Source organism: Nelusetta ayraudi, unplaced genomic scaffold (genome assembly GCF_046127955.1).
Source record: "Nelusetta ayraudi isolate G7.1 ecotype Tasmania unplaced genomic scaffold, CSIRO-AGI_Nayr_v1 ptg000059l, whole genome shotgun sequence".
NCBI classification, from domain to species: domain Eukaryota; kingdom Metazoa; phylum Chordata; class Actinopteri; order Tetraodontiformes; family Monacanthidae; genus Nelusetta; species Nelusetta ayraudi.
Window position 1 is genome coordinate 2,210,366 of NW_027466109.1, and position 142,071 is coordinate 2,352,436.

General features: G+C 45.9%; 6 protein-coding genes across 10 annotated transcripts; 4 read left to right on the plus strand and 2 right to left on the minus strand.

Moving 5' to 3' along the window:
- Positions 1-13,872: 13,872 nt before the first annotated feature.
- On the minus strand, positions 13,873-19,547 carry LOC142897227 (mitochondrial coenzyme A transporter SLC25A42-like). 2 transcript variants are annotated; one of them, XM_076039380.1, is made up of 8 exons: positions 19,225-19,547; positions 18,697-18,866; positions 17,395-17,506; positions 17,074-17,099; positions 16,708-16,874; positions 15,471-15,587; positions 15,232-15,383; positions 13,873-15,138 (listed from the first exon to the last, which is right to left on the minus strand). In XM_076039380.1, exons 2-8 carry the CDS (start codon positions 18,781-18,783, stop codon positions 14,813-14,815), a joined length of 987 nt encoding a protein of 328 aa, XP_075895495.1. In that variant the 5' UTR covers positions 18,784-18,866; positions 19,225-19,547; the 3' UTR covers positions 13,873-14,812. The 2 variants fall into 2 exon arrangements, with proteins under 2 accessions (XP_075895495.1, XP_075895494.1); XM_076039379.1 differs by having other exon boundaries at positions 18,697-18,847; positions 19,225-19,545.
- Positions 19,548-20,524: 977 nt separating this feature from the next.
- Positions 20,525-27,484, plus strand: mau2 (MAU2 sister chromatid cohesion factor). The gene is made up of 18 exons (XM_076039237.1): positions 20,525-20,823; positions 21,140-21,223; positions 21,422-21,517; positions 21,731-21,825; positions 22,310-22,337; positions 22,516-22,671; positions 22,803-22,949; positions 23,333-23,423; positions 23,540-23,643; positions 23,771-23,848; positions 23,980-24,045; positions 24,158-24,241; positions 24,639-24,688; positions 24,799-24,876; positions 24,966-25,077; positions 25,515-25,605; positions 25,916-26,043; positions 26,156-27,484. The coding sequence occupies exons 1-18, from the start codon at positions 20,590-20,592 to the stop codon at positions 26,228-26,230; spliced, it is 1,797 nt and encodes a 598-aa protein (XP_075895352.1). The 5' UTR covers positions 20,525-20,589; the 3' UTR covers positions 26,231-27,484.
- Positions 27,485-28,868: 1,384 nt separating this feature from the next.
- gatad2ab (GATA zinc finger domain containing 2Ab) lies at positions 28,869-49,282 on the plus strand. Of its 3 annotated transcripts, none has more exons than XM_076039607.1 (11): positions 28,869-29,026; positions 40,730-41,059; positions 45,166-45,292; positions 45,398-45,529; positions 45,629-45,700; positions 45,853-45,969; positions 46,337-46,534; positions 47,349-47,598; positions 48,000-48,415; positions 48,527-48,767; positions 49,026-49,282. In XM_076039607.1, the coding sequence occupies exons 2-11, from the start codon at positions 40,743-40,745 to the stop codon at positions 49,157-49,159; spliced, it is 2,004 nt and encodes a 667-aa protein (XP_075895722.1). In that variant the 5' UTR covers positions 28,869-29,026; positions 40,730-40,742; the 3' UTR covers positions 49,160-49,282. The 3 variants fall into 3 exon arrangements, with proteins under 3 accessions (XP_075895722.1, XP_075895720.1, XP_075895719.1); XM_076039605.1 differs by lacking the exon at positions 28,869-29,026 and adding an exon at positions 31,203-31,573 and having other exon boundaries at positions 45,169-45,292; XM_076039604.1 differs by lacking the exon at positions 28,869-29,026 and adding an exon at positions 31,204-31,573.
- Positions 49,283-53,454: 4,172 nt separating this feature from the next.
- On the plus strand, positions 53,455-88,995 carry yjefn3 (YjeF N-terminal domain containing 3). Its single transcript, XM_076039608.1, has 6 exons — positions 53,455-53,967; positions 79,479-79,587; positions 83,294-83,404; positions 86,541-86,654; positions 87,264-87,414; positions 87,712-88,995. Exons 1-6 carry the CDS (start codon positions 53,900-53,902, stop codon positions 87,906-87,908), a joined length of 750 nt encoding a protein of 249 aa, XP_075895723.1. The 5' UTR covers positions 53,455-53,899; the 3' UTR covers positions 87,909-88,995.
- Positions 88,996-92,372: 3,377 nt separating this feature from the next.
- cilp2 (cartilage intermediate layer protein 2) lies at positions 92,373-109,055 on the plus strand. Its single transcript, XM_076039381.1, has 11 exons — positions 92,373-92,511; positions 98,620-98,697; positions 98,938-99,207; positions 99,372-99,554; positions 100,174-100,329; positions 100,493-100,810; positions 101,279-101,387; positions 101,549-101,706; positions 102,917-105,345; positions 105,436-106,949; positions 106,982-109,055. The coding sequence occupies exons 1-9, from the start codon at positions 92,454-92,456 to the stop codon at positions 105,331-105,333; spliced, it is 3,747 nt and encodes a 1,248-aa protein (XP_075895496.1). The 5' UTR covers positions 92,373-92,453; the 3' UTR covers positions 105,334-105,345; positions 105,436-106,949; positions 106,982-109,055.
- Positions 109,056-109,992: 937 nt separating this feature from the next.
- LOC142897229 (Rieske domain-containing protein) lies at positions 109,993-112,455 on the minus strand. 2 transcript variants are annotated; one of them, XM_076039383.1, is made up of 4 exons: positions 111,904-112,455; positions 111,436-111,551; positions 110,433-110,566; positions 109,993-110,350 (listed from the first exon to the last, which is right to left on the minus strand). In XM_076039383.1, the coding sequence occupies exons 1-3, from the start codon at positions 112,094-112,096 to the stop codon at positions 110,468-110,470; spliced, it is 408 nt and encodes a 135-aa protein (XP_075895498.1). In that variant the 5' UTR covers positions 112,097-112,455; the 3' UTR covers positions 109,993-110,350; positions 110,433-110,467. The 2 variants fall into 2 exon arrangements, with proteins under 2 accessions (XP_075895498.1, XP_075895497.1); XM_076039382.1 differs by having other exon boundaries at positions 109,996-110,566.
- Positions 112,456-142,071: the final 29,616 nt, after the last annotated feature.

Genomic DNA, 142,071 nt, shown 5'->3' on the forward strand with positions numbered 1-142,071 from the left:
TGTTTTCATCCTAGCGGCTGCTCCTCTCGGCTCATATTGAGATATTTCCTCAGTGCGTTGACAAAATTATTGCAGGCGCACGCACACACACACACACACACACACACACACACACACACACACACACACACACACAGTCCCATGGTGCAGCTCCGCCACATCCTTAATGTTCTGGATTGGAGACTCAGCAGCTTCATTGTTATTCATTTCACTGTCATCCCCAACACCTTGAGAGACTGACTAATTTCTCCGGCCAGCTTTTTTCGCAGGCGAGGCTGAATTTGTGACACACACACACACACACACACACACACACACACACACACAAAACACAAAGAGAAACACACCCACGCACACCTACACCTATTGTTTCAGCCAGCGGGTCGCGTGCGGGTCCCTGTGGGTGAAGCGTGCGCGGCTACCAGAGGACGAGGTGAGGCGGTGCACTTTGTCAATGACTGAGTTTCTGCGTTTCGGCATCCAGCTGCTGCAGGAAGTTTGGGTCGCCAGGCGAGAGTGCGCAGCGTCCTGTATGGCGAGAGAAAAAAGGTTAAATCAGATCAAAGGAAAATATAAAGTGAATTTGCTAAAAAAAACAAAAAAAAAAAGAAAAAAAAATCCAAATTAATATCCTGTACAACCTGTTTAGCTTTTAATTTGGCTTCCCCCTCCCTTTCTTTCGGGGGAAGAAGCGCAGCCTGAGGTTTGCTTTGCTGAGTCCATAAAGAGTTTTTTTTTTTTTTTTTTTTTTTTTTTTTAAGGAAAAAAAAGAAGCTGTGTTAACAGAGCAACAAAGCTCTAAATGTGCCTCCCCCTGTGAGGGGGGTGGTTCCCACAGGGACGTGGCTCGGTGCTCCGCTGCTCGGGCCTCTATCTGGCCTCTCATTCAGCCCGCCGCTCAGTCACGGCCACTTATGGTAGGAGGGGAAAATCACACAATTCAGCCGGGGCCTGATCCAATGACATGTTTTTTTAATGAGTCGGGCTCTATGTCTTTGTTTGGGCACCAAATTCAAGTCCGGGGGACCCGGCGCTGGTTGCACCCTGAATAAGATGCAACGCGGCGGCCGGCCAGCGGCTCGGCGGAGAGGCAACAAAGAGCGCTGGGCTTCAGCCCGGCTGCTGAATGAATGAATCCTCCTCCCTCTCCTCCTCCTCCTCCTCCTCCTCCTCCACCTCCCTCTCCTCCTCCACCTCATCGCTGCGGCTGTTTCTCCTGCAAGAACGTCACCATTAGCAACTTGCAGCGCCTGTGAATGCTTTCTCCTCCTTTCCTTTTCTTTCTTTCTTTCTTTCTTTAATTAATCTTCGCCAATGGCTACAAATGTGATTCTAAGCAGAGAACTCAAGAACACCTCTGCGGGTTTTTTTTTTTTTTTGTTCTTTATTTCACCCCAAAATGAAGCGACGGCCAAAGGAGCAGCTTTTTCATCCAGTTATTAGTTCCAGGGTCGTTCACGGAGAGATTCTTTTTCTCTGCCTTCCATTTTCGCCGCCGTCTTTTTCCAGGAAGCACCGGGCCATATATCACACGTATACGCGCGAGTGTCATATGGGTGGGTTTGTGTGTACGTGCGTGTGTGTGTGTGTGTGTACATCTGCGGGCGTGCCAGGGGCCTCGCCGGCTTGTATGTTCAGGGGTGAGGAGTGTCATTAAACTGTCTACCTGCATCACCACACTCAACCATCACCCGGCCCCGCCTGTTTACTCTGCCTCTCGCTGGGCCCTGGAACAGTGCGCACGCACACACACACACACACACACAAAGTGGATTGACTTGGCCATCAGACAGGATTCCCGTACGTATGGCAGTGTATCTTGTCACAAATGAACGGGGAGTGAAAAGCGGGAATTAAGACTTTTTAGAGATGAAGGCATCAGACTTGCTGTCTTCCATCTTGTGATTCCTTTCTTTTTATTATTTATGCCAAAGAAATAATACGTAATGCATCAGTTATGTTGCTTTTAAAAGGGACTCCTCGACCTCAGTAGATTGATAACGTTCATTATGTCTTTGTTTTTTTTTATAGGGAGTTAGATACGGCGAAACTCCTTGGTGCAATAATCTCTGTAACTTTTCTTACAACGGAATCTATTTCCTAGACCTGCTACCACCTGGAGTAGTTGGCTAAAGTTTCTTTTCTTGTTAATCAGACCTAAAAGATAGAAGACTCACTAGACTCACTTAGAAAACACTTATAAACGCACATGTAAAGTGTAATCTTGCAATAGTAAATCTAAAATTCTCCTCCTGGAGCTCTCCATCCCTCTAAAGATTCTTGCTAAAGTGTTTACATCTGGCCTGTAGAGCTCCACCAAAGTGACCATTACAATTTTAAAATGAAGAATAGCAAAAAAAAGATTTAAAAAAAAAACACTCAGTTGGACAGAACAAGGAGAACCAGGACCATCGGGAACAAGGTGCTGAAACAGCCTCCTGGCCTTGGCCGGTGGCGGCCTGATGGCGGCGGCGCTCTCTGTTCTTAGCTCACGTTCAAGGTTGTCCTAATGGGGAATTAGTATGCAGAGAGGCAGACGACGTGGATCTAATAAATAGCCAGACTGGGAGAAGGAGGGGCCAAGTGGGTGGGTGGGTGGGGGTCTCTAGCAGGGAGTTAAGCATGGTCTCTCTCTCTCTCTCTCTCTCTCTCTCTCTCTCTCTCTCTCTCCTCCCCCTCTCCCCTGTTTTATCACCTCGCTCCCTCTGCCCTGTCCCGATCCCTAATGGGATGTCAGACGGACAGCCTCGCTTGAATTGAGGAAGGGGAGGGCGACCCCCCCGACTCCCCCACCCCTCCAAAAAATACCCTCCCGTCCCCCTACAAACCCCCTCTTGCTGTGACTCTCTGCCAGCACCCCTCGCTCTGGGGAGGAGGAGGGGGCGTGGGGGGGTTGGGGGGGGTCCCAGACACTCTCCAGCTCTCCGTCCAACTCTGCATAAATTAGGCCGTTCGTCGCCGTGTCTCGTCAGCCGGTCGTGGAGGAAACTGGCCCCCCTGGCCGGGGGTGGGGGGCTACGTCGTCTCCCAATCTGCTGCTCATGCTGTCACCCCCTGACCAAACCCCCCACCCCCACCCCCACCCACACTCCCCCAAGCCACCACCTCCACCAGTCCGCCGTATCCCCTTAATCCTCCGCAGCTAATGGAGCTTCTTCACCTCAAATCTCATCGTCTTCCTTTTGTTTGCCGCTAAAAAAACAAAACAAAACCTCCCTCAAACTGGCCGTTAGCGCCTCCTGCCCTCACTGATCCCCCACTTCCTCTCCCTAACCCCCCCCATCACCTGCTTTACATCCCCAGCGCCGCCACCTCCTATGCTATCCTCTCCTCGCTGATCCCTCGCTAGCGCCGCCGTTACGCAGATCAGCCTCACCCTCCTCTTCCTCCTCCTCCTCCTCCTCTTCCTACTCCTCGCCGCTCTCGCCTTTTTAGCCAGGATATTGTTTACATCTGTCCCGCTAATCACTGGCAGAGCCTCTCTAGACCTCACAGATGTTGCCATAATACTGGGGGATTAGCTGGCTTAACACTCTGGCTTATTTGGAGGGGAGGGTGAGTTGGCCTGGCAGCGAAGCTCCGTCAGCTCCTTCTGATTTTGACCCCCCATCCCCATCACCACCCACCCCTGTAACACTCTGCGCTAAGATCTGGTGCTCCTGCTCCACTTTGATTTGTGTTTTTTTTTTCTCTTTCCTCCCAAGCAGTCTGGCATGCTGATGTTGTTTTATCCAGCGTGTTGCTCTCAGCTCCCTGCTCTCTTATTGAGCTACGGAGCTCAACCGTATCAGGCTAGTTGAGCAACGTCTATCAGCTTTACCTTAAAATCTTAAATGATTCTACATGCTGCTCCTTGTTCTTTGCTTCTGTAACAGTCTTGACGCTACGGGCTATCTGGTTAACCAGCTAGCAATGAAGCTAGCTAGCTAGCTCACCGTTTTCCCTCTTTAAGCCGCCAGCGCAGCATAATTACGTGACCGTCAGACTCAGCATCTCCGCCGCCTCCCTGCGTCATTCGCCGCATCCCCAGTCTGGTTTTATGACCAAGCAGATCCACTGCACACATGTGTGTGTGTGTGTGTTTGTATTTGGGGGTCAATGTATTTCTGTCTGGATCGTAATCCCCAAAGGTGATATTAGTCTGGTGGGGTTGGGGGTGGGAGGGTCTGTTTGTGTGCGTGTGCGCACGCACACACTGCAGGCGTCGCACCCGCCAGGAAGCCCAGACAGGCTCTGCGTTGACCTCTGACCCATGACTGTCTGCTTGCTCAGGGGTCATGCGCGCCACTGATGCAGACAGCTGATAGACGCTCCAACGAACGCACATGCACACACACACACACACACATGCAGCCAGTACAGACCCCTCCTCTCCCCTCCCCTCAGTAAACATTAACAGTTCTCTGTGTCTGGAGGGAAGACGACACAAGCGGCGTCACCCTCTGCTAGCTTGCGGCGCAGCAGCGTGTACAACTTTAGCATGTGCTTTAGCATTTGCTCTGAGCATGTGGTCAAACGTATGTAGATTCATTGCGCTCTTAATGATCTTCATTCTTATTTGTTTGTGTCTTTACAGATGCAGCAGGCTTTCTGAAGGTGAAGCAGCAGCAGCAGCAGCAGCAGCAGCAGCAGCAGCAGCAGCCGCTGTGTCGCTGGACTCCTTGACGTTAAAATCTGCAGCGGCCGCTCGCGCTTTTCGCTCCGGCTGCGAGTGTGAAAGCGCGCATTAATCAGTCGGTTAGTCACACGTCATCAGAGTGTGATCGTCCGTTGTCCGGGCGCCGCTTTCCTTTGTGTCGCGGGACAGGTGAGTGGGAGCCGTTGCTAAAAGGTAAGTTTAGAGGTTCAATCAATTTCAGAGCCGTCTGAAGTGTAAAATAGAGCCGCCGAGCAATACACCCAGCCGCCCCCCTCCAAAAATTAGTTTCATTAGATATGAATTACTATATTTGAGAACAATTTTAGGCTGCAGATTGGATTGGACCCCAAGGGGGCCTTCTTTTCATTCGCTGATTTATATTGGAGTGTTTGAGTGGAAAATTGCTCGACGAGAGTTTGCGGCTCTCAAATTACTTTCTTCCTCCCCTTTCTTCTCTGTACACACGCATATTTAAACAATCTTTTTTTCTTAATGCAATGATGTCATTTATCGCAAATTGTTGGATGAGATTGGAAAAAGGTGTTGCCCTGATGATATATATATAAATATATACATAGTATATTGCCAATAAAGTTTGAAAATATGTGAAATGAAAATCTGTCTCATTTGTGTTTTTTCCCCTCCTGCCTCTATGTTCTTTTTTCGCTATGAACACCTTCTGCTTTGAGACTTAAGTGTCAGGCCGGGTTTGATGCAGATCTTTAAATTGCTCGTGTTGTAAACGGATCTTATCTGTTGACACGGGGCAAAAAAGTTTGTTATTTGTCATGTTTACACCTTAATCTTTCATGCTCCTTCGCTACATTTTTACTCAGCAAGCTTTGACGCTTGATGATGTAGACGCTGACACGCAAGGCAGCCATGAGGCTTCAACTCTATGGCTTTGACAGTTAGCTGCGATGCTAATCACTATCGTAAATAGCAGACGTGAGAAACTAGAAAGGGTCTGATCCAGTGAAGAATGAAGACTGCGAGACGATCGGACACGAATCTCACTGCTTCTTCTGACCTGCTCCTGGACATGGAGCGCTTCCAGCACGGGCTTGGCATCACCTCGGACACGTTTTCCTTCTTCTTCTTCTTTTTTTTTTCCAGCCATCGGAGGCCCTGCTCCCTTTTTCGATTACTCTGATTATTCCGGCAGCGGCTGAAGTCTCGGAAGGGGGAAGGTTTTAAAACCTAGTGGCCTAAATCTGTGGTGTCAATTAGGTGCCTTTGTGCTCGAGCAACAGGGGTGTTGAAGCGAGCTGCTGGAGCTGAAGGAGCCGGCAAACAATGATACACATTCATACACGCGCGCGCGCACACACACACACATAGACAGGCACGCACCGAGGCATCCTATGTTTGGTGGGAATCACACCTCCTTTTGTTTTCCTCCCAACAGCCAGTGGAGGCGATGCCCCAGTGCTCCCAGTGTGCTTCACTGGCCCGCACACACACACACACACACACACACACACACACACACAAAAAAGAAAAAAAAAAACTGTCCCCATACTTGCTCTCTCCGCTTGCTCCCTGACTGGTCCTGACCTGGAATAAGGGCCACGCAAGCATCCCGTATGAAAGGAGACCTGTGTGTGCGTGCGTGTGCACCGTGGCCCTGAAAGAAAGTAGGAGATTATCCCATTCTGTGTGTCCAGTCACCAGTGCAGTATTGACCACAGCGGGCCACCCAGGGAGCGTCCAGCCAGCCGTGAGATGGCCTGATATACATGCTTACTGGCTGTGCCAAGATTCCCCCAGTTTCCCTCGGAGCACCGAGGCCTCCAGCCTGCACACCGGACCCTGTTTAAAAAAAAAAAAAAACGTTTTTCTTCCTAGAGACAAAATATAGTTTTAACGCACACACGCACGGCGCTAAAGGCCCCCGGTTGTGTGTTGAAAGTCGTGGCCATCAGGTTGTTTTCTCGTGTGTCGTGAGGCGAGGCCGAGGTCATTGGGAAGGTGGAGAAGCTCTTTAATGGTGGGAATGATACCATAACACCTATAGATAGAGTTCCGGATCATGTCACATACAGTCTGTGTACAGCGCGCCGCTGTGACAGCCGAGGCCTGCGAGCCGCTAATGGTGAATGTGAAGACAAGCATAAAAAAAATATGCGGCCCAGGTTTTGGAGCCTCGCCCCCGTCTCCCTTTATATTTTATATTTTATTTAGGACGTCCTTTTGAACTGTTTGTCACGTCCTATACATGTGTGGTTTTTTTTTCTGAATGTTTTTTTTCCAAATTGCTCTTTTTTCAGTATTGAAAGAGCGCCGTTTTTTGTTGGGTTTTTTTTTTTCCAAAAAAAAGGACAGTAGCTCTTAATGTTTCAGTGTGTCAGAGCTTGTTAACATGCACCTGTGCCCACCATGAGGCTTTCCCAAGTTGTAAAAGGAGCGTATTGACGACCTCGACAAACACTCAGCGGGGAGGGTCAGTGGATTGTCTGCTAAACGCTCGGCCTGTTTGTTTGCGGACGGAAGGATTTTTTTTTTTTTTTTAAACTTCCTCATCCGTCGGCAGCAAGAGAAAAAGGGCTCCTAACAGCAGGACAGGGCTGCAAGAGAACAGCTGCAAAAACAGAAGTCAGAGCATCGCAGAGGCCTGTGGAACCTTTCACAACAGGTTTCCTCCTCCCCCTGGTTTTCTTTCTCTGTTGGCCTTGAGCAGATTTAAAATGAGAACACGCGTAGGTTTTACACGACAATGAATCATCATATCAGTTTCATCCCTGCGACGCAAATAAAAAACTTGAATTCAGTCCCAAACAGTTGATACAAATATAACTATCCCACCTTCCTTTAATTTGGCGTGAATTGTTCCATTCCAACACCGTTCTCTTCCGCTGCGTCCGCACACAGGGGAAATTCCCCACAAACGGTGTGGAGGAAGATGCACATTTGGAGCGAAAGAATTTGATCAATTACGGTGAAATAAGAACATTTTAATAAAACTTTAACGTTAGCGTTTCCGATGAGCAGAGCCGGTGTTGAATTGCTCTTAATAATCTGATCTAATATTCTAATAATTCTAATAATTCTAATATTTTTTTTATAGCAGCTCGCGTGAGTTTCACCCCATCTCTCTCGTCTGGATCCCATAAATTAAAGTCCAATTTTTACGCAGCTAAATATCATTGCGTCTTTTGAGACATTCACGTAAAAGGAGGGAGAGAGAGAGAGAGAGAGAGAGAGAAATGTGGCGTGGTTTAATTTCCCAGCACTCGTTGAGCAGCTTCTTAATGGACCATCAGAAGAAACAAAAGCGACGGCCGTTAAAAGTGCTGAAACGTCTCGGCGGCTCGTTTTTTTTACACCCAGAGGGTTTTTACACGCTGCGAGAGGGGGCGTCGCCACCAAGCAACTCTGATTAACACCAGTTCATTAACACAGAGCGTCCATCCATTCACAGCAAGCGCCTTGATTGTGTCCCTTCATTTTACTGCTGCTTTACAGTGACTCAACGACTTCATTAGGGCAATGAGGTCCTGACTCTGTGTGTGGTGTGCGTGTGTGACATAACAGCAACTGAGTGGAATTCAGAATCGTTTTGGACAAATGGTTGTTGTTTTCACCCGAGCATCCAACGCTAAAGCCCACTGACGTGCCATCCCACCTCGCAACGTGGATAAAATTAAGCTCTTATGTAAGAGTTCTAATTTGAGAACGATGACTCGTCTCACATCCACGTGTAATTGGTGGGAGGAGGGCGGGGGGGTGGGCGGCGTTCGGAGGCCTGTTGTCAGGGAACGAGAGAAAGATCTGACGTGGAGAGTTGCGAGCTGCTGACTTGTCGAATCAAAGTTTGATTGCAGCTTGTTTTATTCTGAGGGGAATGAAATAGGTGTGAAAGAAGTTAGCGTGTGTTTGTTCAGGGGTCGTAACCCCGGCTACCCTGAACTTGGGTGCACAGAGAAGAGAGAAGGCCGGACACAGACAGGGGAGGGGCGATGGGGGCGGAGGGAAGAGGAAGTGGGGGCAGCTTTAAAAAAAAAAGAAAAAAGAAGTCTTGGATCGGAGTTTGTCATGCTAACTGCGGCCATGCTATTGAGCGTGGACAGAGGGAGCAGAAGGTTCACAGGACCCCGAGCTTTTCTCATGCAAAGCCTGTCAGAGCCTCCGTCAGCAGCCACCCCCCACTCACCAACCCACACACACACACACACACACACACACACACACACACACACACACACACACACAACGTGACCTTGGCATTGTGCTAGGGGGGAAACAAGAAATACTCAATGCCAAAATAAAAATAAAATGTCAATCACTCACAATCACAGAGTTGAGAGGAAAACGCTGCAACAGACAGAATCATGCTGTACATCAAAGGTAATATTTCCAGTTTTGTTTGTCACCACGACCTCCACCTCCACTTTGGCACCTTTGCATGAACGATGATGCTAAATTATAATAATAATATAAAAAAAAAAAACGTACAGTAGATATCCTGGAAGCAGCATATTTATCCCTTTGTTCATGGCCTACTGCTCAGTTTTAGTTTCCTGAAAGCAACGCTTGGTTGGACCTTTGGAAGGACGCAACAATAAAATTTTGATGTCACAAACGGCTGGTTTCCAGATGTGTGTCTTAAAGGACACGTGGAAGAAAGGTGGGCATCACTCATTGTGACAGTTGAGTTTATTCACAAGCTAGAACACTCACACTACTGTCACAAGAGTGAAGGAATTCTGCACCACACGAGGCCTTCAAACTCGACAGAACGTTGTGGGTTTGAATCTTTGGTCATTTCTTCACGCTGAGACTTCAGACAGGGTGACAGTGGTTGCAGTGGTTTGCACTGTTGCCTCTCATGGGTTCAATCCTGGGCCTGGGGCCTTTCTGTGTGGAGTTTGCATGTTGTCCTTGTGTCTGCGTGGGTTCTCTCTGGCCACTCTGGCTTCCTCCCACAGTCCAAAAACCAAGTGGTAACTCTGAATTGTCCGTAGGTGTGTGTGTGTGTGTGTGTGTGTGTGTGTGTGTGTGTGTGTGTGTGTGTATTGGCATTTGTTTGCTTTCTAAGGCCCTGTGATGAACTGGCTACTTGTCCAGGATGTCACCCTGCCTTTGGTCCATGACAGCTGGGATAGGCTCCACCAGACCACTGCAACTCAATATCTGAGAAAAAGGATGGATGGATGGATGAATTTTAGACACCATCAACAAAAAAACAACAAAAAAACATGCAAACGTGCAGCATGGAGTCGGTTTCACCATCTGGGCACGTTGCTCCAGAAAACACACAGAAACACATTAACGCTTAACTCCTCACACGACCTTGACTCCACCCTGGCAGACGTTTACCAAGGGAGGGTGAGAAAAAAAATAAATAAATAAAAAACAACCTGACCTCATTTCCAGACTGATTGCAAAACCTAATTTTATCCGTCCCCGCGCGTACAGTATATGGACACAAATTCTATTTAAATTCAATGCTTAAACATTGTGTTTTGGCATCTCTATTAAATCAGCCTCCTGCCGGGCCTCCTACCACCCCCCACCCCCCACTCCACCACCTCCACCTCGCTGATTCGTATCCGAGCCTGGCTGCACATCTCCGCTGTTCACCTCTCATCTGTTTCACCTAATCTCAGCGAATGGGAGGAAGCTACAACTCATTTAGTGTCGAATCTGCTCAAATGCCAAGTGGTGAAAATGTCAGCTGTGGCACGCGCATGCACACGCACGTCCACACACACACACACACACAGGCTTTACCTGCATTCGCCCGTCTTTACATGCAAACACTGCATGCAAATAAATGTGTTATCACCCCTGCAGGCTGCAAGCGGGGAGCATAATGCCAGGCCGTATGAAAGTGTGTGTGTGTGTGTGTGTGTGTGTGTGTGTGTGTGTGTGTGTGTGTGTGTGTGTGTGTGTGTGCATGTCTAGATTTATGTGCACGGATTAATGCACGCTACAGTTTCACGAGCAGGGTTCGAGGAGAGTCTCCGTTTGTATGTGCTTGTGTGTGCACATATGTGTGTGTGTGCGTGTGCGCGCGTGCGTATTTGCGCGCTCATCTGCACTCTGAGAAGCCGTTAGGAGCCGCTATTTGATTGAGTGAAGGCCAACGTAGCCTGAACACTCCCTCTAATGGAAGAGCGGAGCCCAGCAGCTCAGTAATGCACTGACCCCGGAGCTTTTACAACACCGCCATCCAATAAGTGGCAATATGCTGCATCTTATAAAATTAACAGGACTGAGCTATGGGGAGGGTTTTGGGGTTGGGGGGTTGGGGGGATGACGTCCCTGCAGCACTTGTAAATATCAGCATGCATGAATGCGGAGATGATAGCTGCTCTTCATCGCGTTTTACGGCCGCGGCAGTGCGATTAGGTCTTTCCCTTCTCCTCTCGCGCCACTTCCATCTCTATTTTTTATTTATTTATTACATTTTTTCCCCCTCCCAACAGCCAAGTTTACAAGGGAATATTTACGGCCCCCTGTTTATGTTCCTTAAAGTGTCTCTCGTGGCGTTTTGATGCCGCTGAAAAATTATGAAAGGAGCCGAGTGGAGCCAAGTGCTCGGGATGCTAACGCAGGGTTCACCTTCAACGTGATGGCCACTGGATGTCGGCCAGTGGTGGCGCTTCTTTTTTTGCACCGTGTGTTTGTCCGTACACTTCCTCCTGAGCCTCCTGCGGTACGAGCTCAATGTCAAACGGGAACGATGCCTGAGCACGGGCCTTGAGTGTAGCTCTGAAATATGCGCAAAAATGGTATCGAAGCTGCAGCTGCTGCGCCGCCAACATCCGAATATGATTTAGCAGCGGGGGAAAAAGGCTTTATTTCCTGTATTCCTTCCCGTGCAACCTCCTGACCCCTGCTCACACAGGATCAGCCTGGGTTCTTTTTTCTTTTTCTTTTTTTCTTCCGGGCTACATAAAAAAAGGCCATATTTATGTGTGTTTACTCGCCCTGCAAGCATTTAGGCGAGCGCGCTCAACCGCTATTGTGTGCCCATCGCTCTGGCGGGGGCTTCAAAGTGAATTATTCATGCAAGATTTGAATACATGCAAATGGTTGGCTCCACTCTCCTGGCACAGATCAGGGTTACCTATGGCAACGGCGCCTTCAAGAAGCATCTCTCCTCCACCACCTCCTCCTCCTCCTCCTGCTGCTGCCGCCGCCTCTCTTAGGCACCCACCCTACGACCATGTTATCCACCCAGCGGTATTGTTTCGATTGTTTGCCATACCAGGCTGGGTGGCTGCACACCGTGGGGTGGGCAGGATATCCCATCACTTAAAGTCAAGGTCGTTACAGGCGAAGGGAGAGACGTGCGGACGGATGGAGGGAGGACGGCGGGACCGCTCGGACGTGAACCTCAGAGGACGCCGCCGCCAAGGTGGTGGAACAGAGCACAAAGGAATATAGAAGTTCTCCAGTGTATTTCAAAAGCTTAAACACAAATTTGCACAAACAGTGAGAAAAGACAATGTTTACATTTTTCAAAGGCCTATAAAATTTGAAGCAATTATTCTTCAAAACAAGGTGTCAGTGGCTGAAAAATGGGGTATGTTTGTTTCTTCTTTTGTTTAACAAAAATACCCAAAGATGAATGTGATGCGTCAAATATAATTATTCATATGTGATTTCTGGGTGTGTTTTGTTGTTCATTACAACAATCCACCTTGTTGGTTTCTGCATACAGATAATAAATGGATTTTATCTCAAGATGGCTTGGGTTTTAATTTACACTTTGTTTGGATATAATAATCGCATATGTGATTTTAAAACTACAGCAGAAACAATTTTTGCACCCATTATTAGATGATCATCACAGCAAAAAACAACACAAAATCTATATTTTAAAAAAAATAGCTTGACATTGGCTAGATTGGTTTTGAGAAAAGATATACTTTAAATGTGTTTTTGTATGGTTCAAATGTGTTTACATTTAAGAGTGTTTGGCGGTATTTTGCAGTCAAATACGTCCCAAGAGTGAAGACTGTGATAACGGTTGTGAGCGTGAAGAAGACGCGGGTCAAGTTTAGGCCATGAGCTGATCACAGGATCATTGACCTCCGCACTGGAAGAACAAAGGCAAGAGAGACTCGATGCTACCATCTAGTGGAAAAGGAGGGAAGGTCTTTTTTTACCTCTTGTACAGCCTGACACAGAGGGAAATAAAGAGAGAGATTTTGTAATTGCTGCACAATTATATACACATACATATTGAAAATCTGCAATTCAAAGAAATCTGCATTTGGAAAATAATTGTGCGAATCATGAGAGCTATGAGAGACGTGTCATTGTCAAATCACTCCCGCTCCTGTTTATGTGTAGCGGACAAAACACCCAATCTGGCAACACACAGGCCACCACAGTCGCACCGTCACATGCGTCATCAAAGTGCGAACGACGTCATGGAGGCAAAAACAAATGATGGCAGCAGTGGCACTATTCTCAGACCCTATTGCGTCCACCGTTAATACGCCTTCGCATGGTTACTTAAAATATATATATATTTTTTAATCAAAGGGTCAGTGATGATCCAGGTGGGTAAAATCTACTACTACTTCTCTTCTATTTTTGTTTCAATAATTATAGACAATTCAAAGACCATTCAAGATTTTCCTCGAGTTTTGGAGAATAAACTAGGGGTGAAGGTGCAGCTGGTGTGGCCTGAATGGGCAGTACACAAAGTGTTGGACTAACATTGGGGGAATGCCAATATTCTGAGGGACTGTCCCCTGCATGCTAATATAAACCCTGACAGCAACGACAAATTGATAAGGAATCAAAATTGGATACGAAGATGAAATCTGACACATAGTTTCAGAGTTAAAAAACAAAAAAATAATAAGGCGGTGGCAGGAATTTTGAAAAATGATAGCTCACAACAACATATTGGAAAAAATTAGGAAAGAACTATGAATTTGCTTCAAAAATAAAAACAATTATGAACCATGAACAGAACTAGTTCATTTTAAACTTTGTAAACTGAACTTTGAACTAGTTCAGGTAGATCGTATTTTTTTTTTTTTTTTTTAACTATGTCATTCAATCAACAATGTCAATCATGATGGCCTTTCAAAACAAGATTGAATTTGTATCAATCATCGCTTTGGTGGTATTCATTTAATTTGGGCACCCACGGGCAAACATAAATCAGCGCCTATGTATCGCTGTACTCGTCTTTCAAACCATTGGCGGCACAACCAGCGCTGCCTATCCCATGGCGCCCTCGAGTGGACAAAATGAGTCCCTGCTCGGAGTTTGTAGACAGACTTTATTGTATCGTAGTATGAATTTGAAATACTGTTAGACTTACATCTTTGAATATACCGTATCTATAAAATGTACATCAGATTTAAAGTGAAGAAACAGAAAAACATTAAGTGCTTTGGCATAATTCCATTTTTCATTCATCATCTTCCGATAGAATCAAAGCAACAATACAAACCTGCTCAACAGTGCAAGTGCAGTGTGAAAATAAAGCTTAGCTGCTGTGGATTTGTTTGATCTGGACTTGATTAGCTTCCATGTCATAGACATTCATTATTATAGTATCACACCTCATCACTGACGAGTGGACAGCAGAACAGTGCAAAGCTGCCAATAGCAAATTTTAAATGATTTGTTCTCAGTTTAAATGTACACCAGCACCATCAAACACAACAATAAAAACAGGTGCGTGATAAGTCACTTTAAAACATTACACCACTCTTTTTTTAAATCAATGAAGTTAAAAACAAAAGAAAAAAACAAACAAAAACATTCTCTGTTAAAAAGGACATTGTAGGCTCCATAAAGTGCAAATCAATATTTTTTTTGTTAACACAACACACGCGCACCCACAGAAGTCCATATCCGTAGCCGTCTGATTCGCACACCTGTAATCGTACCTGATTTGTGATTGTGTGAAGGACAATTTTAAAGACACTTCTTCACCAACCTCCTCGCTCCATCTGTGACAGTGAAACCCCCGACCGTGCATGCGCTAAATGATCAGACACTGATGATGATGACGATGATGATGATGATGATGATGATGAGATGTCAGATGTCCACTCCACTCATCCGCCTCCTGTGCATGAACGCGGGCGTGAGCGGCGCGAGAGGTCAGCCCAGCGTGTCCTGACCCCGCCGCCTTCCTCTAGTCGGGCCTGAAACCGAAATTTACATTGCAATCTGGCCACACACCCCTCCTCAGTGGGTGAAGTAGTTTGTCTGTTGCAGCTTGAGCAGGAGGCTGTGGGCGATGTCGAACGTGGTGAAGCTGACGCCCACAGCGACGGGGCCCTTCAGCCAGTTCATGCTCAGGCCCTTGTACAGTCCGCGCAAGACCCCCTCCTGGGCGACAATGGCGCGCATGGTCCCGCCGATGGTGCTGTACGACGAGCCCATCACACCGGCCGTCTGCATGCGCCGCCGCACCACGTCCAGCGGATAGGAGGCCGACTGTCCGATCAGGCCGGCGCTGGCGCCGAAGGCCAGGCGCTCGTGAGGGTACGGCTGGGTCCGGTTGGTTTTTTCTATAAGGAGGCGGGGGGGAGGACGGGGCGTTTAAAGGTCTTTACAATGTTGAGGTTTTGCAAAACACACTTGTGTTGTGGTCGGATGAGTACCTGTGTGCAGCTTTTTGAGAGTCTCGTAGGTGAAAAACGTGATCCCTGCGTACGGGATGACGCCCAGGATGGTGGGAGTGAAGCCTCTGTACAGCGTCTTCACTCCTTCCTCTTGGGAGATCCGCACAAAGACGTGCATGATGTTGCTGTACCTGTTTCAGGGGGTGGAAACAAAACAGGGGTCGGTTGGTTTCAAGCGCAAACACAAAAATCCCCTCGTGCAAGTGCCGGGTGCTCACATCTCTTTGGCCGTGACTGCCATCCTGGCTCGCACCGTGTCCAGTGGGTAGGTCAGCATGGCGGCGGTGGTGCCGGCCAGAGAACCGGCCAGGAATCGTGGGAAAGGAGGAAGAGCTCTGGAGGTGGAGACAGTAATTGTAATTTTTTAAAAATGTGACAAAGTTGGTGCAGCAGCAGGAGCTTTGCAAAGACCATCATGTTTTAACTAAGGCTTCAGTCCATTAAATTTTTAATCGTGATTAATGGCGTTACCGTCCTGGGTTAACTCACGATTAATCGCAAATTAAGTGCAGATTTTTTACCCTGGTCTATATGTAACTTAACGAGGTATTTATTGTGTTTCTTATACTCTAGGAAAAATTGGAGCGGACAATAATAATTCCTTTGTGGAAATATTTATATTTTCATTGGAACATTCCAAAATTATTACTTACTTAAACTGTCCAGATAGTCTCCCAAAAAAAAAAAAAAAAAAAACGGTTTGGTATTCTCAAGCCAATGCTCCGAACCAAACAAATATAACATTTTATTTTTGAAAATTACTTTTATTTTGAAAATTTGCCAGATTCTCTCGTGTTTCTTTGCGTGACTTCCTGTCCAGCTTGACGCGGATCACTCGTGGCTCGCACACTAAATAGACCAGTCAGCGAAATGATTGCTGCACAGCGAATGTTTCGGCGTGTTAACATCGTTATTAACGCGCTAACTTCGACAGCCCTAGTTTTAACTAATTTGGAGAGACTCTGCTTATTATTATCATTTTTGTTCTATTTCTTGCCCAGCAGATGCAACTGTGTGACAGCGTCACATGCCGTCCACTGATCTGAACACTCCTGGGCCTGTTCAGGCTAGGAACTGTCCAGAATGCAGGAAAATAAACAGAGCTCTGCACCATGCATGCGCTGCGCACGCCGCCCCTGCGTGCCGGGCACGGGGCTGGACATTGGCCTCCTGGTGTACTGGTCAGTATTCTGGCATGTCCACACTGATGACCTGCTGATGGTCCGGTTTATTTATTTGTAGAATATTTGCTGTGTTCCCTCTCTGAGTTCAGTGTGCTACTGAGCTGATATTTTGGCACTGCTTATATGCACGTAATGAAAGACTGTCAGCAGCGGCTGTGGCTCAGTCGGTAGCGCTTTGCACGGCAGCAGCCGCCTTTCGTTGAATGCGTGAGTGGGTGAACGAGAGGCTTTGTCCCCCGTGCTACATCAAGTGCAGCCCATTTATACTTACTTGCCCTGGTAGCCGTAGTAGCCTCCCAGCTGCGTCTTGTACTGCTCGTGTGAGCAGAACTGGATGGCTGCGTAGGGCATGACCCTCACCATGGTGGCAGAGTTCCCCCTCCAAAGGCTCAGCACCCCGTCCTTCATGTAAGAGCAGTAGATGAGCCTGAACGCCTCCTGGCCGAGTGCATGGTGGATTGGAAAGAGAGGAGCAGAGCAGCGTTGAGGAGGTGCTGGCATTCAACGGTGTGTGTGTGTGTGTGTGTGTGTGTGTGTGTGTGTGTGTGTGTGTGTGTGTGTGTATTATATTTATTATTAGTTGTCTCTTGCTCTCTGTAGTGACCTAATAAATGATTAGACAGAGGCCAAAACTCACCTTGGCAGAGAATCTCTTGGAGGACACTGTTAGAAAACATAAAGGGGCAAAGTGTAAGCAAAGCATAAGGCCGACAACAAACACGCATGCACACACACACACACACACACACACACACACACACACACACACACACACACACACACACACACACACGCACGCACACAGCAGGCTAAACATCTACTAAGAGGATTAACGGCTAGTTAAAAACAGGTCCACCACTCATTGAAAGTCTGAACAGAGACAGGTTTAAGTCACTTGCATAATATCTAGGCTGTAGGTTTTGGACAAGGGTCTTTTTGTTTTTTTTTTAATTCTTGCCTTGGAAAATGATCTTGGTACGATCCAGTGGTGCGATGACAGTTTTGGCAATGGCCCCAGCAAAGGCCCCGCACAGCAGAGATTCCAGTGCACTCGATCTGGGCCTCAAGTCCTGTTTGGACACAAAGACACGTTTGATATCTGCACGCCTGTGGATGCTCAGTCACGTTATTGTGACCAACGGCGACCCCTGAGATAACGTGACATATCTTTACGACCTCACGCGCAATGATTGTGCGCATGTGTTTAAAATTCATTGCGCACAAAAATCCCTCCATATTTTTAGTGAAGATATGTTGTGATTTTAAGAACTAATGTGGGTGTGTGCGACCAAATGGCGAGTTTGACTCAACTCTTTTTTGAGCACAATCTCAAAAAAGATAATAATGGCTCGCTTGAGGGGATGCGGGGCCGTGTGAGTTGGTGCACGTGTGTGCAGTCGTGTAAACACACACGTTAGCATTCATTTAGCTGCAAGGAAGAGTTGGACCCAATAAACACACCCAGTTGTAGATAAGGAGGAAAAAGGAGAGCAGCTGGCATGAGTCACCACCAAAAAAAAAACACGTTTTGCAATGCGCTGAGTGAAGACCTAGTTCTGGAGGTCTCACGTGCTTTTTATCTAAGAGTGGTGAGCTACTTCCTCTCACTACTAAGTACTATTAGAAAAAATGTACTTCTTCTACAGCTATACATACTCTTACACCCCTGCCACTCAGACAAACATAATGCACTTTTTTTTCACTGTACTACTGGATCAATAATGCAGCGTGAAATCAGTACGCATGAACCTGCAGGTATTGAACGTGGATTTGATCGACCAATCTAAGTCTGAGCTGCACGAGTCAAACGATAGAAAAACAAATGCATAATTAAATTAGTTTGAAAAACTTTCCAGATGTGGAGTTCTGTGGAAAGCTGAGACCTATTACGTCCCTGTTTACGCAATGCTTCCAACTAGCAAGGAACAGTCCCTGCTTGAGATTAGCTGGCCCCTATTTAGCACGGCATACTCGCAGTGCCATGCCCTTCAGAAAAAAAGAAAAAAAAACAAAACAAACAAACATGCAAAACCTGAACACACACAATGGTTTGTTTGCTGCGCAAGGATCACAAGACAAAGCGACAAATTAATTGGCACCACACCAATGTCCTTTCACGCTATTTCAAAAATGTTTTCTTCCAAATGTTCTTATTTTTGTAATCCTCGGTCTAAAATGATCCAATGCAACACAAACCATTGTGTTTTCAGCAGATTATTTCCATTTCATCAGTACAGTCAGAGCGGCCGGGGAAACTCACCTTTGCCTGGCTGCTGGGTGGCAGGGCCAGCACGGTGGCCTGGGCCACAGGCAGGCGGCCCTTGTGCTCGTCAACACGATGGGCCATATGTGCTCCCTGTGCAGATGGTCAGCCCCACGGACCGTCACACACTCATCCAGGGAAGAGGCAACTGTATGGAAGTGTGGAAACGTGTGAATGACAAACGATAAAAAAAACAAAACAAACAACAACAACACGGAAGCCCACCTGTAATGTCGCAGTGACGTGAAAAAAAAAAAAAAACACCCACGTCCATGTAAACACGAAGCTCCGCTGTTTACACTGAGCCGTCGAGCACACAAAATCAAATACACCGTCCGTGATTGTTAATCATCAATATCTGGCCTATTTTCTGCATTTCCACACAGCAGATCAGAGTTGACATCCTAGCCGCTCCTTTTAATAACCCCACTTAAGTCGGGATTTTAGTTGACATATTGTTTATTTATTATTCCCATCACTAGCGCCAAATCTAAACCCGATCGCAATTATATGACGCGTATTTACCTTTAAATGCGTTCGGCCTCGTGTAGAAATCTTGGTGTTGATAAATCAATCCACGGAGAGCGCTGTACACATTTCTTGAACCCTCGCTGCAGGCTGCTCCTTCAATAACTTGCAACACACTGCATGTCTTCCTTATTTCCCCCTCTTCACGTCGTTGACACTGCTTAGGATAGCTGATCGTAAAAGACAGGTGTCAGGCCGCGGCTATGTGTTGTCTATATATATCTCAACGCCTAAGAGGAAACTGTGCAGCAGTGTGGCGACGTGCACAAGATTATTTGGGCTTTTCAAGGTCTTAAAAAAAAAAGAAAAGAACTGGGACAGCCTGCCTATCCCACTGTTTTGGACTACAATACCCACAAGCAAATCTCGTGTTACGGGGGAAGTATCGTGGGATTTTGTCAACACAGAGTTGCCAGATATTTTACTTCTGACGTGTGGGAAAAACTAAATTGTTCTGATTGAATATTTGTTTAGAAGGCAGATACTCTGTCGTATTCACACTAAGCATAACAGAAAACAAATATATATATATTTATTTATTTATATATATATATAAAAAAAAATGTACATATATATATATATATATATATATATATATATATATATATATATATATATATATATATATATATATATATATATATATATATATATGTATATATATATATATATATATATATATATATATGTATATATATATATATGTACATTTTTTTTTTAAACAAAACATGTTTCAGCCGTGGAAAAGAAATCTTATTTCTCGTGCAATTTGCAATTAGTAGCCATAATATATTATTGCACTAATGAGATAAGTATGTTGTATTACATTCGACTTATACATTTCTTCATTCAAGTTCTCTTCAGCTTCGGTTATGTATATTATATGTGTGTGTAATCATTTGATACAGATAAATACACAGTAATCTGGTGTTCTTTGATAAAGCCTAAAAGTTCAACACATTTTAAGCATATGCTGTTTTGGTAATTAAATTGTTTTAGGTACATAGAAATTACGACATAAACTAGAATACACAAAAGAGTGAAATTAAATACTGTTGTTGTGCTTGTTCAGCTGAAGAAACTTAAAACACAAGTAAAGTGGTTTGAATGGAGAATAAATTGTATTTCTTTTCTTCGGGTAGCCTGGATATTCTCACCAAGATGCTTAATCATGAGGCGTTATTTCAAAGATTTTACTGCAGTGTGTAAAGTTATTTTAGGTAAATATCAATCAAATGTAGAAAGTCTGACAAGGGGGGAGGATTTTGAAGTTTACGCCAGGCTGTGGGGGTCGCAGGCAGCCGGACCTGGCAACCCGGCAGTCTGGCCACAGCGCAGAAAAACTTGTTGTTGTCGGGGAAAATGGCGTCAAACGTAGAGGCCCCGGAACGCTGGTATCTCGCCCTTCTCGGCTTTGCGGAGCATTTCCGAACGTCCAGTCCACCCAAAATTCGGCTCTGTGTGCACTGTCTGCAGGCGGTGTTTCAGTTCAAACCTCCACAGAGAATCGAGGCCCGGACACACCTTCAGCTCGGCTCGGTTCTCTACCATCACACCAAGAACAGCGAGCTGGCCCGCAGCCACCTAGAGAAAGCGGTGAGGGACGCTCGGCGTAGGAAAGAGCGAGGATGAACCCGAGTGGGGACTGGGAGTAGGCCGGAAGCGGCGGCAGCAGGAAACGGCGGATATTCTTATATTTTGTTTCTTTTAGAAAAGCCAGAATTGCTACGAGGTTTTAAATGTTGTATTTTATATAGCCTTTTTTTCGTGTGAACCAGTGGTTTCCGCTTTCGTTTTTTCTCTTGCTAACCATTTGAGCCGCTGTGGGGATTAGCGGTAGAATATCTCCATATAGAGTGCTAACAGCGACAATCTGACGCCGCTAACATCCCTTCTCTTTTCCTTTTTGCAGTGGTATATATCTCAACAAGTCCCTCAGTTCGAAGATGTTAAATTTGAAGCTGCCAGTATTTTGTCGGAGCTCTTCTGCCAACAGGTAAGCCACGCTAATTTTGGGGCAACATTTACGTGGGTCTACTATGTTTATAGCTTGTTAGTAACTTTAGCATAGCCGCGCATTCACCGGCTAGTAGCACGAAGTTACAAAGTGACGCTCTTGGGTCCAATGATGCAGTATTTGTTGTGTGCCGCTGTATTTGATGCTTATTATCGATGCTGTGGCATTCATTCTCAGAATTTGGTGGATTCTGCAAAACCCCTCCTACGCAAAGCGATCCAGATCTCCCAACAAACACCGTACTGGCACTGCAGATTGCTGTTCCAGTTGGCAGTATGTATCATTTCACACACGTTTTATTTTAATTTTATTTTTTTAGTTATCTGTTTGTTTACATGCGGGTTGGACAGGGAAGACAAACACGACATTGAATGATTTCTTCTTCTTTTAATATTTGGAGTTGTTACTTTGGTATTTTATTTTCCTCAGAGACTGAAGATCAAAAGAGCCAGCGGCATTGACTTGAATGTTACTTTTCTCTCTCAGCAACTTCATACTCTGGAGAAAGACTTAGTGTCAGCTTGTGACCTACTGGGAGTTGGAGCTGAATATGCCCGAGTGGTTGGCTCAGAGTATACAAGGTAAATGTCAGCCACTCCTCATCCTGCCTGCTATGGATTCTTTCTTTTCAAATTAGACACTAGAACTTGGCCACACAAGAACAGAAGAGACCTGCCCTCATGAAAAATCATGAGTTTATCTAACTTCCCTGAACTTCACTATCAAAGAGTTATTTCAGCTTTTGTTGACTGTGATCAGATTGGGTATTCTGCTGTTCTTCGTTTTTTTTTCCCCCTGCTCTATTAACAGTCTGTTTTTTGTCTAAAGTTTTATGAAGTAAAATTGCTACCAAATACTTTTTTGGACACCCAAATTTAAAAAAAAAAAGTTCCCCCCTCATGTTATTTTCATGATGGCTCATGCAAACTAGTGGGTGACCGAAATAAGAGATTACAAAGCTTCTAAATCTCTCATCTTTGTGAAAATGATGTTTTGACAATATTATAAACACTTGCACTCTTGCCCTTGGACACTTTTTGACTTTGCTTTTTTTTTCTGTTATAGGGCGTTGTTTCTCCTCAGTAAAGGAATGGTGAGTCACCTGCTCGGCTTAATTTTTGTTGGTCTAGTGTCAAAACTTGTGTAATGCTTTGATGAACGGTGACTCATTGAAGGGCATGTCAAAAATACTTTTCTGTCTTGTACATTAAAACCCATGCGAGAGACCTCAGGAATATTTTCATATGCTGTGTAACTTTCTTTTCTTCTAGTTGTTGCTTATGGAGAGAAAGCTCGGTGAAGTGCACCCTCTTCTCACACTGTGCGGGACGATTGTGGAAAACTGGCAGGGAAATCCCATCCAGAAAGAGTCGCTGAGGGTCTTCTTCCTGGTACTTCAGGTCACACACTACCTGGACGCTGGACAGGTAGCAAAACCAATCTGAAAGACTTGATTGTTTGTAGTGCTGGAAGTATCCAGTGCTTGTCAACAAATTAGATCTGTTTTAGTCTGATAGGGTCAGCTCACAGTGTAATTGACAGTACCGTGTGTTCTCAGGTAAAAAGCGTCAAGCCGTGTCTGAAGCAGCTGCAGCAATGCATCCAGACGATTTCTACACTCCACGATGATGAAATTCTCCCCAGTAACCCGGCTGACCTCTTCCACTGGCTGCCCAAGGAGCACATGTGTGTCCTTGTTTACTTGGTAAGGTCACTGTTTGTGCAGTGAGGACATTTATGCTCTGCTCCCAAAAAAAACAAATCTAGTTCTAAATCTGGTTGGCTCGAACTTTCTTTCTCAATGGCCACTATGCTGCGCTCTGTCTCATCTTGCTACAAGTCAGTCTGTTCAGATGTGCGTACACAGGCTGTGGCTTCGCGTGGCATTTGGCCCTGGCCTAGGCTCTAACCGATATAAACTGACCTGTGTGTGTGTAAATTAGCCTGTGCCCACTCATCTGCCATACATTCCTTTGCTAAACAAGGGCCTTCATTGTGGATTGTGACATAATTTTGGATGCACTGTGTTAAATGATGTGTTCATACTGTCTGTGTTCTTTTTTTTTTTTTTTTTAATAATCTTTGTAGGTGACAGTTATGCACTCCATGCAAGCAGGCTACTTGGAGAAAGCCCAGAAATACACAGACAAGGCTCTCATGCAACTAGAGAAACTAAAAAGTGAGTGGGTGTTTTTTTTTTCCTTTCTATTTTTTAAGAAATGTACTTCTTGAAATATATTTCCATCCAAAACGTATTTGTGGTAAGTCGTCAACATTTTGATCACTGTGTTGCAGTGTTGGACTGCAGTCCCATCCTCTCTACCTTCCAAGTCATTCTACTGGAGCATATTATCATGTGCCGGCTTGTCACTGGCCACAAGGCTACCGCTTTGCAAGAGGTACAATGGAAAGCCATGCTATGGTCATTCACACATCAAGTTATTTGATAAATATATGTTAGTAGTTGATTAAACCTTCCTGCAGTGCCGTCCCCTCTCACTGTGACTCGTTGTCTTCTGCCCTCAGATCTCGCAGGTGTGCCAGCTGTGCCAGCAGTCCCCCAGGCTGTTCACTAACCATGCTGCTCAGCTCCACACCCTCCTCGTGAGTAGAAACAGCAAAGTTTCTGTAGTGGAGTCATCCGGGGGTGCCAGCGCAAGAAAGAAACCAGTGCGACTCGTCTGTGCGTTTGATGTCGAATGATTAAATGGTTTTGTCTTTACTGCCTTCCTCAGGGCCTCTACTGTATCTCAGTCAACTGCATGGATAACGCAGAGGCACAGTTCACCACAGCCTTGCGGGTGAGTCCGGAGTGATTTATGCTACTTTTTTTTTTTTTTTTTTTTTTAATTTTCACTGCTGCAACCGATGATCCCTTCTCTTGTCTCACACACGTTGCCTGTTGTTTTCCAGCTCACTACACACCAGGAGCTGTGGACATACATTGTAACCAACCTGGCCAGTGTCTACATCAGGGAAGGAAACAGACACCAAGAGGTGAGTTTGTGGGGGAGAAAAAACACCATGATACAGTAGCGCTGCTTATTTTGCTGCTGACGCTGTGATGGAGCTGTTTTTAAACAAGTCCAGACGTAGGAAGGTGGTGGAGTGGAGCTTTTTTTGGCAGCATAGAATGCTTCTATCCTCAGTGAAACATTGTGTTGTTCCTTGTGTGAGCTCAGTCTTGTCATATGCCATATTGTGTATGATCTGTATGGAGAAGTGTGATTGCACATCATAGCATCTGTGTGAACAGCTAGCTGCAATGTAGTACATAGTATTGCCATTTCCTAGTTTGACCACTAGAGAGTGATGTTGTCCTAAAAAATTGGAAATCATCTTTTTTGGAGCTGCATTGTACTGCCATGCCTCACTGTCCCAATCACTTCTGCAGCTGTACAGCCTCTTGGAGAGAATAAACCCAGACCACAACTTCCCAGTCAGGTAGGTGACGCTAGTTTGTGTTGTTATTGAAGCCTGAGTTTGCAACAAAAGGCACCCTGATGAACTCTTGACAGTGTTTTAAACTTGCCGTGTTCTTGTTGTGTATTCAGCTCTCATTGCCTCCGTGCTGCTGCCTTCTACATCAGAGGACTACTGTCCTTCTTCCAAGGACGCTACAACGAGGCCAAGTATGCTGCGTCTTAAAATACTCCCGTGACAACACGACACAAGTTACTTTGTCCAAATGTTAACACGTGTGTACTTTGTTGTGCCGCAGGCGTTTTCTGAGGGAAACCTTGAAAATGTCGAACGCAGAGGACCTGAACAGACTGACTGCGTGCTCCCTGGTTCTGCTAGGCCACATCTTCTACGTGCTGGGCAACCACAGAGTAAGACGGATCAGTATAACAGTGCTTTACATTATTCACTTCAGTGCCAGGAAAAAAAACATCTAGTTTAGTTCTCATCAAACAAATGAGGCTTTATTTTGAAAGGAAAAAAAAAGAAAGAAGAGGGCATCAAGTTCAGATTGAGAAGTGTGTTATGGCAGAGAAATAAACTGTCATAGAAATATCAATAATATAACAAAGACTTACAGAAAGTATATTTCAAACTACTCGAGTACCATCCAGTATTTATTTGATGTATTCATGTTGATTAAAGTCACGGTGTTCACTTTGTTAGTGGCTTTTTTGGATTAAACTGAACCCAGAAAAAAAATCTCTTGTAGAGTTTTATTGCATAGACTCCCTTCAGTGTCATTAAGTTTTTAATCAATGTTTTATCCCCATGAAGTTCTCTGAACAGTTGTCTGTCTGTCACTTAGGAAAGCAACAACATGGTGGTCCCTGCCATGCAGCTGGCCAGCAAGATTCCTGACATGTCCGTTCAGCTCTGGTCCTCGGCGCTGCTCAAAGGTGCGTGGTTTTCCTGACCTTGTTCAGACACGATGTCAGTTTCGTTGTCAAATAAAATTTGAAGGTGTGCCAATGACGCTTCCCAACTCATTAAGAGTTGCTAGATGGATATTTATTGCCATTTGTACAAATTAAAAACAGGTTAAAACACGTACATCGGAATTCTTTGTGCGTTTCCCCGAGTCAGTTAAAGAATGCAGTTAGTCTAATAAAAAAACATTACATACATTACTAGAATAATAAGTGAAAAAGCCATAAAAATTGTGATAAAAAGCAATAGTTGTTGACTGTTTGTGTGTTGTGTGTGTAGACTTAAACAAGGCCCTGGGAAACACAATGGATGCCCACGAAGCAGCGCAGATGCACCAGAACTTCTCCCAGCAGCTGCTGCAGGACCACATCGCCGCGTGTAGCCTCCCAGAGCACAACCTCATCAGTGTATGTTGCACAGAAAAACCTCACTGTCCACCTTCACCCGCATCGCTCGCTGTTCTTCAACCTCTCACTGTCGCCCGTCCGGCTGATTTCACCTCTTCTCCCTGTTTTCCAGTGGACCGACGGACCGCCGCCGGTCCAGATCCAAGCCCAGAACGGCCCGACCACCAGCCTCGCAAGCCTGCTATGAGGACGCGACGGCAGGCAGACACGTCATTACCAGTAGCAGATTGATGCCCAGCGACCTGCTTTGAGACCACTGTAGCTGAGATTCGAGAGGATTGTTTTTGCTTCTCCACGCTGCTCCCCCTCCACCACCCCCGGTTGTCTGCTACTGCGTTTGCATTGTCGCCGAACTGCAGCCAATAGAAGCGTACACGTGCGTCACGCCCCTCCCCGCTGGCAGGCGGGGGAGGGGCGGGCGGGCGGGCGGGCAGGCCTGAACTTTATTATTACGTGATTTAGAGTAGCAAAGGACACACGGTGACATATAAACGGCTCCTCTCTCAGTTTTCCCGCTTCCACTCCCATTTGTTGGGCAGGAGAAAGCGAGACGGCGTGTCGAGGGGCGTCCATGAAATGTAGAGGAAATTAATTTATTCATGTCAATATTTTTGTAACTGTTGGTAAATATTTTACATCCTGCCTTTTTTTTACGGACTCTGTTGTTTCTCATGCATGGAAGTTACTGATGTGGACTCCCTGTACACTAGTTTCTGACCTAACAATAATTTAATGCTAGAGGATTTTGTTTTGTTTTGTTTTTGCACACACGACTCACAGATGAAAAGAAAATAGAGAGACATCTTGTAATATATATTTTAACACGGTTATCTTTCAGCAAAAATGTTTCACAGTACAATTCGGCAATGTACTTTATATTAGGACAGTGCACAGTTCACAAGGTGCGGCTCTTTTATGGACCAGAATATGCCTTTTGTCGGGTCTGTTAATGAGCTCTGGTGAAATACGTCTATATTTTCATTTTCATTTTGTGGCTACGGGGGTAACAACACACCCTTTAAACAACTCTCATAACTAATGTATGCTTTTTAAGTATAATATATTAAGTTCCTCTCTGTATTAATTTTTTTCTTTTCTACTTTTGGAGCCGACAGTAATCTTCAGACATCCAAAAGTTGGCTTGGTTTATTTGTAATATCAGCTTCTCTTGATAGTTCGACTAAAAGGTTTCTTTACAATATGTTTATATAGACTTGCCACTCGTTGAACCTTTATTGTACAGTGACATTTTATAAAGTCAATTTAGTAAAGTGTGATATGTATTTTTAGCTATCCTATGTAGAAAATCTCAACGCTTGGTATTTAAGGTACTCTGTAAGGACACAGGTTAAGCTTGAGTACTAGCCATATTCTATCTAATGCCTATGTTTTTAACGCTTACATTGTTTTCAATTTTCCAATAAAAGTATGATTGAAATTTTGTAATTTGTTGATCCCTGTCTGTGATTGTGAAGCCCGTTGTTGAAAGAAATAATTTCAGGGTGGAACGAAGTGGCTTAGCGCGGAAGTTACCGTCTACTCCTGTTTTTTTAGTTCAACGTCCACTAGGTGGTGCTGAAGCGCAAAGATATGCCTGCAGAGTATGGTTTCATTTCAGAGGCCCTTTCTTTAAGATACAGCATGTCACAGACCTTAAACAATCTGCGATTGTCACTTGACCTCCCTTTCTTGCACAGCCTTTGTGTCAGCATGTGATCGTGAACATGTTTTCTTTCTTTTTTTTTCACGTCGAACTGAAGTGAATTGAACAGCAGAAGCTGGGTCACTTTTTAACCCTTGTCACTGCTGAGAAAGAGGTACATTTTCACAGGACTAAATGTAATGTTAAAAATATTAATGTAATCACTGGGCTTTCCTACTTCAATCAGATAGCTAGCTAGCTAGATAAAAAATAAAAGTCACCTATACACAGACACAGCCTAAATTCCACTCAGTAGAGAAACACTACCGCCCTATGTCCTATGCCCCCCCCAACCCCCCCGAGGCAGACTGCATGAAAGAATAGGTTTTCAATGATAAATTCCCTCAGTAGTTTTCCCGAAGCAACAATCTGTGCACTGAGCACAGCTGAGGTTGAGAGTGAGATGTACTGAAGTTGACCCGGCTGCATGTCGGTGACGACCTTTTCCATTGGAAGAGATTTTCAAGTCCACTTGCGCAAATGTGGATCAGCTTGTGCAACTTGATGTGTCAGTAAATTGAAATTACTACTGTAGAAGCACTCTATCGCTATGGGCTCTGCACCAGTTTAACCTGTAGCCATAACAGTTGATGTGGAAATGTTTGTGGACTCCAGCTGTATCAACTTGATGATGCTAAAACGTCCAAATTAAAGCACCACATCCAGGTTTGTGTCCAGTGTTAATCTCTTATGAACAATTAATCAATGAATGCATTGTAAATTATTCAATGTTCATAAACAATTCTTATTTTGCTCGATCAGCATATAGTTGGTTTTCGGTGGAAAGGTAATTTTGTAATAATTAAAAAGAAACATAACTTCAGTTCCACTTTTTTTTTTAAAAAAATTTAAAAATCACACATTTTCACGATTTGAGTGCACTATCGCGCTATTTTCGGGAGGTTCCAGCCACAGTGAATGTTATTGTGGCCACGCGAGCTTGTAACAAGATAACATTCTTCGGGCGTAATCTTTATTTAACATTATATTAGTGGGGGCGAGGAGTTGTTTTCTGTTTATATTTGGACTCAGATTGTGTCAAATGGTGACAAACGCACCACGTTCGCACCATCGCAGGAGTTGGGAATTTAACATTTCCGAGGTGTGTATGAACGCAGCATGACGCCGCCTGTAGTTGCTCATTACATTATCTGGCAACCGGAGTGGCAGCGGACGGAACAGAGGGGATCCCCGGGATTTTTTACACCGAAGCCAGCTCAATACTACCATCAAACATCTGAATTTCGCCGGGGGAACTCGGTCAAGCTCCTCCTAGACTCCGTAAGTTCCCGCATCTCGCTGTCCCGCCAACTCATCCGGCGTTTTTAATTTTCAATTAAATCGTGATGACGACGGGAAGTTTCTCTCGCCGATAGCTCGGCTAGCGTTAAGTTAAGCTAGCTAGCCTAGCCCGGTCTCGGCTAACGTGCAAGGTAACAGTTTGTGTGTCGCGGAGCTACACGCACACACCTACCGAGCACCAACTGCGAGGAAGAAACCGCCTCGAAAGTCGAGGCACATTTAAACAAACTCATCCGACAAAGTTGGATTTGGGATGCCGCGATAGTAAACTCTTATTCAAATTACTTTAATATACACCCAAATAAAGCCGACCATCGAAGCGTGGAAGGGAACCTGTCACTTTCTGTTTGTAATTAACGCCTGATTATTTCTGAATAAAATTATCGACGGTGTGTCTATGGTCGGCAAGTGTCCAGTGGCTTAGCATTAGCGGGCTAACTAGCTCGCTAGCTAGCCTTTTAACACTTAGCAGCTCGCCGAGAGGAGGTCGCTTTCATTGTCTGCCGTGTATCGCTATTTGAACGCGCACACACGTCCCAGCCAAACACCAGAATAAATGTCAATGTTACCCAAGACATACTCCCTGATGTTTGGCGACTTTTCTGGGGATGTTTCGAAACCACTTGATGGCCACAGTTGGCCCCTAGCTCGCGTTGTTAGCCACTGGTCGTGTAGCCGGACAGATGGACAGGTTGTTGTTGGCAAGCCAAGTTAACGTTAGCATGAGATAGCTCCTTGTTGTTGATGGGTTACATGGCAATGGGTTCGGAATTCTTTTGGCTAAAGTTTTTTCCCCCCTTCTCGACCACCAAAGTTTGGAAACATCACAAGCTGTGTTTTCACCGGCGATTGTTACTAAGCCGGCTGTTCTTAAGTGCGGATGCGTACGATTATGGGGGTTAGGAGCCATTGATCTCATAACTTTGTCAGATTAGCTCAACCGTGAAAAGCCTCTTTATGGAGGCGTAATGGTGGACGGCGGTGCCTCCGTCTGGGTGTGTTGTCTTTCCGTCCAGACCGGTTAATAGCCATCACTTTCGCCAGGCTGAGCCACGAACTAACCCATTTGGTTTGCCCCCCCCCTTTTTTGTAACATTTTCAATTAAATGATTTTTTTTTTTTTTTTAAATAAAAGATTTAGAATAAGTCTACAATGCACTCCTCCGCTTTCCTTTTGAAGTCAAACATTCAAAGGTGTTTGGACTCTCTAACATCATACATTGTTAGAGATGATTAACTAATGTAGGAAGGTTAATACGTTCATGTCCCTGTTAATTAATTCATTTATCAGTCTGGCAGTGCTTAGCATTAGATGAATATTTTAAGCAGCCTGTGGATCAGCTCAGCCAAGTCCTAAGCCTTTGGCCGGGTTGTTTATGTTGACAGTTGAGTGTTCACCTGCCCTCTGAAGGTTTTTTTTCGAGGTATATATCCCAACCTGTGTCTAAGCAAAGGGCTCTCCTTTGAGGACGTCCAGACAGTTGGCACCCTTGGCCAGTAATGGGGGACGCGCGTCACTTTGGATTTTACGATAGACCTTGGACTCGCCTCAGGAGGGGTGCCTCTTATGAAAAGCCTCCTGAGAGTGATGCAATCGGACAGGCATGGCCACGGATCCACTCTGGGACTCTGCCGCAATGGGGCGAAAACTTAAAAAATAAATAAATAAATAAATGTAAAATCCACTGTGGCCTGCTCCTCGTTTTTCTTTTCCGACGGGTTCTGCATTGCTTTGAGGGCCGCTGCCAAAGACCGGTTGTAAAGGAACCAACAGCATTTTTTTTCAATTTCAAATATAAGAACACTTGATATAAGAAATGCAGGTATGGTATTTAAAGCTACCATCTTAACTAATATGTTTGAATTGGCTGATTCACACATATTATACAATAATCAATTTTAAAACAAGTTTATTCTCTCCAGTAAGTTTTTCGTCCTTACTCTTAATAATGATGGTACAATCTCCGTTTCAGCTTACATGGCATCTTTTTGGTGGTTTCACCATACCATCAGTGTGAACATGACGCGCGCCACACAGAAAGTGGGACATGAGTGGGCTGCCTGGTGCTTTAATCTCAGGAATTAACCGCATCGTATTCTAAGATAAGTTTTGCTGAAGTCTTAGGTGCTGGGCGGTCAATCAGTGAGACGGAAGTAACAAACCGAGTGTAGTCTCCTACACTGTGAACCACTTCACTTTCCCAGCATTGTTGGAACTGACTCTGTGCTGGCTGGGGATTTAAGTATGAAGACACGGACAACCTCAGTTTGAGACCCTCAGCCTTTACATAGAAACCCTTTGGAATTATGAGTATTAAACACTCGTCCCTCTTATACGACTCCGTGAGAACGTCGAACTTCAGGTGATCACAGTCTTGAGCTCAGCAATATCGCTTTTGCCATGAACACCTGGAGGAGGGACAGGCAATGCAAGCCAAAGGAGGAAACTGGCCGAAAAACAGGCAGTCACACGTTCAAGAGGAGAAACGAGGACAGCGTGCAGTCAAGGAAGAGGCAGAGAGACAGGTGACGCCGCTGGCTCGACTTGTAGTTTATGTCCATAGATAACTTTGACTTGCCGGGGCTCGACAGTGTCGGGCTGTGTAACGATAGCGCAATGGCCATTCCTGATAAAGCGGGCATGACTGAGGCCCTGAAGTCAGCTGATTCCTCTCACTTTGGGGACAGAGCTCATCTTTTCCCAGGGCGTACAGAGCGGGGATGGAATATCAGAGATCAGAACGATACGGAGGCGCTCGCTCGCTCTCCAATCTGAGTTTTCTCGGTCGCCGCCGAACACCGTCCGACGCGGTCGCCTTTATTACCTGTTTTTAATGAGTTTGTAGATGCCAGTGTTTCCGCGTGCCGCCTAAAAGCGCCGGGACAGATAGCGGTAATCGTATTCCGCCGCGGAGTTCCGCCCAAAGGCCTTGGGCAGTGCTTGGAGAGAGGAATCCTTTAATGTTTGACTGTTTCTTGTTTACCCTGTTGGACTTCATATTGACTCAGGCACGTGTGTTAACAGTGTGACCAACTGTCTTAGGCAGTCGGCCGCAGCTTGCCTCCGCACAGACAAGGGCGTGTCGAGGGTTCGCGTCTCGGAGCGGCCGTGGCCATTTTGGACGGCGCCCGTGCGATCGGACCTGACGCGGCGCTTCGCAGGCCGCCGTCGGTGCTGCTCGGATCGGCTCGGAACGAGGCTCGACAATGAAAGCTGAGCCAGGGTTAAAGTCAGAGACAGACGTGACTGGCGGGTGACCCGGTGAAGGATCGGCACATTCCTGTATAACCTGTAGAACTGCGGCTGACCTGACCCGACTTTGAGCTGGAGTCCTTTAAAGTCTGGTACTGACTTTTACATCCTGGACTCCAATGGCACAGCCGCCCGCCTGCACGTGATAAATCATCTCAAACATCCTGCGGATCTCCACACGACAACATGTTTAGAAATGCGTTGGCTGCCTATCAGTGGAGGTCATGAAAGATTTGCAGAGCCGATTGTTGAATCCCACTTGTAATTAAAAAGTGGAGCAAGCAAAAGAAACAAAGGATGCGTTTTTTGTGAGTTGAGTGACAGGCTTGTAACAATAATGTGTCATTTGCCTGTAGTCAATTTTTGGATGTGTCACATTTATGAAATGTAGCCAGTGACACAAGAAGTAATTCTGCACTTCTTAACTACTGGAGCAGGATTCAGACTTTTAAAACCCCTGTTTCTGTAAGTCTGGGAATCTGGGAGTCGATTGTTTAGAGTCTTGGCACACCAACACAAATAAATCTATTTCATTTTTATGCACCGCAACCTCTATTACACTCCTGCTGTCTACACTGTCTGGCTGTTGCTCAGCTAAACTGATGCTCCATGGTTTCAACCTTGACTTGCATGTTTTTTTCTCTTTTTTTTTGGGGGGGGAGCATAACGCTGGTATTTCTCTGGTCGACTGGCCAGACTGGTTTTCTGCTGCACGCTGAATGCCTTTTAAATGGGAGGAAGTCGACCAGAGAAATTGGAAATTGTCCGTGGTTGCAACTGGAGAGACGCACAAAGGATTCGCCATTTTTGTGAAAACATGCCGCTTTGACCTTAAAATGCAGAAAATGTTGTCGTCAAACACGGGATTTAAACGCTGCAAGTCGAGTGTTTCCAAGTGCTCGACGGTACGGAGCGCCTCGTCTTTGTCCAATCGAAAAGAGGATTCGGAGCAGTGGTCAACCTTTGCCACTTGACGTCCCCCCGCCCCTCCACAGTGATAGCGAGCGACCGCGACGGACCCATCGAAGCAGCTCTGCCAGAATGGGCTAATTGCAGTCTGCGGAACGCACGCGTCCAAAGCAGTTCTTGTCACCCGGTGACGGAGGCAATGGTCTCTCCCATGTGTGTGGCCAGTGCTGACACGGCAGTTCTCAAACTCTTGCTTCAGCGAAACATTTAGTCTGGCAACTTGGATCCGTCCAGCATCGAGGCCGGTCCCTGCGCCTGAGAGGAGGGAAACTTCCCTGAGTCACCGAGGCTTCCAGTCCGTGCGTTTCAGCGCTGCGTGTGGTTTACGGCCGGACCAAAAAGTCCGAGCAGCGGTCCAGAGGGAAAAAAAACAACAACTGTTACAGACTTGTGCACTTTCTAGATGCCGAAGGGCATCCTACCCTGAGCATGCTGCTGCTCGCCATACATATCGCCGTACATGTCACATATATTCACATCTGTATCTGAAGAATGAGAACGGGCTAAAACGTTGCCGTCAACTATCGAAAGATTGATTGAATTTCTCATTTCTCTGATTTTCATTCATTTCCCCGAACTTCCTTCATGCTTCACCTTTCACCTGTTAAGCCCGTTTCACTCTCCAAGACTAGTTCCACTTTCTGTTCTGCGGCTACGTTCACACCAGTGTCACTCTGCGAAAACCATGTCGATTTTCATTTTGACACCCCCACCCACCCATGCAGCCGACAGTTCAGCTACAGTAGTCAACCGTGACTTTTGCCATGGCGGCGTCTGCTGGCGCAGCCTCCGCTCGGCCGGCCCGTTCCCCGCCGGCCCGGCCCCGGCGTGAGCACAGCTGCGTGACACGGTGTCACACAATGGCTCCTGTTGTGTAAATTATGCGAGACCCCCACATTCGTCCGCCCGGGTCGCAGCGGCGCCTGCCGTGAAAAGCGGCTCGGCGCGACTGGAAGAGCTCCGGTGATTCGATCTGAAAAGTTTGACTGACTCGGCTCCTCGCTGTCTCCGCTCTGCCTCCGAGTTCTCTCGAAGCCTCACGACGCTGCTTTGTCTGCGACTCCCGTCACTTCCTGCCACCGTCCACTTCTGAGAAATGTAACGTGATAGCAGTTTGCGTGTCCCCGGCCCTCCACTCTTCATGTGTGTGGGTTCCAGCTTCTGTTTTTTTTTGTTTTTGTTTTTTGTTTTTTTTTCGCAGGATCCACTCGAAAGCAGTTTGGCCCAAAGCGGGAGATTGTCCCTGCTGAGGGGGATTTTCAGCAACGTGTAGCGGCCGCCGTGGGGCGCACGCAGTAAACATTTGTGGCTTTATAAATATGTGCGGTGGCTTTGCGGAGCGAGCCGCCATGTCTTGTGATTTCACGCACTGTAAAGGTTTAACGACTCGCGCTCCTGCAATTTTTATGCGTCAGGCGTCCTGTTTGCACGCGGGTGCCCGTCGACGCCGCGCCGGTGTGCAAATTTCTCGTGCTTGTTGGCTCCCCGAGTGCGAGTACGCGTTTGGAGCCGGCCGCGCTTTAATTGATATCCTTGCGTGCATCATGATGTCATGTGTTTCTCTGGTCGGCCTCCTCAGCCCGGCTGCCGTCGTCCTCGGGAGAATTCAGGTGGGGACGTGCACAGACATATGTAACAGTGTGTGTGTGTGCTTGTGTGCGTGCGTGCGTGTGTGTTGCTCTGGCTCCCTCTTGCCCACTCGGGCACACACACACACACACACACACACACACACACACACACACACACACACACACTGGCTGAGACGGTCTGGCAGATTCAGGGTTAAAGGCTTCCATTTTGTTAGGTAACACCCTAATGGTCTGATCTGTCAGTGGCGTTAAAATGGCAGGGGCTTAACCCTTGGCGATCGGGACACGAGCGCGCTCACGCTCTGGGCTGGCCGAGCCTCCCGCAGAACCGGGAGGAGGAGGGGGAGGGGGAGGAAGAGGAGGAGGAAGAGGAGGTGTTACACGAGGCAGGGAGGGGTTGAAGGAAGGACCAACAAAAAAAAAAAAAGTGAGGGAGGGAGGGAGGAAGAAGAAGAAGACAAGGACGCATGTTTTTCACTTGGGCACAGTTTAGATCACGGCCTGGCTAAACCACACATGCCTCCCCCCTCCCCCTCCCCTTCTTCCTCCCCGCCTCCCCCGAGCATGGCACCACCTCAGCCGGAGCCCATCCCCCCACGCGCTGGCTGGTTAACAAAGATTAGGTGAGGTAGCCGATCAACAATGGAGGAGCTCAACTTTGATGAGGACACAATCAGGAAGTGGGTGGAGCCTCATCTCCCTTTTTCCCCCTTTTTTTTTACGACGACGACGACGACGAGACGCAGGGGGTGGGGCCTGGGGGTTTGGGGGTGGGGGGTCTTTAGGCGGGCACCAGCAATCTCCACTGATTCGCCTTTGATTTGATTGGAATGCGTCGTTTGCAGTCCTGTCCGACCCCCAGGACTCGGTTAGAAAGCGCTTTCTTTTTTTTTTCTTTTTTGTCTTCTTCCAACATGGCTGGTAATGTGCTTTCTGGCCGAGTCCAGTCCCAGTGGGGGAATCGTTACAGCGTTAGAGATGAGTGTCTAGGATGGGATGGCGAGGCGGCGGCGTGCGGCGCGGCGGCCATCGATCCGCTTCCTCCGAACCGGCGGACGCGCAAACAGGAGGCTGAAACCCGCGGTGTCGCCTCAGGTCACCGGACCTCTGCTCGCTTTTAATCAAGCGCGCCTTCCCCGTCCCCGCCACAATCCACTCGGGGAGATTTTATTTCCCCGCCGTGTTTATAATCGAAGATTTATCTTGTGCCTCGTTGGTGTGCTCAGATTTATTTGAAGGAGTTTCTTTAACAAAATATATACGAATATCAAATATGGTTGAGACGGATTTCAAAAGGCTTGTCCTGCCTTCCCTCGTCTGCCTTATTTTTCTGCTGGTAGAGCTCCGTCGCCCCCGGGCCTTATTATGAGGCAAAGAGGAGGGACATGCCTCTGCTCCTCCATGTTCTCCAGAGAGCAGCGGACGCAGATAACTAATCACTGGCTCTCCTCCTCCTCCGCTCATTATGTAGCAGGCAGCACTTTGCGTTTGATAAGGATATTTTGTTGACGTCTGCACATTTCGGAGCCTAAAAGCATTAGTCATCAATATCGCGCTCGTAGCAATAGGTTGTGCGAGAGTGTGAGCAAAAATGTCGCATTAACGAGGTCTGATTACGGCTGAAAAGCGCCGCCGGTTTGGAGGAATGAAAGAACTGCTGCCGGTCACACTTGTGTATGTAAACCCCCAGTACTTATTTCATATAATGATTCAAACTCCAGGGTGGGGGGAGGCGGTGGGGGGCGCTGGCATTGTGACTTCCTGGATAGAGAGCCTTCGGTTGGAATGAGATGTTCACATAAAACTCGGCAGAAGAGCAAAACCGGGCCATAAAGCGGGTTTGTTGCAGCGTTCTTCTGGCACCGGCGTGGGCGTGTGTGAAAAGATCATTTACGGAGCTTTTTGTTTTCTAAATGAGTCAGCATTTATAAATTCCTGTAACCTGAACCAGGCCTCCAGATTACATGGGCCACGTGTGCCGTAAATCATAGAGCCGTCATGTGACATGGCTCACCGGCTCCACAGATATGGACACTGGACCCGATGCTGGTCCCTGGCTGTGGGTAATAACGGGCCGCCGTGGCCCTCGAACCCCGGGGTTGCTTCGGCTTCTGGGAGGGTGATTGGTTTCTTCCAGACGTTACTGGATGGATTTTCTGATGGACTCGTTGGACTGGTTTGAGAGAGTGCTCTGGTCGGTTTCATTTGGCGTTACAGCGCCGGATTGATGGAGGAACGTGGAGGAATGTCGCTCGCACTGAGCAGCTCGGGACCTTTTCTGTGATTGAGTACTCGGCCGTGAACGCAGGTAGTCAGTGTCCACCTTCAAACCAGAGCACTCGGGGGAAGGGTGAGGCAAAGTTTACCACGTCAAAGTGCTACATGACACACTTGGATGGAATGTTCTTAAAGTGTTTAATTCACATGTCAACCCCGAGTAAGAAAGAACCTGCTGGAAACGAGTGGAAAGAGAACTTTGAATGTGATGGGAAGCAACCCAAAGTTGGCCAATCAGATTTCTTTGTTGCCTTTTTAGTGAGTTGGTAACAACGCAGCACTTCCTATTGGTTCAACACCCTCAACCATGGATGTATTATAAGAACTGGATACCGGACTGGCAATATGGCGCCATGCCGATTTGTCCCAGTGGCCACTCGAGGTACTGCAGCAAAAAAAATCCAATGGGCCCAAAAAGCATTTTTCTCATAGACCTCAATACAAAAATAAAGGCCTTTAAAACAGCTCACAGGACGACAGTGACCTGAAACGCAATTCGCAGCAGATGTTTCTATTGTAGATTTTTCAATTATTGTCTTTTAGTCGTTGATAATGATAAAGGCCAGAAAAGAGTCGTACGTGCTGCTGTGTCTCAGCTCGTTCTGATTGGCTGCTTCCTGACGTGTCTGTAAGTGACTTTTCCACAATTGTTCCGATCGGCCAAATAGATCATGTGAGGCACGATGGGAAGTGACACTACTGCGCATGCTCTATGGGCCCATGAATGCCAAAGTCAAAAACGTTTTCTGCGTATGCGCTGGATGAGCAACTTCATTGAAATGGATGGGCCACCATCTTGGGCTCTGGGGGGCCTGCCCTCAGCCCTCAGCTGGGAGTCTACATGTAGAAACCCACATCAAGGCGGCTTGAAGGTTTATGAGCAAAATAAGCCATTCGTTTGGTGTTCAGTTCATGGAGATGATTCTCAAAGCCAGCTCTTTGTACTCAAACAACACCGATTAATTGCCCTGAAAAATCAAGATTGGATGGATCCAAATGGAACTGGGTGTACGGGAACTCAGATGGTTGCGTATTAGTTGCCTCGCAAGTTCAAGTGGGTCAAATGCTTTCCCCAATAAACGAGTCACTAGTTAACTTCTGACTGGTTCGACCTGTTTGAAGAAAAGTTTTATGTGCTTGATGAAAAAGGTTTATGGGTTTGATGATAATCTCGGTTATGATATTTGTAATCTCGTCAAACAAAATTTTGTTCATAGTTTTATAGAACCTGAGCTGTGCTGGATGTGGCTTCCATTAAAGCTGTGGTTCTCTGCAAAGGGCCTGGGCAGGCACAGCGAGAGGCAGCACCATTAACCAGTGTTTATTCCCATATCTGCCCCTTTGTAGTCCAGACGACAAAAGGCACGGCGAGATCGCCTTTGTTTGTCTGCCCTCTCTCTCTCGCTCCGTTACCTGGCATCGGTGCAACCAGCAAATAAATCATCGCATTGGTGACGGCACCCGTGTCCTCCGAGGACCGTGTCCTGCAGCACGTGTCTTCGGGCCCCTGAAACTAGCAACCACCACTGTCCTAACAACGTGCAGGTCTGACACTGCGGCGTCCCTCAGGGCTCCCAGTCTGTTTGGAGCTTACATGCTTCACCGCCGCACCGTTCCAGCCGCTGCAGCTGACGTTTCTGCAATCTTGCAGCGTGAATTCCTTTTTTTTTTTTTTTTTTTTTTACCCCAGCTCCCTTCTTCCAAAGGGCTGTGTGGGTACAGGATTGTGCAGAGACACACACACACCCACACGCAGGCTGTCATCTCTGGCAGATAAATAGCCTTTGTGTCCAGGGATGGTACACCAGAGCACATCTGTCCTCGCCGTGTAGCAGAGCAGGCTGCTGCACTCCCGGATCCACACACACACACACACACACATACACACACACACACACACACACACACACACACACACACACACACACACACTGATGTGGCTGTTTGCTGTTTGGCCATTGCGTAATTCTTGGATGATCTCGCCTGGTTAGTTGCATTGAAAATTGCCTCAGTCAATCATCTTGCAAACCATTTTATGACCATTTCATTAAGAACAGTTTTTTTTCTTCTTTAACTTAGCCAAGGCCTGCAGGATTCCCTCAGGTTTTGGGCAGCCAAAAATATTTCTTAGATCACTATTTGTTTTAGTACTTAGCTTGACATACATTATCACATTATCAGCATTACAAATTTTCCATAAACTGTTCTAAAATGATTAAATTGTGTTTACTTAGACATTTTAGGTCTGTATTCCAGTAGTTTCCATGTTTTGTTCCAAAAGTCACCTGTTTTTTTTAAGCTAATCTGCATAGACTATGCAAACATAATAGGATTAATATTTTAGACATTCAAATGTTTTTTTCCCCCTGTTGATTGTTGTTTCGTTTCCTCACAATTTAATAATAAACGATTGCCAAACAACAGAACCGTTCCAGTTCAAGCATCACATACTTCCTGCACGCTCGCTCACATTCCTCTCAGACTGAAAAATGCATCGCAAAGCATCAAGTCTCAATCAAAGGCAGCATTTTGCAGCCATTTCTTGGGGTCATTGTCTGAATCTCACACTGGCCCAATTGTTTCCATAAGCAGCAGATGGTCCCTTTGACAATTGCTCGAGATTCTTGATTTGTATTTTTATTCAGATGATTCCTTTGCAGACATCTGCTCTGAAATTACGTTTTGACGTCTGATTGGTAGTTTTGGCCTTCTTACACTTGAGCCCATTTTTTTTTTTACTTTGTGTGTGTGCAGAGTGGCTCTAATACAGTGTGTCTTTGGGGCTGCTGTTGACTCTCGGCCGCCACAGTGATCTGCAGTTAGACCTCCACCCGCTGTTATCTTCTAGACGTGTTTTGGGTTGTCGGTAGACAATGTCATTTTTGACCCCCTATATTCTCCCCCAACCCCCCAACTCCCCCGCGCCCCCGGGGGTGAGTCGTCTGCGGCCTCCCCTCGTCCCTCCAGCCTTTATTTTCCTCCCCTCCCCTCTCCAGGGGTTAAACCTGTGCCTCCTCTTTGCCGCAGACCAGTTTGAACCAGTTTTCAGGGAAGCGCTGTTTGTCTCTCATGGAATGTTGAGACGGGGGTCATGTGGAATTGTGATGATGTCATGTTGGATGAGGAAGACCTTCAGTCAGCTCTCTGAATTAGAAACACTTGACCATCTACAGTGTTCGTTTTGTGCCCTTAGATTCAGTATCAGTCATCCATTTATCGGCTCGTCGTGTCTTTATAGACATCCAGGGCTTTTTTCTTTTTTTAAATAAAGAAAACACTTTTAAAACTTCCCTGGGCTGCTAATAAGTATATGCAGTAGTTGTATTGCTGAAACTCACAAATGTGCTGCATCCTTTTCTTGTGTTTGTTCTCCCGACTTCTCCATCAAAGACCCTCTTCTCCTGTCAATCAAGCGGTCCAAGCAGGCAGCGACTGTCACTTGCTAGCGCAAGCAAACATTGCGTTGTACGGCCACATCGACTATCAGAGGCGCTCTCCATGACCGTCCTTTTCATTTTTCGAAATCTCGGTCGGGTTATTGTGTTGAGGACGGAGCCTTAACTGTTGCTCCTCTCCCATGTCCCTCGCCAGGGTGAGAGCAGCCATGTCAGAGGAGGCGGTGCGTCAAACCCGCAGCCAGAAGCGGGCTCTGGAGAGAGACCACACCCCTCAGGTCGGCTCGCCGGGCGACGGCGACAGCAAACGGATGAAGCTGGAAAAGGGCGACGACGCTCCCGCCCCCGCCCCCGCCGACGGAGCCCCTCTGGCCCCGGTCGGACATGGAGCCGAGGGCGTCAAGCTAAAGAGCGAGCACGCCGCCAAGGTAGCAGCCAGCATCCTGAAGTCCGGGGAGGTGAAGGCCACCATCAAAGTGGAGCTGCAAACGGGAGACGAGCCAGTCGACATGAGCACATCCAAAAGGTCAGAGATGGATTTAAAAGAACACACAAAAAAAACTTCTGTGTGACGACATGATGCAGCTTGGGTTCTAATAAGTTGTGATTTTATCTAAAGGATTTCTCATGTGGATCAGTATCTTCTGACGAACTTGCGCACTAATGGATAACAAGCGGCCCATCACAGGCTCGTTGTTTTTGTTTGTATTTGTGCTTGGTGACAGTGTTTTGCACCACTCAGCCTCAGTCAGATCTTCACATGTATTCCAGAAACGCTCCTTAGAGCAGGCGTGGGCAAACCTTTTGACTGGTGGGGCCACAGTGAGATCTACAATTTGACAGAGGGGCCAGAGCAGCAGCAGATGGATGGAGTGGTTTGGGATATGTAGAAAACAAAAATGAACATAAGCGTTAGAAAAAAATATGTTTGAAACCCTGCAGTATTTAGCTCGTTATTGAAATGACTCTTACAACACTGAAAAATGAATGAAATACAGCCGTTTACTTTCTATTTGGATAGTTTCTCCATGTTCGGCGGGCCAGATTTAAAAAATTCAACAGGCCGCAAATGGCCCCCGGGCCGTAGTTTGCCCAAACCTGCTTTCGAGGGTGACGTAAACCTTCCCAGCTAGAAAATATTTTTCTGGAATTGTTCTTGTCGATGCAGAGGAACGTTGTGCCCTGCATTGGGTCCGGTTATTACCCGACCTCAGGCATTCAACATCATAAGCACCCAGTGTTGTATCGTTGTTGCTGCGCTACCAGTGAGGTTTCCTCCAACTCCCCCCAGCATTTGGTTGATGCTATGGGCAGCAGTTGGTGGAAAATTGTGTCAGACGCATTATCTGAATGTGTTGACTGGAGTCATCGGCTGTCTGTTCAGTTGAATGTAAAGACAGAAATTGTGGGACGATGGCCGGTTGTGTCTGCACTTCCTCCAAACGCCGCCCAACTGGTTGACGAGACGCACACAGCTGCAAGACGTGCACGCTGGTGTCACTGTGGTTAGTCTGTTAAGGCTAATTAAAGAATAAACCCCTCAGCTTAAAACCGTACCCGCTATTCCTGTACGCCGAGCTAAAAACACATCCATCCACTCCAACCCCTCGCAGAGCTCCCGCACGAACACGACGCCTGAAAGTTTGCAGAAAAGTGGGTTTTTTTTGTTGCTTTGCTTCTGTGTCTGGATGATGTGGAGCATTGGATGAAGGGGAGGCGAGCAGTCAGCAGCAGGCTTGCTCTTCACTATTTATTTTTTTGAAAATTTACTTTGGATTTTTTTTTTAAATGTATTTATTTATTTTTAAACAGGAGAGCCTGGACGACCTGCATGCACACACACACGCACGCACGCATGGTCGGAGTTTTCACTCACAAGTGGTCTGACAGCAGCCGTGCAGGAAGTCGCTGCGCGGTTTGCCGACGGCCTGCCTGCCCCCATTTTGAAAAAAAGTTTTTGAGGCTCCCGAGGCCTCGGCTCCATTTTCTCCCGCGGCTGCTGCAGCAGCGGCAGCAGCGGCACCTGAACTCTGCCTCGCACTTCTCACAAAATGAAGGCTACGTGTCACAAACTGGTTCCAACTGGCCGTTACCATGGTTTCCACATTGGAACGAGCAATTGGAGGAAGGAGGGGCTGGTGGGTGTGTCACATGACCACACAGAGAAATGCCTGATGTCATGTGACGTGTTTGGTAGAGCAATAAAAAGGAAAAAAAAGAGACTCTCGCGCACACAGCATGACGTAATGGTCGCAGAAGTGGCGCAGAGATGCTGTTAGTCCGGCTCCGGTGTCGGCGTCTCACCAGGGGTCACCCCGGGTCACCGGTTCACCCTCAGAGCCGGTTTGGACCTTTCCCTGTGTTTGGGGAAAAAAAGACATTACGATTCGTCCTTGGGATGAAAGGCGCTCCATCGTCTGCCCTCCATAATGATGCCTTCACTTGCGAAGCCAAAAAAAAAAAGAGGGACAAAACTCAAAACATGTTTTGTGTGCGGTGAGCAAAACGTCAATATTTGCGCGCATTCTTCAGACCCGTCGCCTCTGATCGCTCGTACAGCTCTGAGAGCCGGACGGTCCCGCTGCACCCGATCCCCAACCCCTCCCTCGCAGTCTCCCTACTGATTCAGCAGCCCGTCTGCCAGGTCAGTGCGAATCCACCATCAGAGACACCGAGACATGCGGTTAAAAAGTGCACATTACATAACCCAAGCCGCTGCCGCTGCTGTTGTGTTGTGATGCTTGTGTAAGCTGGTCTTAATAAAGTCGCGGCAGCAGCGGCGGCGGCAGCAGCAGCCGCCGCCATGACAAGCCCGGCCTCGTCATTTCGACCCGCCAGCTGACTCATTCAGGGAGAACCAGGTCGCAGTCGGCCGCTTGCGAAGGCAGCCGAGCCGAGTGTAATGCAACTTGTGCTGGGGCATAATAACACACACACACACACACACACACACGGAAAGGCTGTTGCCACATAACCAGGATGGGGATGTGTGTGTGTGGGGTTTTGCAGATCAGCTTGGTGTAAACGGCAGGAGGGACAGACCCGACTTGTTTTCCACGAGCCTTCAAGTCCGACGTTGTCGCAGGACTTTGCGCGACGCCTGTTCAAAACTCCTGGGCCACAACAACAACAACAACAACAACAACAACAACAACGTTGAAACGTTGAACTGGCTGAATGTCGAGTGCAACTGCGTAATCGCCAATTTCCCACACCGAGTGTTGGGATTTTAAAAAAAGGGTTTTATCTCCTTGTCTGAACGAATCGTAAACCAGGCCTCTGTCGTCGATCGTCAGGTTCGCGGCCTGGCTGAGTGCTGCGGCCTCGCCGCGCTCGGCTCTCCGAGGTGGAACTCGTCCCCTGTTGCAGGAAGTAGCAGAGCAAGAAAGACTTTGAGAAGGAAGGCGATCGGCTGGCCCGCCTCTAAACAGTCTTCCGAGTTCAGAGCGAAGTTTATGTACCGCTGACCCGCCTGAACCGAGCTCGGCAAAAAACGGTTTGCCAGACGTTTGAGGAGGTGGCAGAAGAAACAGTCGGACGTGTGACACGAGTAGGGAAACAAAAAGAAAAAAAGAAGTGTGAAGATCTGGGCCGGAGAGACAGAGAGAGACGAACAAGTGAGGAGGGTGGGGGGAAGGGCGCGCAAAGTAGTGACTGAGTGATTGACTGAATAAGAGAGCGAGCGAGCCAGGGCGAGAGAGAGAGAGAGTACACAATAGGTTGGCTCCTGGCCATGTATTCCCCTCCCCCCTCGCTGTCACCCTCTCCAGTGTGTGTCTGCGGCGGACCTCTGCGCCGCTCGGCTTTGACTCGGGTGTCGGCAGCTGGGTGGGAGGGGAGACGTGAGGCCCAGGCTGCGTCGCTGCCGCTAGGCCACAGGGCCCTGCCACGGAGGTAGAGGAGCGGAGGGGAGGGGAGGGGCGAGGCCCCGGCCGGGTGCTCGGCTGCGGCCTGAGCTCCAACGACAACAACGACGGGAAAAAAAACAAAAAAGAAGAGAAAACCCCTCAGTGGCGCTCGGCTCAGTGGCGCTTTGAGAAAAATTACATAACGGGAGAGAGAAGTGCGTGTCTGAGGCCCCCCCAAAAAAACATCAAGCTCTCACCTTGCCGCCGTGGACACTACCGCCCCCCCCCCCACCCCCCAGGTTCTGCTGCTGCCTCCCACACGCAAAACGCGTTCCTGCTCTCTCTGCGTCCTCGCCACCAGTCGCCTCCTTTTTTTCCCTTTGATCTCAAATCAAATGCATTTTCACTTTATTTTACTCCCCCCCCACCCCCTTGAAAAAGCGGAAGGCTTCGAGTTTGACCGCCGTCTCTCTGCCGTGAGGGGCGGCGGCGGCAGCGAGGAGGGAAGCGCTGGCTCGCTGGCCAGACGTTACCTCTGGTGAGATAATGTGCTGGAGCTGCCTTCCTCCTCTTCCTCCTCCTCCGCCGCCATTACTGCATTATTGATCTCTGGCTTGTTCTTGTGTGTCCCAGCGCACGCTGGCGGTGCCAAGGGGGCGCCGCTCCGTAAGACAATGGTGTCCTGCCCTCTGCTGGACGTGAAGCCGAACTGCACGGGAGGTGAAAGTCGAGCGTTGAACCCGGTTTTAAAAGAATTGTTCTCGTGTGTGTCGTCATCTCGCAGCAGTGCCGTGAAGAAAGAGAAGCAGCCGCCGTCACCGGACGACGTGATCGTGCTGTCGGACAATGAGCCCTCCAGTCCACTGATGAACGGCCACTGCTTCACCAAGACGGACACGGACAAGCTGATGGTAGGAGCGACGCGTTGAGAAAAAAAGACTGTCAGGTCTGGTGGAAAACGATCGAGGCGAGGTCGTTGACTCTGGTTGTTTTTTTGCTTCTGGTCGCGCGTGCAGAAGAGTTCCCCCGAGGAGCGGGAGCGCATCATCAAGCAGCTGAAGGAGGAGCTGCGGCTGCAGGAGGCCAAGCTGGTGCTGCTGAAGAAGCTCCGGCAGAGCCAGATTCAGAAGGAGAGCACCATGCAGAAGGTGCAGACGCTTCGCCCGCTTCTTCAAAGTCGTTGTTTGTCTTGATATGTTGCTCGTAACTTTTTTTTAATCTCACATTCCTTCGCTGCCCTCTCCCAGACCGCTGGCTCTGTAGCAACTCCCCCTCCGCTGGTGAGAGGCAGCATCACATCAAGCAAAGGAGCCCTCCAGGTAATCGCGTCTGTTTCACACAACAACAGCCTGCCTCCACTGCTACTGTGTAATTAAAGTTGATTTATGACTGGCGGGGGGGAGAAAAAAAACAACTAGCGATTGCCGCGACGCCCAGCGCTGATGGCTTTCGCTCCTTGTGATGTTCGCAGATACCAGGTCGAAGCTCAGGCACAGTGATCCCGCCCCCCCTGGTGCGAGGCGGCCAGCACATTGCGTCCAAACACAACTCTCAGATTGTCATGCCGCCGCTGGTCCGAGGAGCTCAGGTGAGAGTCAACAACCAGGAAGAACAAAAGCTTCATCAAATTATCTCATTTTAAACTTCAGGCTTTTAATTGGCATTTAAAACATTCACTTTTCAGTGCACATTAAAAATGAAATTCCAATGCAAGCGACCGCACAAACAGACATTGACAGATCTGCTGAAGAAATCAAAAGTAATTTGTAGCCTATGTACAAGAATACATGTGGGTATAAATATGCTTAAAAGAGCAGTAAAGTGCAACAGGAGCATTTAAAGTACAAATGGAATGACGGTGTACATAGCACAGGTAATATGTATGGATTAAACAGATGACATCACTTTCACCACCCTCTAAAGACCTGACGTTAACTTTACCCCCCCCCCGGCAGCCCATCACGATGACGGCCCAGCAGATCGCCAGCCTCCGCCAGCAGCAGCAGCACAGCGGCTCGGGGCCTCCCCCGCTCCTGCTGGCCCCCAGGGCGTCGGTGCCCAACGTCCAGGCCCAGGGCCAGAGGATCATCCAGCAGGGCCTCATCCGGGTGGCTAACGTGGCCAACAGCAACGTCATGGTCAACATCCCTCAGGTGAGCGCGAACTCAGCCTGGCCCGACTGCCCGCATAGAATAGAATAGAAAAAAATGCCTTCATTTATCGAACATTGGGGAAATTTGCAAGGAGGATTTGGAGCTTTAGCGTCATGTAGGGCTGTGCAATTAAATTGAAATTGGATTTATTAGTGAAGACGATGTTAAAAGCAATCTTAAAATCGATTTCCCTCTCATATGCTTCCGGGCTGTGCGCCTCAATTATATATACTACTATCTACATATATATATATATATATACTATTTTATTTGTGTATGTGAAAGTTTTGCACACATTCATCGTTGTTCAAGATGATAGAAAAACCGTTAATTTTTTAAAGAGTTTGGTGAAAGACAGTTAAGGTTGTCACTTCATCCACAGGGGGATTCATTTTTGTTTGGTTCTTAGGTTTTCAATTTATTCCCAAAAAAAGGAACTTATGAAGAACCTGTTCATTTTCAAGTGAAGTTTAATGAAAGTGAGATTTTCACTTCATTAATCCCAAGGGATCCATTTATGTATGAAGACTGTAAATGTTGTCACTTTACTGAACTCAAGGAGGATTTACAGTATCTTTCAGTTGCACTTCATCCCCAATAGGGAAATATGTTTGCTGTTTTTCTTTAAAAAAGATCAAATATTGGAAATAATTTATTCCATTGTCTTCAGACTTTAGTTTTACCAGAAAATTGAAATCGAAAATCGACTTTTCAGAGAAAAAAAAAAATCTGGATTTTATTTTTGTCCAAAATCACCATGGCTTCCAACAAACTGTTTCTGAAGTGCTCTGGTCTCTGCGGTGCCTGTGTCCAGGCTTCCCCCACCAGCCAGAAGGGCTCGTCGGTGTCGCCCAACTCCAACATCAACGACTCCCCGGCCAGCCGGCAGGCCGCCGCCAAGCTCGCCCTGCGCAAGCAGCTGGAGAAGACGCTGCTGGAGATCCCACCGCCGAAGCCCCCCGCCCCCGAGTTCAACTTCCTGCCCTCGGCTGCCAACAACGAGTTCATCTACCTGCTGGGCCTGGAGGAGGTGGTGCAGAAGCTGCTGGAGATGCATGGCAGGGGTGCGGAGACCTTAATACTCAATACTCTGACATGCTAGTGTCTTATTATTACAAATTTTTAGGGATGGGAATCGCGAGGTACCTTTCGATTCCGATTCAGAGGGCTACGATGCAATTAATCACGATTAATCGAGAATCGCGATTTATCACGGGTCATATGTCTCGTCTCATTGGTTTGGATCTGCGTGCTTGTATGTGCGTCACCTTAAACGGTCTGGTACGATGCTGCAGTGCAGTCACACGAGTCCCAGTCTCATTAAAAAAAACAAAAAAAAAAAAAACTTGTCGATTCGTAATTGGCAATGTCATAATTGCAATAAATCTGAGAATCTATTTCCCCCCCCCATCCCTACTAATTCCTACCTTTGTCGCCCCTCTCCTCTCTCCTCCCCCTCCCGCAGGTAACCTGGGCCCGGCCGCCGGCATGGCCAGCGCCATCCCCAAAGAGCCGTACACCTGCGGCCAGTGCAAGACGGACTTCACCTCCCGCTGGAGGAAGGAGAAGGCCGGCAGCGTCCTGTGCGACCAGTGCATGTCCTCCAATCAGAAGAAGGCCCTGAAGGCCGAGCACACCAACCGGCTGAAGGCGGCCTTCGTCAAGGCACTCCAACAGGAGCAGGAGATCGAGCAGCGCATCCTGCAGCAGGCAGCGGCAGCGGCGGCGGCCTCCTCCTCCTCCTCTTCCTCCTCCCCCTCCCTGTCCAAAAGCACCTCCTCGCTGTCCAAGAGCGAGATGCTGGTGTCCCAGCAGTACAAGCAGGTCAGGGCTGCAATGCAACACAAACCCGTGTCTGCCCACCACTCCACCATCAAGCAGGTGAGCGTTTCTGCAGACGACCTAAAAAAACAATAAAAATAAAAAAAGAAGCCCTGCAGGGTGATTAACGACCCGAGAGCCGCGCCTCAACTTCTGCGTCCCTGCTTTCAGAGTCAGCTGTCGCACAGCCTCCAGTCCGCCATGGGCACCCTGGACATGGCCCACTCGTTCACCTCCTCCCAGCTGCAGAACGCCGTGACGGCGGCGGCTCTGGGCAGCAGGCAAGGCAAGCACGCCGCGGCGCGTCTGCTGCAGCAGCAGGGGGCAAAGGTCGGCGGCCGAATCAGCACCGGCAGCGGCAGTAACCAGGGCAACGTGACCACCTGGAGGAAGCAGGGCGGCAGCAACGCAGGTAGGCACTGACGGTGCTTTACACTCTCTGCTCCTCTCAGGGTGGGGAGTTAAATCTTGATGGTGGTTTCTGTCTTTCTATGGCTACGTTCAGACTGCAGGCGAATCTGATTCAAATCGGATTCCTTCGTCAAATCCAAATTTTACCTTTCCATCTAATTGCATATCCACTTGTACCTTCAAGTGCCAGTCTCTCAAAGTGTCTTGGGGGCTGTCCTACAGCCAAGTCTGACCCCCCCGATGCTTTATCTCCCGGCAGGTGTGACCATGGCCTACGTCAACCCCAGCCTGACCGCCCACAAGACCTCCTCCGCCGTGGAGCGTCAGCGGGAGTACCTGCTGGACATGATTCCCTCCCGTTCCATTTCCCAAACAGCCAACACATGGAAATAATGCAACCCCCGCTGACGTCATAGCTATAATTCCCTCTAGTCCCTGTAACGACAGCCGCTCTCACAATTATGCTAATGCATCGCGAGGACTTGTCCTCCGCCAGTGCAGGTGGGGATGGGTGGGGTGAGGGGTGGGTGGGTGTTGGGTTGGGGGGGCAAGTCTTTTATTTTGTTGGACACTCTGTGAGAGCGGCGTAGGGAGGGGGTGACGGTCCTGCCTTTCCTTCTCAGATATTTCTGCTCACATCCACTTGGTCTCGATTCCTTGGCTCACACCGGAGTCGCACTGCTTTGGTTTCTGGAACAAGAGGAATATACAGAAAATTTAGTCTTTCTTCTTTTTGAGGGTTTTTTTCTTTGAGCGTGTACAATTTTTTTCCCCCCCTCCTTTTTTGCCTCCTCGCCCCCTCTGTGTACATTAGTTCGACCTCTTGGAAGGAAAAACCACAACAACATCCCCCCTCCGCCCCAGGCCTCTCTTTGCTCCCCCCCCCCCACCACGAAGAAGGCACGGGGGCAAAATCAATAATCACTATAGTACACAATAAAATACTCGCCTTACGTCCAACCCCTGTCCAGTCTGAGCCAATCGACTGTGGCCCTCGTGGCAGCGGCTGAACTGAGCAGAACTGAGAGCTGGTCGCGGGGACTCGCAGGGAGCCACCCTCCACGTAATAAGAACTGCTTCAGCTTTCCAAAAAAACAAAAAAAACAAAAAAAAAACCAAGAGAAAATGAATAAAAAGAAAAGGACTGTAAAAATATCTTTTCTATCTGCGCACGGGCCGCCTCCTCTCTCACAGCGTGTATAGCGGAGAGGTGGGCGGACGTGCGTCGGATTATTTTGTATGGCTGAATGTTAGAATTTTGTCTTCTTTCCCCCCCTGCCCCCTTTTCTTCTATAAGTCATATACTGTGTTTGGATTATTGTGCGCCCCGATGCTTTGGAAGTGGCCTCGGCCAATTGTTACTGTTGAGGTGGTTTTACATCTACTGGGTTCCATCTTGTGGCAAACTTTTAAACATACTTTCTTGTCCTTTTTTTTTTTTTTTCCAAGACGAAGAGGAAGAACAGGAGGGTTTGTTGACTCATGTAAAGAGAAGGAATGAGTGTTTGGAGGATTATTCTTATTGAATATTGTAACAAAAAAGATAAAAACAATAAAAATCAACAAAAAAAAAACTTCCAAAGAACTAGTGGAGCCCAAATGGAATCCCTTCTGCTAGAAGGTTTCTAGTTTATTCGAACCCTCTCTATAAACATGGATTCATGCGAAACTGAGGGGGTGTAAGGAATGTCGAAATGTTTTGACACAATTTTTTTTTTTTTTTTTTTTGCTTTTAGTCATAGGTTGTGGTGCATTATTTCTCTTCTCTAGACAAACTGTCTCTGGGTTTATTTATAGGGTCATGTTAGTGATGATATATGCTTAATGCCCCAGGTTTGAATGGATTGCCACTGATTTCTTTCCTCCTGTTCTGTCCAGTGACCGATCAGAAAGAAGCTGGATGGCTTTCAGAATGCAGAATGTAGTAGTTATGCAAGGAACCCCCCCCCCCCCCCCATAAAACCAGACCTTTTATCCCCAACACATGATCACATGATCCTCTTTACTCACCAACGTTGAGATGTGTGCTGTTCATGTCCGGTTCCTAAAATTGAGCAAACTATGCTTTTTCATGATTATCATTGTTATTATTATTTTTCTTTCAAATCAGGTTGCAGCAGCGCAGGATAAGCTAGCCAAGTCCATCATCTTCCACAGCCGAACGGCGGCATTGCCGTTTCTCACAGAGCTCCGTTCACTCGTGCTGTCGTGTGTTGTTTCCTGTCGCTGGGGGTGGTCCGGCCTGTTAGCCCGACCCCACACACACACACACACACACATAGGGCTTTAACAATGCCTCCTCTGTGCCCCTGTGTAAAATATGATCTGTTTGGTTGGCTTTAATAACAAAGTAACGGAAGTCATAAGGCATATTCTAAGATGTGGGAGATGCAAGTCAAATAGTCGAGGCTGGCAGCCCCGCCCCCCCTCCTCCCTCCCCCAACCTCCTTTAATATCCAGGATGTGTCCCAGTCGTAGTTCCAGCTGCAGTCCCTTTGCATTTGTCTCCTCTATCCAAAGTTCTCTCTTTCTCTGTCTGTCTGTCTGTCTGTCTCTCTCTCTCTCTCTCTCTCTCCCTCTGTCTCTCTCTCTGTCTCTGTCTCTGTCTCTGTCTCTCGCTCTCTCTGTCTCACTGATTATTGTCGGGTTGTGTGCTCGGAGGACGGCGCCCCGCGTTGGTCCACCACCCGGGCGCCAGCTGAAGTTTTTATCCCACTCTGTGGGCATTTTCATCACTGTACATTTGAGTTTTCTTTAAGGACAGTGCGACGGCACGTTTTGAAGGTAGTTCTACGAAGTACACACAAGAGTTTACTTTGAATCGCTCACCATGTTGTATTTTTCTGTTTCAGTTAGTAGCTTAAAAAATAAAGAAAAAAAAACTCTTCCAGGTTTTTTTTTTTTTTGGGATGTGTGCGTGCGTGTGCGTGTGTACATTCCTGAAAGGCAGAAGGTAGCAGAACGCGTCTCGTAGATGCAAAAAAAGTAAAAGTTAAAGTTAAAAACTAACAAAAGCGATGATGTCGGAACGAGTCCTCCACCACCACCACCACGTTGTGCCCTGCTCAGTGTTAACCCCGTGCTGTCCTGACTACTGCCTGCTGCTGTTGCTGTTTGACAACAATATCACCATTCCGTTTGTTTGGGCGGGGTTGTGTTGTACTCTGCTGAGTGCAGCGCAGCCCCAGTGGAAAAGAAAACAATGTATGAGAATTTGTTTGTTTCTATTTTTTTTTGTTTTGTTTGTTTTTGTTCTGTTTTGGATTTTTTTTCTGCTATATGAAATAATAATAAAACTAATTTTAACCCCTCATTTTGCTTGTCTTGTTTATTACAAGGTGAAGGATGTTTGCCACGGCCATTGGTATTGCGTTCTACTTTGCAATTGCCTTTGTTTGCGGTATACTTTGTCACCACAAGATGCCACTAAACCTCACATTTTGTTCCTTCTGAATATTTGCATCAATTGTGTGTGATGTACCAAAATTCAAAACATACTTGAGCTGCTGTAAATGTTTGCAAGTTCAAAATCCAAAACAAAATGAAAATCTTACTAATGCATTTTGTATTTCCCTTTAAAATACACAAATGCATGTTTTGCAAAGTACGAGTTCCAAATGCTGTTGAATATCAGCTATTTGTCATAAAGTTTTATTTTCCTGATGTGGCAATTTAGTTGTTGACATGCTTTTGATTTTAAAGGTCCCATCCTATGTAAGACCATCTTTCCTCTCAATGATGTGTCTCTAGAGTCTAGCCTGTCAGTGGAAGAATGAGGGACGTCCTCCCTTTGCTACTTCTGGCTTGCTCCACTTTCAGGAAGTGTGCGCTTAAATAAGCAGTTCTGCAAATTATCCCCTTGTGATGTCATCAATACCTCTGTGCTGAGAGCAGCAGGTGTTTAATTTGCTATATCACTTCACCTTGTGGCCTTGCGTTAAAAAAGTGAGGCTCCTCCACTGGAGTTCATTGAAAAGTTTTTTTTAAACGTAAACGAATGTGTGTGTATTTAACCTTTTTTTGTTGTTGTTTTTGTTTTTGCTCATTTCGGAGATTGAAACAGAACCCTACCATCCCATTTTCCCTTTTGTCTTTGATTTATTTCATTATTTGTTTCAACTCTCGCAAGCTGCGAGAACAGCGTCTAACCTCTAGGTGGTGGAATACGTCAAAACTCCAACACTTGCACGTGCAATCCCGCGGCGGTCCTAACAGCAATCCACTTTGCCTCGTAGTCCTTAGTAGTGCACTAGTAGTGCAACACAATGGAACAACAAAACACCCGACACACACACACACACACACACGAGTGCGAACAAAAAAATGTTCAGCGAACCCACGAGCCACTTATGCGCGGACTCATTTGGCAGTATTGCAAGTGTAGCTCCTTCGTGCGCGCGCGCGCGCGCTGTCGAATGTTTCAACACTTTTTCGACGCCTGTTCCAGATTCCACACCGAGGGATCAGCTCGCTCCCCGAGTGCGTGTGTGTGTTTGTGTGTGCGTCCGCGCGCGCGCGTATGTGTGAATTTAATTGGGGTAGGAGAGGGGGACTTTGCACCCTTGGATGTCTGAACAGCCTCGATTGCAGCACGCAGAGCCAATCAGCGAGCAAGCGCGCGCTGGCTCCTGATCTTTAATTGGCCGGGAAGCGTACACACACACACACACACACACACACACACACACACACACACACACACACTGAGATCCCGGCTGGCTGGCTGGTTGGTTGGTTGGTTCTGCTGGGAGAAGAACGAGCCGTGGAGACAGCGGGGAAAGAGAGACGGCAGAGATATAAAGAAAGATTCACAGAGCGACAGTTGTGTGTGTGTGTGTGTGTGTGTGCGAGTCTGTGTTTTGTATCCGGGTGATAATTACCTCCCACTGTCTGAGCCAATCAAGAGGTAGAGAGGGAGGAAGCCCCACTTAGAAATTCAGCGTCTCCTCCCGGGCAGGCAGGCAGGCAAGGCAGGCAGCGAGGGCGACAGTGTGTTCATTGAATCAGAGTCGGAGAGGAAGAACAGACAGAGGTGTTTCTCTGCGGAGCGGCGAGGCTCTCACACGCTCACACTCACAAACACTCTCCCCTGAATTCACCGCCGAGTGGGAAAAAGAGAAAGACAGAGGAAAGATGGACAAGATGAACCACAGCTCGGCCGAGGCGGAGCCTGAGAACATCGAGCCGCTGCGCTACCTCAGGTAGGCACCTGTCCACGTCCTCATCCTGCTGCTGCTGCTGCTGCTGCTGCTGCTGGTTTGTGCTTCTCTTTTCAGCCGCGCTTGTTTGGCACTCATCGTTGTACCGTTTGCCGTCACTGCGCAGCGCTGATGAGGGAGAACAAGAACTAGAGATGCGAGGAAAACCCCCTCCAGGTTTTCCTCCGAGAAGATCAGCAGGGGGTCTGACTTTGAAGCAGGCTTTCACACTGGAAGCAGGAGAGAAGACAGCAGTGACAACCCAATCTCCTTGCTGACACAAAACTCATGATGGTGATGAAGTCGACAGTGATCCAACCTAATGACTTACTTGATGATCCGGAGGAATCTTCAGGTCTTAGTGTGTGGTTTTGTTCGCACCATGGGGAAGCCTCACATTGAAATTCAAGTGCAAGGCGTCGTTGAATTTTTAATTTCTCAGGCTGCGTCCCGTGAACCCCTGGATTAGTAAGACTTAATGGGGGAAGCAGATCATTGATTTCTTTTTGCTGGTGTGTGTGTGTGTGTGTGTGTGTGTGTGTGTGTGTGTGTGTGTGTGTGTGTGTGTGTGTGTGTGTGTGTGTGTGTGTGTGTGTGCGTGTGTGTGTGTCCCTCGCTGCCTCCACCAGAGCGTTGCACACCATCCAGAATTTCAATTTCGGCGACAAATGCCGAGGGTCGACATGCATGCTTGCACGCGTGGAAGTAGCTGAAACAAATAAGGAGGAGAATTATTATTAGGGTTGTCATTCTTGTCGCTGTGTATAAACTCAACCGGTTTTTAATATCTGGAACCCAACATTGTGTCAGCTTTAGAACATTTATAGATACTGTATATATTTTATAGAGATATAAACATTGGCCACTTTTAGTGTTGCTACACACTTAATAACTGGTGCAGAACATCTTTAACAACTGCAACATTTTTTTTATTTAGAGATCCCTTTGAAACGTGGGGAGGGGAGGCGGGGCTGCCGCCGATGTTGGAGTGGCACTGAGGGTAAACAGGAGGATCTAAGAGCTGGAAGTAGCTCTTAGATTACGATGAAGTGCAAAATGATGCCCCACTTTGGGATCGACCAGGATGGATGGGATCAGGAATGAGGACCTCAAAAGGACGGCGCGTGTTAAGATGTTTTGGGGAATGTCTGGGTAGAAGGATGCTGAGGATACAACTGGCAGGAGATCAAGAGGAGGAGGAGCAAAGGGGAAATTAATGGATGGATGGATGGAGTGAAAGAGGACATGGCTTTAGCTGGTGTGAGAGGATATGGGTCAGGTGGAGGGAGATGATTGGCTGTGGCCACTCCAGGGGGGAAACAAAGAGATGCCGAAGCACAAGAAAAAGTCTGGACGGTTGAGAGAAACTTGAAAGAATCCTTAATCTGAAGGACAACATTGTGTCCGTCATGTTGGTTTCATTCTAAAACATAGAAGGGGCACAACTCTTAAATTTCTACCTGGCTGGGTTGAAAAGCTAATGTGGGAACTGGTGGCACTAACTGGTGGTAATCCAGCAAGGCCACAGAAAAGTGATGTCTAACTGTAACATTGATACATTTCCTAATATTGATTGCTTTAATAATTATTATTATTATTCCAATAATAATAATAATAATAATAATAATAATAATAATAATAATAATACTAATAATACGCTGGCCTTCACATGCATAGTCGACAGAGCATATTGTATCATAGACAAAAGCTGTGAGATCTGTGGGTGTGATTGCAGAATGAGAGCGTGGAAGCCTGAATGCCTGAATCTGCTTCGGAGATAAAGACTTGTTGTTTCTTCTCCGGCATTCCTCAAGCAGGATATGATATACAAAATGAAGCATGCAGCGTCGGCTGGTGGCTTGATTGTGTTGATTCAACTCTCCATTGACGACTGAGGTCAACGAAAGGGAGAAGAGGTGATGAATCCCTCCGGACAAATATCTCAGTGTGTTGGAAGATTGACTGGGAATCAAGAAGTCGTTGGTTCAACGTTTATGAGAGTCACTGTGTTTTAAAGTCCAACAGCCAAAATATCTATAAGGGTAAAAGCAGCTGGAGAAGCGGCTCAGACGTCAAGTCCTCGCTGGTGTTAGTGGGCTACCTCGACTGTCATCATCCCCAATTTAATCTGATCAGCCTGTTGATTCCCGTCTCTGCTTCCCATTCAGACTTGTTACCGCCTCCAGCGGTGCACGCGCCCACCCTGCTATTCTCATGAGCTTATTATTCCTCTCCATAATGCATGCAAATGTACTGTAGTTCCTCCGCCGGGCCCGCGTTCCGCATTCACACTCGGAGGCGTCACCCCACACACACACACACACACACACACACCTCCTCTCCCCTAAGAGACCCTCGCTCCACTTCTTCCTCCTGAGCTATGCAGCGTGACTGAGGCCGACTGGCAGCCAATTAAGATGTGGACGCAAAGCAGCTGCGGGGAGGATTAAACGGCTGCACACGTTTGAAAGTTTCTGATTAAGCCGCATTTTTTTCAGAAGTTGAGAGGCGTGTTTTTGCGTCTCCGCTGCTGATGAAACCTGCAGAGAGATTTTTTTTCTTGAAATGTATTTGAAGAACTTGGCATTTATCATTTTTGAAACATTCAATTCTCCATCATCCTTCCACACAGTCGGATGCAAGAAGGTTAATACATACAGTACCTCCTCTGTCTTCTAAAAGGCAAATGTATTTACTTTGATATAAACAAAACTGAGAGAAAATTAATGTCTGGAGCCCACGCTCCCCCTCTGACTTCATATACTGTATGTAGCAAATAATGTATCCAGGGGAGACGATGATGGTGGTGGCGCCCTGGTGATGGAGGAGTTTAACGATCGCGTGCAATTATTATTATTGAAACTGTGAGTCACGTTATTTGCCAGAGCCGGGCAGAGACCCGCTGAGTCGCCGTGTAAAACGTCATTTTTTTTGCCGCTTTAAGGCGATAATAGCTGCGACTACGGGAAGATCATCCAGAGCGCAAACAACAGATTTACCGGCCGCAGATAGAGAACACACACGCTCGTGCGAAATGACGCTTGTTGATACTGAGCGGAGAGAGTTCCCGGCTGGCGGTTATCGACTGAATCAACGTCAGTGCATGTGAGGTCCAATCATATTAGCCGGGAAGTTGCCATAATGTTCTCCTTGGTTTAATGGTTCACTTTGGGGTCCTCTTGGAGCAATCGTTCGTCTCTCCCGGTCCACCTCCGCTCCGTGTCCCGTCACAACCGTCCAGCCAGGGAGATTATGACAGAGATCGGCTCCAGATATTTTTTTCTCTCTTTGTCTTTCCATCTGCCGGCCAAAGAGATTGAGATTAGCCAAAGGAACAATCAGAAAAAGCATTCGGCTCTCCGTGCCTCCGTGACGAACCCGCTGTTGACTCGCAGGCCTCGTGAATTACAATGGTGGGGGCGGGAAGAGGAGGAGGGAAAATCTGCCAGTGAGATATTTGCCCGTAATTTTTCTTCCCCCCGCATTAATGTCAAATTAGTGGCGAGATTTATCTTCATGCGCCACAGTGTGAAGGACGTCTGCGCTGGCGGAGACGGTTTTCGCAGATGGCGAATCACAATTTAAACTGAAAGATGGCGCGGCTTTTTAGTTTTATTTATTTATTTGTTTTTCTTATTAGGTTTTCCTTTTATTCCATCCAGCTCCATGGATGGTATTTTCCCCTTATGGTTCCTCATTGCCCTGCCATGTTATTACACTAACTGGCTCTGCAGTGTGGGTGAGGGTGTGTGTGGTTTTTTTATTATCTGTTGTATTGATGTTACATATTTTTACATTTTCTCAAGCACTTTGTGTGGCATTTCTTTGTATGAAAAGTGCTATATAAATAAAGTTTGATTTGAATGTTCAAATCTGGGACCCACCACGTACCCGCCACCACGCCGTAGCTTCTCCACTTCCTGGTCCCCTTCCGTGGTCTTTCCAGTGCACTTTAAACCAGGCGCTATATCAGCTTTACGCTGAAAGCTGATTGGTTAAGGACTCCTACTGAGACGCTAAATCTGATTGGAAACAGTTTCTGCAGGAGGTCGCCAAGACGGATGGGCAAGAGTTCAGAGAGAATATCTGGGGGATGCAGCTGCTGGGCGACCGGAGCTGTGGAGCTTTTCTTTTGACTCCAGCGCTAATAAATTATGGGATGTCTTGCCGCCTGAAAAAGAAAAAGAGTTTATTTTTTCTCCTCGTCGGGGTGAGGGCTCTATTTCACCTGTGCGCTGACAGCTCGTGCTGCGCTGTTTTGCCCCCCTCCTCGCGCCCAGACGTGGAGAAGCGCTGCAGGTGGAGCTGTGCTGGGGTCTCCAGGCAGCGGCGGCCTTTGTTAGCGATGAACGCCAGGGAGCGGCGTTCTCATTATGTCGGCATTGTGGGGCGTTTGAGGGTTTTTCAGTGGCTGTTGGAGGGTGCGTAGAAGGGAGAGAAACAACAATCCTCCCCCTGATCTCTCTATCGTTTGCCCCAGTTTGTTTTCTAAGAGACTCGCTCTCGGTGATCACAGAAAAAAACAACCAAGGAGAATCTTTGTTTGTTTTTTTTCTCTCTCTTGCACGAGGCTCATTTGAGGAGGAGACAAGGGCAGAATGAAAAGGTCAAAGACTGTGTGGTGTTGATCAGGTTGCCTTCGTTCTGACAGGCTGGATAAAGGTTGTCCTTCACACTGGAGCCGTTACTCTGTGTGTGTGTGTGTGTGTGTGTGTGTGTGTGTGTGTGTGTGTGTGTGTGTGTGTGTGTGTGTGAGAAAGAGAGCGAGAGGCTGAATATGAGACAGACCTCAGAGAGGGAAATCGCAGGGTATTTTTTTCTAATATCAATTTGCTTTACATCAACCGTGACGAGGGCAAAATGTTACAACGGTGAGTTTTTTCTGCAGGGAAACCGTGAGAGGCAGCCCTGTCCCTGAGCGTTGGAACACACACACTCTCACACACACAATATAAATCCCCAAACATTTCGCAATTTGCGCCTGTCTTACCCTGGCTGCCAACTGGAGCTTCTCCTGAATCCTTTGGATTCTTCTCACGCATCTATCTTGACAAGAGCCCGTAGAAATTGTTTAGGAAGGGGTGAAGGTAAAAACCCATGAAGGTGACTGGTTGAATCATTCATCTGGGTTTTACATTTAAAGGGATTAATCAGATTGTTGCTGCACCCAGCTGCCCCATGGCCGTCGGCTGCGGGCTCTGGTGTTGAAATAAATTCTTGCCAATGTCATTTAGGCAGTCAAACAGTTTAACCTGTTGAGTGCTAATGCTAATCAAGACTTCCCGTCCTTCTTCTGTGGTTTTTTTTTAAGTTGCAACTTTGTGCCAACATCCACCTGAAGTTATACTGGTAGTGGAACTGTTTTTGGAAATTTGTTTTTTTTTTCTTCTTCTCCCCTCTACGATATAATAAACGTGAGCTAAAGTAACTTAACAAGTTTTTCATCCGACTCTGTTATGGGAGGCTATAATTAGAGACGGGCCATTAATTCATCAGTCGGGTGCAGACGGCGAGAGTTAATTAAACTGCGGCGCCGCCCTCGCGCTTCTTCTTCAGCCAGTCTCCCCGCCCACGCACACACACACACACACACACACACACACACACACACACACACACACTTTATTCTGAAGGAGGAATAACATCCTATAGTCGTATGATGGTATATATATATACATGTGTATATATATATATATATATATATATATATACGTATGTATATATATATATATGTGTGTGTATATATATATGTGTGTATATATATGTATGTATATATATATATGTATATATACATATATATATATACATACACATACACGCATATATAATGCACTTTGGTATCGCTGTGTCTGAGAATATTCACAGTCTCTGAGCTGTAAATAAATAAAAAAAAAAAAAAACATTGTGCATGTCAAGAGAAAGAAAATGCCACAGGACTGAAAAAGTAATTTGCAGCCTTGATCCTTCCTCAACATCCTATTTTACATTATTGATTTCATGTGAGGCCTGGTGGGAGGAATTGATTGGTTGAATCGTTCATCGACTTTTCTCTCTCAGAGCCTCCTGACAAAACTAAATACATGCATGATGCATTTAGTCTGGGGCACTGTTGGAGGTCGAAGGATGAGGGGGGGCCGGCAGCAGTCGTGGGGGCGCCCCCTACAGGACATCATTATTAATACAACAGGTACGGGCGGGGCCTAAACCATTTGTTATTCGTTGTGGCTGTTTCAGAGGTGAGTGATGTGACTTGCTGAGCCAGCACATGGTGCCAGTTTCATCCAGGAGTTCCTGCCAGACACTGCAGATCTCCTCTTTGAAGACTAATATCCACCTGCTTTACCAGCTTCACACCGCTGATGAAATACATGATGAAACTGATGATGCAGCTGGTGAAACCACCAATTTTTCTCTATATTGAAGTGGTCTCAGTGGTGCGAGATGCAATGCTGCGCTGATGATCCCTTCTTGTCCCGGTTTTTGATGAGGAGGCTTCTCCTGAATCTCCCAGTTTGCACCCCAGACGAGCCGTTCGGCCTCTTCAGCTCTCTCCCCGGCTCTCCTCCTACGCCTTATCTTGTTTATTTTCAACAAGGTTTGCCTCAGAGATATTTTCTAAAAGAAAATTGAAAATTTAACCTTCTAGAGTAGATGTGCAAAATTCAAGCTGCTATCAGGGCCTCACATCCACGGCCATTGATTCACTTATGATTTGGCTTCCAATGCCGGCAAATTGAAAGAGAACATTTCTGTGTAAAATTTTAAAATGTGTTATTGCTTGGGTGTCCCTGCGGCGGTGCCAAACACAGATGAGGAACGTGTGATTTTCTCAAAGAGGGATTTAAGCTGCATCTGACTGTCAAGGCTGCTTCTGCCTCTTTAAATACACTTGTTGTTCGCCGCGTCGCACCTGGCAGTCAGTTTTTTTCCCAGTCGGTCGACTCCAGCAGGCTTATTTTCACCCTTCTGGCATCTCCGGTCCTGGCTCCGCCCCCTACTCCCATCTGGCCAACTTTGTGACAGGGGTCGGGCTCCTCTGCGGGGGCAGCGATGTTGTTCTCATGGTGACAGAATTGGAGCGAAGCCCACCAGCTAGAGGCCCCTGAGGTCGCCGCCGCTGAAGTAAGATGCAGATGGTCCCCCAAAGAAATGAGTAAAGTGGAAAGTAGAGTGTGTGCGTGCACGTGTGGGTGCCCATGTTCACTTTTCTGACAGCTATTACCGCTTGTCACTCACATCAGCTTCGTGGCAGTTGCCATGAGAACCGCCCCCGGCCCGGCTGCAGCCCATGAGGAGATGATGTTCAGCTGACAGAGATGAGGGCAGGTGGTCTGTTTCTGTCTCGGCGGGATTTTGTTCATTTTCCTTTTTTTGTAATTACGAAAAGGCTTCATCTTCATCATCATTATCATCGTCATACTTTAAGATATAAATATATACATTCCTTGGATGTTCTTTTTAGATGCCTTTATGAGAGTAGTGAAGAATAGAAAGTGCCACTCTGTGCTTGTCAGGTGGTCAGTCGCTCCTGTGTAGCTGGTGTCGAGCATGTGCATCGCTTTGCAGAAACCTGAGTTTTGAGTTTTTTTTTCGTCAGCCCTGTGGAGCAATGCTTCTCAGTGTCGACTTTTTCTGCCTTTTCTCCCTGTCCGTGCCCTGCCTGTTGATGATTGAAATTAAAAGAAATGAAAAAAAACTACCCTGCGATGAACTGGCGACTTGTCCAGGGTGTCACCCTGCCTTCGCCATATGACAGCTGCGATAGGCTCCACCAGACCCCCGTGACCCTGAGGTCGTGAAGAAGCGGGTATGGAAAATGAATGAATGAATGAATGAATGAAAAAAAAAACTCATCAAAAATGACTTTCAAACATCAAGTCAGAGACAGAGTGAGAACAATAATGCTCTGATTAGATCAGCCTGTTGACTGCCTGCACTGTTTTTGGATGCAGTAATAAATCTTGAGCCGCTTTCGAAGCAAATTATCTCAAAATGCCCTTAAAACCCAGTTTAGAAAAACTTTACTTAAACTTTCCTCATTTCCGACTGCAATATTCTGCACATTTAGCTTCTCACTCACTCGCTGACATGAGGTCCGTCTTTTGGACTCGCTTTCCATCACTTGTGATGAGTTGATCAGCGGAGGTGTTGCCGACGTTCTCTCTCCCCCTGGATGCTCTGTGATGGGCAGGCACCTCGGCGGCCTGCGAGCTGGCGGGTTAATTGCCGAGCTGAGGGGGAGCGCATCAGGGAGGGAGAACGAAATCTGGATAAACTGACAGATGAAGCCCAAATCAATTTGATGTTTCTGCAGACGGAGCTGATCAAACCAGGGCCCCAGAGCCAGAATGGAGTCGTGGCACTTGTCGTGCGCGCGGGATGGTCGGAGCTCAACTGCGTTGTTTCCACAGCCCGAGACGTGGTTTTGTCTGTTGGCATAATCAGAAAATTGCTGTGATGATAAGCCGGCGAAACATGAGTTTCTGCTGTGCTTTTGAATTTGTGCTCGGCTGTAATTAGTCAAATTCAAAAGCCCCAGAGGACAGCAACGGCTGTGAGAGACAGCACTTCAACCGTCAACACTGGGGATCGTTTTGTTTTTCCCTGCAACGTCCAACAAATAATTTGTTTGTGGGGACCGTTAAAAAAACGAAGGGAAGGAAGGCTGAAGGGCAAGATTCTCATTTTCTCTTCATATTCTACTGCACATGCCTACCAAGGTTTCTAGGGGAGGCGGGGTGTGTGTCGATAAAGCAATAATAATTCCTCATCCACAGCATGAAATAGGGTCAGGTGTCATTACAGCACCCAGATGACATTATTAAAGGTGCAAGGCTCCTACGAAAGCGAAGCTGGCTGTCATGAAACGCTTCATAGCCTGCAGTGTCAGCTTTAGCCTGGAGCACCGCTGTTACATCATGCCACTTTAATTCTGTTTCACAACCTCTAACAGGCTCCGCGGAGAACAAAAAACAGAGCATAGAATGCATCATTTAGGAAAGAAAAAAACCCTACAAGTTGCTTTCAGCAGGGGCACAGTAACCTCACTCTGGTGAACCCTCCCACTGCGTGCAGCAGGACCACGGTATCGATTCCTAAAAAGCACATTTCATTCGGAGGAGAGGAACTCCAGGCGGAAGAAAAAGTGATTCAACTTTGCAATGAGTGCAGCCGAGTCAGAAATGTTTTTTTTTTTTTTTTTTTTTTTTTAATTTCTTTTCCCCCAGTTGAGCTCTGACATGTAGCAAAAAGGTGACCTGCCTGGACGGATGAATGAAACCTTAAACCAAACCAGCTCCCCTCATCAGAACCTGTCAAGCATCAAGCAAGACTCAAATCTAACATTTTGCTCTTCCGCCTTGCTGAGCTCCGGCCCAAAGTGTTTTCAGTGGTTCTTAAAAAAAACTGTGTGGCAAGGAAACCAGGAAGGGACTGCGACAGGTTGGACTTAAAAGCAAGAGAGAAACGACAAAGAGATTTAGTGACTGACGTGACGGTTAGCCTCACTAACGGGATTAGCGTGGATGCTGCAGTCGTGGCAGTTTTATCAGAACTGGACAGCGTTTTCACATTTAAAGAAGGATTCTCATGGTGAGGGACAAGGATACATGACCACTGCTGCACCCTGCACTTTCATAGGTCCATGCTAAAGCATTTCTATTGCTGCTTAACTTGATGGATGAATAGAATACAAGCAGAGACTCATTGATCTGTCGTGCCGGGTTGTACATTCTTAGCATCAGGCTTTTTGTGTTCTTATTTACAACTAAATGGATGCTATTGATTGCTGAGGCGTTAAAGCATAGTTAAACATCATTTTCTATCCCGGTCTGAAGGATCCTAATCACCGTTTGGACAATTGAATGACAATAGATCTATTTTTGAATCAATATTTGGAGCAACAGTAAGTTGGGTCTCCCTCTGCTTGTTTAATAGATGAACCTTTAACTTTAGAGCATGTTTGTTGCCATGGTAAACCAACGGCTGCCTTGCCAATCAATCAGTCAATCAATCAATCAATCAATCAATCAATCTTCAGATGTCAATAAATTGACACACAGGCTTAAATGACGAGCTCTAAGTTCAGACTGCTGTCACGTATTTGAATAATCACATAGACTTGTGTATTTTCCACCTACTCCTACACAGCTCCCCTTCCCTTCACACACACCGCTCCAAGTTGGCAGGCGTATTCATTCTCATGATAAGTGCAATCTGTGTCTGCGCCTTGAATAGAAACGGCTGATTGTACTGACAATGGGTTTTGCTCCTCTGCATCCCTCCGTGCTTTAGATTTTACAGTAGTTCAGTGCTTGTTGTGTGGCCGTCCTGGCTCCCGTTTCTGTGTATTTGCTTTGTCCTGGGATTTGGCACAAATTTGAAAGATCCTGCAGCTCCAGCTGGACTAACCAGCTCTTGCAAATACACAATGTGCTTTGTTGCACTGTTTGTTTGGTTTTTCTTTTGAAGATACACCCAAAATCCCCCAAAAAAGGAAGCACATCTGTTATCTTCTCACTTTTTATTGGCATGCAGCTGATGGATGAAGTCATTTTTTTTTCCTGTGTGTGTGTTTATGTGCTCTGATGGGCAAACTATTGCATTTTAAGCCAGGTTTTCACAGTTTGTGATGGGATACGGTAGGTTTTACATGGATCCGTCATCTGCTTTGTTGACTTTTTCAACACACGCTGAGAATAATGTGGGAAAATCAATTATAGAAGGAAGAAGAATTTTTTAATCAAGCAGTCCCGTTGTTTTTATCTGTCTAATTAATTTCTTACGCTTAAAAAGAGTTCACGCAGCTTTGGGCCAGCCACATTATTAAACTCCTATTACACAACCCTTAAAAGGAGGGTCTTAAAATAATATTGGTGAAACCTCTCTGGCTCGGGTTTGTGTTGTGCCGACATGAATAAAAGACTCTGACTCAATTTATGCACCAGATTCGGTGTCGCCGTTTCTCATTTTAAGCCAGCCTATTCTGTTTGATCTTTGTATTTTTTAAGGCACAAAAACAACGTGTGTGAGCATGTTTACATCAGTCACATCTGCTGTTGCGATCCACCTGCAGCTCCTGCTGTTTGCGGCATAAAAGATGATGTAAACGAGAAATCAAGGACGACACGTGCGGCATGTGTCAGAGCGAGATTGAATAAAGGCTTCTATCTGCTGGCAAAATACAATTGAAAATGGCCCTGGAGGCGGAAAAGGAACAAATAGAATAAAATCTGTGGGCCATCACAGAGAGGACCCTGCGACGACGAGCGCACCCGTGACATGCGAGTACACTATTTTCATCCTGTGAGGAAAAACAAGAAAATAACTCAAAGAAAAGGAGGTGCAGAAATGTTGCACAGGCGTATCTGGAGTGTAAAAAAACCCCCCAACCTTCTCCCTGCAGAGGAGACGCTTGTTTGGCGCTAATGAGCACCGAAGTTGACATACAAGTGGTTGCCCAGAGTGTCTGAGAGTGTCGTTAGGACGGAAGTAAGGATTTAGTCTTGCAGTCCACTTTATCACGTGAAATGTTTAAACGCTTCAATCGCTAATTAGCCAATCACAAGGAAACCAGGAAGTCGATGCATTGAGGCATGCAGAGGTGTTGAAGATATCCAAACAAAGCAGCATGACTGTGAACATTTCCAGATTCAGATAAACTTTATTCACCCTTGAGGGGAAAATTAACATTATGGTGCAGTGTGACAGTTGACGGTCCTGTCGCTATGGTTCTACACGTGGACCAACACGGATCCACGTGTAGCGAGAGGATCCGTGTAGGTCCTCTCGCTACACGGATCCTGCCAACAACTCTTGGGTCCATGGATTCCTCACATGTGGCACCCTGTGTGGAGCACGAGGACATGCTTGTGAAAAGAGGGGGGAAACTTGTGACAGTTGACGGTCATGTCGCTATGCCTCCAATTGATTATGCGACCTGGCTACTTGGCCAAGGGGATGTCCCTTTGGCCTAATGGTTAGCACACATGATTATTACCCGGGAGACTGGGGTTTGAAGCCCACCCGGGTCCTCTGCGCCTTGCCACAGAAGGTTTACCATCTTTTTAGCATCCCTTTAGCTGCGGTAAAAAGTGAGGTAGTGCTGCAGGTTGCTCTTTAATAACTGATGAAAAAGAAAAAGAGACGAGTGAAAGAGACCAAGTGAAAGTGACTATCAGAGAGCTTCGCCAGGATGTTGACTTTTGGTTCTGAGCTCCAGAGGAGATTGGGGGAGGTTGGACGTGCACCGTTCCCCAGCTGAAATTACCACTATTTCGTCAAATTAGTTTAATTACATCACATCCAATTAAATGACAAAAGGAGTTTGACTGGCTGCCAGGTAGCGACAGCGTGCGGCTGCATTCACACTCAAATTTGCCCATTGCCACAGGTGTAAAGAGGCAGATTATGCCCCTCACCATGCCCCTCCCCCACTGTGCAATCTGATGGTGACGGCCGGGAAAATCAGATTCAGGCTGTTTGTGAGGCGCCGCCACCGTCACCGCCTCACAAACAGCCTCAGCTGGCAGATAGGAACAAGCCGTGCGCCTCCATATGGCTCCTCTCTAACGGCCCAGCGTGAACCCCCTCCCCCCCAAACCTCTTCAAGGCTGCTCAATTCTCATTAGGCCGGGGACGGTGACGGCAACGCCTCCTCGGCCGGTAATGCCAGAGTGTGTCTGACAGACGGTGATGCGTCCGCAGCAGCATCGCTCTGTCGCATCAGACCTAATCAGTTTATCCGCCTGCTCACATAGCTCATATCCGACGTAAGGAGGCAGACGGACGTTCTTTAAATGATGCTCATCAGCCGCTCTTGCCTTTTGCAACCATAACTCATTTCACCCTCCCTCCCCACAGCCTCCGGGGGCGGGTTGGGCATTGCTGTTTTGTCCGTGCGAATATACGTATATGTGTGTTTGTGTGTGAGGACAGGACATGAATAAATCATACTTACCTGGCACCGCAGGTGAGATCTTCCGTTTTGTGATTGGTTGCCAAGCTAAAAATGGCCGTCTACAAATCCTGGCCATTGAAGCCTGACTTTTATATTTGGCGTAATCATCAAAACACACAGATGTGCGCATAGGCAAACACGGTATGATATAGGGGTGAGAATTGCTAGGTACCTGACGATTCAATCCGATTCCGAATCAGAGGGCTACGATGCAATTAATCGCGATTAATCGAGAATTGCGATTAATCGCATTTCTCGACATCCAGAGCTGTATGTATACAGTATATCCAAAGCATGCAACATACCGCAGAACAACAAAGTCCCAATAGACTTTGTGATTGGTTTCGCCCTTTATTTCATTTTAGAGGATGCATATTGCATCAGACAGCGTACCTTGCTGTCTGATGCAATATATTTCTTGTTAATGCACATTGAAAGGTTTAAGGGAGACACACTATTGAAACAGCGCCATCAGCTGGTTACATATGTATATGTAACTTTGGTCGCCTGCCCAGCACCTGTGCAGCACTGGCCACTGGTGACCACTGGTGACCACTGGTGACCACTCACTTTGAGGCAGGGCTGTTGTTTTCCCTGCTGCAAATCAACGACCTGTACAAAAATTGAAAATAATATTCTGCAGGTCCTGAAGCGGCAGTGCCCTTTGCAGCCAGTACACTGTCACATGCAATTCTGTTGGAAGCGAGTCCAGGTGCAGAGCTGCAGGTACAGGAGGGGAAGGTCATAAAGCTGCAGGCCAGAACACAAGGGACTGATTCCACTGTGTCTTTGTGATTCTCCCGCTTTAATAAAAGAGAGATGCGTGGTCCGCTGTGTTCTCAGAGGGGTGTGCGTTCACACGTAGCCAAAGATTTAGCTGCTTATAGAATACCAGGCTGTCTGCCTCCGCCAGCCCGCTGTGACACGCATAACAAAAGCTCAGCCTCGCATCCGTCTTCTTATGGTGTATAAGGGGCGAGTTCAGGCTGTGTTGTTCTTCTCAGCACACAGCTGCGCTAGCTAAAGCTTTGACAGGCTGAAGCTGCATTCTTTAGAAGCTCCAGCAATTACTTATTGACTCTTTTAATGCGAGTCGATGCAGGTTCTCTGTGTTTTTAAATGGAAAAAACTGGCGGAAGAGACTCAAGTGTGTCGTTGCGACTAATTCTTATTTCTAACACCGACATATTGTTTGTTTTATTCTCTGCATTTTCTGTCTCTGTGGGCCATTTCAGACCTCCTTGTTGTTGTCGTCCTGTTTATGCAATATGTGTTTATCTGTTGCGGTGGCTGCAGATGGAAATGAGCTGATGGCTATCCAGTACATTTCTTCCCTTTCATTAGGCATTAATGTTTAGCGCAGGGCTCCCGGCCATTAAGCAAATCAACAAATTATTCACAAAGCACCAGCGAAGGAATAGTCGCTGACATTTATTTGTATATATATTTATATATAATTTATTCCCCCTTGACAATTCATAAACAAACTTTCACAATGTGTTTTATGAGCAGATGGTTCGACTAGAAAGAGGTGACCTCATTTCCCCTCCCTCTCATGCACCTTATGGTCAGCGCTGTTGTCATGGTGACCAAGTTTCAACAGCAACGGCGACGGGGTGCCACTTCGCCGTGCTCGTACGCAAGGCCGACTCTAAACTAATTCAAAATAAGCCCCTTCGGAGTCATTTCACAGACGCAATTTCACACACGACTCCCCCTCCTAAATGCTGCCGTCCCCTCTCGGCTTGGTCCGCTCTGCCTGCCGGCCTGCACAGCCTCGACTCACCCGGCCTGCACCCCCTGGTCTGTGCGGCAGCGGCAGCACAGGCACAATTTTCAAAAAAGAAGTTGTGCGAAATGTTGCAATTTATGATACATAAATTGAACTTTGCTCCGTCGGGGTACCAAACAGATGTGAGGATGCTTACGTAGAAGCCACATAGCAAACTTATAATACAACTTCTACTGAACTGCTGAACACCTACATTTAAAACCCAAGGTCTTGATATTTGACTGGCAGACGGATTTATTCCACAGTGTGGAATAAATCCAGACATGCAACCAGGCGTTCTCTTAACAATAAAGGAGAAACCATGTGTCTCTGATGAGCAAAAACTACACAAGACAAGACAACTCAGAGCTAAACAGGCGGCGGCAGAAAATGTAATAACAGTGCTGGGAGGTGCAGTGCAGGAGCAGGCAGAGGAGACGGTGACACAACATAATTAGAGCCAGCAGCGGCACTGATGGGGCGGAACGAGTGGGACTAATAAAAGGCCGCAGTGAAAAGCTCAGTCTTTTGTTTTATTTATTTTTTATTTTATTTTATTTTGATGCCTCTGCTGTTGTGAGGCGACGTCGGTGATTTTCTCCCGGGCTGTAAACTCGGCGCCAGGCTGTGGTTCATATGAGCAAATAATCCATGTGGCTGATTGCACAGAGACCACTGAGACCAGGTGGAGCCGTTCATTTGATGGGTTGGCCATGTTGCTGCATGTAGTTGACACCCTGCAGATGGTGTAAATGTACGGTGTATAGATACGTCCATATATATATTATGCATTATATAACTGCATAGCCCTCTACAGAGCAAATGGAGGAAAACTTCTACCATTGCATCATTATTCTAAATGTAAAAATGTAAAAAAAAAAACAACAACTTTTCACCTTATCTGTGAATCCCCCCTTTTTTAATGAGCTGCACCGTTGCAGTGAGAGTTTGGGTTGAAATATTAAAAAAAAGAAGATATGGAGAGTTTTTTTTAGCCTTCGCCGAACTCCAAACACTCTGCTGGAGGTTCAGTGAGATATTCCGAGGGACGCCAGCGCTGCTGTGCAGGGTTATCACTTCTTCACCGTGCACCGTTTCCACCTCCTGCCCCTGTTCCTCTCTGTGTGCAGCAGCTTTGGGTCTTGAACCCAGGCCACCCTTAAAAAAAAACCCTGCCGCCCTCTGCTCTGCCCGCGTCTGAGAGCTACTTGGTTTCAACTTTATTTTCTTTGACATTTCATCAAAAAAAAACGGAGGGTTCAATCTTAGCGCTGCACTAGGCGCTGAGACTCTTCTGCACAAACAATTTCAAAAAGTGGCCGTTAAAGGAGAAGATCCGTTATTAAACGCTTGTTCCAGCATTTTATTCTTTTTTTTTACTCCTGCTGGAACATTTTGTGACAAGTCCCCACAGCCAGCTGTGATAAAAAAGCAGCCAGGGACTACTGCTGCCCCCCCCCCCCCCGCCCCCCCCCTATTATTCGCAGTAATAGACCACTTTCCTTTCTGTATAATCATGCTAGGCGCTGCGCAATCCGTGCATTTTTTTTTCCAACGTTTTTTCATAATGTGCGAATCCAGGCTCATCTCGTGTGAGTCACCGCCGCTCTTTCCCTTTCGGGCAAACAACAGAGAATGTTTCGAAAAGAGGAGATGAGGAGTCAACTTGAAGGCCATCCGACGCCGGCAAGAAAAAACACCCTCCTGTACAGGTTGATGGGAACGTCCCCGGAGCCTCTGCTAGTGACTCACCTTTTTCTCCCTACCTTGAAGTAGCCAGCAGCGCTCACACAAAAGGGTTGCTTACAAACTGCAACCCTGCGCGACAGCGGCGGCGCTCATCAACACACTCACACACACACAACCCGTGCATAATTGATGAACCCAGCGGCAGGGCGAACCATGAGAGGGCCGGCGACCTTTTACTAGCCCAACCGCTAGCTGACAGTGAACGAGGTATCCGTTCAAGGAGGCGAGAGATTTTTTTTTCTTACCTCTAGAGATGGATAAGAATGAATGACCCACAGTAGCAGAGACACATGGTGGCTCACACTCACAGCTGTGCTGAGGTTTAAACTCCCACTGTGTTAGAATTTGTTGGCATCTAATCCCGGGAAAGTGTTTATTGCTGTTTCCTGATCTCACGTCACTCTTTTAGCAGCTGTGATGTCGGGATACAAACACAAAACACAGAGCAGATCCATCACAAAGGTATGTGGAGGCACAATGTAGCTACTCAAACTCTTATCACCAGTGAATTAAAAAAAAGTTGTTAGTTTATTTGACGCGAGTTTATGGGACTAAAAACGCATCATCGTTGTCTTTATTCCATTTTCTACCATTGAAATATTACGCACTGGACGTTTAGAGCAACACCTTAACAGTGAACAGTGTGACAGGAACCAGGGAGCATGCAGAAACAGCTAAGCTGCTGTTGATTATTATTAAGGGTTTGATGTCTCCGTCACAAAGGGATTTAAAAAATTCATTTTAATATTCATAGTCTTGACGCAGTGCCCTCTGCTGCTCTGGCAGATGACGGTGTAACAGTGGTTGCCTGCCCAGCACTCCTTACAGAACACATCTGTGCAGACCCTCATTTGCTCTCTCTTCTTCCAGCCAGGAAGTGATGATGCTGGTGTGTGAAGTGTCACCAGAAAGTGTGGCCCACGGTCTCAGCAGTCACTGAAAGTCACATGACCCTATTCCAGACCAGCCAGGGGCGCTGTGTCAGTGTTGCAGGTCAATGAATTGCAAACACCATTTTAAGGTCTCTGTCCTCAGCTCGGACACGTTGACGCAGCTTTTTCCGGCTGAGTGGCACCACTGGTGGCGCGATGTTGTGTTGCCGACACACAATCTGCACAGCACGACCATCAAAACTCGAGTGCTTCGGCTCAGCCTTCTTGGGTCCTGCGGCATCGATCGCTGATGGTGACGGACAAGGTTTGCGATTTAAAGGATCGGCGGGTGCAGCTGTCACCTCCGGCTGGCGGCTGGTGAACTGGGGGGCCCGTGGGGCCGACAGCCTGTAATATGTGTGCATGTGACATTTTGCCATACATTAGGAACAGAATGTCACACAAGCTGTGCAGCCCGGGGAGCCTGGCAGGGCGTCGCATACCGCGTGAGAATTGTTGGGGTTGGGCTCCGCTTTATTGTGTGTATGTGTGCGTGTGCGTGTGCGTGTGTGCGTGTGTGTGTGCGTGTGCATGTGAGCACAATTTGATCCACCCTCCCCTCTCTGCAATGATTATTAGCTGAAATGGCAATAACAGCGGGAGCGGAGAGAGGTGCAGATGTGAAAGCTGCACGCCAACTGAGGTGTGACGGACGAGGAGAAGGTGAAGAGGAGGAGGAGCCGCCAAACCCTCGCCTCGCACGCCGCTGCACTCGGAACCCGCCGGAGCCTCCGGAATCCTCCGACATGAAGAGATAACACCGGCGGGAATGATCTCCTCATGTCATAGGATCGTGTTGCGCGCAAGGTAATTTCCAGGCGCAGGCCGCAAGATGATTGCAAGATACAGGGATGGCATTTTGTGGAAAGAGTAAATATCTGGCCGATGTAAATGTCAGCGGGGACGGCCGAGCAAGTCGGCGTTTTAATTTTTTTGCGACGGCGCGGCAGGTTAGTTTGTGGCAGCTGACAGTTCTGGCTCTGATCTCAGAGCAAAGGTGTTTGAAGCTGCTTGGCGGCTCTCCGTAGAGAATGATGTGGGGTCACATCACATCGTATTGCACTTTTAGTTTACTGCAGCAATACTTTGGGATCGAGCAATTGTGATCTTTTTGTGCACAAGAAATGACAGCTCATTCTTTCGGACTCGGTATGTCACTAGGAAAAGCATCTATCGCCTGCTCAATTTTCACCTCATTCAAACCTTTAATCAGCCTCCAGTGTTAAATTCAGTTTCTCTTCAAGCGACAGACACGGCAGATTGAACACACCGTGGCTTTGCCGTCCCCGCTGACCTGTGACTCTATATCTGGATGGCTCGGTCCTTCTGGACTTCCATCGCTGCGGTCCACTGATGTGTAAACAACATACATCAGAGCGGCTGTGAGAGGGGGAGACAGAACTCGAGACCGGAGCTGAAACAGGGTCAGAGGCCAAAAGGCTTTCAAGACGAAGTCGTGCGTCAGACATCAAGGTAACGTGGAGGTTAATTGGCTGGTATTGCGTGTGGACCCACAGGAGGAGACTCACTGAACTTGTGTTCAGTCTCAGAATTTCCCAGGTTATAGATGGAACTGCCGCTGCCTGTGTCTGTTATGAAAGTGTCTCGTTCTCACTGCTCAGCCAGTACGTTGGCATGCAGAGCTTAATCGGACTAAGCTCATAATTCGGTTTTCTAATCAGACTTTTCTCCTTGTCCCCATGTACATGCAGCTAAGTAAATAGAATTATTGACGGGAACGCATCCACCTCTGCCACACTAGGGGGCGATAGGAGTCTTTTCAGCGTCTTTAACTTCCAGGTTACCTCTTTTGTTGCACAACAACAAAACAACTGAGCGTGATACAACACCAGTGTAATATACTCACCAAACAGCTACAGACGCTTGGCCAGAAACTCACAAACGTACACAACATATTACTGGTGATTTTACTGTGGAAGCCCACATCTAGCACAGCCAATATAGTCCTGTGTGTGACCGCTATCTGTCAGCTGTCTACCTCTGTGAGCTACCGAGACTGAAACACGGCTTTCTTCGAGTATTAGTAAATGAAGTCAGCATCCAGGTAACACTTGGATCTGGGCTGCCGGAGACAACTGGTTTCCCTCGGCTTTCATGTTTTCTTTGCTTTCATTAAAATCGCTAGTAACATGTTGTGAAGGCGCTGAAGGTGGAAGTGTCTGAGGGCAACCTGTGAGGTGGAGTTTGCCTCATGCAAGAAGCTGGTAGGTAGTTTTTGGAGCTGTATAAATTAAAGGTCAGCCTGAAGTGAGGCTAAACGTGAGAGCGAGGTCTCATTTTCAACACAAGAGCTTTTGTTTTGTTGCCGCAGCGCATCTTTTAGCTGGAGGTTCTTCAGGTGACGGCGCCCCACACACATGGAAATGCCGTTTCCCTTTCGACGGAAAAGGGGCTCAAGTACCATCAGGGAACTCTTTTCTCCTGAGAGGTGGTCAGACAATGGAGCTGCGGGGAGGAGAGGCCGCCGGTCGGATGAGCGTCTCCAGTTTATTGGCTGTCCTTCGACAGGCGGGAATCATGGGAGGTTTCACGCAGCCGCTTTGTTCGGCGCGGCCCGAGTTCACACGACTTGAACTTTACATCCATTCGGATCTGTTTGATGTTCGGAGGGCGGCAGACCTCATGTAACACCCGAGTCTCATCCGAGATTCCAGTCGAGCTGCTCTGCACGATCATCGCCCGTGAGCAGCATGTTTAGCCCTCTGTTTACGGCCTCCTGCAACAGTGCAAAAATGTGATCAGTTGGGCCTGGTACGTGTTTGGAGGCGGAAAAAAAAAACAAGGCGTTGATGTCGTCACTAACGTGGGAGGGGTGTTAATCCCTTTGTGATGTCACAACTTGCCAAAACCTCTCACGGTCTCACACACGGTAAAGTGAGAAAAAGAGGACAGACTTTTTTCATTTCTGGGGAGTTGGGGGTCACATACAGTCAAGAGACAAATATCACCATTAGAAAAAATTGGAAACTGAATTTTGTATTTTTGAGTTTGACTTTGAGCTCCCGCTGGCCTAAATACCCCAAAACGGGAGACAGGAAAGATGCAGTGAGTTTCATTAAACACCAGAGGATGTTCCTCAGAAGCGTCGGCGTGAGTGTGTTGGTGAAATACGCGGCTAATTTGGTGTTTCTGCCTTCAAAACAAACAGAAACCTCTCTGTTGTTGCTGAATGTTCTCCTCCTCTGTAGCTCACAGCCTCAGATGATGATGATGATGATGATGATGATGATGATGATTGCCGTCCATTTCATTTCTCTCGGCTTGTTTTTTTTTTTTTTTTTTTTTATAGCTGTGGATCCAATTTTGCTTTTTCATTTTTTGTTGTTGTCGTGCTCAGCTGTTGTTGTTGTTTTCCATCTGACGCACCGCCATATTCTCCTCCGCGCAGGGATTTGCTCCATACATCACAGGCCTCTCCACTCTCCCCGCGCACTTATTTTTGTGTCAATAAATATGCCGGCGCCAAAATAATGAGGAGCGACGGGCAGAGGAGTAGCGTTTCTCATTTATATGTGCTGGAGGTTGTCAGACTTTCATCGCCTCGCTTCACCTTACAATTTACGTGCTAATGTCCACTGTCCTCTGCGAATTATCGCTTTTTTTCCCGCCGCAGCCGCGCTGCCGATTCCCCCGCAGAGGCCATTAAAGTTTCACTTTGGCTCGTCCCTCACGTGAGGTAAACAGACCTATTAAGCAGGTCGTGATCACAGCTGAGCACAGCCAAAGTGAAGGTGAGACGCCGCAGGAGTGCATCGGGCCGAGCGCTGGGAAATCAAGTCCGTCCCCCGGAGAGGCTGCAGCGCCGCTGGGGGGACACACAGGCGCAACAGAAGCTAACACTCTGTTTTTCTGTTAGGTTTTCTTTGCCCCCTTGTGTGCTCTTGCACGTTGCTTCCCACGTCTCAAGAAAAGGCTTGTCGTCGAAAGTATGGCAGTGAGATTTCGTTTGCTGCCATTAGTTTCCGACAAAACTGAAGACAAAAATCCCTCTGGTTTGACCTGCCTCAAGTTCTATTTGTGCTGCCCCCTTGTGGCCCTTAGCCAACCTTGAAGTCCAGTCTACTCTTTAATCGAACCAGGCAAACCAAAAAAAATAAAAAATAAAATCTCTTTATCAAAATCATCTTTGCTCTGCGTCACTGGAAATCAGCCCCTCGTGATGTCACAGAAGGCACTGATACACACCCAGTCAAGTGACCACACCTACAGCCAAGTGTGGATTGTTTTTTTTCGTTCCCTTCGCGATTTTTAAAAGGTCCAACAAAACATTTGACTCAGTGTTTTCGCAGGAGGCTGTAAACAGAGGGCTAAATCTGCTGCTTTGCCTTTATGAGCTGTTCTGCCGCCGGGTCGCAGCCCGGCAGCACATGGCGAACCCATGCGGGCCGAGGTGAACTTTCCAAAGTTCAGCCCGTCAAGATGACTCAGGAAACCTCCCTGAGGTGAGCCGTGGGGTGACAGCGACCGCCGCTCCACCGGAGCCACTAAATGCCATAAGCCCCCAGTCGGATACACACACCGAAACTCACAAACACACAGCGGAGGCTCGAGGGAAGGCAGCAGAGCGTCGGCCGATAACACTTGAAGCCCGGGGAGCAAAACAACGATGGTGAGAAAAACTGCATGTGGTAGTTTCAACGATAAAGACACAACAGCAAACTTTTTCAAGCGCATAAAAAAACAATTGTTTAGTTTAGGTAATAAATGAAAATATTGGATGTTGCACTTTTCATCTAAGTGCTTCTTCCTGTTTACCAGTTTGCGAATAAAAAAATTGAAGCTATAGAAGTATTGCAATGTGTGATTTGTGGTTTATTGTTGAACAAAGAACATATTATATAATTTTCAGGAATACACACACACACACACACACACACACACACACACACACACACTGACTTCCCCACCATCCAATCAGCACTCTGCAGACTGAAAGCACAGTATTGATTTGCCACATCCATCATTCTCTCGTCTGCCGCTATCGACCTGCTATCCACTGATACTCTCATGGACGATGTTTAGGAGGAAACAAACAATTCCGTTCTCATTCAAATGCAGTTTTCGCTCATCTGTCTTGTGGGTTCTTGCAGCAGGTCGGAATTGAGAGATGTATTTTTGTAAAGGGGACCCATGTACGGCTAAACTCACACTAGCGGTGTTCCCTAACAAGAATCTGTCTCTCCCACACGTCTGATCCTGCTCTCATCTGCTGCTATCGACCTGCAGCAGTCTGACAGATGATGTGTAAACAGGGAGAAAAAGGATGTTTCAGCTACGCTTCTTCTTTCCACAGGAGCTTTCACTGACCTTTCTTGAATTTTCTATTTTCCAGTAATAAAGGAGTAAAAACTTACCCTGTATCTGTTTCCCTCTGGCCTGTCTGTGAAGTTCATGGGATGAAAAAGTTATTGCTTTAGTTGCTTCAAATTACAGAAAGTGTGCACACTTACTTCTGTGCTGGACAGTGATGTTTTGTGATGTCATAAAGGGCACAGTTACATCACTGACAAAGGATCTGGAAATCTGCCCTTTGTGATGTCATAAAGACCGATGATGCCTCCAGCCAGGGGTTGGTTCAACTTTTGTTTCCACATTTGATCGAGTCCCCTTTGGAAAGTATATGGACGGCCTGACAGAGCATCAGATTAAGAAGGAAGCTAACATCAAAGTGTTTTTCAGGAGGCTGCAAACAGAGGGCTAACTGTGCTGTTTGGTCTCTGGAGATCAAGGATGAGTAATCACACAAGGCTTCTCCACTGGGGTATGTGTAAAAGACAAAGATGTGAAAACGGGCATTAACGTAGTTTTAACTGGTTCCCGCTCTTTACGGGGGTGCAGTGCTGTCCACGACCACCAGGTGTCTGTAGAGTAACAGGGGACGTGTCCATCGTAGCATCCACCATGAGGATAGACTGAGTTGGGTGGCTACACCTGCTGTGCCTGTACTGAGAAACAGGCAGTGGCATTGTTCCTTCGCTCTCTCTCTCTCTCTCCCTCTCTCTCTGTCTCCCGCTCGCCGTCACCCTCTCTCTCTCTCTGTCTCCCTCTCTCTCTGTCTCCGTCTCTCTCTCTCTCCGTCTCTCTCTCCCTCTCCATCTCTCCGTCTCTCTCCCTCTCTCTCTGTCTCCCTCTCTCTTTCTCACACGCACACACTCCTACCTACACATGAGAGCAGCAGCAGGGTCCTTGACTGCCACATTAGTCACACTATCACCCTGCAGAGAGCTGCAAGAGGACATCAACGAGTGTGAACATCAGATCACAAAATGCAGCGCGACACCCTATGAACACATCAGTCTCAGGCTTCACACCCTCACACAGACCCAGCGCCTTTCCTCAGGGCACCTTCATGTTCTTTTCTTGGATTGGCAGCGGCTGTATGTGTTAGTCAGTTGACCCCCCCCCCCCCCGACACACAGTTCCTGCACCTGGAACTCGTAACAGGACGCTTTTAGCTCAGCTGTAAGATAAAAAAAAATGAATCACTGATGCTCACACATCACAAAACGTTTCCTGTACAACGGCTGTTGTAGTGGAACACGCTGGTGGGATTTGGTGGTGACTGAGTCACGGGATGGAATCCCGGCTGTCGGGACCCCTGGGGGTACAGGTTGCATCTTCAGCCTCTCACTCATTCTCCACACGACGTTCTGCCCGTGACTCTGGGTGGTCCGCTGCTCCTCCACCGGCATGGGGCTGCCTTGCACGTGTGCACAGAAGACTTTTTGCCTGAGTGGGGTGTGGGGAGGGGCGCAAGCTGGTTACCTTGCTACATATATATATTTATATATATATATATATATATATATATATATATAAATATATATATATATATATATATATTTATATATATATATATATATATAAAGATATATATATGTATATATATATATATATATATATATATATATATATATATATATATATATATATATATATATATATATTATATATATATATATATATATAAAGATATATATATATATATATATATTTATATATATATATATATATATCTTTATATATATATATATATATATAAAGATATATATATGTATATATATATATATGTATATGTATATATATATATATATATATATATATATATATATATATATATATATATATATATATATATAAAGATATATATATGTATATATATATATGTATATGTATATGTATATATATATATATATATATATATATATATATACATATATATATATATACATACATATATGTATATATATATATGTATATATATATATATATATATATATATATATATATATATATATATACATATATGTATATATATATACATATATGTATATATATATATATACATATATGTATATATGTATATATATACATATATATATGTATATATATATATATATATGTATAAACATATATATATGTATATACACTGTATATACACAAAGAGAACTACAAATTCCAACACAATGACCAACAAGCTGAGCTTCTGACAGAACTACGCTACATTGTCGTGATAAAAAAACAAAACAAAACCACAGTCAAAGTCCACTCACATCTTCAGAAGGCCCAAGGGGATTTCACCAATCCAAATTTCTGTCTGGGGTTTTTTGTTGTTGTTTTTGTTTGTTTTTGTGTTTTTGCCACACTAGGCAATACTCCAGTGAAATACTGCCTCTCAGGTGGGAGGTTGAATTGCACCTCTACTCAACAGTTAGCCATTTACACAGGTTGCCCCCCCCCCGCTGGGGTGGCCTGCCAATCAGATTGCTGAGCTGGCACACACACACACGCACTGCTTGCTGCCAAGTGTGTTCCACTCATGGAACTGATGAACTTCATGGAATAAGTGAAGGATGTCTTGGTGCTGGCAGCTCTCACTCGCTCAAATAAAGGGACGATTTATTTGGAGGCTTTTTTGGAAAAAAAAAAACAAGCAAAAACACACAAAAAAAAAACAAGGCACAAACTATTTCCTGGAGCGACATATATTTCCTCCTGAGTGGCTCCAGCATTACTGTGTAAATAGTTCCAGTGGTTGAGTGGGCATGCCGTGACTAACGGGGTGTTGTTCTGTGTCTTGCAGTAAAGAGGAGGCGTCGGCCATCGAGACGGAGCTGCTGAGGGACTACAGGTTTGGACAGCAGCAGCTGATTGAGATCTGGGGACAGGCCTGTGCCGTGGCCATAACAAAGGTCTGCGTGTTCCACTGCTCTGTTTGTCTCTGCTCCCTCTGTCTGTTTTTATTTCTGCCTCGCCATTCCTCACCTACTTTATGAAGCAACTGTTCCCCATTCACCCAGCGGTGGAACTGCAGGGTCGGATCCGTTTGCCGTTTTAAAAGCGTGACAGATAACATCGCCCACAGTGTGCTTTTTACGGCATTTAGAAAAAATGTTTTCACTGTGAAATGGGCCTGAAATATTGCCCCGATGTGCTGTTTTGCTTTCCGAGCTCTTTTCTCGCATGATTAAAGCGATGGCTCGGCAGTCGCCATTTACTGTGATGTACTGTTTGTGTTAAGTCTGTATTTCCACCGGGTCTCTGAACACTTCCTACTGCAAAAACCAGAACCGGCTGCGGCCTGTTTTCCAAGCAACCGGTCACATGCAAACGGCTATTTTTAAAGGGGCAGAGTGAAACACTGTGTCATGGCTGGGTGGTGGAGTTTTGAGCTTCACCAACACCAAAACAAACCGGCTCCCTGCACGTCCTCAGCAGGCCTCTGGAGTAGCGATCGCTGAACCCCCACTGAGCAAACAAGGAAGTCATGATAACGATCTAATCATTTTGTCAAAGGATTTTCTTAGAATTTCTTCTCTTTCTGTTTTTTCCCCACCGTAAATTAGAATTTGGAGCACAATTTCAGCAGGCTGTCTCCACAAAAGCAGCACAAAACTCATGCATCCTTCCTTATCCTTCTTCATCCATCTTTAGGTCCCTAAGTGTTACTACACTTCAGCTTGTGACTTTATCTGGCATAACTGTACCGTTTTTTCCCAGTGTGTACAACACTGCTTTGTAAAAATCGTTAGGCAAAGCAAATGAAGTTTCCCTCATTTCCCTCCCGCTCAAAGCCGTCCACTGTGAGGTCCAGCCGTGCGTGTCACTCAGCAAACCTTTTTTCGCTAAGTGTTCCTCACCTAATCCCAATTTCTTTTTCAAACAAACCTTCTGCACCTTCGCTGAGCCCCTCTGAGCTAATCATCACAAAACCCCAGTCCAGGAGTGACAGGCCTGATTGCACCCGAGGGTCGGGGAAAAGTCAGAACCAGCTGCTACTGCTCACACTTTCCTTATTTGCATTAGCTTATATACAAAACGTCCGACTGTTTTGCCGGGGAAATGTTCGGAGGCTCTGCACGACGCCAACGTCCAAAAAGTCGCAGCGGCTCTCCGACCTCGGGGCAGAACATGTGAGCTCGCACAGTGGCAGCGCTCGTCCAGCCACAGCGTTCCGACACCAAAGACTTCATTTCCTCAGAGATCTGGACTGCGTCAAACTCACAGTCTGCGTGTGTGTGTGTGTGTGTGTGTGCGTGTGTGTGCGTGCGTTTGTGTTGAAAACACTGTTAGAATGCACAAACTGCCTGGTGAAAGACATCAACAAGCAAATGAGAGAAGAAAAGAGTCAATGGATCAAGAAAAATAGACAGCTGAAATTTCCAAAATGCACCGTTTCCTATTAGCGACACGTGATAAAGAAAATGCTCTTGGTCACATGACCGATGCCTGCAAACAATTGCGCGTTTTACAAGCAAACTGATTATTTTGTCATCTCTTGTGTCGGCTGGTGAAATGAGATCCGGCTCAGTCGCGCCCTTCTTCGCGACTGTGTTCTGGACACACAGAGAGGAGCTGGTGAACATCTATATTTACTGTAGGGAAAATAGAGAACAAAAACTTACCTGCATAGCTTATAAAAAAATATGCTCTATTTTCCAAGGCGCTTATTCTTGCTAATACTCATGAAGTATGAGAAAGTAGCGTCTGATAAAAAAAAAAATACATGTTTACCCCAAGTTACTGCAAAGCCAGTCTCAGTATAAATACTTTCACATTCGAGTTGATTCCCCTCCCCCCCAAGAAAAAACTACACTGTCCTCCTTAGAAAGACAAATTGGCATCAAGCAGAGAGTAAAAAAAACAAAACAAAAAAAAAAACAGCGTTTGAGGCGGACGGCGTGCAGCGTCGAGAGTCGAGTCTCCGAAGCAGCGAGACTTTGTGTTCTCTCCTCCGAGTGTGTGTGATTAAAACCCACCACATCCACTTCCCCTCCATTATCATCTGACCGCGGCGGGCCCGGCGCCCGGCCCTCCGACCGGCCGCCCAAACAGCGTAACCTTACTAGACAAACACAGAGCGGGACGGACGCTGCCGCTGCTCGCATGACATCACCGCTATTTAGAGGAAATTACAGTCGAAGGAGATGCAGACGGCGTGATTCCACTGCCGAGCCGCCGCTGCCGCCGCCGCCGCTGGCATCGGCCTTCACGCAAACACACGCACACGGCAGAGCCTCCCCGCTCCACATGGATTATAGGTTTTTCTGAAAGTAATCCCTTCGCAGCGGCCGCTCTATCAGTCTGAGGCTTTTCAACACCTGAGCTGGAGACGGTGAGAGGCTGTTTTGGTTGCCACACAGCGATGATGAATCGGACGGGCCGCTGTTTGAACGGAAGGGACCCCCTTCCTCCCCCACCGGCGCGTTAAAAAGTGCCGTGTTCGGCGTAAAGCGGCCGGACGTGTTGTTCCAGCGCCCCCGCTCCTGTTTTCTCAGGATCCCGTGTGCGTTTCAGGTTGATTGGAGGTGAAAGAAACATGTGTCTTTGACATTTCCTTCAAAGGGATATTCCCTGGGAGACCTTATTACAATCAAGGCAGGCGGGCAGGCCGGCAGACAGGTTGTTTTTTTTTTTCTTAGCTTTTTTATATTTTGGCCAGAGCAGAGCTGAGTGCTGGTGCCGGGGCTCCACACACGACCCTGCGATCTCTTCGGCTTCTGTATTTCGGGCCACGAGTGAAACTCGCGTCCTTGAACAACTCTGAAGATTTAGTGCCGCGCAGTCGGTCTGACAGTCACATTTTGGCTGGAAATCATCATCATTATTATCAAGTAGCACAGCGCAAAAAAAAAAAAAAAAAAAAAGTAGGGCCATGGTAAAGAATTAAAGACGCGCCACTCCAATTGTGCTCTTGTTCTCTCCATTGTTTCAGTCTGGCCTACATTTTCACATGCATTTTTCTCTCCCCTCTTGTGCCTAATTAATGAGTGGAAGTGGATTAAAAATAGATGAAGGAGGCGCACATTTTCACTTTCACTCAACGCTTTTAGAAAATCTCTTGAAATATATCAGGGCTTTAAAAAGTGGATGGTAAATACAGCAAATAAATAAATAAATGGTGCAACCTTAACATTATAGGCTCATTACACTGAGTTAAGACGACGTTACATGATCATTTTGCATAATTGGAATCTACAATTAAACATTTATGGGGAAAGAAAGGCCCCGTAAAAAAGGGGGAGGGAGAGAGAGAGAGAGACAGAGACAGAGAGAGAGAGAGAAGAGGACCAGGTTGGAGCCTGTAAAACCACCGCGCTGAGATTACGGGCGAACTGAAAGGTGCAAACGCAGCACTTGGGCTGACGGACGATGGAGGATTCTTCACTTGCTTGGACGCTTCAAACGTCTGAAGCCTCGCTGGCCGGCGGAGGTGCAGCGTGATTTATAAAGACAGTAAAGCCAGTAAACACATCAGCAGCCGGTTGGCTGCAGCCAGAGAGAGAAGGAGGACAGAAAAGTCTGTTACATGGATTCGACACCGTCTCTGAATCTCCTCCAGTCCAGGTTGTTTGCCTTTGCTTTCTCGCCTCGTTGACCTCCTCCCCCTCTCTCCAGGCCTACCCTCTCGGCTCGCTGACCAAGAAGCAGCCCACGGTGCTGGTCATCTGCGGCCCGGAGCAGAACGGCTCCATCGGCCTGGTGTGCGCGCGACACCTGCGCATGTTCGTAAGTAAACTGTCGCAACAACAACAACCACAACAACGCACTCGGGTGACTGTGGATCACAGAGCGCAGAACTCTTAAGGTTCCGTACATACAGATTAAGCCAAACAAGGCTTTCTAAGTGGGTGGGAGGGCTGTGCGTGGGTGGAGTTCATCAACTAGGAGGATGTGTCAGACAGTGTTGGCGAGTAATCTATTACTAAGTAATCCACTATTGTAATTAAACAACTTTTTTAAATAACAAAGTAATGTAACAGGATTACTGCGGCAAAACTGGTAATTACATCACAATGACTTTATCAAGTAACAAGTCCGTTACTTTTCTGAAATATTTTGCAAGCTAAAAATGTCTCGTTATCCACAAAATGTCTGAAATTTAGAAAAGCAACCGAAAACAACAATGTCACAGATTATTTTTCAACAATATGGGCTGTGCAAAAGGCACCAGTGCTGTACGTGACTTTGTTCTGTGAAATGTGCAGTTTGTGTTCAGAGAGCAAACATTCACTCATGTCGAGAGGACAGAGGCAATATTTGCAATTGCAAAATTTGCACTTTCATTAAGTTCATTCCAAAGCACTGAGCGACTGGTACTTTATCTTTTTTCAACTAAAGTGATTAGTAATGAGTAATTGATTACTTATGGATGAACAAAGTAGTTAAAAAGTAATCAGATTACTTTAGAAGGAGTAATCAGTATTTTGATTACTTTTATGCAGTAATCCCAACAACGCTGGTGTCAGAACCCTTGGTGACATCACAAATGACTGCTTTCCAGATCTGTCCGAGAGGCGCAGCGATAAAAACCAGTAAAGGCTGTTCTCAAGTGGAGAAGCCCTCATACCATTATTTTTTCATTTCGTCTTTGTTTCTTTTTTTGTTGCAGTGAATGAACACACACTAAACACACTAAAACGCTGCCCCTTCCCATCATTGGAGCGTCGGTGCTGCAGATCAGCGGCGCCAGATGTGAGCGGTGGCAGTAGCAGCAGACACAAATTATAGCTGGAAAACATCGGCAAAGTGAAGTTTTGCACAACATGGGAGCTCGAAGACGTCACGTGTGTCAAGACAAACAGAGGGGTGGGGGTGGCGGGATAGTGGGGGGGGGGGGGGTTGCAGCGCAGACCGTCTGCGCTTTAAATTTCTCTTCGGCTCCTGTAAACGTCTCGGAGCAGTTATCCCATTACGCTCCCCGCAGGGCCACTCAGACAGCCGTGATGTCATGCTATTGTTACTCTCGTTAAAGCCACGCGTGTGTTCGGCAGCGCGGCCACAACGTGACATCGTGGCCATGATGTCATATCATATCATGTCATGTGAGAGTTTTTTATTTATTTATTTAGTCTTGTTAAAAAGTGCAGAAAATTTCAGTCCGCCGTGCGTCAGCGCCAATCTCTGATTTTATAAGACGGGGGAAATAGGATCTATGTCTTTCTGGCCTCTCTGGTTTATAATGGAATTCGCTATGTATGCCACTGATATTACATGACGAATTTAATAGTTCTGATCAAAGAACTCACCCACTTTATCAGTCTTATTGTTGATTCTTAATCTAATGATTTTACCGTCTGCCACCCTCGCATTAAGCAAAGCCTTTACTGCATCTTCAAATGTGCTTTGCTGCAAAGCTGATTGTTTTATTACTACATTAATCATCATTATTATTATTATTATTATTATTATTATTATTATTATTATTATTATCATTATTATTATTACTATTATTATTATCATTATTATTATTATTATTATTATTATTATCATTATTGCACATATTCCCAGAGTGAGTGGTCGGCCACGGCTGACCGACCATGAACGCGCTGGTCTGTTCTGACCGGCAGAATCTCGAGCGCTTCCCTTGGACTACAGACGACTCACCCGCTGCATGCTTGTGTGTTTTCCACGGTGCGACATGATGTCTGTCAAAAAGAGAGACACGCAAGGATGCGCGTGACACACATGCGCACGCACAAGTGCACTCCCCTTGACCCAGAGCTGCGAATGCGATGGGACAGAGCGCAGACACGAGTCGTCGCACGCAAACGAGAGCGGCCGAGTTTCGCTTCTCACGTCACCGTGACACACCCGACTTCTCCAAAGTCATCGTTCCTAATTAGATGCTCGTAGTGAAAACGTAAAACATTGTGAGATGATTGAATCTGAATAAAATCAGCTCTGTTGAATTCAGAATTCAAGAAAAATATGGAGCCCATCCATCGTCTTTAGGGGTGTTTCCTTTGGTCCTAAAATCCTTTAGAATCCACAAACAATCAGCTTCAATTATGAATTTTAAAAAAGGTGCCTGCTAGCTAGGGTAGAATGTGACGGTTCTACCCTCGTCTAAAAATATACAGTATATATGTGTATATATATATATATATATATATATATATATAGGAGAACAACAGGATGGAGGAGCTTCTACAGATTGAAAATGATGGATGGTGCCAAAGAGGTGAACGTGAATACTGCAGTAGCAGCAGTTTTAGCACATTAAATGGATTATGGGCTGCTGCTGATGCACCCGTTTTCTCCTTCTTAGCTCCTGACTGACTTTGAAAACAGTTTAGTGGAACTCTGCGTATGGCAGTTAGCGCCTCTGGCTAAAGTTGACTGGTCGGTTTTCAACGGCCCAGCTGGACACTTAAACTAAAGCCCAGAGGGACAGACTGCGTTCAAATGTGACGTCTCAGCTTCTGCCTCTGTCTTTCAACTCCTCTCGCCTCGTGTTGCGAGTCGTCTGCAACCTCCCATGACGTCAAGAGAGCAACCCCCTTGAGTGAGCAAGGCTCGCAGTGGCTGTGTATGTTTTGTCTTACCCCGGTTGCCAAAAGTTGTTCTGGAGTTGTGAGCGAGATGACTTCAGGTTATCGGTAGCTGTGTCCGTTTGTCCGCGCTGAAGGTTCCCGTCCCCGAAGAGGCAGCAAGCGGCCAGTGTGAGTTGACGGATCACTTCCTGAGTCGGTCTGCGTCAGCCACATCTGAAAAACAGCTCATTGGCGATGTTACTTGATTTTATTCCGGACAAAATAGGTCAAAGAAACTGGGTTTTGCCAAAGCAGAGCTCTGCTGTGGAACATCCATGACTGAGGTCCAGACTAGCTTATTCTATTTATTTTTTCCCCCCACTTTGCAGGAATACGAGCCCACCATCTACCACCCGAAACGCTCCACGCAGACTCTGCACCAGGACTTCACAGTGCAGTGCGAGAAGATGGACATCCCTTTTCTCTCTTACCTCCCCACAGAGGTCAGCAGCAGTGCACAAAATGACAGCGATGCTTTGTGTGATTAGCATGCTAAATACTGTTGACTTGCGATTTCTTGGATGTTTATGATTGTAATGTAATAAAGAGAATACAAAGTTCTGAAAGGGACTCTTTGCTTTCAAGAGATTCCAGATTATAAACTTTATAATAGTGAGTTTAAGGACCGTCTTGTTTCTTTTAAGCCTACTTCTTCCCCCAGTATTTCCACCTATTGCTAACACAAGCTAATCAGCTCCTACTAGCATGTAAAGCTAGGAGACAGAATGTCAATCTTCTCTCCCAAATATTGGCAGGAAAGCAGTTTTTTCCATTTCGCTTCTGGCAAAGGTTTAAATTTGCAAAAGAAGCTAACGCCTCACGGCTTGTGGCCGTTCAGAGAAGATTTAATGTCGTCCCAGGAATCTTTTATTGCTGCTTTTAAGATTTTTAAGATCCCCCCCCCTTCTTCCTCCCCTGCAGTTTTGCCCACAATGCTGGTATTTACTTTGGGATGACTTGAATGTCTCTATGAACCAATGGTGGGGAGCGGCTTGATTTGTGTGGCTCTTCATCCGCCGCGAGCTATTTACGCCGAGCTCCTCTCTGTGCAGGTCCAGCTCATAAACGACGCCTACAACCTGGTGATTGATGCCATGCTGGGCCCCGAGGCCGACTGCGGCGAGATTAAAGAGCCCTACTCCGGCATTCTGGTCACGCTGAAGCAAATCAAGACTCCCATCGTCAGCGTGGACGTGCCGTCAGGTGAGTGTTCCCACCCGGCTGGGAGGCTCAGAGGCAGCAGAGCATGATAGACGAGGCTCCCTCTGAGAGAGCCTTGGCTGCCTCTCTCTCTCCCAGGCCCGGCCCGGCCCGGCCCGGCCCACGTCCAAGTCTGGGGGCTCACGTGCGGAGGATAAATCTCACGCTACGTTCACGCTCGCCGTGATCTCATCGCACAGCAAAAACGCATTACCTGCTGAGCGTGAGCGCACGGTTGGCGCTGCTCCCCACCCCCCACCCCCCACCGCCTCCTCACTGGCTCCTCTCTCCTGCTTCCAGGTTGGGATGCGGAGGAGCCGAGGCAGGACGGGATCAACCCAGACGTCCTCATCTCTCTCACCGCGCCCAAAAAGTGTGCCACCAGTTTCTCGGGGAAGCATTTCTTGGCCGGACGCTTCCTGCCGTACGACGTGCAGAAAAAATACGAGCTGAACCTCCCGGAGTTCCCCGGCACAGACTGTCTGGTGGAGCTGTAACGCCGGCGCTGCAGTCAATCTGTTCTACTATGTTTTGTACTTTCTAGGTCGTTAATGTGATTCAATGTGGACGTCTGAGTGGTGTAGATCTGGTCCAAGCCTTAGCCAAGCGTGCAGTGGAGCTACAGTGACAGGAGGACGTTCACAGTCTGTGCCCGTGTCCTTTAGGTGACGGCGTGACGGGACTCTCGTGTCGGTCTGCCTGTAAATGTTGTTGTTTTCTGATATCTTAGAGGACTAGAGATTAAGAATATGCCGCGGTGCCAACCACTGTTGGGTTTTAATTGCCTGCACAACTCTTTGAGATGTTCATTCACGTTTTTTTTCATTTGGAATTGAGCCTTCAGCCTAATGTTATTTGCCATGATGTGCGACTTTAAGGGCCCCGTGTGTGACATTTACAGGGATTTATTGGCACAAAGTGAAGTAGAAAATACGCATGTATGTTTTTAGTTTTATTAAGTACCTAAACTAACTTTTTTTTCTTTTTCACCATCACAAAGCATTTTAAGGACACATAGAGAGCAGGTCCGGGTCGGAGAGACGCAGCCGTGTTGCACCACCACATTTCTGTTACAGGCCCGGGCGCTGAGCCGATCGGGATTTCGTGATTTTCACCCTGACATCACCACTCTCTCAGAAAGATGTGAGATCAAGTGGAACATCAGTAAACAGTCTGCAGAACACTGGGGCGATCTTTGCCAAATGGAATTTTCTAATGAGCGAAAAATGTTTGCAGAGTGACGCCGACCGAAGTCACCCGCTCCCTGCAGGACGGGCCATCCAGTCCCACAGTCTGGCTGAGGTTCAGTGTTTGTCCCGTAAACATGAAGCGAGAATATGGACATTAGCATAACAAGCTACATTCTAAATATAGACATGTATTTGCATTCTACTTTCTCACCACAAAATGCTGCTAAATCTTACACAATGGGTCTTTAAAGTTTTGATTCAGAAAATTTGTGTTTTGTGTTTTTTTTTTTTTTATTGTAGTCTTTTTTTTCTGATTAGGATTGTTTTTTTAAAGTTACTTTTTAAGGCCCAGACAGTCTTGTTGTCCAATAATAAAAGTTTACTTTTAAAAGGATGATTTATTGCTGGTGTTCTTTCTTTTCTCATGACCGTTCCTTCTCATAAAGCCTTTATCTTGACTTTATTCATGACTTACGACTTTCACATTACGAAACGACGTCCTCAGGGATATTTGTGTATCACCATGAGTAAAACCTTTCTGCAGTCACATCCTAGACTTGAGTTTCTCACACATTTAATTCTGACCTGCCTTCAAACGATTACTTATTGTCTTGCAAGACTTTGTTGTCTAAAAGTTCAGCGACGCGTTAACACAACATGATGATTTTTGAACCTGTTTCACGTCTGTGCCACTGCTTACTTTAGTCAGAACGTTTAAAACGTGACGGCACTTCGATTCGGTTAACCTCTGTGCGAAGGTGTCACGTGTAACGTGTTCCTCCCGTGTTTTTGCAGTTGTGAGCCAAGAGTAAAAATGCATCATCACTGCATGCAGACGCATAAATAGTTCTCGAGTCTTTAAACTCCAGGTTTTGGTGTTAACGACGGTGAATGAGTGAATGTTCTCATGTATCCATTAACAAACTTAGCCAGAAAGAATCATTCCTCACAAATGAACAAGTTAATTGTGCCTTTAAATTGCGTAACCTAAATCCTCAGCTCCCCTCCACTTGACACTGGTTTAACAGGAGTTCCAGCTCATTATCTCACCGTCTGGCCAACAACTTTACTGTTGCGGTTGACTTTCACTGCTCTCATCAAATTATTCTCAGACAGGTTTGCTTTTTTTCCTTCTTCTTCTTCTTCTTCTTCTTCTTCTTCTTCTTCTTCTTCTTCTTCTTCTTCCATTTTAGAGGATAAGTATAATAAATCTCTACTGTACAGTGCTGAGCACTATACAGGAGGTGGGAGTAGTTCGATGGGGATAAAATTGGGTTCTGAATTGAAGGCTGATTCTTAAAAAAAGAAATATGTAAAAATTGGTCACGTGAAACATTACATTACAATAGAGCAAAAAAGTAAACGTTTGACACCTCTAAGGTTGTTTTTTTTTTATGGCAAGGAAGTCTTTGAATTCAGACACGGAATGATGACCCCAACTGACAAACAACATAGACACTATGCAACCACTGTGATTGGTTGATGCAATGGTTGGCGCAAAAAAAAAAAAAAAAGAGCGGAATGCTAATCACTTTTAAAATTAATTTTGCAACTGCAGACTGACCCACATCTGGTGTGCAGTAGACGGAAAATCCTCCGTCTTTTCGCTCAATTTCACTTCAGTGTAATTTTCCAAGGAGACATCGTTAGGGAGCTGCTCGATGGCACGTTTTTCTGATCAAGGCGTGACGACGCGAGCGATGGCTCGTTTGCATGCCTGTCGCATGCGGTCACCGTCGCCAGTGGCATCCCGACACTCGTGTTTACTGGTTAGCAAGTGGATTTGATTTGGACGAGAGCGACGGGCAGGTGTGAGCCGACCACCGCACTCCCACCATGGGGCTCGGCGCTGCAGGCCCCGCCGAGAATGACTCAGCGACACTGCTGCTGTTTATGGATGAGCTCATGTGTATTTATACAAAGGCAGAATACTAATGTGCTAATGCCCTGTGTGTGAGTCTGTGTTAAGTAGCATGTGTGCGTCTGTGGAAAGTCAGTGCGGAGGAATGTTGATCTGCCTCTTTTTTTCGCGCAGAGCTCCTAAATCTGTCAGGGAAGAGCTGCCGGGGGTTGAGCAAACGTGTCCGAGCGTTCGGCAGCGCACGTCGGAGCGTCCACGGGAAACCGCGTCTTGTCGCCACCCTGGTGTTTGCATTTGTTGTACTGGGGCGTCTGAGTAATGAGTGCTAGACTCGCTGGTGGCCCAGTGAGCTGAACAGACTTCAGCGGCAGTTGCACATGTCAATATAATGGTGAGTATTTTTACACAGAGGAGAAGCGCTGTCAAAATATTTTTGGTGGGAGCTGCAATTAGAGTGCCGCAGCCGGCAAAGCCTTTCTCAGTTTGAGTGAAGGAGCTTTGTTTCTATTTTTTTTTTTTTAAATAGTGCTTTAAAATTGCTTTTTCAAAACAATTATGTGCCATATTTATGAACACTTCCATCCAAGACAAAATCCAGGATTTCTGCATTTAATTGATTGTTTTATTGGTGCAACTTATTTTACAATTTAGTCGCTTAATGTCTTCAAAAATAATTAACAGTGTTTTTCCTAAAGGCACAGGCTTCAAGTGCACTAAACAGTGTCTGGTTCCTAAATGGCCCAAATACAGGATCTTTCTCTCACATGCACACACACACACACACACACACACACACACACACACACACACACACACACAAACACACACACTGATGGAAAATATGTTTAAAACAGCATAAAACAACTTATAAACATATTCATAGAATTATGAATTACTTTCACACTCATAAATCACATTACATAATAAGCCCCATAATAAACCCAAGATTGTTTTTTAAATGCATCCTTATCTATGTTCCAGCAGGGGGTTTGAATGTGCGTTGACCGTGTTATATTTTCCCTCCCCCTCGAGCGATGCCGCAAACTTCCAACATTGCACCTCGTAAGCACGTCTCGCTCATGTGTTCCGCCGACTTTCTCTTGAGTGGCTGTGCCATATGACGCCACTTCCACTCTCTGGCAGCGCGTCCGTCTCCGGCAATCACCGACTGTTGAAAAAAAGCTTCAGAGCTGAAGCACCAACCAGGTCCAACCGCAGAGCAGAGCAGCATCTGGCAATGTCCCGTGTCTGGGGGGGTGGTGGTTTAAGAAAGAAAGAGAGAAAGAAGAGAGAAGAGAGAGAGTGGGATGGAGGGGAGACAGATGGAGTGGAGGCAGCTGATATTTTACAGGCAGCAATTAAACAGTTTGGCATTTCCTTTACCCTGAATACCGAAAGTGCTAATAAGTTAATGTTGATAACAGAAGAAAGGAGACTTCCACGAAGACTTGAACCCATTTTTGCTGTGTTTAGAGCAAAGAAAGTCACAGAATTACTTTTGTCAGGCATTTAAACATTATAAATAGTTATTAAATAGTTATTCAGACTTTTATGAGTGTATAAGCTGAACTGGAATAAAGGAATAGAAATAAAGAATCATACACACACACGTGCACCCCCACCCCCCCACCCCTGCATGCCTCTCTTTCTACTCCGACTGTATCCTCACCTATTCTTGGCGGGAGAAGATATGGGGAGGTGGTGGTGGTGGTGTGGTGGGGAGGGGGGTCCCCAGATGTTACATCTGACTGGCCAATGGTGAGCAGAGAGGGGCCGGATCCGTGTGCTCTCCAAATGCCCCCCTTCTATTTAAACGGGCTCCTGTCTCCGACTCGGGGAGGACGAGGGGACAGAAGGAGCAGCGGCAGTGAGGCATCACTCACACCTGACAAAGAAACTTCTGAGGGAGAGGGGGAAAAAAAAAGAGAAAGAGATCTACAAGTGTGTAGAAGACCAGAAGAAAGGAGAAGACAAGTGGAGCTGTTGGCACCATGTTGGGATTAGAGATGGCACTCCTGCTGTCACTGGCTGCAGTGGCTCTGGCTCAAGGTGAGAGACTCTTACTGTTGCTCCCATCAAGTCCTGCTGATTGAATTCCCTTCACTTGTTCTTTTTATAGTCAACACACACACACACACACGCGCACACACAGCTCGCACGCATGTTTTTCTCCATTGACTCCACTCGGTAAGGGGCTACCTGAGTAGCCGCTAAATCTCTGCCAAAGCCGCCAGAAGTGTTTTCACCGCCGGTCCAATCAGCCGCATGCAGCGAGTAGCAGACGAGGCTGGAGGAGGTCGAGCCGAGAGGCGTTGAGTTTAATCAGCGAAGAAATGGGATGATGGCAGTGAGGAGGGAGGAAAAAAAACAAAAGAAACCGTTCTGTAACCAAGTGCCGAAAGGTGGCTGCCAGCATCAGAAGGCCTCAGGAGGGAGTAAAAACCCCCCCGCAGGTTCCCGTCCCTGCAACAAAAAGTGAATTAAAACATATTTGGCCTCAATTCGCCAAATTTCCAAGCGCTGAGCTGTCAGCCAGATAACAGCAGCCTGATGTTCTTCCGTCCTGGAGTTTCACTCCCATCTGACCTATGCAAGCCGTGGCTGGCTTTCAGTCAAAGGCAGGAGCAGCAGCAGCAGGAGCAGCAGCAGCAGCAGCAGCAGCAGCAGCTGCATGCCATTTTTTTCTTTTTTTTCCAGAGCTGTCACTGTCTGCCCGCCTCTCAGCTGCTCCCCATTACAGAGCACTGGCAGCACATGAAAAGTCCAGTGAAACCGCTAATACGCCTACATGCACCTCAATGGGCTCCATATCTGGTTAAAAAGTAGGCGAAGGTCTTGCAGAGGTTCCCCTGATAAGGATTCGCTGCAAGCAGACAAATGTTTAGCTGCTGCTGCTGCTGCTGCTGCTGTTGATGACAATGACGATGACTGTACTGACTCTCATGCATGCACAGAGTGTTAGGAAGCGTCTAGAATTTGCAGCACTGTCGTGCTCTGCGGCACATTCCGTCCCCATTTGCCCCGGACGAGTGCGGCGCCAGCGGGTCCCTGAAGGTAAAGAGCCGGTCGCCCCTGGAAACAAAGCAGCAATAATCCAACACAGAGTAACCCACTTTCCCACCTGCCTGTTTTATTTTTCTTTTACTTGCCTTTTTTTTTTTTTTTTTTTGCACTTGGCCCAAAGAAAGCATGGAATAAAGTTGGACGGGGGGTTCGGGCGAGAGCAGGTAAAATGACTTTACCGTCCTCTTTTCCCTCGTCCGCTTGGCTGCCGTGTCACTCTTTCCTCTTCCACCTTTTTTTGATGTTGGACGCCGCCCCGGCCCCTCTTGGTCTAACCACCACCACCACCACCACTGTACCGACCGACTCTGCGTCTCCATCCTTGACATTTCATCCCTCCGCGAAAAGACCCCCCACCCCCCACATACCCCCTCTGCCTGCCACTCCATCACAGGCAGCAGCCTCTCCTTTCCTCACCTTATTCCACGTGTGTTCCACTCCGTCACACACTCTCTCCTCCTCTCCATCCGACTTGCCGTCTCCTGATTTATGAGCTCCTTCTCCCCTTTGAGGTAGCAGCTGTCACCAGGGGGGGAAACGGCGCGGCATCACCAACCACTTAGTGTAAATCTATGGCTATCAGTCTTTTTAAACCTACTGTAACTGGTCCGTCTCAAACCACACAACAAACTCCACTTGTTGGCGTACTGGCCAGACAGAGATCGACAATGCCCCGTGCGTGCCTGTGTTTTTGTGTGTGTGCAACTGCGTTGCCATTTTTGATTTTTGACTAGAACACAGAGGTGGAGGTGGGGGAGCGGGGGGGTGGGGGGGGGGGTGGGCTTCTTGCTTCTCCAGATGTTGACCACTGTCTGCTCCAAACACATTTGTCTGACCAGGGGACTTCACGGCAGATCAAAGGAGAGGTAAAAATTCCCATTAATGACGGGCCGCCAGCGAGATCTTTTCCTTTCCACTTTCTATTAAGCGTACATGCTGACTTAGAATTTATGGCGGAACCAATCAGTTCCTTTTTTTAAAAAAAATAATCTTGGACTAGATTCCAACTTCTGGTTTGGTACATGTGGTGCAAAAGGCCAGAAGAAGAAGAAGAAGAAGAAGAAGGAGAAGGAGAAGAATCAAGGGGTTCATGCGAGGATTTCCAGATATTTGGACGATGAAATTCTAATAATGTCAGAGGTGAAAAACACACAGTGCCTTTGTTATGCCCTGAATCCCTGAATCATGCGGTTGAGCTGCATCATTAGTTAATGTTGGGGGTTGGAATGTCTGCTTTTAATGGGCTGCAGATGCTTTTGTTTGTTGTTTAGTTCTTTGAGTGCACGGTGATACGTTGGGGAACAAGAGAGAGGGATGGATACCAAGAGGAAAAGCAGACTCGGGTGACAGCCACATACACACTACAGCTAAAGAGGAAGCAATCAGCCAAAGTGTCTTTGCCATTCAGGGCGTCATTGTCTTGGAAGTAATATTCAGACAACTAAACTGGTTTTTGGTAACGTGAAAACCAGTTCGAGGTACCGGTCCAGTAGCCTGAATGTGACTTTCAAGACAGCCAAAGACAAAAGCCGCGTCCTGATGACATGGAGACATGTTATCCTTCCTGCTCATTGTGATATTACAAACAGACTGCAGACCTTCTTTTTCAGCCTTGCATGTCCACCAGTGTACATCTGGCCCAATCATCCCTCTGTGATGTGACTAAAACCATCTCTCCCTGCGACTCTGTGAGGCCAGTGTGCCTCCATCTTTTTCCTGCTCCCACTAAGGTTAAAAAAAAAAACACTTAGACACAGAGCTGAGAGAAGCAGCCGCCCTGCGAGGCCACTGGTTGTTATTATTGCTAATACAGGATTTGCTTTTGGGGTAGCCTGGCTACAGGAACAAGGCCGGTTAATCCACACAAAACCACCGTGACGTAAATCATGAGCCGCAGAAAAGTCCTCTTGGATTGTGAAGACAAACAGAAAAGTCCTGGTGGCTTTTTGTTGTTGTTGTTGTTGTTTTCATTTCTGGCATGTTTACTGGAACTGAGGCTCTCTGCCTGAGTGGCTATATGTGGAAACAGGTTGTGCGCAAGCACTTCTATGACATACATGTCGCCGTGTTTATAGTTTATGAGGGTTGTGAGGTTTATAACACAGCAGGGTTCATGTCAGAGGTGAAACTGTAAAAGATAAATCTGACTCAACCAGCTCTCGTTCAACGCACACTCAAGAATTTGAGCTGCCTTAAATCATGATTGTAAGGGAATAGGGAATATATGCCCAAATAGCAACAATATGCCATACATTTCTGCCTGATTGGTGCCTGCATGCTTGTTTTTATGAAGGGCCCTTCTCAAGGTGGAGAACATGGGCAGAATGTCTCAGTGAAACGACAAAGAGCTCCAGTCCAATTTTCTTTCAGGAGGTGTCAAAGTTTTGGCATTATTAGAAAGAGCATGATCGCTTTGGTAATATAATCCTCTAAATGAGCAGGGTTGTTGTACAAGCTCTCAGAAAGTAAAAATTGTGTCTTTAATCCCTTATTGTTATTTTTTTCTTTTCGCCACACCCAAAAAGCAATTTATTCTTTCCTGAGTGAACTTAAAATCAGTGTAGAAATAATAAGAGCCGTGTCACACCCCGATGGTTGAGCGGAGTGTTCCATTTCGCACTTATATGACCAAATCCATGATTACTTCCCAAAGTCGGACGCAGAATCATTTTAGTCCTTACTATATTAAAGGCTGGCCGTAAAGACTCTGAACTTTAAAAGGGCAAAGTACAAAATTACAAATTGCGCATGAACACGGACAAACGAGTCACTCTGTGGCCACGCAGCCCTTAACGCCGGAGTTTTTAGCACCTGAAAGGAACCTGTGAGTTATAACCTCTGTCCATGTGGCTTATGAAAACACGGCTAGAGCAACTCGCTTCTAGCCTGGTTAAATTCCCTCGCATACCATCCATATGAAGCAGCGCCCCCATAAAGTCTCCGGCTTTCAACCTTCATAAAGTGTGAACACGCCAGTCAACGGCACAATGAGCCCTGTGACTCTGCTGTGGGAGCGGTGGCACCGCAGCTCAGCTTTGGTTCCTGCCGTTACTGAGGACCGACGTCGGCTCTTCGGCCTGCTGCTGCTGCTGCTGCTTGATCTGGCCTTCGTCTTTACACTTTCCAAAAACCATTAGCCACCTTGCAAAAGTCGGGGGAATCATTAGCGATTTCCCTTCCATTTTTAAACATCTTGAAATGATCATCAGGAGCCGAGTGGCTCTACTGTGAGTAACCTTTGTGTTGGTGCGAGCACCTTTCCAGAGTTATGTAACCAGCAACAGCAGCAGCAGCAGCGGTGGTGGTGGTGGCGGCGGCAACAGCGAGACTTTCTTGGAAACCAGTGCCTGCACTCCTCAGAGTTTTTGGTAAATAATTACCAAAGAGTCAGTGTTAATGTCATAACAAAGTGCAGTTGTTTGTGTCCTCTGGCTGTGAGATCCTTCTCACTTTTTGCAAAACGCTTTCAGAGTGCCCAGGAGAAAGCAAAGAGCAGGAAAAAAGAGAAAGCATCTCTTTGTTACTCTCACAAAATAAATCAGAACTGACAGAAAATTTAAGACACAAACAAACTGTTTGATTAACTAAGCTAAACCTTGAGATGCAGACAAACACATCTGCCGGGCAGATCTGTGAGAAAGAATTTGCCTCTGTTTGTTCAGTGATTCCAGTGTGTGTGTGTGTATGTGTGTGTCTATCTTGCAATATGTTGTGCTGCTGAGAAGTTCTTGAGGGCAGAAGTTTCAAAAATAAATCATTGAGGGTCTATTGACCACCAAGGTTAATGTAAAACAATATCGGACATCAGTATTGGTTTTGTTGTAGTCATGTTACAATCAATAGGTTACTCAATAGGTAAGACACTGAAAGGTCAGTTCAGGCCTATTGTGTGTGTGTGTGTGTGTGTGTGTGTGTTGGGTGATGTTGGGTTTTCTGCTTGAGACTAAGAGAAAAACAAAGAGCCAAACTGCCTTCAACCTCTCTTTCCATCAAAACTATCTCCTTGTGTGCGCATGTGTGTGAGTGTAAATGTTAAGCAATTGAGTGGCCTTCTAAAATCTGCAACTAATTGCCTCTAAAGTGAAATGGACTGTTTTACTTTGAAGGACACGGATTGAACGCGGCATAAATACGCAATCAAGACATGCTGTTGTTTTAATAAGTCAGAGGCTGCGTCCATTGAATCATCGTGGCTGTGAAAAACAACAATGATGTCAGAATGATTCATAAATACAGGTATGCCGTGCGTGCTTGCGTGCACATGTTGCTCGCTGCTGTCATGTTCCATTTGAACGGATCAAACGAGGAGCAAGCGGCGCTTGATGGAGCGCTCGTGCATGTGCGAAGGGTGACGGAGCGTGATGAGGTTTTTTTTCTGGCCCAGGACACCAGGTGTTGATGAAAAAGCTAGTGCTGATTTGCCACAGATGGAGCTTGTAAATGGACGCGGACGACAAGTGGGGAGGGTGGAGGAAGAAGTGAGGAGAATCTGTGACACACAGCCCGAATTTTGAGCGGCGGACGAGACGGACGCAAAAGCAATTAGATTTATTATTAAAGCGAGGCGTGCACATGCACAGGAGAGGTCATCCTATCTCCCTTGTTTTCTGCCTCTTTAGTAGCTCCAGATGCCTGTTTATTGTTTTGGCTCATAAACAGGACAGACGGCCCGTGGCTAAAATCAACAGCGAAAATGTGGAGGGAATTTGGAGGTCAGAGGAAAAGACTCTGTGCAAGGGAAAGTGTGCGGCATGCTCGGGCTGAATTGCACATGCAGAGTTGACGAAAAACAATAGGACATGCTGCGGGAAGACTGAAAGCAGCCCACCAAGTCTCAAGAAAACATCCACATAGCCACCCCTCAGTTTCACAGAGGGAAAAATATCAACCCAAACACAGTAGAAGCTTGTTGCAGCTGTGCATTCAAACGTAAAACAGATTAAATGTCTTCATACTGCTTGTGGGGTATCATCAAACTGTCCGTCATTATAAAAATCTATCCTGACATATGCAAGTCGGGCTTTGTAGACAAACAGTAATGAGAAAAAAACTTGTGGCCCTGAGTCTTGGTATTTATTCCTCTTCTGTCTGCAGGACCCGTGAGGACCAGGAGGGAGTCGGACAGAAGCAGGAGAGTCGCCATCAACACGTTTGCCGACACACACACTGCAGGTACTCAATCTCTCGTCGGCGATGCTTGCAGCTAGTACCTCGCCCCTCCTTCTCGGAGTCGTAACTCTGTCAATTCCAACCACCCTGACACAATCCAGACTTGTAACTCTGACCTACAGTGTTGAGAACTCTTGTGTGCCTGCCCGTTTTCTCCTCCCCGTTAGCTTTTGAATGCTTCCTCGCTGCTGGACTCATTTGCCACATTTTTTTGACGGTACCCTCGCATATTATTTCCCCCAGGTGTGACGGAGTGGACGTCTTGGTTCAACATCGACCACCCTGGAGGCAACGGAGACTACGAGCGACTGGAGGCCATCCGTTTCTACTACAGGGAGAGGGTTTGTGCACGGCCCATCTCCATGGAGGCTCGCACCACAGACTGGGTGGCAGCGGCGGATACTGGGGAGGTGGTCCACTCCAGTCTGGATAAAGGCTTCTGGTGCATTAACAAGGAACAGCCGTACGGTCGCGCCTGCTCCAACTATCACGTCCGCTTCCAATGTCCGCCAGGTAGATCTGCAGATGCCAGGCACCCATTATGCATATGTATATATATATACATATATATGTATATATATATGTTAGACAAGCTTTGCTAAAGTTAGCAAAAATGAGCTTTGCTAACTTTGCTAACTTTGCTAACTTTGTTTACCTCTGTCCTTCACTATGTCCAGCGCAGAGCTACTGGAGTGAATGGGGTGAGTGGGGGACGTGTTCGACCACATTTTGCAATGACGTCGGCGTTCAGGTGCGCCAGAGGACGTGCGTGAACTCCCAGCCCATGCCTCTACTGCTGGTGCCAGCATGCCAGGGCCACCCTTCAGAGCGAAGGGAGTGCTCCACTCCACCATGCACAGGTGAAAATACAAATATCTACTAGAATCCTCATTCCAGTTGACAACCAAATGAGAACCTAATGAAATCCAATGAAAGGTGGACAAAACAGCATTAGAAAATCAGGATTATCTTTTCCATTACATATGAAACAAAACAGATATTTATTTCTTTAAAACAGTTTTTTTTTTGTGCTACACAATGCTTCAAAATCTTTTACTATGGGCCTTTACAGTTAAAGATATTTACAGCTGTTATTTACTTTCTCTCAGTTGACAAGTTTTAATCTATTCAGTCCTTGGCACTGACATCCTTTTCAAGGCTAATTAGGGAGGCTGACATGACAAATAATTCTGCTATAACGCTGTGTTAGAATTTACTTTCAAGACTGCCCTGTTGAAATTTTGCTCATTTATAACCTATTATATGCTGAGTGGTTTCAAGCAGTGCCCCTGCAGCTAAATCCAATTTTGTAATCATTAGTTCAAGTGTTCTTTCATTTGACCCACTTGTAATCAGCTTTTCTTCAGCTGCAGCCATGTCCTTAACTCACATTTTTAACTTTCAAAATTACTTCAGACCCACTAATCAGGAAGCTTGAGTACAAACTACTTGTTGAACCAGTTCTCTCTCCGCGCTCAGCCAAGTGGAGTCCATGGGGTCGATGGGCAGCATGTTCGGTCACTTGCGGTGGAGGTCGCAGGATAAGGAGGAGAACCTGTGTGAGGACCTCGACGACAGTCCAGTGCTCTGGGCGACCAGCTGAAGTCCAGAAATGCGGAAAGGCTCCATGCCCTGGTCTGTGAAGCCTTGGTTAAATTTCCTTTCCCTCACCTTTCAGAATCATCACCATTATTATTATTATTATTATTATTATTATTATTATTATTATTATTATTATTAATAATAAACTGTTATTAATCTTCAATTGCACTACTTTTTTGCATTGATCTCTTTACAGTCAAATGTCAGCACGTGTGTATGGAGGGCCGTCCCAGTGATGACTGCAGCCACTGTGTGTGTGACAACCACATTCTATACGGACAAGTCCAAAGTGTGACTGGTGCTCCTGTGGTGGGAGCCTGGGTGACGCTGGCCAGTCAGCCCAAGGTAGTCCTTACTCGAACAGATGCCAAAGGTCTGTTCAGGCTCTCGGGCATCTGCTCTTCTAGTTCCACCTTGATTTCCATTGGCAAGGAGAAGTTTGCCCCAGTTGCTGTCTCCACCTGGAGCAACACCACAGGGTTGTCCTGGATACACGCTGTGCTCAAATCAGCTGGTGAGTCTGCAAGAAAGTGATTCCCCATCTAGAAACTTTTGCTTTGGATGGCTTCTTTTGGAATTTGTCTTCATGAATGAAAAATCCTGAAGGCGACTTCTCTCAGGAGCTTTTTCCTCTGAGAGCAAGGAAGAAAGAGGTCTTTATTCCCATTATTATTGTTCCAAGGGGCCAATAAACTTGCTAATCATATTCTCAGACTCTGGTTAACAGGAAATTGTCAAAACTACAAAATAAACAGTCTGGCTGAGCTTTGTCTGGAGTGCTTACTACTGTGGTTGCATGGATACAAATCAAAATAGGCTAATGCTGCCACTTAGTGAGACATTCCCGCAACAATAATTTTCACAAGCTAAGAGTGAAATAAAAATAAAAAAAATAGCAAAAAATAACACTTGAGTCCATTTTATGACATCCACAATTCAAGATGTAAAACATTTTGAGTTTGCTTCTTTTTGCACTCCACAGGAAAGCCGTACATCGTTAAGCACCCTGAGGACAAAGTGCGTTATGAGGGGGGGCGGGTGCTTCTATGCTGCAAGGCAACAGGATCACCGCCACCTGACAAATACTACTGGTGAGAGCAATACTCTTCTGACATGCTAGGTCACAATGATCGCTGTGACAAGTTCTGAGAGAGTTTCCAAAACCTTCATGCAGGAAATGGTGCACCAAAACAACTGAGTCATTATTGATTGTTATGCTAAAAAACTGATTTACCCTGTTGCTGTTTTTAAGGTACCACAATGGGACTTTGCTGGACAAAAAGATCTATAAGTATGATGAAGACCTAGTGCTCAGGGACCTGAAGCCAGAGCAGTCCGGAGAGTACTACTGTAAAACCAGCAGCCCGGCAGGCAGCATCAAGTCCACGCCATCTGTACTTACTGTGATTGGTATGTAGAGTCAAATCAACAAGTACATTTGTGACATTAACTCAACTATACAGTGACAAAAACACAAGGTTGGTAGTAGGGACTAAATCTGGGAACCAAAAACCAAGCTGTTCTATTTGATGCAAAGCAGTCCAGGCATCAATAACAGGGGGCGCGGGGGGGGGACATTATGTCATATAATGATTTCAAGTGGTGCATTGGGAGTACAGCACCGGGTGGCTACTACCCTCCAGCTTTCAACAAAGATGTATTTATTCAAAGTTCAGTGTAAAATCAAATAAAAACCACTGACACAAAGCAAACCACCACAGTTCATTTTAATATTGAAATGGCATCTGTTGGAGAGATTGACTACACACTATAAAAAGGATGTCGGTGAAAAGCTCCAACAAAATCATCTATAAACCATTGCGTTACAAACAGTGAAACAAAACCACAGCGTCCCTCAGCTGAGGGAAAGAGAGAGAAAACTTTCTTCAGACTTTATCGCTCACTGGAGAAAAACACAAGGCAGAGTTTTTTTTTTTTTTTTTTTTTTTTAAATAAAGAAGTCTCTCGAATTAGAAGCAGTTAGTTTTTAGTATGTTTAAGTTGGTTGAAGGCACAGCGTTTCCAACTGGCATTCCCTATTTTGTGACGTAGTTCTGGACACTGTTAAACATCAAACCTTGTTTCTTTGGAACTCCACTGAGGTTTGATGGTTTTCAGTTCCTCGTAGTCTGACTCTGACTCTGCCACCTCTGTCTCAAAGAGAAAAGACCCACTGCTTTAAATGCTTGAAGTCCCTGTTGGCGAAGTCCTAAATGAACAAACTGTTTGCATTGGAGGGTGTTAAAACCATCTATCTTGGGAAAGAGAAATAAAAAAATTCCAGTGCTCTAAAGGTAATTATGAAGGGGAAACAGTCATAACCTGCACTCCACAGCAGGATGAAAAACTTTTTATTTTATTTATTCTCTTTTTTTTAAATTTTTTTTTACCAATTGTAGATTTAAAAAAATAGACTTTAAAACTATCAACACAATCGCTAAACTATCAACAGTTGAGTAAATGTGAAAGTATTTATACGTTGTTTTTGGATTTTTAAAAAAAACTTTAATACACAAAAATAATTTTCCAAAAAAACATTGAAAATGGAAAATTTCCTGTATACCAAATGACGAACTGGTGCAGTGTAAGCTTAAGAATTTTTTTTTGGTCTTATTTGCAGCAAAAGGAACACCAGCCTGCAGTCCAACCCCTGAGACACACCTTGTCAGACTGCCGCTGGACTGTGTACAACCGGGGACCAATTCCAAGTACTACAACGCCGGTCGCTGCCCACACAACAAATGCGCTGGCTCTCTTGATTTTGACATGCGCTGCAGAGATGGAAATACATTCTGCTGTGGTGTGCAGAACATGGAAAGTCGAATTATTGACTGTGGGAGCTACAACCTCCCCATCAAGGCCGTGACACAGTGCAGCTGTCAGAAGTGCATTCAACCCTCTGTCCTGGTTCGCGGAAGAATAGTTTCAGCTGACAACAATGAGCCCCTCCGTTTTGGGCACATATACATTGGTAAAGAGCGAGTGGGCACCACTGGATATCAAGGAAGTTTTACACTACACATTGCCCCTGATACACAGAGATTAGTGGTAAACTTTGTTGACCCCACTCAAAAGTTCATTGACACTCCAAAGGTGTTTATCTTTGATAAGAAAAGTGGGTCCATCTACCATGACGTTAAAGTAATGAGAAAGCAAAAGCCAATTGATATCAACGCTGGAGAGACCAACTTTATTGACCTGGGGGAAATGAAGGATGAAGACCCAATCGGCCAGTTAGTAATCCCTCCAAATTCTTTTCATAAAGACAACGGCGAGATCTATGAGGGAACTGTAAAGGCCAGTGTCACATTTATTGATCCCAGAAACATTACCACGGCCGCAGCAACACCTGGGGACCTAAACTTTGTCGATGGGGAAGGCGACATGCTTCCGTTGAGGACTTATGGCATGTTCTCTGTGGACTTCAGGGATGAGACCAACAAGGAGATACTGGGGGCAGGAGCAGTGCAAGTTCTCCTAGACACGCAGCATGTCAAGATGCAAGAACACATTCCCAAAATGAAGTTGTGGTCTTTGAACCCAGACACAGGTGTCTGGGAGGAGGAAAGTGACTTTTCATACACCGCAACAAGCACTGGAGGTCATGGGCGAAGCAAACGAGAGGAGCGCACGTTCCTCATAGGTAACATGGAGATAAGAGAGCGTAGACTCTTCAATTTAGATGTTCCAGAAAACAGGCGCTGCTATGTCAAAGTTCGTGCCTACATGAGCGACAAGTTCTTACCAACTGAGCAGCTCGAAGGGGTTGTGATCAGCCTAATAAACCTGGAACCAAAACCTGGCTACTCCTCAAATCCAAGGGCATGGGGGCGCTTTGACAGTGTCCTAACTGGACCAAATGGAGGTTGCTTACCAGCTTTCTGTGATGCACAAAGGCCTGACGCATACACAGCTTATGTCACTGCAATGCTGGGTGGAGAGGAGTTGGAGGCAGCTCCCTCCAGCCCCAAGATGAATCCAAATATTATTGGAGTGTCTCAGCCATATCTGGATAAAATAGACTACCAGCGTTCAGACCACGATGACCCGGCCTTGAAGAAAACAGCCTTTAAAATCAACTTGCCAAAGCCAAACCAAAACAATCTCGATGAAACCAATGGGCCTATATATCCATATCAAAATTTAATAGCTTGCGAGAATGCTCCTGTCGATGCAAATCATTTCAGGTTCTTCCGGGTTGAAAAGGACAAGTATGAATACAATGTTGTTCCATTTGAGGAGAACGATTTGACAACCTGGACAGGGGACTACCTCTCTTGGTGGCCTAATCCTCAGGAGTTCAGAGCTTGTTTTATCAAGGTCAAGATCCATGGGCAGAAAGAAGTGATGGTTAGGTCAAGGAATCTCGGAGGAACGCACAGAGAAACAAAAGGCAAACTTTATGGCATCAGAGATATTCGCAGCACCAGGGACATGCGAGAGGCCAACACCTCAGCAGCCTGCGTAGAGTTTAAATGCAGTGGTATGCTGTTTGACCAAGCTGAGGTGGACAGGTCCCTTATATCAGTGCTTCCTCAGGGGAATTGTCGCAAGGTCAGCACCAACAGTCTTCTGGAAGAGTACCTACTTAAACACCCACCAGTTGCTCAAAATAACGAGTCGCATGGATTCACCATGCTGGCCCCCGTAGATCCGCTGGGACACAACTATGGCATCTACACAGTCACAGACCAGAATCCCCGGTCGGCAAAGGAGATTGCTATTGGCCGCTGCTTTGATGGAACCTCAGATGGTTTCTCCAGGGAGATGAAGTCAGATTTTGGAGTTGCGCTCACATTCAGCTGTCCAGAGAGGAAAATTAACAGAGAGAGTCTCTTTCAGCGTCTGCAGACAAACCCAGGCCAGACTTTGGCTCAAATGGCCAGGGACATGAGGGAGTCTCAAGGTCTGCAGGTGCAAAGGTCATCCTCTCAAATTGTGTCCTATTCCTCTGAGCAGCGGGGCAGGACTCAGAGTCGCAGAGTCAATTCTACAATCAGAAGGAGAATGGCCACACGGAGTCAGCCGCGTCAATAGACATGCCAAGAGGTACAGTTAGCATGGTTCAGTATTTTGAGGTATTTCTTCATGGAGAGCCGTTATTTTAATGATCCTGTTTTTTTTTTGTTTTTTTTCTAGGTCTTTTGTTAGGACCAACATGATGGCATCAAGTTAAGGGGGTAAAAAAAAAAAAAAAACATTTGCCGATGACTATGAACTTCCTTTTGAATACAAGGCAAGCAGCAATTTGTCCAAATCAATGTCTGATGAAATATATTTAATAGACTTATACATACTTGAAGGGTTTGCCACACTCATTTGCTGGTTCCCTCCAAAATCTCTGAGAGGCATACATTGTTTGTCATTATGTAATCTAGTGACTGGTAGCTTTGATCCTGTTTTCAGTATGACTAGCCTAACTTGACATTTGAGAATGTAGCTTTCATTTATTTTATGATGTTCTTTTTCCAGCAGTGGGCGTTATTGTGAAGTCTCTCAACGCTTCAGTTAAAACCAAAACCTTCAAAAATTGTAAAAGTACACCAAACCTCAAACACTTTGCAACTGTTGGCCACTTTCCACAAAACTTTAAGATCATGAGAAACCAAACTGAAGGTCCTTGTAGCCTGCAGCACACACTGAGCTCTTTTCCTGCAAACTGAAAAACACACACTAAAAATGAAACATATTGGGACATAAATGCATTTCAATCAGAAGAAGAGACAATTTTTGAGACACACTCTTTGTGTTTGCCATTAGCATAATACATTGCCAGATGTGATTGAGCTGAATGTCCGTCACACCTACTTAGAATGTGCACAGCCAAGGTCTGGGCCAAAACAAACACGGATGCCATTGGTGGAGGGCTGAATGAAATGAGAATGACTGATTTCTATGTATGAAATAGTTTCCTTCAGTCCTCAGCATATGCCAAGTGTCAGCGTCACAGAGGAAAACTTTAGTCAAATTTTAATAATAAATAATCATTTAGCACTCATTACACATACTCCAGTGGGGTCCAAATGTGTCATTTAGCTGGATATGTTTCATAAATATGCGATAACTGCAAAATGTAACCCAAGAGTTCTTAGCCTTAAGTGCTACTGCTGAATAAAGGAAACAAAGTACCTGAAATGTGGCAATAGATTACACACAGATACTGTGCAGCACTACATTTTTTCAATGCTAAGCAAATTATTTGGCTGCTATTTACTTCATACCTTGTCATTATAGGCTGCATGGCTTCAATAACTTAAATTTGTACACAGCACTAACCCTTTTCATCTTCAGTGAGCAATATCCACGGAGGGAATTAAGGATGTCAGGGGAATCCACTGCTCATTAGGAAAAACACACATGAGCGATCAGGAAGATGTAACACATGCATTTACTGTTGAAGTCCACAAAGAGCAGATGCACATTCAAACTACATTTAGGTTCTATCTTTTGATATTTAAGTCCATCCCAGCTCGTAGAAGTAGACCAGAAAGAAAAGTATGGTAGTTGTTTGTCTGTAAATTGTGCAGTGGCAGGCTTATGAGAGAAGGTCCTCAGGCTGGACTAATCCAAATCCGAGTAGGTGCCACCCTGGAGGATTCGGCAGAGTTTAACGAGAAAGCCCTCAGTTAATTTAAAAAAAAAAAAAGAAAAAAGTTTCATATTCTCTTGAGAACTGTTTCAACAGTGACTTTCATAAATGGTCAAACAACTTAACAAATTAACCCCTGAAGCTGAGTCATCGGCCCGTTGAGGATTAGCGCCCAACATGTTTACCATACATTTCTCTCTTGGTCGGGCTTGAACCTCAATCATTACAAGCCTGAAATCATTCGTACTGCCTGTGTTCCTGAGCGGAACTGTTTTTTTTTTTTTCAATGTGTGCCAAAAGAAGGCAATGTGAAATTGTATGTATATATGAAAACCATGTATTTTAAGCCTACACTTGAACTTGTCTGCACTTTGTACAAGTTTCTGTGCAACACCGGCAACAGATTTTTGTAACTAAAAAAAAAAACAAAAACCTCCAAAAACGATGTAGGGAGATCATCCATGGCACATTTGCCATCACCACTGGCCTCTCCAATTGCATGTTAGTGAGACAATACCTGAGTGATCGGCTCAGACCTGTAGATCAAAAACAAACACTGTCCCAACTGCAGCTGCAGCATCCACCCTGCAAGGAAGATGGTGATTGAATCCATGTGTGGAAAGAGAAATGTTCTATAAAAGTGCAATGGCGTCTCTGGGCAGCTAAGAAGGCCCAACAGCTGTGCGGCAACTGGGGGAAATGTTAGAGCGAAAACATGAGCGAAATTTGATGGATTAAATCATTTTAGGGTTCTGTTTGGTAAACGGGGGAAAAAGAAGGGGAAAATATTAGCCGTCTCTGGCCTCACAGTCCATCACTAACAGAACGTCAGGCTGACAAAGTGGTTGCACATGGAAGAATGCAGGTTTCTGGAGAAGAATGCTTTGGCAGTAGAATTGGGAGTTATCAGGGGAGTTTGAAGGACAAGCTAACAACACCAGGCTGAGTAAACCTTTGCATAAGGCTTTGCACGGAAAAGATTAGCTGCTCCCTCCAAACAGTGACTTTATTTCGTGAAGAAGCTTCAAAAGAAGCAGAAGATCCCGTGCAATCTTCAGATTTTTTATTTTAGAGTCTTAGGAATCAAATGAAGTGAGTTTAAGACGGAATCAAATAGTTTAAACACAGCTAAGAAAATGTTTCTCATCGTAATCCTCAGCAAGGATCTCAGTCATCGAAACATCTTTTTCATTCTTGCCCGATTCACTCTTAATATCGCAAATCTGCCTTTATATAGTCCTTCATGGATTTTGGTTTTACATCTTCAAACGCACAGTTCTAGGGATTATAGTTATTTGATTTTTTTTTTGTCTGTGTGTGTGAATTAAGAGCTGAATAAGTAGATCAAAAAACTGAAAGGGTGCTAAGACATCTAGCTTATTAGCTTAGCTTCAAACACAGGGCTGGAGACTTTTAAAGGTTGCTGATTTTGTTTGCATAGACATTTGCACAAGGGGAGAAAAATATACAAGTTGTGATGTTAATAGATGTTGGTGGGGTGCTGTTTTTGAATTCTCAGACAAAGCCAGGCTTGTAGCATCCAGTCTGGTGAAGCCAACTGGCTGCTCAGGTGATTTTGCTCCTCTCTATCATCTCATAATAATAAAGTGAGTCACCGTCCCAAATCCCTCAGAAAAACAATACACCAGAGTTAATTAGCCTTCTTAAGTCGTTATGTTGTTGACAGGTAGCACTTTTCAAGGTTCTAACCATTGTCCTGGGTTTACTTAATACAAACGTTCATAAGATGAAAAGTATTATTTTCTCATTGGTGGAACTTTGAAGGCTTGCGAAAGAGAAAAGGGTCACTGACCTGAAAAGACCAATTTTGCAGCAAGTTAAGCATGACCAGATCTCATCCGTTTTTCCCCCTCTCCTTCACTGTCCAGCTGGTCTCAAGGAAATCCTAATTTATTCAGGAAGTCAGTTTTAAACTGTTCCACTGATTTCTTCAGTGCCAGGCAGACACTGTGCCCCCAGGAATCCATTCTGAATCCCAGTTAAAGAATTACATAACACCGCTCCTTACAAACACATAACCATTGCATGGTAATACCATCTCTTTTTTTTTTGTTAATGATTTTTTCAGACTCAAGTTTGTATGTGTAAATTGTGCATTGTATGAAATCTACTATAACTGAATAAGGATATGTAAATAAATCGTTTTGTGTAAAAGATTTTGATCCTATTCTTCGAAGTGCTTGGTAACAGAGGAGTATTTTCTTTGAATATGAAGCTCCTGGCAAGATTATTTATTTGCTAATGAAAACAACAGATTTTTAAGTTGTTTAAGCTAAGATAATTCATTTAAAAAAAGTCAGAAGCCCTTAATTCTACGGTAGCTAAAGCTTGTATTAGTAGGTAAAATTATCAGGGACAACAGGGTAACCTATATTTCCACTGTGGAATTATTAGTTAACTAATGCTATGCACACAGGGAGCCAAAGAAGAAGAGGAAAAAAAGTGTCGCTGCCACCTTCCCAACTGCTCGCTGCACCTCAGACACAGACTGGAGCCAACAGAAAAGAAAAAAAAGCAAGAAAAACACATTTTTCTGGAGTCACTTGTGCCTTCAGGGTCACGAACTTGCCCCGGCGCCTTCCTAACTGTTCCCATTGCATCAGTAACAGACTAACCTGTCTGCGCAAAGGCCAGATGTGGGGCTGGGGTTAAGGATGGGACTGCCACCCGCCGTAATGGCAACGCCTTTCATGAGCGCCTGACTTCCTGGCTTTTGATTTAGAAACTGTCTGGTGACACAAATTATGAGCAGGGGTTTCTCCTGCGTGACATCACTGGAAGAAATGTCTTCATTAATCTAAAGGCCACGACTCAGCACGAGTGTCTGCTGCCGGTCTGCAAGAAGAAAAATGCTCAAGGCGTCAGGCACAGCGTGCTGACAACAGGCATTTGTCAAATAAACAGTTTTTTTTTCCGACAGCGAGTGGAAGCTGCATCAGTTGTACATGTGTTGAACTGAAAAACCGTGTAAAATACATTTATTTTATAATTATGGTTCACAAATACATTGCAAAAAGCGTATTTTCTTTTTCCAACAACTTCTTTTGCCTGCAAAAGAAGTTGTTTAAATTAGGATTATAAAACATCTGTATGTAAATTCAACCCAGTTCACAAATAATTAGTTAGTTTTAATTAGTTACATTTTTTTTTTTTTATTATCAATTATCAATAACAAGAAATGCATTTGTCTTCAAACCAACGCAAGTGAAGTTGCGCTGATGCAAAAGAGTCAAGCAGCATCTTTCTTTTTTCATTTGAAAAGCCCCACATCATGGCAAAGTGATCTCGGGAAATTTCCCACCGCTGCGTTATCAGTCTCAGCCTCCGCGATGAGCTTCTGGAATGGCGGCAAGAAAAACTCTCCGAAACAATTTCATGATGTCATGTCCTCCTCAGACGCTCCGGTATCATCCGGAGCTCATGGCCGATCAAAGGAGAAACGGCCTGTGAAAACGCCAGATAAGACTGAGGGATGTTTCACATGGCTTGCTTTTTGTGGAGAAAATAGTCTGAGCGGCTGTCGCACCGGCGTCTGTGGCAGTGGCGGTGCAGGCAGGCCAATCAGCTCTTCTGGTCCACAGGAAAGGGCTCTAAGGATAGATGGCCGACGTGTTTGACGTACACCTTGCCGTCCTCCAGCTTGACCTTGTGCACCTTTTGCTGTGAAAATCAAAACAGAGCAACAGAAGCACGAAATGACTGGACGTTTTTGTGGCATTTATAGAGGTCATCTTGTTGTGTGGTCTGCAATAAGTCAACAGCTGACGAGCAAACTTTTTGCATGGGTGGGAAGTGTTTACGGAAAGCTCTCGTCAGAGCGGCTCAGTGATCCGTGAAGCCAAACAGAGAAAGAGGGAAGGAATCGTGTTTGGTCGATCAAAAGGGGGAATATTATCCTAATTTTGACTGATGAGCTTTGACATCTGCAGCCGCGGCTTCCAGCAGCTAACATGATTTGCACTAAGTGAATAAATTGCAGAGAAATTACAGTGTGATTACAGAGTCAGAGAGTTGAAGGAAGCTCCGTGAGGACACGTCGAGCTTTCACAAAACCGCTTCATAGGTCCCATAATATTCATAATTTACTGTCAATAAACTTCCTATTTTCAAAAACAAAACAAAAAAACTTTACAGAATATTTTTGCTAAAAAAAAACACAGTTATGGAGATCAGTGCTCGTTGATGTGACAAAGGGCAATGAATAGGAGGCTAAAAATGCAGTATTCCAAAGACTTACAGAACCTCTGGGATAAGTCTAGTTGGACCTAGTCAGGTCTAGTTGAAAATCAGATGCTAGCAAGATCGTACCTAGCAACTGAATGAAAACATGCAAGGCTAACACTTGTTTATCACATTTAGCTTGTGGCGCATCCTTTAGGAAGAAACCATTTTGAGTTATGTTCTTGGTGTGTAGCATTCAGTATGTCATATCGGCTGTGTTGGTGGCAATCTGAGACAAATAAGTCAGAAAAAACAAACACAAACAAACAAACAAACAAAAAAAAAAAACACCACAGCTCACTGCCAACCTGCAGTGAGCTCCCCGACTCTCCAGTCCTGAGGTCGAAGCCGTAGTCATGCCAGGGGCAGAAGACCTTCAGGGCCCCATCAGCCTCCTCAATGTCCCCCTCACACAGTGGACCACCTGGGACACACAGGAAACTGGTCACATCCAACAACCCCCCTCTCAAAACAAATGACTAGCATCTGGAGGGTGTGTGTGTGTGTGCGCGCGCGCGTGATTAAGAGGCTTGCGCCATCGTCTATCAACTACGGAGGGACACCATCAGGATAAATAAAGCCTTTAGATGGCACATCAGTAACCCTTATTTAGAACAATGTGGCGGCAGCTGCTCCGTCAACCTGCCGCCCTCCCCCTCCTCCTCGGCCTCCTCCACCACTGGCGGAGCGAGAGGGCCAACAAGGGGTTAACGTGTGTGTGCTATATCGGACCGGAGGATGGTTGGTTGAACGTTGGCAGTCGATGCCGTCGTTACCGGAGTGCGCGCAGCGAGCATCCAGGGCGTAAAACTCGCCCTTGGCGTGGAAGAGGCAGACGTCGGAGCCGCGGCCGAGGGAGGAGTGCAGGAGGCGGCAGCGCCGGCCGGAGAGCCCCGCTGCCGGGCCTACCAGCCTCCAGGAGCCGCCTTCCGGGTCGCCTCCGTCGTCTCCGCCGCGGCCAGAAGCCATAGAAGAAGAAAAATAAGCAGCAGCAGCAGCAGCAGAAGAAGAAGAAAACCCGGCGAGAGGAGCTGCGTTTCTAATTCCGCAGGAGGCTCCGGTGGAAATGATTCTACTGGCTTTCACGCTCCGTGGAAAAATAATATAATAAAAAATAATTCCGTATTAATAATCAGCAGGCCGAGCGGAAACCGGGGCGCTCGCTCGTGCCTCCATTATCCCAGCTGCGGCAGCCTGTCAGTCGGCCAGTGAACGCAGCCAGCTCCGCGGCCATCCGGGACACACCGACACGCCAGCGCACTCTCAATGCGCGTGCGTTCAGGCGCGTCCGCACACTCCGCTGCATGCATGCATGCATGCATGCACGGGGACAACCGCCGCGGGGTTTAAATCACCGATTGTTTAAGCCGCAGATGTGGAGTTTGAAGCGGCTGCAGAGGGTTACGACCACACAAGAGCGAATCAACAATCAAAACAATCACACCGGTCATCGACTCTTTGCGCAGTGTAACGTCTGAGCGCGACTGCGTCCTCAGTTAGAGTTAAAGCTTTTGGTCGCATTTCAAGGCGCTTTGCTGGACGTTCAGCAAGTGTCTTTAAGAACTGTCTTGGGTGACGTTGCTGCCAAGAGCTGAATATTTATAAATAATTATTCATACAGTCCGTGTAGTTCCATCGGGATTTTTTTTATTTGTCATTCTCTGGCAAGAAGTCACAATCTGCCCCATTTTTCAGGCCTCCGCTGGTGGCCCAGTTAATTCCTGCACACTTAAGCACACACAGTGTTAAACTCTAGCCAACTGATTCACTAAGACTTTTAAAATTACCGTAACAAATATATATTTATTTATTTTTCATACAGCAGACTTCATGCTTAGTCTGCGCCCGACTGGTATTTCGCAGATTTTATTTTATTTTTTTTTAATTTTCCACTGAGCCGTTTTCTTAATGTTAGAAAAAAAAAAAAAATCTTCTTGCGCTTGGTTTCTCCACAGGGGTTTTTATTAGTACGCCACATGTCTCGTGATGTCTTCCACCGCTGGAAAAATTGCATCCAGTCAGTTAAGAAGTGAAAAAATGAGTATGCATGGTTAAAATCAACATCAAGTCACAAAGGGATCCCCAATAATGTGTTTGTTTTAGCAGGAAGCAAAGCCAACTTTTTTGTGACAGCCTGTAAACAGGAGGCTAAATGTGTTCTTTTAAAAATAATTATCCATGCTAGCCTGCTACAGTAGTCCAGGATGAAAAAATTAGATGTGCAATTGTCTAAAAACAAACAAACAAACAAACAAACAAAAAAATTCCCTAATAAAAAGGACCTCGACTATGATTGGATCAGCGTTGTAAATGCCTCACGAACCCTCCTCAGTGTAAGTTTCTTGGTTGTTGTGACACCAACTTAACTATAAAAATACAAAAATCCAATTTGTCGATTTTGTCTTTTCTCACCTCACCGTGTCTGCAAAGCCTCATTGTGCCAGATGTAATGCTGCTGGAACTTTGGCCTGTAACTACAAAGTTTCTGTCTAGACTGGGACTGATGCAGTACAGAGACCACTTGTTCCAATTCCTTCCTGTTAAAAAAAAAAGAAAAAAAAAAGCCTCATGTAAGGCGGCGGCGAGAAGCCAGTGGATGGCCGTAGTGCCGCGTAGAAAGTGTGTCACCGGCAGGAGGGAAGAATGCCACTGTGTTTTGTCAAAAGTTGGATGTGGGCAAGTAAAGTAAAAGTAAATGTTAATCGCCTCATGCTGAAGGAAGCCAGAGTAAAGAAACCCTAGATGAGTGACCAGATTGTCAAATATGTTGTGGGAGAAGTAGCCAGAGAATTTGTGGCTGCTGTTGCTGCAGCAAATCACTGTGCAAACATCCTCATCAAATACAATCAAAACGGGTGATCTGGCAGATCTAAAGACACTGCGCTGTGCTGCAATTGAGACAAACTGACTCGCCATATTGCAGTATTTTGCTAATATTCCATATTGAGTCTCCCACAATGATCATCACGAAAAGAAACCAAGATCTACCGTGTGTTCCTCTCACGTCCCATTAGGAACAACCAATACAAATTTCCGGGCGTGACTTCTTTGTAAACTCTTTCCAAATGACAACAATTGAACGTGAATGGGAAAACAAACATCAGTGCCACTGATTAGCCCTGCTGTGCTGGAATCGTACTGCCTCCACATATGCGGCAGGACTTAACGGGCTGACAGTCAGAGGTGTTTATTTCTAAGAATGCCTGCAAACACCTCTAGTTGTGGTGTGTTGGAGCTCGTCCGGGCTATGAAACACTTTTTATTTCGTAGTCGGAGCCAAAAAGCTGTTGGGCGAACGCTGACGGTGTGCAGGTCCACGGTGGCACTGACAGACCGACAATTATGAACCAACAGCTCGGCCTTCTGTGGCGCGGCCAGAGAAGGGGAAAATTACAAGGCACATGCTGCGAATCAAAATAAATGACCTCCAAATGATTTACAGAGAGAAATATAATTACAGAAATCAGATGATGTATCGTGGAAAATCTGAATCGGCAGGCTCGACGGGCTTTAATAAACAAAGGTACAGACGGCGAGAGGCAGGGCCAGAGTGATCACAAGAGGATCGGCCCGTCCATAAATTCCCTCCATAAAGTCCTCGGCATTGCTGAACGGTATTTTCTTAAGGTTAAATTTTGGTGTAGAGACCGTTTGGCTCCAACAAGATATTAGACTGAGAGTAGAGCCCTGACTCATCCATCACAGGGTTCGCCTTGTCTCCGACCCGGCACCCGCCGTTAAAAGTCTTCTAAGTCATCCGCTCGGAGTGAATGGAAGACCGACTCTTCAGCCAAGGCAGTGCTTTATTAGCTACCAAAATGCTTTGCAGCTACCTGGTGGCCCAAATCCACACTCAAGTTCATAATATATACCTGTATCCGTTTCACTGCGAGCACTTCCCAGTGACTTTGACTTTGCACACGCAAGGGCAGTCGTTCAGCGTCAGCACATTCCATCGCTGCTTGTTTGCTACATTTGCCGCAACGGCAGATGAAGCCTTTAATGTCATTATGACAGTTCAAATGCATATCCAGACCCGAGACTTTATGTTTGGTGGGCAGGAAACTGAAGCCACAACTGAGGGTTGGGCAGCGTCCCAGTGTCTGCCCTCAAAGACCTGCGCTCCCAATGATCCCAATAATAATGAAAAAGATAAGTAGGTGAATTTTTGCAAAGGTCTCTGTTATTAAAGGTTGCCTTTTTTAAAATACATTCTAATAATCTAAAATGACAAAAGTATACTATGGTGGATTTAAAAAAGATAAATCAAGAAATAGTTTAATGATAGCGCTGAGTCCCTGCTTTATTCATCAGGCTTGCAAAATAAAAAAAAAAAATAACACTCGTATCAGCATTAGCTGATTCGTTAGCTGATTAGCCACACGTAGCTTTCACTTACAAAAAACAAATGACTTATATTTTTGCCCCTTTACTTTCTGCAACTAATAAATACTGTGAAGAATCGCTATCATGAGTAAGTCACATAGTCAGAGCTGCACTCCTAGCATTTGTTATTTGGATTAGCAGTATGACGCTACAACTAGCGCTAGTTTAGCTTGGTAAGTTCTGAATTGGAATCTTAGCAATACAACTGCAATCTAACAGCAAGGTTAGCTAGATTTACAATACCCACATTATATCGAAATATATCTATACATGAGTCCTCAAAGGGTCAGTCTGTGATATGGTTCTACTGCTAGATGTTGTGATTTCATGCTGTGTGGACATCAAAACAACCTGGTTCCCTCAGCAGCCTCTAGCTCAGCGCATATTGTGAATTTTTGTCTAAAAAGAGAACTGCACTAGTCTAGCGAGAGAGAGAAAGAGAGAGATGGGTCAGACTCTGCACTTGACCGCATAGATTGAGATGCCTTTTAAATCTGGAGACGCACAAGCCCGATGAAGGGTGTTGTTGTTCTGGGCGCATTAGGAGCTTGGGAAGCAGCGTCCAATTGACCTGCAGAGTCTTGTCGTTCTTGGGCCATTTTTGGAGAGAAATAATCAGATGTGAAGACAGGACATGGCTGCTTACACCATTACGGTTTCACTTTCGGTAGTTGGCAGCAGTCGGTGCAGATTGAAGGCATCCTTTGATATTTTTTCTTTGGTATCGAGCAGCAGCAGCAAGTGGACTGAAAGCGGGAAAGAATGAAAGTCAAAACTGCATCAAAAAAAGGTTGAAGGAGCAGACCTCTTGGTAGTAGAAGGTAGCGAAGCTAATGTTTGACACCCGGATAACCCCGATTCACTGGCGTTTGGTTGCTGCAAGGTCAGCCATTCTTTTTTCATTGGTGTTAGTTTTCACTTTTTTTTTGTTCTTTTAAGGACTGATTTGAGCAAATAAACTTTCATGCCTCAAGGAGGAAGGCCAAGGTTTGAGATGTTGAAGAATGGCCTTGTTTGCCTCTCTTGAGATCGGACTTGAATTGAAATCAGTCAGTGCTGGCGTGACTGATGGCGCTCGAGCCAACAGGAGTGCAAACACATCCTTTGTTATGCTTTTGTTTTTCTGATTCCCTGCCCATATTTTCTCAGTCTGTCAACCTGCCCATTGCAACTGTCTGCATACTTACTTTGACGTTCTCAATTAACCTAAACAACCATGTTTCTCGCATTCAGACGCCAACGTGTGTCATGTGTTCCGCCCAGAAAGACGAGCATTAATGGAAAAAGCTGATCCAAATGCTTTAATTATCCAGTGTTTATTCAAAATCTGGCAACAAAGGAAACTTTTCACCGCATTTTTAAATAGGTGTTGCTAGCGTAGGACTTTTTTTTGCTGGCTCTGCAGAAATCCCTTAAATACTGAAATGTTTTCTTTCTCCAATTAATTTTCTTTTTATGAGATCATCACTGTGGGCCCATGAGACTGAGAGGGCACGACACCCAGCTGTCGAGTCACTCTGTGCAACTGTCTGCCCCCCATCCCGACTTTTACTGCATACACGTCTGCAGGAGAGATCAGACTCTGCTACATTCCTTCCCTCGTGTCCTCAGTCCTGATTACATCCAGACACAATACGTCTTGTTCTTCGACTTTCCCCGGGCCCCGCTGACAGAGAGGAGCAGCGAGGGGAAGGCCGGCTCTCGTCTGAAAATTGCAGACGTGTAGCTGTCATTGCGTGTCTCCGTGATTGTGGTTTTACTGTGTAACATATGGTTTATGTTGGGTGTGTTCATGCACTGTGTAAGGGTGGAGGAAGTGGGTTCGGGCTGATGAATTGTCCAGTTTTCTGGATGCCGGTGCTCGTCAGTTCATGCTATGGCTATATTACACGAGGCTATTATGTAACCGCTGCTTGCAATTTGTGTCGAGGTCGCGAGGCCTTCCACAGGCTTCGTTTGAACTGTGTTACATAAAAAAGCAATTTGTCTCATAAGTAGCAAGCCAAACTCAAAACAGTATCTCTACATAAGAAACAGGATCGTCATTGTATCGTTTTGCAACCAATGCAATGATTTTCTGTCAGTTCGTCTTATTTCATAAAAACTAACCGCATCATCATAAAAAAATGTCTTATGCGTGTTGCCGTAACTAACTTATCAGCCAATCGCATGACAGCGACTGAGTGCGTTGGAGGCATGTAACCAGGGTGAAGATGAACTGCTGAAGTTGAGGGACGAAGGGAACCGAACGTGGTTGTTGGTGTCAGACCAGTGAGCGGCAGTAGCGTGAAGGACGAAGCCTTGTTGATGTCAGAGGTCAGAGGTCAGAGTGGTTGGAGACCATAGAAAAGCAGCAGTAAGTCAAATAAACACTGTTCACAGCCAAGTTCTGCAGAAGAGCATCTCTGACCGCACAACACGTGCATCCTTAAAGCAGTATAGACTCATCGGCCACTTTATTAGGTACCCAGTATGAGCAAGATGCGCCTAATTAAGTGTTAATGTTGGAGAGCTGTCCGGCTCACTCACTTACTGTACCTGTTATTTTTCCCTCTGCAAGATAAATGTTTGGAGTTGCGTTGGTGCACCTCTTTCATGTGGTCGTTTTTGGACCGTTCTCCTGCTTCCTTGGCACAAAAAGTAACCAAACTTTTCTTCTTCTTTTTTTTTTTTTTTCAATTTTAAATTATGTCTGACAAGTTTCCGTGTTGGGAATAATGGAAACCAAAGGTGATGACAAACAAGAGCAACCTGTTCCTGTTGCAGGTTTTAGACCAATACAATACTTAATACTGTTTTTTAAAATGTTGTGCCTTTTACTGTCTTTATCGGTTTACCCTTGTGCCATTTGGACAAAATGTACAGACAATTAAGAACTTTAACGACCTTTAAGACCTCGTCTTGACAGTCTGACAGTCATGACCAGCAGCTTCCAGCAGTAGGTTTGGGTCAACATGTGCTGTAACGTGTGGTGGTGAGTTTCTCAGTCAGCCAAATAAAATACAGAGTGTATCCTTTGCTTTATGATCTTCATGGAATCAGAGAGGTGACATAAAAATATGGTTAAGAAAAATAAACATGAAGTCATTTATGTGTCTATACGTCGTTTAAATAATGTGTTTCCCATTGTGCCCCCGTGGAGGAACGTCTCCCTCTGCACCGATAGCAAAGGCATCTGCTCCTCCCGTTAACTTCTGCAGATACCCAAAGCTGCTGGATCACAGCATCGCTCCTAGAAATCGCACTTTATTAAAGCATACAACCATTTGGAACGTGGCACATCAGATACGGGAAAGCAAGCAGACACCGACGGATTTCTTGCAGAGCAAAAAAACCCAAAAAACAACCCTGACTTTATATTGTATTTATATGGGAAACAAATTATAAAACAGCCCATTTCACGTCATGTGCACCTCCGGGCCAGTAAGCTCGCGGCGAATCTCTGCAGAGTCATTTAGCCTGAGAGATCAAAAAAGAAGATATTTTTATTTACATTCCAGAAACAATTGAACTAACAGGTTCCCCTGATCGGAGAGGAGCCGTACCAACCAGTGGATGTGTAAAAGATCTGTAAAGACAACAGCGACCAGGACGCGTCCGTCACTGTTAGGTTTCAACTGCTTCCAGTGAAAGTCAGGATCAAAAGGAAGAGGGATGATCTCTGTAAAGAGCCATTTAATAGGCCTTGGAGGGAAAGATCAAATCTGTAGCGGGCAACAGCTTTAAAGCCCATCGCACAACCATCCAACGCTGACACGAAAGCAAACGGGCGTTTTGATGGAGAGGTCGAATTCATGTGGAGGGAAAGTTTATTGGTTGTCTTATCGTTTATCCTTTTTCTTTTCATTTCTTTTTTTTTTTTATTTAGATGAAGTCCAACCGTGTCTCCCTTATATCTCTCCAACATCCAAGTCTAACAATGGTGTCAAAATGGAAGCGGTTACTGTACATGCTGGAAAGACCATTAAAAGACACGCAAGAAACCTTATGGACCTATAAAGTGACAGAGTCCACTGGGTCCATTTCTTTCTGAGTAAAGGTAAACTGTTTGAGGCGGATCTGTGAAACCCATCCGTCTATTTCCTATCACCGCTCATCCTGCGCTCGGGGTCACTGGGGGTGAGTCTGAGCGGTGCCACGCGCTGTGCGTAAACTGGAAGTAGCATTAACTCACTGCAATGCTAATGCTTGCGTGCCAGCACTGAATCTAGTCAGTGGCGAGGTCAAATTAATGCTATATTGTGACCTTAGCTGGCTAGCTATTAGCTACTAGTATTTTGAGAGCTGCACTTGGCGTGAACCAAGCACATTGGCTAAAAATAAATAGTATAAAGTATAGAAATACACTGACTGTAGGTGTAGTTTCTGCAGATCAAAGACAGAGTTTTTCCTCTTTTCTTTTAACTACCCTACAAATAGCATCCAGGCCAAACTCTCTGCCTTTAAAAAACGTCCTTCTTTGGCTATTCTAAAGAGTGAAGCAGTGTAAAAACTAGGTCAAGGCAGAGGGTTCCGTGTTTGGAATAACCATAAAAAAGTGTCCAGAGAATTGTTGCTTAGAACGAGCTGATCAGCGCAGTGTCACAGTTGCACTGGAACACTTAATTGGGTGCTGAGTGTCTTTCCAGCCCGACGTTTACAAGTCACCAAATCGGCCGGGCACCGAGTTTTAATCTTTCCACATGAAACCAGTTGGAATTCAGGCATCGCGGTCAACGAGCGTATCAATGGAAAAGCGAGGCTCTCAGAATGATGAGCCACTGACGAGGCACAATATTGTACACCGCTCAGGCAGAGTCCACAATCTTGGTAGATCTGTTTTCAGTTATCTCAGTTTTTATCTGTTATTTGATTATCGGATATTGAAACGCTTTTTTTGTAAAGATTTCTTTAGCTTTTTTGTTTTAAAGTACTGCATAAATTTGGTTAAATGTACAGAGCGTGTGCACAGTTGCACGCTCATTTGAACTCGCAGTCATGAAACCTTCATCCCTTGTCTCACATTTCAAAACTAATTCTGTGCAACTTCTTCCTAGAAGAAACGTGTGGCTGACGGAAGCCTCAAGTGATGCTACTTGGTCAACATTGCAACCTTTTATAATGACGCCGGCAGGAGCCCCCTTGTTGCAGGGTGCATGATGAGCCGAGCTTTAATCTCCAGTGATCCTCCAGTTTTTTGTTGGGAGTCGCGCTTTGTAAACAGTTCAACTCGTTGCTGTTTTGACCCCAGTATCAAATCCTGCTTTATTTCACAATTTGATTTCCCAGAAACCTCCTGTAATGAGAACACTGTGAGACCTTGAGAGGATATCACAATGCGAAGGCTGCAGATGTCCAAAGGTTTGAGACATGAATCATTGTGGCACAGCGGGTCAGTGTCCAGACTTCAGGCATGAGGAAGTAGACAGAGACCCAGAGCGAAGCTGCGCTTTCTCCACATTCCCTTTCTTCCTTCTCCAACAGTATTTTTTATTGTTATATCGTGCAATGTGTTAAATGTAAGTAAATAAATGACTGCGTCTCAAAGACTTTCAACTGTCGTAACCAGGCAGACTTCAGTTGTGCAACGCAATGATCGTTTTGGCAAATTCGTTCATACTTGGAACATTCTTTTGTAATCTCTTTTGTGTAGTTTTAATCACACTCACAAATACACAAACAGTCACTTTTGGTATGGTATTTGTCTAAATCAGTCAAAATCAAGAAAGAAGCATAATTAGCCCTCTGTTTAAAGCCTCCCACCCCCCCAAAAAAGACTGGCTTTGCTTCTTTAGTAGCCTGTGGAAAAATCTCTTGTTTGTCACTTGCTCTAAAGGAGAAATGCAGAGAAAAGTTTCCAGCTGCTGGATGAATGACTTGAACATTTAAGAGATATTTTCTTCCAGGAATGTGGCTGCTGGGCGCAGGTGAAGATATTTGGGTTAAGACGTGTCAAGTCACGCAGTCATCGCGTGACTCCACCGATGCATCTGCAATATTATCGCCCTTCTGTTTGTTCAGTGTCAGTCTGTTTGCTTGTAATACTTTAATTATTGCTGAGGCTTGGATGATGCTTGCTGAGTTTGGCTGGCAGCCGGTGGGGCCTTTCCCTCCATTACAAGCTAATGAGGTGCTGAATGATCTCTTTAGAAAATATACAAGTGCAAGTTAGAAAAACTGCAGCGTTTCTTTAAAATGTACAGTATGTAGGTAGGATGTAAACATGAAAGTTTACAATAAATAAATACATAAAACTAAGTTACCTTTCGGGGGATTCACCAGACTTGTGTGTGTCATAAAAATGTTCAGTAGCGCTTCAAACAAAACAGCCAAATGTGCCCATCATATAATATACAGCCACATTTTAAATGCTGTCACGGAAAATGACTGCACTTGCATTTAAAGGAAAAAGGGGGGGGGAGAAAAAAAAATACGGCCGGACTCTCGGGACTCCCTCCTCAGACGCAAAACACATGTCCGAACCCTGCTCACGTGCCCGAGCCTCCCTCGTGTGGTTCCAGCTGTTGGTGTGCGAGCGGTGACTGTACAGGAAAATTTACGATGACATCAGCTAAGCGAAGTATCAGTCGTGCCCGGCTACCCGCAATCCACAGGGCAACGCGTGGACATGCGGCGGTCGAAGCTGTAACTGATATGAGGAATTGGTCTTTAAGCTGCGTGTTATTTCGGACCGCTTTGGTCTGCAGGATGGTAATGGAGTGGTTGGTTGCAATAAAAAGACGGCATCATCACAAATCATCGTTGGCCCGGCGTCGTGGAAATTGCATCGTGGGACAGTTTCCCCCCCGTTTGCTCTGCGAGTTCGTCAAGTTAGCTTGTTGCCTCCGACAGATCGGGAGGAGGACTCAAGGTGAAAGAAGCATCGAGAAAAAACTAATTAGAAAGTTTTTCTGAAGAACTGCTGTAATTGATTCAGATTCAGAAAACTTTATTGATCTCAATAAGGACAAATCATTGGCAGCTTACTTCACATCACATCACAAAAGACAACCAATAACAACATAATTGCGTCCATGCTTTAAGAACAGGAGGAGAAGAAGAAAATATGATGAAATGTATTTTCCAGGCATTTTGGAAACTCACCAGGGATGCAGCATTGGCCCTTCCGAACACGTGAATACACTGTGATACCTTTACCGCGCCAGTGTTTTTGCTAATCGGATAAAACGTGGCGTGCAGTTGTGTTGTTCTCTCAGCCTCTCAGTCAGTGTTATTGTTGATGAAGGGTAAATCTGTCAGGCATCCAACATTCACTCACGCGCGATTGAATTCAAATTCAAATTTATTGAGCAAAATAGAACTATTGAAGGGAAATGCTTTTTCACGCTAATATGACAAAATATGAACGTTCAGTATTTCTCCCTAAAAAAAAAAAACAAGCTGTCAGAGTTGCTCACAGCGGCGAGCAGAGATCGTGACAGGGCCTCTTTAGCTGAAAAGGAAGCTGATTTGTGATGCGATCCACCGAAAATCTCAGGGCGACTGAAAGCGCTCTCTGTCGGAGGTTGACAAGATGGATGATGGATCAGCGTTGAACTCTGAGCTGTCCAGCTGCTGTGCCAAGACTGAAAACAACGCATTGAAAAGGCCACTTTTTCCCCCCGGCACCAAACACTTGAGTTCCGGCGGCGGGAGGGACGCAAGTGTGGACTTTAAGTCAAGAGAGAGAAACCTTTGACAGCTGAGGTGGAAGGGAATGAGCCGATTACCAATATGAAAACAAAGCATAAAAAGCATTCAGAATTCAAGGGCAGACTCATAAAGAAAAGGCAGTGATGCACAAACATCCCCCTCCTCCGCCCAGCTGTCACTGTCTGGAACTCTCACATATGAGGCGCTCGTCTGTTTTGTCCATCCAACAAAAGTATATATACATATAAAGAAAACCCTCTTTAATGACAAACACAGGCCGTGTGACTCTTCTCCTGCTTGGGGCATGCCACTCCAAAGGTACGCACGCCATTATTCTCGCTCTCATCCTCTTCATCCCACTACCCCTCCGTCCACTGTGTATTCAAATAATACCTGCCTCTTCTTCTGCTGCCAAATACCCAGAATACCACAAGTCCTCACCATCTGGCGGGATCAAAAAAACAAAATAAACTCTCAGACTTGGGCTTCTCCTCCATCTGCCGTTGCACCAGCTGATGAAGAGGCCAAGTGCTTCTGGAGCACTAAAAATGCAGTGCAAAAAAAATAATAATAATGAAAACTGCAGCGCCCACAGGGGCGGCAGACGCACAACAACAACAACAATATGCCTCCTTGTGCCAACTGCGGCACTGTTTCCCTCCGCTGCCTCGTTACCGTGGCGATGACATTCCCAGTGCCGTAACGGCTGCCCGACTGCGGAGACGTAATCTGCTTTTGATCAGTAGCAAACAATGGAAATGGATTCCGAGCCCCGCCGGACTGTAAAGCGATGGGCACCGCGACCCGCGTGGACATACATTATTCATTTGTTCAGAACCGAACGAAGAGTATTAACTTTCACATCTGGTGCTTGCATCACAGGGGGCCTTCGGCCATACAGCTGCTTTCAGCTCGCTGCTATACTGTCTCCACCTCTGCCCTCTTGTCTTGCCCTCTGAGCAGACTGATGTTACAGTCGGATGTTGCTGGGATGTGTCCCTCTTCTCCACATGCAGTGAAAACACGTCAGGCAGACTGATTCCTTTCAGAGTAACGTTTGCAGATTCCCAGACCTTCGCCTGATCATACTCGTCGCCATTGCAGAATTGTTGTTATAAGATCTATTCAGAAAAATTCTATAAGTCTCCAGAGTGGAGCGTTTAGCCCTGGGTTTGCAGCGCTCTGCTAAAGCCCTCACTGTAAGCACTGCAGGTCTTTCTGCAGGCTTGAGACAAAAACAAGGCAACCACAAGGAATTCTCTCAGGGCAGAATTAACAACGAGCTGACTCTGAGAGTTAATACTACCCTTTGTGACATCACAAAAGGCTGCACCTCAGCCTTGTGCACTTTCTTCTGAAGAGCAGGAAAAAAGCCCCCAAAAAAAGAAGCAAAAATACATTTGGGATGGACTTTCCTATGCCTTGATTAATTTGGGACATGTAAAGTTTGATAAATATTTACTTATTTAACATGATCAGCAACAAGTTAACAATCACTGATAGCAAATCAAACTGCACAAACAAGGTTTTGCCGGGTTATTTTTCATGTCTTCCTGAGGGATGGAAATAATTTGCCTCAGATGTACACATGGCATCATGTTAATCATTCATCTCTGGCCTTTTGGTTATGGTCTCTGATGAAAATGAGCATTAACGGAACTTAATTTGATTTGTATATGCTCAGCTAATAGCAGTTCAATTATCCCCAATTGGAGGAAATCAAATTATCTTCAGTCCTTCGGCCCTGCGCTGGCGTTGTGTGTGTGTGTGTGTGTGTGTGTGTGTGTGTGTGTGTGTGTGTGTGTGTGTGTGTGTGTAGACTAAACCATAAGGCATCTTATATAAGGCAATGCTGTTTATTTTAGTCTTTTTACAATGGGCTTATATAATTTCTAGTTTTTTTTCTTCTTCTTTTGACAACTTCTCCCTTGGTCGGGGCGAATAGCACGACTGACAACATTATGGCTTTTAGCTCCTGGTATCATTTTCCGCTGATGAAAAAAAGTTGAGGCCTTGCTGTTTTGTTGGGAGAGCTGCGTTCTTTAACCCAATGAAAATGGGCAGGGGTGGGGTGGGGGATGGTTGAATAGTAAAATTTCCATCCTCTTATTATGCTAGTTTAAATCTGATACATCTAAATATGAATCCCATGTCTAACGCGGATAGACGCCATGTGTTTTTCGAATCGCAGTGGCCCGAGCAGAAAAACACCCATGGAGTCGACGTAATTTATGTCGTTCAAGGAGAAAGACAAATGAACTTTTGTTTTGTTTTGTTTCGCCTCTCCTTACGTGAAAGGAGGCTTTGTTGCTCCATGCGGAAATTAAGTACGCAGCTTAATTACATCCTTCGCACTGTGCACTCAGGTGGCCGACCTGGTCCTGGACCTGGCGAGTTGAAGCGCCTGACGTGACGGAGCGACGGAGGAGCTGCCGATGGTGCGCGCTCCTGACAAAGAGCTGTGGGACGAGCAAAAACCCTCATCAATCCGTGTTAAGAGGATGTGAGTTTGAATGTGACGCTCTCCTGTCCTGGAGCTGCGCTCGGCCTCCCCGTTGGGAACGACTGTCAGATAAGAAGCCAGAAGTTTCCATCAGATGTGTGTTGGGGGAAACGGAGCCTGCACTGGGAATGTGAACTTTCTCCCGCATCTCCAACTGCAGGGTCTGTTTGCTATGGAGACGAGGAGGAAGGAAGAAAATAACTAACACTAACACTGTGTCCTTTGTATTTGGATTTTTTTTTTCTTCAAAAATAAAACAGGGAAGGGACATTTACCCAGCAGGATTAAATGGAACATTTCCTATTTCCTCATGACTTGCGTCACATATGCACCCGCTAAAGAGCCACTGGGTGCCGTCTGAACCGCCGACGACCCAACTGGCTCCGGAATAAGTCGCATTTACATCAGTGAAAATATCATGTAGCTCCGCCTATTTGTTCGTAAAGGAATTCTTATTGCTGATTTAGTTCTAGAGTGCAGCACTCTGGCAGAGGTCGGTCAAATGTTGTGTCCAAACCTGAGCATTCTGGCTAAGACATACATTTACCCTAAACTAGACCTGCGTATGATCTACTCTAGACTTTATCTTCAAAAAAAAAGAAAAGAAAAAAATCACACTAATCACAGCATTAAAGTTGTGGTAGTTACAAAAAATAATAGCAAATAAAATCACAATAAAGTACAACAATACTGGTTAAAACAGATCCTGGCTGAGTGATTGGCCACTTAGGCAATTAGGTTGTTAACAATTAAAACGATGTTAAAGGCACAATAAACGATTACATTTAATAAGTAAAAAAAAAAAAAAACCCTGACCACCCCCCTGCACATTCAGTCGAACAAAAAGTTTGCAGACTGCAAGGTGATGCTGCGCAGCACTAAGCAGTGTGTCAGTCAGGGAGAAGCTGCTGCGTTGACACGGCGCTGGGTCGGTTAGACTCCTGGCGCGGACAAGATAACTGCTAAGTTCTGCATCCTCCTGCCGTTTATTGCAGCCGAAGCTTGTCTCGGAGCCTCAGACCTTTATTGAAATCACAGGTGTGGACAGAAACCCTCTCCATCCTCCTCCTCCTCCTCCTCCTCCTCCTCCTCCTCCTCTTCTCCTTCTGCTTCTCCCCGGCCTCCGTCTGTGCAACTAGCATTACCTTCCCAGCTGTGAAAACACATTTTTAGAAAACTCAGATTTATGCTGCTAGCTGATAGCCACTGATACGACTGTTTTCATGTTTTGCTGCTTTGAAAAGGAATTCACAGGCTGGAGTATAAACACAGCGGACTGTGTGGCTGGGCCCAGGTGCAAACTTCTTCTGCCTCTTCTTCTATTTCTCTTAAAGTTCACCTGAATATTTTCATAAATATCAGATCAGATCAGAATGAATTCTAAATGAAAGGTTTGACTCAGTAGAAGTTTCCACGTTTTTCTCTTTAAAACGGAACAGCTAGTAGTGTGTAATGCTAAAAAATAAGCATATCATTAAATTTCCTTATCTTGCAAAGAGCACTTTGTCATTCTGATAGCGTCACACGTTGAGTAACCACCTGCATATGTGTCTCATTAGATCTGCAATTTCCTGTTTAGTTCAAAGTAAGTGAGTGCTGAGATTAGGAGACAGGCTAGAATGAATTTCAGGTTTGTTGGGGAAAGTGCGTGCGACTGTTTCTGTGAAATGTTTTGCATATTATCGCTCACATCGAATCTCGTCCAAGAGCTTCCTGGCAGTCGTTTGTAGCTGCAACTAAGGGGAAAAAAACAAAATAATTCCTGGTTACACTCCTAAATTGATTTTTTTTTATTTTTATGAATGCAGATTTTATTGTCATTGATAATAGTATCTTATCTAAATTCCATAAAATAAGGATAACCCAGCGTAAGGGTTCTTCAGCATGAGACGGAGGAATTAGTGAAGCCTTATTTTCCTGTTTGTGATGCTGCAGCCAATCAATTTCTATTTGCTCTCTAGTTTATGAGTCACTGTTTCTATTGATTTGGCAGCTCCCTGTTTTTCAACACCGCTCTGGAAGTGTTCCTCTTGTGCACACGTTGAGGGACTTCTCCCAGGTTCCACAACTCTCTCAGTGAGCCCACATCCACGGCAGGGCGACGCATCACTGGAATCGGTATTATTAACATGATCTGAGGGCTCCCAGAATGAAGGAAGCTTCTGGACAAACCACCAAACCGACGTTTTGATCTTTCCCAGCCTGTTTTTCCACTGTCCACCTCTTTGGATTTTATTGTCCCCATTTCCCATGATTCTTACCGAACATGTAATTTGTGATTGATGCATTTTTCACGGCTGTTATTACGCCCCCTCACGCTCACATCTTCCACTTACTCGTTGCCAAACCAGCCTGACCCCCCTAACCCTTCCCTCCTCCTCCCACCCGAAAAAAAAAAAATCCTGCTCAGTCCCTGTAAAAGTGACTGTCCGGCCGATAAAAAAAGAAAGAAAAAAAGATAGAAAAAAAAGACCCTGTTTCAGCGAGTGAGTTCCTCTCTGCGATTCCCATTACTGCCCTGGACTCCAGGAGCTCACATTGCCCACAGAAAACTTGTTCAGGTCCTTCTCATCTTCTCCCAACTCCTTCTTTTTCACATCCCTCCTTCTTCTTCTATGCACACACAAACTCCAAGCGGCGCGTCGATCAAAACAATACCAATAAAGCTTGTGACAGGGACACAAGGGGGACATACTGGAGTCTAGACTGAAGTTGTGCAAACGTTGTAACAGACATGCGTGACTGTTTTTACTGGTCAGAGCGATTTGAAGTGAGTTTTGCTGGGTAGGGTGGGGGGATGGGGGGAGGTCAAAAGAGAAGCAACTTTTATCTGCCAGTTATTTCTTTGGTAACAGAGGCATCTTTATTTCTTTTCTCATTATGGCTTGAATCAGCTGGTAATATTTCACTTTCTTGTCTGTCCTTAAAGCAATTTAGAGCAAACATTCCGTTGTATTTTGCTCATTTAAAAAGACATCAAATGGACTTCACAAACTGGTTTTGAGTTATGTTTCACGTTTATCCCTTTAATGATGGAATTCTACCCTCAAAAGGAAGAGAAGCGCCCATTCAGTGAAGTGCTGCTCCTGATCTAGAGAACCAGTTGCATGACAACCTCAGCTTCAGGTCAACATTAAGTTAACATTGTTCCCTCTGGAATTGCGTTTTTTGTAAATTGACACAACGGGCCCAGTTTTAACAGGTGGAAAAGAAATGAGGGCAAAGAGCAATTCTATTATACATTACATCATTTAAATAGTGTAATTTGTATGCCTAAATTCAACAAAACACAATATAACAGGTCACGCTGGCCTCTGAGCATCTATGTTTCAGAAGAATACTCTTTGCTGCCTGTATAATTTTTTTTATCACTTTTTTATCGCATTTTATTATCCTGTTTTATTTATTGTATTTGTTGCTATTTTCTTTTCTTAATTTTTTGCCCACGGGAGCTGCGATGAAAAATTTCATTGGCATGTTCAATGACAATAAAGAAATCTTGATCTTTATTTGCAGAGGAATATATATAAGTAAAACCCTGACACAGGTGTGAGGAGAAACAAAAACAAGGGGGCCCTGAGCAAAGAGTAGCTTCCAGGAAGACTCTGATTGGAATGAAAAAGAGATGGATTAAAAAGCAAATACAATTTTGGTATCAAAACAATATGAAAACAAGAGTTCTGCCAAGACAGGATGACTGTGAAAATGATTTCCTCAACATCAGACAGCGAAAGCCACAGAAATCTGATTAACTTCCTGATGTCCTGGCCGACATAGCCAATTATAGCTGCATGTTCTGTAATTGTTAATGCGGGGCGCTGCCAAACTGTCAGGCCAGGTTCATTTTTAGGGCTTAATTATTCATACAAGTAAAGATTAACCAAAAAAAACCACACCAAGCTGTAATGCAACATTGTTGTACGTCCACCTGCTGTTTCAGGTCAGACAAAGTCTCACTATTGAGCGCCAGGGTTTCTACGAACAGAATGATGCAACGCTTCTCAAGGTGAAAGGAAATTGGTTCCAGCATTTTTAACTCTCATTTAGCTCTCATATTATTTTCACAAGTTTGTTTTCATCGCTTTAATCAAGAAGAAGCGCTAAATTGTGTACAGATTGGTACTGATTCTGTGTCTCTCCGTTACTCACGACTGAGCTCCAAGTTGAGTTTCAGTCCCATTGGGAAAGCCAGCAGTCTGCCAGAGCAAGATAACAGCTCCAGCATCATTTATGGTCTGCTGCAAAGGGCTGACGTACGAGAACAGTAAAGTGCAGATCTGATGTTCTCACAGAGGTCAACGTGACACTCCAATCTTACATCCAATACAGAAGCAGTTCCTTGTTTACTTGTTTAAATAGTGAATATATTTACAGCTCTTGCGAGATTCTGCAGGTCCACATGATGACGGAGACGCTTGCGGCTTCGTATCTTCTTGTCTTCTTGCCAAACTCAGGTGGTCCAGCTGTTCATACTTAGCCTTCAGTCTGTGACTGCCCGGGTTCAGAGTAACTCATCTGCACAATCACAAAATCAATTGTGAATCGCTTGATGAAATTACAAACATTTCAATTCTCTTTTTTACGATTGGCTGTGACAAGGACTGAACTCAACTGTCAGTTGTAATAAGTGTGAAAATATGCTGAAGTAACTTCATGTGTTTGTTTTCCCCCCAAAAAGCTGGGATAAAATGACAGAACTTTTTGAACAGTTGAAAATATGTCTGTATTTTTTCAGATTGGCAACTAAATACAAACTATTTTTTGTCAATATTGATCAAACCCGATTTTAAAAAGTATTAAATGTCTGTTTTGAGGATAAACTTTAAGCATTGTTGTGCATGTTTTCAATTAAATGGTTTTACTTTGAGCTTTGTGCCCTTTTAGCTTCATCTATATGTCACTTCATCACAAGACAAATCAAATCAAAAGGAAATAAAAACCCCACACACAATCCTCCAAGTTGGCTTCTGCTGTTCATACACTGTTGCGTTCAATGTTCCGAAGTGTTTCGGGTATGGCTACTAACCTTGGATTGAAGAGGCAACACTGCCTCCATGTGTCAAAAGATTGCAACAAGTAAAGGTACAGCGAAGTCGTTGGTACGCCACGTTACAAATAAAATATGAATTAGAATCGTGCAGGTGTCGGCTTCTTTATGATTTCAATTTCCGGTAAAAGACACATTCCGACAAACAAATGAGGAGCAAAGACACTTGACTCTACAGTGCTTCACTGTTCAGCCAAAACGTTGAAGACCTGGCACCACAAGGGGGCAAAATTGGTGTTTTCTGTGCGCATGTCAGAGGGGAAATAGGTTCTTAAAAAAGAAAAAAAAAAAAAGAAAGAAAGAAAAGAAGCAAAAGTGAGTATGTCATTACGAAAGACAAACCTCCCTCACCTCTTCTGTCTCCCAGCCACGAGGTCACTTCTCTCCAGTGTTTTTCACCATCCAGGAGACTGCAAATAATTATTACAAATTGTGATTGAGAAACTGAGTATTGACTCTGCTCTTGTGGTTATTTGGAATTTATTTTGTGTTGGTTTGTGAGCCTGTGTGCTGTGTGAAGAACTGACACCTTTTCTGTTTTGTTTTTTTTTGCGACCGGCGCTGATGGCGGTCGACTGATGAACAATGGTGACTATGCGGAGGTCACAGAATAACCAACCATTAAAGCAACAAATCCCAAAGTGCAAAATTGACAGACCGATGGCATCTCGATGGTCGTCTGAGTGTGAAGCTTGTCTTTCTCCTGCTGCAGCAAGCTGACTGAACAGACAGACAAAGGAAGCTCACACCTGTCTGCTGGTGCTCTTAATCAGGGCGGCCTCTCCCTTCTCTCTCTCCCGTGTCCACCATTCACATTACCCTTTTGGGATTAGTATCATTATTTATTTTTTGATGCTTTTGTTTTCACATTCCCTTTAAATAAATTAAGATTAAGTTAATGACAAATATTTTTTGATGAATGAGAGGAAACAGAATTTCCTCTTTCCTGCTTTTTAAGGCCCCCACACCAAAAAAGTATATAATTTGACTTTTTGCCACAATTTTCGGAAAAATTGGGATTTTTACGCAAAAAAAGTTACATTTCAATAACCACAATAAAAGATTGTTCATCTCAATTACCTATAGGTACAATTTGTATATACACTTATACATGTATGTATATATAGATATCTATATATCTATATAGATATCTATATATAGATATATATAGATATATATATACTGTATATATGTACTGAAGAGAAGTGACCAATCCCAACCCCAACCTTAATGTCAACCCCAGCTCAACCCTTACGGGAATTTTGCACTGCTCCCACAGCCATTTTATCCTGATGCCAGGCCTTGATGAAAGGCTTGATAAGTGTTTTCATAAGTACTAAAATTGCATTGAAACCGACTGCTGTACTCACATAAGCATAGACATGGACAGTTAAGTATTAGTAGCGAGGCTTTTAGTGTTTAATGGCACTACTGCTTTTCTTCCCACTTGTAATAAAAGCATGAAGCGGAAACATGATGAATGCAGGAATGCAGTAATTTTACTCCTTGTATTGTGAAATTAAAACAAGAAGCACCAACTCCTGATCCCACTTCATTATGTAATGGATGTTGAGCGGCATATTTATTGGCATGTTAAAGATTTATGCATTTCGTAAATGAGTTCAAGTGCTTTCAAGGTCCTCAAAAATAGTCGGTGTCGGTTAGCAACACGCTTTAAAGAGGACCTTTCACATTCCACCGTTGCTGCACATGATCTTATAAAGTACTTAACAACTGGTGGGTCAGCGTGTCACTTGACAGAACTAAAGGAGAGTCTATGAAGAACTTCTGGCTTTAATGGTGTGGACAACAGGCAACAGTTAATAAGTATGAGGAACAGAAGTGAAATGTACATGGTTCATTTAAGTATTTCATTGATTCATGCTTAATGGCAGAGACCAAGATTGGAACCCTGACCTCCAACGCCAGAGTTCAGCCGTCAAAGCTACTGAGCCCACCAGCTGATCTGCCAGAGGACTGTGGAGGTGACACAGTGGAACACAACAAGTGTTTCATGTCCAATTTCACACACACACACACACACACACACACACACACACACACACTCACACACACACACACACGCATATACATATCAAGGCTTTTCAAAACCTAATTCAAACAAATTTGAAAAGGGCAGGAGGTCTAGCTAGCTTGCTAGCTCCTCTTATCTGTTTGCTGCTTCCTGTTGATCCAGTTGAAGGAAATTCCAAATGTTGGAATTTTGAAATGTTTTCTTTTGGGGTTTTTTTGTTTAGATTTTGCTCTCTACCGCTTCATCTCATGCACACTATGATAGGGCGGTTGGGAGTTTTGGGCTGATTAAAGTATTATTTTTTTTCATATAATTTTTCAGATTCATTTATAAATACATTTATTGCACAACTTCTTTATTTCAGTAAATATATTATTTCACGTTCTTATTTAATTGCTCCATGCTTCTTGTGCCACGCAGCAATAAGACAGAGCTACTGCCGTGGACGCTGAGACGACAGTCGAAAGAAGAAGCTACTCTTACTACTCTTTATCCAGTAGGTGGCAGCATCTTGCAGCGGAGTGGGTTTGTTGCTTATGGAAACTGACACGCCTCATTTACAGGATTTATAGTCAGTTTTATTTCGCCAGTGAGAAGAATAGGCCCATCAAAATCAAGCGAGGCAGTATCGGCAAATGAAAATTGTGAGTGAATCGGTTAAAAATAAATAACAACCAAGTAAATCTGAACACCAGACACATTAAAACTCTCAAATTACCCTACAGCAAATTGAAGACTTGAATCCCCTGAATCCCAAAAAACAACACAGTCAGATGCATCTGCAGTCTGGAAGTCTCAGTCTGGACATGTAAAAGTCGCTGCAGCGCAGGCTTGAACCTGTAAACCTCTGACCCTCTTTATTTGGTCAACCTCCGCTCCTCCCACACAAAGCGCACCGCTCAGCTTCCTGTGCAATGCACTTGTTTTTCCATTGTGGTCGACCGAAACCTGTTGACTTGCAAAAAGTCAGCTGAGAGGGGCCCTGCAGGAGCGGAGACGTTTGTTGAAGATAGCGACGGCCCGCACAAGAAGCAGTCGGTTTCGCTGCAGTGCACAGCACAGAAAGAGCAGAGCAGAGCAGAGCAGGACAGGACAGGACAGGACAGGACAGGACACACGTAAAGCGCCGTTTCTCACTCTGCAAAGTCATTCATGAAACTATGAGTCACGAGACGACAGGGGGCGCTAAAAGCAAGTCTATTTCAAGGGATTCTTGGGGTCTGGTTGCACATACATGTAGAGGATCAGCGGCTGCAGACTTGCATTTGACTCTCTTGACTTTCTGTTGAGATGCAACACAGGTGTGTGGGCGAAAACGACCGCAGCGGCGCCTACGTCTACTTCGCTGACGGAAAAAAAATTGAGCAGACATGTCCTGATTGAGCAGACCCAGATTGTCCTAATCTGCAGAAATATAAATGTATAAATGCGGTTTGTCGTTTTCAAATCAGTCTCCCTGGCACAGAGGTCACGCACACCTGGGAAGACAACAACGAACAAGCCCGTGCTCCTTTAAGAGCCGAGACCACATTGTTATTCTGGGTTTGTCCACAGGCCGACTGTGGAGGTGGATAGATGGTGGTTCTGAGGGTGGCGTGCGCTTGTGTGTGTGTATGTGTGTGGGTAGAGGAGAGAAGGTGTGGGTGGGGCACTGTGTAGGAGTCTCCTAATATGAGCCTCCAGGGACGGCTGGCCGTGGATTAGAAAACACAGATAGAGAGACTGCAGCGAGAAGAAGATGCTTTTCGGGCGCATCCAGTGCGTGTGTCTGTGTGTGTGTGTGTGTGTGTGCGTACGTGTGTTTACAGCATGTCTGAGGAGGCAGAGATTGATCCCAGCTCTCCCTCTTCCTGCAGGCCTGAATCCTCGCGGCTAAGCTGCCCATTAACGAGCCAATAATTTGTGTCATTACGCGGAGGCTGCAGCTGGTGCCGCCGAGCCACATGTCGCTTCTCACATGTCAGGCCTGAAGACTGAAGGGAGAGCCTGACGGTGCAGCTCACCACACACACACACACACACACACACACACACACACACACACACAGTTGGCCATCATTCAGCCCTGCCTGCATCCTTTACCGCGCCTGTGTTGTCTGCATGGCATAAGAAAAATGAGATGATTTTATAAAAAGTTTCTTGCACGGCTTATTTATGCCGCCGCCCCTCTCTCCCCCCACCTCCTGCACCGCCGCCCACCACAGCAGCAGGGGCTCGATATAAAATCAATGTATTAAGTGTTCTTGAGGATGCAGAGTGACGCTCTGCCTATTCCCGCTCTTTGCCTTTGGCTGTGATTACTGTTAATTTGAATGATTGAAATGCTGCCGTGCTGGAGCCGTAGTGAAGTGAAGTGAAGTGAAGGGCTCACGCAGATGAAGGGGGAGGAGGCGAGAAAGGCTTGGCTCTACTCCAGGTGGAGGAGGTGAGTCACACTCGCTGCACAGATAGACAGTCTATCAGTGTGTGTGACCGCACGCGTCTGTGCGTGCGTGCGTGCGTGTTGTGAAAATTTGTTGTTTCAGAGAATGAAAAAATGCTGTGAGCAACAAAAAGAGAAGAAAAAGAAGGAATTCCACTGTACACACACACACACACACACACACACACACACACACACACACACACGCAGACACTGTGTTTTCTTTCATCTATTACAGCGTTTGTACGTATGACTGTGGCTAATCGGCGTCTTCCGCAGAGCAACAGTGACTTTGAACCCTTCACCTTTCTTTTGTTTCTTCTTATGACAAGACTGTGGCTGCGTGATTCACGTGGCTCTGGATTAAATACATTGATGACTAAGAGAGGCTGCAACAGACCAACGTTTATCCACCGTCTTTATTTATTCATGTGCCTGCGTGTTGCTTCTATACCAGGCTGAAAAATCCATCTATCTATCTATCTATCTATCTATCTATCTATCTATCTATCTATCTATCTATCTATCTATCTATCTGTCTGTCTGTCTGTCTGTCTGTCTGTCTGTCTGTCTATCTATCTATCTGTCTGTCTGTCTATCTATCTATCTATCTATCTATCTATCTATCAGCTGGACAGTTTTCACTGCATTTCTCCTTTAAAGAAAGTGATAAACGGGAGTTATTTTTCACACCAGTGAAACATTTGGAGAAGTGACATGTGGCAATACGATCCATCCATCCATCCATCCATCCATCTACACCATCGATGGGGGGGGGAGGGTGCAAATAAAAAAGTTGTTGTCATGGAAACCTGCCCCTCCTCTCCCCAACCCCCTTTTCAGCACACTTAAACTTACAGCCGCACACGTTTGCAAGGTGCAATATCCGGCTCCTGTTCCATTTCATCTCCCGAGGCACGAATGTACTGTGGCGAGGCAGATGAGGAATCAGAAAAATAATAGTAATGATAACGCAGAAATCCCCTGAAACCCAGCGCACTTTGGTACATTTATACCTGGCACGTCCATCACTTTTGGCATTTGAGTAGGACTGCTTCGCTGGCTATAAAAAGCAGGGAAATGGAAAAGCGGTTTCTCATGGTGAATGTGCAGTAGATGAAAGCAGTGGGTGGCTCGCACAGCGTATGAAAGGACATTTTCAACTTTAAACCCACATTTTTTGGGTACGTTTCCTCTGATTGTTAACCCATTTCAACTGTGCCACACCATTCTGACTATGGCATTCTCTATTACAGGTGTGGAACTCCCTGATGGACATCACCACTCATTTAAAAAGCTGAGACTAAATATCATAAATGCCCCCATGAACTCTGACAGCAACCGTTTCTCTGCTCGGGCCACAAAGTGAAGTTTTCCAGATGAACAGCATCTCCTCTTCCTCCTCCTCCTCCTCCTCCTCCTCCTCCTGTTGTTGTTGTCCACTTCCTGTACATGATGACATAGTCCTGAGGAGCCGCTGCGTCTGCTAGGAAAACAAGCGCATGCACGCGAACATGCAAGCACGCACACACACTGAACAAAAAAAAGAAGAAGCATGGCAACGCCGACGTTAACAACGACAACACGGCAGGTTGCCGTGGGTGTGTCCCCACGCCGCTCGCCGGACTGACGCACTTCCCCTCCGTCCCGTGTGCACGTGTCCCACAGGTCCGCATTCATTCAAGGTGAGATGCGGATGACATGACAAGCCGCTGCCATGGCAACGGCTGGTCGGGCAGAGCCGTGCAGCGTGAGGCTACATGTCGGCTGATAATGGAGTCGCCCCTCCTTTCTTCTCTAATCCCTCTCCCAGCGAAGTGAAAGATGGAGTCACGGTGGTTGGTGTCACACCTCTGGGGCCTTTTTCTTTTTTTTTGCAATTTCTTTATCCGCCATTGCAAAAGCGGGGGACCCGGTGATTGATGGGGATTGTGAAAAAGCTTCAATCAATGCACGATGAAGTAATTGGAAGGCCTGCTGATTGCTTCTCAAAGCCGCTGCAGCAGCCGCCGCCTGAGTTCAGAGTCTTTTCTGGAAGTTGTTTTCGGTCCATTGTTGCTTGGCAGGATCAGAGCCGCTGTGTGTTTTGGTCGTCGACTTGACGAGAGATTGATGAGACTGCACTTCCCGACTCTGTCCCGGTGCGATACACTGAGCTTGATTGGCACGCAGGCAGTGAGAGAAGGCAAAAAAACAACAAAACAAGAAAACCCACAACAACACAAGAACAAAACGCTGTCAAGCTCCTCCGTCGTTCCCTTACGCTGCTAATGTTTTTGATATGATAATTATGTTTGTTCATTTTGCAGCTGCTTGTTACGCTAATTGCACTTCACAACGCTTATTAGGCGGAGGTCTCTGCACTGTTGTTGTCGTGTTTATGTAGTTGTATTGTTTTTTTTAATTATTTTAATGAGAGAGGGCACCGTCGCCGTTTGTGTGATGAGAAAGGGAAAAAAATGGCTCGACTCGAGGCAGGTGAGGTGAGCCTCACACCACTGTGTTAACTAACCTGAAGGAAATCAGTGGTGCAATTTGAAGCCTAAAGGGATAATTGGCACAAAATTGAAATTTCCTCTATTTTTAGAGTCAAGATAAACACGTCGACCCTGTTTGACTCGAGATTGCAATGTGTTTTTTTGGGCCTAAATATCCACTGTACTGCACCTTCATGTGTACTGCAGGTACTTTACATGCTGCTGGAAGTTTCCATATTTGTGGGAGCTCATTATGTGGCCAAACTCTACCTTTTCATTTTCCCATTTCTTACGTGCTGCAGCATCACTGCGCTCGATGACGTACCTTGTCATCCCTCCACCCCAGTAGCCTTTCTATATCAACATTGTGTACTCATTAGGCCGTTGCACAGTGGTGCAGTCTAAGTGATACGCAGGTATATGCTGTGCAACCACTAGAGAAGGTCCCGAATTACCATACAACCACTAAGAAATGCGCAGATTGACTTTACCATTGTTCATATGTTCTGATCTGTTAGAGAGTCAGACATTGCTTTAGTGCCGCTTCAGAGAATTTATTTGTGTTTGCACCACTTTCTGCACTTGATTGCCAAAACTTTATTTTTTATATGTGTTCATTATCTATTAATTATCCATTTCTTTTCTCTCCATTTTAACAAATTTCTCTTGTGCAAGCTGTTCGTCAGTTAATTAAATAACTGTGCTGTATACCATTGTAGTTTTGAAGCAGCTGCTGTCTGACAGATGTGTACCAGGCTGGGAGGGAGGAAAACCAACAACTATACCATACAGCTCCCGTTGCATCACATTGTCGTTGTTCTTGTGCATTTGTGCTCCCGTCATGAGGCCCAACTGTTCATTTATTAAGGTCTTTGCGCAAGTATATATAAACATTGGAACAATTATAAATAGATGACTAAAAAATATCTTATACTTAATACCCAAGAAACATACGATGAACAGATCAATATGTAGTACAATGACTGTACTTGAGAGAAGAGACTTGCCCCCCTGAACTGCGCTCCACTCACCTGGCATTTCAGACGCTGGAAAGGACCGTCGCCTCGGCAGATTGTAGATGAGACGATACATAGCTGGTGACATTTACGCAGAGTCAAAGGATTCGGCTACCCCCTCATCTCGCCCGTCCATTGTCAGCCTCCCTCTGTGGCCTATAATGAGAACGAGCGAAGGCCGGGGCCCCAGTATAAATAGTCTGTGTCCTGGTTAAATGCAACACCTCTCTTTGGCTGCTATTTGGGCTGCGTGATTCACGGTGATTCACGCCGGCGTGATGTGTGTTCTCTCTGTTCTCGCAGGATGAGCTGGATGACCGGGGGGGAGGACATAAGGACCGCGGTAAGGAACATGGAATTGTGTGTGTATATGGGGCGTATGTGTAGGCTGTGCCACGTGCATGTGGCGAAGTAAAAAAAGAAGAAGAAAGAAACAGAGAGAGAGAGAGAGAGAGAGGAAGCGATGTGAAGGAGCGTCGGTTGGAGTGCTTAATTTGTCAGCCCACTTTTGAGCCCACTTTCACGTTTAAGGAGGGAGGAAAAAATAGCAACCAGCCACAATTTTTTTTTTTTCACCACTTGCCGTCATGCGCTCTAAAGGAGGTGTTTGTGGTGCCGAGTGTGCGCACGGGAGTGTGCGTGCGTGCGTGTTGCCCACGTGCCGTCTTGGTGGCAGGTGCAGGGACTGAATAGAATGCAGAAAAGAAGAAAAGACCCCGCTTGGATGGCACCCCCCCAACTGTGCATCGGTGCACGCCTGGATTGGAATCACGAGTGAGTGACAGGCGCCTGCTTAATCGAACCCCGCCGCGTGTTGTGTATGCATAAACAATTTGAAAAGGTGAGCAGCTAATGGCCTGATATGACGCAGCAGGGGAGGAGGGACGTCGCACGCACGGCTCCTTGTGCAAGACAAACATCTCTTGCTGGTCGAGCTAATCGTTTACCCTGATGCCACTCGGCATCTGCTGCAGGCAAACCGGGCTTGTGTTTGTGTCCGCCCGTGCATGTGTGCCGTTTGGAGTGCACAACCAGCTCCCAGTGGCCATGTGGGTGTGTGGTGGGTAGCTCCGAGTTACATTAATAGCCAAAGGGCAGATAGGCAGGCAGGCAGGTGGGAGGCAAGGAGGACATAGACAGGAAGGGGAAATACAGTTTGCTGGTCGCCCACCACTTCCTGTGTGTGTGTGTGTGTGTGTGTGTGTGTGTGTCCTACGCTCGCAGCCCACGTAGCAGCAGCAGCAAAAGCAGCAGCAGCGGCAGCAGCCGCCGCCTCTCGAAAAACAAAAAACAAAAACCAGTTTGTTTGCTCGCAGCACCGGCTGAGATAAACACGTAAACAGCGTGACCAAATGGGCGAGAAAATAATAGGTGCTGACAAAGAAGCAGTCATTGTGTGTTACCACAGGGAGGGAGGTTATGCAAGTTACAGGAAGGTGCACGGAGGATTAGCCCCGCCCTCTCGCGTGTTGATAAATCCAGAGTGTGAAACAAGGCTGCGGATTGTTAGAAGAGAACAAAAAGATCACAGCGGCTCCATGAAGCAGCCGCCCATCAGCGTCGTCTTGTCACACAACAGGAATGAGAAGAACAGCGACCTGGGTGCACAGTGCATTGTCAGACCGGAGAAGCTGCAGTGCGCAGACGCCTCCAGCAGAGGTCCTTGTCTCATTAGTTGTCGGAGTGCTTTTTTGTCCTTCCCACCCCCAGTTTATAAGAGTGAAAAGATGATGAAGGTGAATTGCAGGAGATCAGAGAGTCTGACGACCCAGATCTGACAGCCAAACAGAGGAACAGCAACACTTGACGGCACACAGTCAACAAAATGAATCTAATGTTGATTTATTTTTGCAGCCCAAATTCGCGGAAAAAAGGTATTTGCCTCAGAGGGCTTTACATTCTGCACAAATGTTCAACTGCAGGAATCCATAAGTCTAGTGGCATGTAAGCTATGAGTCCTGGAGCAGGATCACAGAGGGCAAAGAAACAACAGCAAGCACAACCAACACGTGCGTCCTGGCAGTTGAGAATCGCTTGATAAGAACTATTTGAGACATACTTTACATACTTTTCATGTGCTTCGGAGAAAGACTCTGACCCAGGGCCTCGTGGCCGATGCGACTGGACAGGATACGATGTGACTGGCTAATGAGCAGCATCTGATTTGCACATAAACTGAACTCTGGTTTGAGGCGATCTCCTTCTCCCCCCCCCCCCCCCCCCATTGCCCTTCTGGGATCCCACATCCCCACTGAACTTTCCACCCACTCACTGAGGAATGTGGAGAGGGTGGAAAAGGGGGAAGAGAAGGAGGAGGAGGAGGAGGGGGCTGCACGAGGCAAAGAGATGGGTGAGTGGTGGGTGAGGCAGAGAGGTCTACAAAGAGAGATGAAACTCTGGAGACGAGCAAAAGGCCCCGAGAGTGACAGAATTCTCGTACGCAATCATAATAAATGGCTCTCCCAGCTAATCCGCCAGCCCCTCCCCCCTCGCCCTCCTCCCCCGCCCCCTCCCGTCCGAGTGTTTGTCTGGTCACTGGATGATGTGAGAACGGCCGCTGGAATGCAGCTGCAAAGCCAGCGATGACACGTCACGGGGGTCTCCGTGGCCAAGTGTTCTCCGCTCCAAACAGGTGAGGATTGACACTGATGGGAGAGAGGGCATGGGAACAAGGCAGAGAAAGAGAGAGAGAGACATGTGGAGTCAAAGACGTGTCCAGAAAGTGAACACCACCTGCACATGCATGTCCTCAGTCTGGATTAACAAATGTTTTTTTCTGTATTAGGGCAATATGGGAATATACTGTTATATAAAAAAAAAAATGACAGTAAATGTGTCTATTTCAACAAGCAGTTTAAAATTTCAGCATTCCATTGGCGGTGCAACAATTCTAATATTATGAATACAGCCACTTCTTCCTGAGCTCAGGGTTGCAGGGGTTTGCTGGAGCCTATCCCAGCTGCCACAGGGTGAAGGCACACCCTCGCCAGTTCATCACAGGGCCGCATAGAGACAAACAAAGACTAGCAACCATTTGCACTCCCATGCACACCTACCGTCAATTCAGAGTTCCCAATCACATACATGTTGACTGTGGGAGGAAGCCCGAGAACCCACGCAGGCACAGGGAGAACATGCAAACTCCACACAGAAAGGTCCCAGGTCGGGGATCGAACCCACGACCTTCTTTGCTGTGAGGCATCAGTGCTGACCCATTTATATACAAACACATATGGAATAAATAAAGTACGTCCACAAACAACCATCAAGTGTACTAAACAGTTTCCTGGCCTTTGATGTGGGGAAAGATATAGGACACACACACACACACACACACACACACACACACACACACACACACAGACAATAGATGGACGCAAGAGCTAGAGGCGTGTGTAATTATCCTGACGCTGATGTGTCAGTGTC

Bases quoted from the DNA above. Each gene is read 5' to 3' on its own strand.
- LOC142897227 (XM_076039380.1), bottom strand. From the start codon at position 18,783: ATGGCCCATCGTGTTGACGAGCACAAGGGCCGCCTGCCTGTGGCCCAG. The intron at 17,100-17,394 runs GCAAGAATTAAA...GTTTTCTAACAG, and splicing joins TACCAAGATCATTTTCCAAG to TGTCCTCCAAGAGATTCTCT. The intron at 15,588-16,707 runs GTAAGTATAAAT...CTCCACCTCCAG, and splicing joins TACTACGGCTACCAGGGCAA to AGCTCTTCCTCCTTTCCCAC.
- mau2 (XM_076039237.1), top strand. From the start codon at position 20,590: ATGGCGTCAAACGTAGAGGCCCCGGAACGCTGGTATCTCGCCCTTCTC. The intron at 23,644-23,770 runs GTACAATGGAAA...TTCTGCCCTCAG, and splicing joins AGGCTACCGCTTTGCAAGAG to ATCTCGCAGGTGTGCCAGCT. The intron at 24,877-24,965 runs GTATGCTGCGTC...GTTGTGCCGCAG, and splicing joins GGACGCTACAACGAGGCCAA to GCGTTTTCTGAGGGAAACCT.
- gatad2ab (XM_076039604.1), top strand. From the start codon at position 31,449: ATGAACACCTGGAGGAGGGACAGGCAATGCAAGCCAAAGGAGGAAACT. The intron at 41,060-45,165 runs GTCAGAGATGGA...GTCATCTCGCAG, and splicing joins GACATGAGCACATCCAAAAG to CAGTGCCGTGAAGAAAGAGA. The intron at 46,535-47,348 runs GTGAGCGCGAAC...GCCTGTGTCCAG, and splicing joins TCATGGTCAACATCCCTCAG to GCTTCCCCCACCAGCCAGAA.
- yjefn3 (XM_076039608.1), top strand. From the start codon at position 53,900: ATGGACAAGATGAACCACAGCTCGGCCGAGGCGGAGCCTGAGAACATC. The intron at 53,968-79,478 runs GTAGGCACCTGT...TGTGTCTTGCAG, and splicing joins GAGCCGCTGCGCTACCTCAG to TAAAGAGGAGGCGTCGGCCA. The intron at 86,655-87,263 runs GTCAGCAGCAGT...CTCTCTGTGCAG, and splicing joins TCTCTTACCTCCCCACAGAG to GTCCAGCTCATAAACGACGC.
- cilp2 (XM_076039381.1), top strand. From the start codon at position 92,454: ATGTTGGGATTAGAGATGGCACTCCTGCTGTCACTGGCTGCAGTGGCT. The intron at 99,208-99,371 runs GTAGATCTGCAG...CACTATGTCCAG, and splicing joins CCGCTTCCAATGTCCGCCAG to CGCAGAGCTACTGGAGTGAA. The intron at 100,330-100,492 runs GTCTGTGAAGCC...ATCTCTTTACAG, and splicing joins CGGAAAGGCTCCATGCCCTG to TCAAATGTCAGCACGTGTGT.
- LOC142897229 (XM_076039383.1), bottom strand. From the start codon at position 112,096: ATGGCTTCTGGCCGCGGCGGAGACGACGGAGGCGACCCGGAAGGCGGC. The intron at 111,552-111,903 runs GTAACGACGGCA...TGTGTGTCCCAG, and splicing joins TGCTCGCTGCGCGCACTCCG to GTGGTCCACTGTGTGAGGGG. The intron at 110,567-111,435 runs GTTGGCAGTGAG...TGATTTTCACAG, and splicing joins AGTCGGGGAGCTCACTGCAG to CAAAAGGTGCACAAGGTCAA.